Source organism: Aphis gossypii, chromosome X (assembly GCF_020184175.1).
Source record: "Aphis gossypii isolate Hap1 chromosome X, ASM2018417v2, whole genome shotgun sequence".
Classification (NCBI taxonomy): Eukaryota; Metazoa; Arthropoda; class Insecta; order Hemiptera; family Aphididae; genus Aphis; species Aphis gossypii.
Window position 1 is genome coordinate 4515782 of NC_065533.1, and position 144179 is coordinate 4659960.

General features: G+C 27.4%; 7 protein-coding genes and 2 long non-coding RNA genes across 36 annotated transcripts in view; 2 read left to right on the plus strand and 7 right to left on the minus strand.

Annotated features, from left to right (window-relative positions):
* Positions 1-1095: 1095 nt before the first annotated feature.
* On the minus strand, positions 1096-6166 carry LOC114126595 (uncharacterized). The gene is made up of 6 exons (XM_027990578.2): positions 5931-6166; positions 5234-5397; positions 4817-5169; positions 4699-4758; positions 4001-4320; positions 1096-1846 (listed from the first exon to the last, which is right to left on the minus strand). The coding sequence occupies exons 1-6, from the start codon at positions 6049-6051 to the stop codon at positions 1206-1208; spliced, it is 1659 nt and encodes a 552-aa protein (XP_027846379.2). The 5' UTR covers positions 6052-6166; the 3' UTR covers positions 1096-1205.
* Positions 6167-18069: 11903 nt separating this feature from the next.
* On the minus strand, positions 18070-20745 carry LOC126552775 (uncharacterized). Its single transcript, XM_050207702.1, has 3 exons — positions 20502-20745; positions 19999-20284; positions 18070-19935 (listed from the first exon to the last, which is right to left on the minus strand). Coding segments are annotated over exons 1-3 (1260 nt in total). The 5' UTR covers positions 20503-20745; the 3' UTR covers positions 18070-18962.
* A 5122-nt stretch (positions 20746-25867) lies between these two features.
* Positions 25868-59405, plus strand: LOC114126598 (chromodomain-helicase-DNA-binding protein 7). Of its 6 annotated transcripts, XM_050207416.1 has the most exons (42): positions 25869-26714; positions 34462-36043; positions 36152-36564; positions 36921-37052; positions 37120-38234; positions 38304-38453; positions 38659-38997; positions 39079-39169; positions 39473-39676; positions 39824-40321; positions 40382-40609; positions 40830-40957; positions 41025-41213; positions 41379-41610; positions 41686-41928; positions 41982-42138; positions 42219-42426; positions 42486-42681; positions 42767-42980; positions 43045-43286; positions 43357-43504; positions 43816-43954; positions 44023-44110; positions 44755-44863; positions 46702-46864; positions 46923-47012; positions 47318-47488; positions 47596-47866; positions 48171-48248; positions 50079-50198; positions 52401-52543; positions 52634-52776; positions 52864-53071; positions 53155-54274; positions 54367-54661; positions 54739-54847; positions 54913-55092; positions 55232-55436; positions 55499-55825; positions 55893-56039; positions 56113-56286; positions 56396-59405. In XM_050207416.1, the coding sequence occupies exons 2-42, from the start codon at positions 34564-34566 to the stop codon at positions 58091-58093; spliced, it is 12585 nt and encodes a 4194-aa protein (XP_050063373.1). In that variant the 5' UTR covers positions 25869-26714; positions 34462-34563; the 3' UTR covers positions 58094-59405. The 6 variants fall into 6 exon arrangements, with proteins under 6 accessions (XP_050063370.1, XP_050063373.1, XP_050063374.1 ...); XM_050207413.1 differs by having other exon boundaries at positions 25868-26714; positions 34462-36564; XM_050207414.1 differs by lacking the exon at positions 25869-26714 and adding an exon at positions 27375-27807 and having other exon boundaries at positions 34462-36564.
* LOC126552695 (uncharacterized) lies at positions 59314-60567 on the minus strand. The gene is made up of 2 exons (XR_007606114.1): positions 59802-60567; positions 59314-59405 (listed from the first exon to the last, which is right to left on the minus strand). It is a non-coding gene; the product is annotated as an uncharacterized LOC126552695 (long non-coding RNA).
* Positions 60568-77761: 17194 nt separating this feature from the next.
* On the minus strand, positions 77762-78784 carry LOC126552297 (uncharacterized). The gene has a single exon (XM_050206989.1). The coding sequence runs from the start codon at positions 78782-78784 to the stop codon at positions 77762-77764; it is 1023 nt and encodes a 340-aa protein (XP_050062946.1).
* Positions 78785-82112: 3328 nt separating this feature from the next.
* Positions 82113-95356, minus strand: LOC126552746 (uncharacterized). 20 transcript variants are annotated; one of them, XM_050207613.1, is made up of 16 exons: positions 94860-95349; positions 94646-94742; positions 94117-94197; positions 93366-93446; positions 92592-92672; positions 91820-91900; positions 91050-91130; positions 90281-90361; positions 88922-89002; positions 88148-88228; positions 86843-86923; positions 86141-86230; positions 85744-85824; positions 84958-85038; positions 84151-84266; positions 82113-82185 (listed from the first exon to the last, which is right to left on the minus strand). In XM_050207613.1, exons 3-15 carry the CDS (start codon positions 94165-94167, stop codon positions 84171-84173), a joined length of 1047 nt encoding a protein of 348 aa, XP_050063570.1. In that variant the 5' UTR covers positions 94168-94197; positions 94646-94742; positions 94860-95349; the 3' UTR covers positions 82113-82185; positions 84151-84170. The 20 variants fall into 20 exon arrangements, with proteins under 20 accessions (XP_050063570.1, XP_050063571.1, XP_050063569.1 ...); XM_050207614.1 differs by lacking the exon at positions 82113-82185 and adding an exon at positions 82508-83498 and having other exon boundaries at positions 94661-94742; positions 94860-95348; XM_050207612.1 differs by lacking the exon at positions 82113-82185 and adding an exon at positions 82508-83498 and having other exon boundaries at positions 94860-95347.
* Positions 95357-102461: 7105 nt separating this feature from the next.
* Positions 102462-107193, minus strand: LOC126551758 (uncharacterized). The gene is made up of 5 exons (XM_050205852.1): positions 106960-107193; positions 106339-106551; positions 104915-105072; positions 103530-103769; positions 102462-102673 (listed from the first exon to the last, which is right to left on the minus strand). Exons 1-4 carry the CDS (start codon positions 107054-107056, stop codon positions 103542-103544), a joined length of 696 nt encoding a protein of 231 aa, XP_050061809.1. The 5' UTR covers positions 107057-107193; the 3' UTR covers positions 102462-102673; positions 103530-103541.
* Positions 107194-124489: 17296 nt separating this feature from the next.
* On the minus strand, positions 124490-128141 carry LOC126551759 (uncharacterized). Its single transcript, XM_050205853.1, has 5 exons — positions 127944-128141; positions 127510-127719; positions 126431-126591; positions 125634-125876; positions 124490-124701 (listed from the first exon to the last, which is right to left on the minus strand). The coding sequence occupies exons 1-4, from the start codon at positions 127999-128001 to the stop codon at positions 125646-125648; spliced, it is 660 nt and encodes a 219-aa protein (XP_050061810.1). The 5' UTR covers positions 128002-128141; the 3' UTR covers positions 124490-124701; positions 125634-125645.
* A 15406-nt stretch (positions 128142-143547) lies between these two features.
* Positions 143548-144179, plus strand: part of LOC114129092 (uncharacterized) — an 11827-nt gene continuing 11195 nt past the window's right edge. For 3 of the 4 annotated variants that reach the window (XR_007606171.1, XR_007606175.1, XR_007606172.1), the window contains exons 1-2: positions 143548-143729; positions 143817-143853. This is a non-coding gene — a long non-coding RNA (uncharacterized LOC114129092). The remainder of the gene's footprint in view (positions 143730-143816; positions 143854-144179) is intronic. The other variant, XR_007606174.1, reaches the window with a different exon arrangement.

The window sequence follows — 144179 nt, forward strand, 5'->3', positions numbered from 1 at the left end:
ATCGCGTAACGATAACGATTTATCCTCAAACGATAAATATTAATTTTAATATAACAATTAAATATTTGTTATTATTCAAAAAGTATGAGTCGTAGATACTTGAACATTTTACCAGTTATTAAGATTAGCGTTTTCGTTACGTGATTTAGTTTACAAAATATTTTGACTTTTTTTGAGCTATTTATAGACAACTGAAATTTTCAATTTTTCTGAAAATTGTTTTTTTATGTGTCGATAAAATCTTTTTAGCCCTATCAAAATACTTGAAAATTTAATGCAAAGTTCCTCATAAGTTATTATTATAGTGATTAAAAAATTATAAGAATACATAGGCACAATTTTTTTTTATTAGCATTTGAAGTTCAAATATTGACAAAAATTCGTCAAAACCATGAATATTTGCAAATTATTTTGTAGGTATATTTCATAAAAATTTTTGTATAAGTAGCTAAGAGTTGAAAATTTAATACAAGGTTTTTCATAAGTTTAACTTACAATTATTATAAAAGAACTTAAATTTTGTTGTAATCAGGCCATTAAAACATAAACCACCTTTTTCACCAACCACTAGAAATTATATCCTAGGCTGACAAATCATCTTCGTTCAGAATCGTTTTTCGTATACAATGATAACTATCATTGGATTCAAATTTAACACTCCTATAATATATAATAATGATCCATACGGCACCTAATGTACAGCAGAGCGGTACTCACTTGCCCGCTTTTTTTTTTTTGTAGGCATCACATTCGATACTATTTTGTTATAGTACCAAGGGTGAATATCGTATACATCCACAACAGAGTAGGTACTTGAAAGAATATTAATTTGGTGGTGTACTTTGCTATTCACCAACTTCCCGCGGATTGTCGGCGAAGTGACACGAGTCAAATAAATCAATAATTATACTACCTATATATTTTATCCAATAAAAAAGAGGTCAGCTGATTAAAAAAAATGTCAATGTCATTGTAGAGGGATGGGTTAACCTCTAACTACCCAACCGACCGGCGAGTACGCCATTACTGCAGCTGCAGTTGTTGGTGGCTTTAACCTGCGTGTAGGTACCTATATATATATATATGAACAGTCGATTTTTGTTAGATAGAGAGGTGACGACGACCCTCCATTACACGTTTTATTCCGACGAAATGTGAACACGGATATTATAATAATATTATAAAATTGTATGTCGTGCACTCGTTCACGCGTCCGAAGGCGGTTCGTCAGACTCGTCGCCGCCGCGTCTCTTCGCGGACCTCTCGTTCAGCTGCGCCAGACTAACGCTTTTCGGGTTGTTACGTCTGCTCCGCAACATCGAGCTCGCCTCCTCAAAACACTCGCCGGTGAAGTCGAGCATGCTCCGTAGTTCCGACCTCTTAAACAGCAACCCGCTGTCCACGTGGTGCCGTTCGGCGGATCGAGCCGGTCTCGCGGCGGCACCGGCGCTGCTACAGTCGTCGTTGTCGTCGCCACCCCGAACGCGACGTCCGGACGACGCGACGCGGTAGTCGTCGGCGGGGATCGGACGTCTCGCCAGCGGATCGGCTACCATGTTGTGACGGCTCTCGCCGTAGCTGCTCGTGGGACCGTCGATGGCATTCAGCGAGGCCAGTTTGCGCTTTAGTTCGGAGATCCGCTGCCGCTGACGGTCCAACGACGACTTGTCGACAACGTACCGGCGTTCATCGGCCGGCGGTTCGACGTTTCCGTGACCGGCGCTCTGCCGTAACGTGCACAATTTCGGCCGTGGGCACTCGCGTTGTTTTGACCTCGCGCCACCGCAGCCACCGCCGTCTTGTGCCGGCGGCTGTTGCTGCTGTTGTTGTTCTTCTTTGGTCGTTTCTGAAATTGTATTAAAATTATTTTTTACCATTATGTTGATCGTGTGTAATACACGACAAGTTTACAATTTTTACATATTATAATTAATTAAATACTTAACATGATTTTTTGTAAATGTGTACATGTGTATGCACTATATTATATTTTAATGATAAAAAAGACGTCTTCATCTCAGCTTGTTTTATATTTACATAATAATATTAATATAATATAATGTTGAGTTGTATAGTTTTATTTTTTATAACATTATGGGTGTATAAAGAAATAAAACAATGATCTTGAATCTATTGTACATTAAAATGGCCTTGTAAATATGTCACTTAGTCGATTAATAATAAATAATAATGATTAAGACAGATGCAAAATATTATTGTATAATAATGTTATAAGAAAATCAATAAATATCGCGCGAGCGGTGGTAGACAACACTACAACAGACGTATGGGTAAACTTAAGTTGAGAAAAACATTAATTCCATTTGTGGTCTAAAGAGCTTTTTACCTGAGTATCTTTACGTAGGTATGTGATGTCGATTTCACTTTAATTTGAAGGTATTCGTATGCATTTTATTTTTATTTTTTATTGACTGTTTTTCCATTTAATATGCATTTGCTTTTATTGTAATAGTTTATTTTGAAAATTGAATTTATTTTAAGTATTAAAAAGTGTTGTTATAAATTTTGTATAAATACCATATAAAATAAGCATAACTCTGGACATTTTGTATGTAGGTAATGAAAGGCTCGGATTGAAGCGATGAGCTATAGAAAAAATCTCGGAGGTTTTAGAAAGGATACAGATTTTATATATTATAAATATTATCTTAATAATATACTTTATGTGTTATATATCTTTGTATTTTAAGTTATACTAAACAAATACAAATGCAAGTACAATAGAATAGATAAAAGTTTTAACACGTAACAACTAATAGTGAAAACAGAAAATACATGATTAACCACAAAACAATACTAAAATGAGATTTGAATTTTGTAATACATTTTTATAGGTAATCCTATTTATGACCAGGGAATAATTAGTTTCGGAAAAAATTAATGAACAAGAAATTCGATGAAGATTTTTATATTTAGATGCACAATAATTCAAACATAAAAAAATAAAATAAAATTCAGATTCAAATCATTAATAACTGCTAGACTTTATAACTTTTTGAAATTCAAATTTTCACGAAATTGAATATTCACTTGTATTATAATATATAACTATTTCTCTTCAAACTTTTTGTTGTGATAAAAAAAAAACAAAAAAACAATATATAGGTACTCAAAATGTTCACTAAATTTTTATATTAGTATTTTCTACACGTTCCTAATATAATTTTTTTAATATGTTGGCTCTTTTTGAACAATTTATAAGCATTTCAAATTTTGAAATTATTTTTTTTTTTTTTTATAAATAGTGATTCAATATTATTCACTTGATCACAATTCTTGAAAATTTAATAAAAATCTCACATTTTTTTTTGTCAACTCGAGTTTTTTGATAGCCAAATTATTTTTGTTTATTTATTTGAATTTTTAAGTTTAAATGTTGACAAAATCCCGAAAATGTGCAAATTGTTTTTCAGTTAAAAATGTATGAAATATTCAATTTTTACAACTAAGGATTGAAAATGTAATATGAAATACGTTGTTTCTCATAAGTTCTAAATAGTTTATATTTAAATGAAAAAATCTAAGATGTATAATATGTTATATTATATATAAGAAAAAAGCACAATTTTGATATTAAGTTCAAATTTGGATGAAACTATATATTTAAACAATGAATAACGTTATTAATTATTTTATTATAATTTTAAAACATATCTGATGACTGACTTTTATTACTATTTATTAATATTTTGAGCATTTTAAAATTGTTATGTTTTATATGAGTATGTGGTATATGTATAATTTTTATGAGCCAATAAAGTGGATTCTAGTCTTAAAGATAAAAACATAAAATTGGTTCTACTGAACACAAATTTGTTGTGTTAAACGTAAGTAAGACAGCGACGACAGAAAATATGCGAGTTAGACGTCCTTTTAGATCTTAGACATACAAATTAAATGAATACATCTTATGAGTAGTTATTTTTCTAAGTGTATACAAATAATGTATACTTTTTGACCTAATTATATTTTACTATACTTTTATCGCCAGCCTCCGTAACAACGTTTGTTTTCATTGGAATTATATCATTGATAACCGACTGTTCTACGTTTATCATGAAATCGCCAGGATAAAGTTTATCGTAGGCATTAAATGCTTCCTTGTCAAGTTCTATTTGTGTCTTAACTTGAGCATCAACTTTTCGATCGGCACACATTTCTGCACCAAGTTTTATCTCTCCAGTTAATAAACTAGCATCATTCCATTCGAATACTTCAGTCACATTTCGGTTTTGTTGGTTTATATTCATAACATTGCAAATTTCTTTATTTTCCCCACTTTCTTTCACTCTATCTGACCTGATAATAATTATAATTACAAAAATATCTAATTTAAGGATGATTTAAAATTTTCAAGTCTATATTTTTTATAATTCTACAAAATTGACTCGTCTACTACTAGAAAATCTTAATAATAATTTTTGATTAAAAAATAAATCAATAATATGTATAAATTGTCCTAGATTTTAGTTTTTTTAAACTATTTTTTATACTTATATCATATTGTAATATGAAAAATAAGATTTTTTGCGAATGTCACATTAGATAGCAATAATATTGATATCTAATTCTACAATAATAGTATCTCATTATTAAAATAAATTTATCAAGTAGGTGTTTACATAGTACATATAAATATATAACTCAAGGCATTAATAAAAAACAAAACTAAATTACTTTTTTTTAGATACTCTGCTGCCAGAAACTAATGATTTAAATTCGCTCTCTTCATTGTTCCTAATATATCAAAGATGCATATTAGTAATCATAATCGTACCTATATCTATATTCTTACTCTTTAGCAGTAGCCGTTTTTCGGGTTTTCGGAAGTTGTGCATTGTCTGTGCTAGGTTTGATAAATTTAATACCTGCTAATGCTCTTTCCCATTCAATATCTGTGGCATGTGGACCACTTTTAGGGACTGTTATTTGTGATGGTAAAGACCAATTATACATTGGTTCGTCCGAAAAGGCGTAATAACTCTGAACACCAACGTTTGGTATAACTTGATATGAAGCATATTGGCATTTGTCATTAGACATTGCTGTGCTAATTGTAGGATGAGTCTCCTTGAAATCGTATTCGTTATCTCCAATACACGTAGCAGTGCCTTCTTTCTTTAAGAATTTCCTTGCCATTTCGATCACCTATGAGAATTTCATACTTTTAATTTTAAAATTACATCTTACCATTTGCTTTTGCATATTTTACTCCGTTTTCCAAGGGATCAATTATCTCAGGAGGCGGGTCTTTAAATGGACAGATTGGTTCTGTATATTGCAATGCTATCGTCATTAATTTAATATATTCATTTCGAACAGTTTTATTTTTATTTTGTTCCAACGCTTTCAACCAGCTTGATAATACACACGCATCTATATCATAGTATTATATTAGTTAATATTATATAGTTGTATTAAAATTATTTAATATTAGAATATGGAACCTATATATAAATAAACTTAATTGAAACCTAGAAAATGAATACTAATTAAGAATTAGTTATCTATTTATTACTTACAATTACATTAAATATAATATTATACATCGATCTTATTATAAAATGCTAGTGTTAAAAGTTAAAATGTTAGATATTTTGCATGAAAAATAATAAAAGAAAATAGTATTGTACCTTACTTCATTAAAATGTACATGTATTTTTATTTCTAAATATGTGTGTTAAATGTTAATTTTGAGATGTTAAGTTTATCATCATTCATCACATTTAAAACTATAATTTCTTAAAAATATGACATTAATTATAGGTCATAGTTTATAGAACATTTATAAATTTATAATAATGTAAATAAATATTTTAAAGTATAGGATATAAGACTGATATATCAAATTCCATTATTATTATTACTAATAATAAGATTTATTTTAGTGTTATTATATTATATTTTACCTCCGATATCATAACGTTTTAAGACCAATTGCTTAACTAAATCGTAAAAAAAAAAAAATGTTACGTCTTCGTCATCTGTTGGATTGGAACTTTTTGTTGTTTTATCATTACTTTCAGTCATATTCAACTTGTAACTTACAAATCTAAAATTAATCAAGACAATTTATATCAATGTCAATAATTCGATAAAAAAAAACAATTCATTTATTACAAATATTTAATAAAAAAAGTTATTGAATGTTTTTTTGAAATACTATGTTGCTAATTACAAAAATAAATGTTTAAAGCCAATATATAGTATAGCTATTGTGATTAAATTAAATTTTTTAAAAACCTCGCAAATAAAAAACATATTATAGCTCGCAATTTGCAATATTATTTATATTTGAGAGTTGAGATGAACATAAAATTTAGAAAAAATATAAATAGTGTATTAAACATATTATTAAAGAAGTAATTTTAATGTATACTTAAAGTTTCAAGTGTATATTGTCTTCGCTAAGATCCTAGTTATAGATGTGTATGTGTTAAATTGTATACACTTTTTTATAACGAATAGCTAAGATATGATAATTAAATACAAAGTTACTCTAACAGTCTAATGTCTCTAACCAAAATATAATACATAAGCACAATTTTCTTTTTAGACAATTGAATTTCAAAGTTGTACGAAATTATATGTTTTAACAAAGAATAACGATGTAAATTATTTTATTTTAATTCAAAAATATTAATCGTAGAGACTTTAAACGTTTACAAATATTATGAATTTTAATCAATTCAATGGCATTTTCAAAATATTTTGTAGATCATTTTTAAAATATTATCTATTTATACTATAAACCTATTCACAGTTTTTGGGTATAGTTGTAAGGTGGTATTGACTCAAAACAGTTAACACAGTTAATATTTAATAAAAATAACTAGGTATATAAATCTATATTAGTAATAATGAAATAAAATAATAATGACATTTTCAACTTACAAAAAAAAAAAAAAAAATTACCAGAAAGTCAAATTATTTTTTATGAGTATTTTAAATGTTTATCACATTGGATATTCATCCGTAAAATAATTATTTCTCCTCAAATAATATTTGATAATTTTTTGTATTTCAAAAAAAAAAAAAATAAAAATAACAGTAAATAATTAAAATTGTCACCAAATGTTTATATATTATCATTTTCGTCATCACTTTTAATTGTTTATAGGAATGAAAAATTTTCGATTTTTTTTAGTTATTTGTCCATATATTTTTTAAATTATTTGCTGGGTTAAATTTACTCAAGGTATTTAATACAAGAGTCTTAACAAGATTCCACATAAGTTGTTCTTATATCTATATAAAAATATTAAAAATACATATGCACAATCTGTTTTATATGCATTCGATGTTAGAATTTTGACAACATTTATCAAATTTAAAAAAATTAAAACCATTATGTTGTTAGAAATTCATATAAATGTTTTGTTTTATATTTAAGTGTTAAAATGTGATACAAAATTTATCAAAAGTACCTAGTTAATACATACTAAAACTAAGAAATTTTTGATGTAGCTACCTAAGTATGTAAACTCAATATTATATTTTGTAAATATTTTAAGTTAAAATTTGGAAGAAATTACTTATTTGATCGATAAATAACGATATTAATTTTAATTTTCATGTAATTTAAAAACATAACTCAATAAAACTAAATATTTGTACAATTGTACGTATATATTATACTACGATTAATTAATAATATTAAATTTTAAGTTATATTATATTTGGTATAATATATAGCATAAATATTTATTATTGTAATAATTAAATACTAATATTAATAATATTAAAAACGCATTATTTTCAGAAAAAAATATATCAATCGACAGTAATACTAAATTTAAAATAAATCAGTAATTACTTATAGCTATATCAAAAAACATTAAACATTATCAATTGCTGATAGACCGTTTCCGCTCAGAATTGTTTTTCGTAGACAATGATATACCATTGAATTTAAATTTAGCACAACCATCTAGTGATCCACTTGACACCTAATGTACAGAAAAGCGTTACTCATGCACTTGCCTACCTTTTTAAAATCGAAACTATTGCTAACCTAGAAAATGTTAGATGATTATCGCAAATATTTAATTATTTAACATTTATTATATTTGTGTCTTTTTAAAAATATTTAACGTTGTATTTTTCTAAATCTTAAGCTATAATAATTTTATACATAGAATAACATGTAATACAATTTTTCTTTCTAAATGATAATAGTGCTATCTGTAATACAGCTAATAATTAGTACCTATGTAATTAATTGGTAAATAACGTAAATACTGATAAATTATCGGTTTTTTTTTCATTAGTAGTTTAAATTATTATGTAGGTATTATATAATTTTATCACAAATCATAAAGTAAATATTACGCAAAACTAATCTTTACTCTGTTATAATTATTAGAAACCGTCTAAATTGTCATTATTTAATTTAACTCAAAATATATTAGGCAGTGAAGTTAGAATGAATTTTGTACCTAGGTACCTACTGAATTAATTATTTGCTTATAAATAGTGAATATCCACTTTAAAATATAAAATATTAATGTAAATATATTATAATCTATAGGTTAATTTATAATTTTTTAGTAAATAAACCCGGTGATTGTGTTAGCTTCATGTATTTCATATTTCATAATTTCATATCAATATGTTAACTGTGTAACATTCTGTTTTATTATTTGTGTAATAAGAAGCGTCTAAGATAACTAAGAAATTATTTACTTACGAAAATATTTAAGCTTGAAAACAACTTCTTTAATAACAATTTTAATTCTTTACATAATACATAAGTTTTGAAATTTGAATAAATATATGTCGAATTACAGAAACGTTGAAATTAAAACTGTTATAATTTATATAGTGAGCTTCATTTAATTTGATCTACATTGGTTTTTAGAATCGATAGTACCAATCAACTGTATAAAATAACTTATTTTTATTATTAAATAAATTAATAAACAACTTAATATATAAGTTGAAATGGTAACATTGTTGATAAATGTTAGAATATTATATTATATAAATATTAGCGTGAAGAAACTATCCATTAATATTCTTACACCTCTTTGTTGGTTAAATAAAAACCTGAGCTAAATCATGCTTGTAACGTTAAATTGACCTCTTATTAGATATACGTAATACGTATATATACCTGATAATTTGAATCATTTTTTCAGCTATTATGGTTATAAATAGTCAACATCAGAGCTGATATTACTTGTATAAATGTATAATTATAAAATAATGATAATATAGAGTTATGTAATTTTAAGCTAATATTAAAAATAAATTACGCGGTGGTCAAGTACAATCAATTGATCATTTATTTTATTTATTGTAATTTTTTTTCAATAATATCAATATGTACCTACCTACAGGCTACAGGTAAAGTGTTTAAACTTAAATTTGTATATTTTTATTGAGTATAGGAGTGTAATAAACTAATAATAAAAGATAATTAAAAGGTGGGCGAGTTTAATACCACTTTACTGTAGAGTAAGTGTTGAGTAGGTCATCACTAATGGATGTGTTTAATTTGAAATCAATATAATATTGTGTGTATTTGTATACGAAAAACGATTCTGAGCGGAGACGGTTTGTCAAACTATAACACTAAGCAGCAGCTGGTGTATTTCATAATTTGTTTTTTGATATTGCTATGAAGTAATTAATTTTATTATTATTCATTTAATTTTGGATGAAAACATTGCATTTATAAATAATATAAATATCTTTAATATTTTATTATTTTAATAATAAATTAATATAGTATTATACGTATGCCATGTTATATTATTGTTATTTACTTTTGAGTCAATTAAATTACCACTTTACTGTAAAACTGTGAGAATAGGTTTATAGTATAATTTTATGAATATGTATTAATTTTATTTAAATTATAAATGAATCTATATATTATTTTTTGAAAATTTCATTGCGTATAGTACCTACTACCTACAATTATTCATAACAACACATTATAACGTATAAGTTCCTAGCAGATAATGTTTTTGAATTATAACGAATAAACGAACATCGTCGTTATTCATGGTTTAAATATTTAATTTCGTCCAAATTTTAATTTTAAATTTCTATAAAAATAAAAAAATTTAAAATCTTTTGGTAACTTATTAGCAACCTTTTATTACATTTTCAAACCTTAACTATAAAAAATGATCATTTTATTCAGTTTCAACAAAATAATTTGCAAATTGTCATCATTTTGATGAATTTCCTTTAAATTTGAATTTCAAATGCTTACAAAAATATTTTTTACCAATATGCTTTAAAATTGCTTATATAGTTACTTATAACTATAGTTAGGAACAACTTATGTGGAATTTTGTATTCAACTTCCAAACTTTTTCTCAGAGCGAACAATATTTAATCAACATTCAGAGGAATAAAAGAAAAAAAAGCGGGCAAGTGAGTACCGCTCTGCTGTACATTAGGTGCCGTATGGATCATTATTATATATTATAGGAGTGTTAAATTTGAATCCAATGATAGTTATCATTGTATACGAAAAACGATTCTGAACGAAGATGATTTGTCAGCCTAGGATATAATTTCTAGTGGTTGGTGAAAAAGGTGGTTTAAAAAAACCAGCTTATATTAAAAAATATTTTGAAAATTAAATCACGTAAAGAAAACGCGAATCTTAATAACTGGTAAAATTTTCAAGTATCTACGACTTATACTTTTTGAATAATAACAAATATTTAAAATCGTTTGAGGATAAATCGTTATCGTTACGCTATTTCGTTAAAATTTAAAATTCAAACGCACTTAAAATTTTTCCTATAATGATGCTTCGAGTTTTCTCTATAGATACTTGAAGGTAAACTTATGGAAAACTTAGTGTTGTATTTTTAATCCTTAGTTATAAACACAAAAAATTTTATGATTTTTCATCTTCAAATATTTCGCAAATATTCATAATTTTGACGAATTTTCGTCAAAATTTGAACTTCAAATGCTAATAAAAAAAAATTGTGCCTATGTATTCTTATAATTTTTTAATCACTATAAGAATAACATATGAGAAACTTTGTATTAAATTTTCAAGTATTTTGATTGGGCCAAAAAAATTTTATCGACACTTCAAAAATATTTTTTCAGAAAAATTGAAAATTTCAGTTGTCTATAAATAGCTCAAAAAAAGTCAAAATATTTTGAAATTTAAATCACGTAACGAAAACACTAATCTTAATAACTGGTAAAATTTTCAAGTATCTACGACTTATACTTTTTGAATAATAACAAATATCAAAAATCGTTTGAGGCTAAACTGTTATTTAACGCGGTTTTTGTAAAAATTTAAATTTCAAACACTCATAAAAATTTTTTGTCTGAATCCGGTAGAGTTTTTTTTACAGATATTTGAAGAAAAATGTATGGAGAACCTTGTACCAAATTTTCAAAACTTAGTTATAAAAGAAAAAAATTTTATGATTTTTCAACTTCAAAATTACTTGCAAATTTTCGCGTTTTCGACAGATTTCGTAAAAATTTGAACTAAAAACGCTTATAAAAAAAATTGTGACTAACGATTTTTAATTTTTTTTAGCTACATTAAAAACAACTCATAAGGAACCTTGTATTAAATTTTCAAAACTTTTTGGTCATCCAAAAATTTTTTATCGACACTTTAAAAAAAAATTTCTCAAAAAAATCGAAAATTTCAGTGGTCTATAAATAACTCAAAAAAAGTCAAAATTTTTTGAAAATTTAACTATATACGGATACCACTGACATTAACATTTGGTGAAAATTTCAAGTATTTTCAGTAATTAGTTTTTAAATTACAACCATAAAAAAAAATCGATTTGGTCGAAAACTGGTTTTGCGTAAAAATTTCCGTTTTTCCGTCATTTTTTTTTTTGTTTTTCTCGATTTTTTTGAAAACTGTTGGAAAATGTTAACTTTTTACCTCTATAATGCACCAAGGATATTCACTTTTACACACACACCATTGTAAAATCAATACATTCATCACTTCGTTCAGAATCTAAAATTGAAATTTCAAATTGCAATAAATAATTCAAAAATTACCAAATTATTTTGGAAAATTTAACATAATAAATGGAAGATAATCAAATGAACATAAGATGAAAATTTCAAGTATTAAATATTTTTTTTTTACAAAGAATCTTGTATACATAGTAAAATAGCTCATTTATATGTATGAGTATACTAAGCAATTAAATCACAATCTCTAGTTTATAGTTATTAAAAATAAAATGTAGGTAGATTAATAAATATTAAATTTGTTTTTAAGTCTGCACAATGTAAGTGTTAATTATATCTAGAGGCGGTTTCAAAGTGTTGTATTTAGTACCTAGTGCAAGATAAATAAACACCCACCTAACCACTCGACAATGAAATTTGTGATAAAAGAAACTGTTAAATGACAACATAGTAAATGTCAACCACCAATATCATTAGTTATTTTATTAAAAATCAAAATAAGATAATTAACATTGTGGTCTACTCACATTTCCTTATAGTTACATATTGATGTTAAATTGGTAACAGTAAAAATGTATTTTTTGTCTGTTAAAATATTTTTATAAAATCTCGTTATTAGATAGGTATTTATAATTTATATTATACATAATACGTCATATTCTACATACGTATAGCCCAAAGGTAAGGTTATTTTTTCCTAACTATAATAAGAAACACATAAGGTAAGAGTAGCATAAATTATTATTTAGTTGAAAATTTATAAAATTTTTTGTATAAGTAGCAAAGAGTTGAAATTTTAAATTTTAATTCAAGATTTTTCATAAGTTTAGCTTATAATATTTAAAAAAGACATTAAGCGTTGGCCAGTAAAAAAAATTATCTTAAGTTTAAATTTTTACGAAATCCAAAATTTACACGTAAAATAACAGTTTACTATTAAATAATTTTAGATTTTTGTTATAGTTGAACATAACTAGTCGTAGAAACTTGAAACATACACTTGCAGTTGTTTAAATTGGCATTTTCTATACAAGATTTAATTTTAGGGTATTCAGGTCAAAATATAAACCACCTATTTCCCCACCCAATGGAGAATATATATCCTAGCCCCTATAGTCTGAAAAATCATCTCCGTTCAGAATTGTTTTTCAGATACAATGATAGGTAGGTACCTATTATTGAATTCAAATTTAACACACCCATTATAGTGACTTACTTTATGTCCGAGGTCTACTTGACAACCCTTTTTTTAACATTGTAAACAATATTTTATATTAATCTTTATTTGATAAACTCTTAAATACAATTATTATTCATTAATAATATTGTCTTTTTGTATCTTTTAGTACTTACTTATGGATATCTCAGTATTCTTGTTTTAAATTGTTCGTAGTTAAAAGGTTGTAAATCTATCTACAACCATAGTTATATTTATCGCTCAATTATACCTAAATATAAAATGTAATTATTTCATAATAATTATCATGATATTAATACTTACATGTATTTATTTTGTAAATAATTCTTAAAATAAATTAACTTCTGTCTTAAAAATTCGAAAAAAGTACCTTGAGGTACTTAACCTCCCCTCTCCATATGCTAATTGTGTGTATTTATGTATGTATATATTAATCACCTAGTTAATTGTGTATAATATATTAATATTAGTTACGCTCATTACCTATGTTTAACAATTTTATTTTTTTGAAAAATAAGAAATTAAAACCGTTTCTTTATATAAAATTATAATGATAATAAACACGTCTTTTAAAAATAACTAAGAGATTACGATAATGAACAAAATAATTATTATATAATGAGGTTAATCAACAACTTAAACTTGTACAGCCATTGACGGCCTCTGTGTTAATAAATAGTTATATAATGTCATATTTATCAACATTTACTAAGTACAAACAATTTAATATAATGTTTTAACGAATTCGATGTTACGTATGAAAGATATATATACCTACTGAGTTTATTGAGATTATTATTATTATTATAATTTTTGTTTTGTGATAAATTTTATTTTTTTGATATCCATAAAAAATACTCGTTAACAAAAATATGTGCCATAAAACTTTTAAATTGTTAAACTTTGTTAAGTATTTTTACATTAATTTTAAGACTTGAGTTATCTATTCTGTTCTATTAAATATATATTATATTGTTCTATTGTTCGTTCGTGTAGTCTTGGAATACGATTCTATTGTCTGAGATCCTATTACTATTGATAAGTATCAGTTTAAGAGTTTTTAGCGAAAACTCCTCAAGTTATATTATACATTTACTTCAAAAATTTGAATGCCTTCACGTGATTAACTTCTTTTATTCATATTCATGTCTTGAGGATGTTGCACCTGCACGTGTTGTCTCCGTCTTACACACGCACAACATAAATAAAACGCATTTACGCTGTCTGAGTAGAACTCGCTCAATTTTGGTTCTAGATTAAATATACCTATTAACTGTGATAGTATTTCTAAGTGCAAGACGCTACATTATTCAAAAAATTTAAATTTAAAAAAGTTTAAGGTCATTTAAAAATGTTGACATTTTTGCTATTTCTAAACGATGTAATGAACGTTATATTGGAAATAATGGAAAAAATACAGAGTTTGACCCTAAAAAATATTGTCACAGTTCAATTTTATAATAGGTATATTTACTCTAGAATCAAAATTAAGCGAGTTCTGCTCAGACTGCGTAAGCGCGTTTTGTCTGTGCCATGTGTGTGTAAGACAGAGACAACACATGTGGGTGCGACGTCCTCTTAAAATATTTATAGTTAATAGTTGGATTGATATAGATATTTTATTTTTGTCAAAAATATTATTATAATTTGGATATAAATGCTTCAGGAAATCCAGTACCTATAATAACTAAGCAATACCAATTTTCTAATTTTAATCATCCTCAGAAATTTTACCATTCCTATTTTTTTCCATTCTAATTTGTCCTCCATGCAGTATTTAAAAAATAATCCTTTTGAACAGAATAATAAATCTAGCTAATGAGGCCCATCATTCATTTTTGAATTTATTAGTCATAGGTATTATTGTTAAATGAACTAGGTATTATTTAAATTATTTAATAGAAATTGTTACCACTTATTTTTATTTGACTGCGATTTTAGTTTATGTGTAATTAGGAACTTATTTTGTTTTGGGTGTATCAATAAATAAACAAATTTATAATAATAAAAAACAATGAACATAATATAAATATTTATATAAATATAATATGTAAATGTATTATCATAATGTATATACAATATAGTATATACTTACCTACCTAAATTATACTAAATTATTCATCAATCTATAGAGAAGTCTAGAGTAGTATAGAAATATGGTTACCTACTAATATATGTGTATATAGTAGTAGTAATGTAGTAGTATAGGTTATACTTATATGGTAAATAATCGTTGAGACTATATTTTGTTTCATATTTTGTTCAAACATTTATATTCCCTAGTGACATACGTAGGCGTACGTGATATTCATCTATATACTACTTAAATTGATTCGTAAATATTTGAAGGCGAATTAGAACTTGTCTATTTATAATTTATATGTACGAATATTTAAGTAGGGCTTTTGGCGGGGGATAAATTAATCAGTATAAGAGATTCCGTTGAATTATGCGGTTGCCAAACAAATAGCCATAGGCTTTTTAGGCGTTATTATTGCATTTATGTTTTAGACACAGCATATGTTTATAGCGATATCATAATATAAATAGTGTTTGGATCGATATAAATAACTAGTGAAGTATAATTTCAAAATATATTCAACTAATTCATGTAAGTATATATTATCATTACGGTAAGGTATTTTTTTTAAACATGTATACAATAATGGTTTTAGCCATTTGGATACTTATTATGTTTATGCACCCTACACCTATATTTTACATTATCAAACATTAATAAGTAAAATAATTTAACACTAGACGTAAGAGTAAAAATTATGTATAAATAATTAATATAATTAATTCATAATGATTTATAGTTTTACACATGTAGGTCATTGAAGTATAATAATACAATATAATTACACTAATTACAGTATAATTGGTGATTTTATTTTACTTTTGTTACTTGTGATGGAATGAAATAAGATAATTGTGTTGCCTATATTTATGCATTGCAGGCATGTACCGACGCACCACTCGTAGATCAAAAATAATTATCACACTGCTTTTTTACTGGTAAATTTTTTATTTTTTTTGTCTGTCTCGCTATATGTTATATGTTTAGTTTAGCCGTATATGCATAATCGAAATACCGATTGCGATGCCATTATATAAATAACGCAAAACACAACTGTTATGTAGCCATTATATATATATATTAAATAGTACGAATAAAATCCTAAACTGTTCTCATTAAATATAATAATAATCCCGGTACTCTTAAACGAAGTGAAATCAGTCACTTCCGACTACGAATAAATTATGATTTTTCTTTTGTTGCTGTAATGTTGTATTAATCACAGTAAAATAATTTTAATTAACACTCATTGCCTTATGACTATTCGTGATACTATTATAGCAATTATGCAGTATAGCTGTCATTTATAATAATAGGTATATTAAATACCTAAATATTGTATATAGTATATTTTACCAGATGCCTATAATCATTAATCATAATACTATTGATAAAATAAACAACATTTGTATAATTTAATATATATTTATTATTTTATGTAGGTAACTACCTTAATATTTAAACATCAGAAACATATTCGACAATATTAAGTACGTTCAAATTATATATTTTTTTTAAACTGAAGAAATAATTTTAATAAGTCATATTTTTATGATCATCCTATAATTCTGAACTTGTAGGCATGTGCGTACGTACATTATTCGTACTTTTAATTATGATTATCGGGCATATTATAGCTGTTGTAGGTAATTGTCGTAACATATTTTTATTAACTATTAAAAACTTGGTAGTTGGCAAAAAAGATAATTTGATATTTTTTATTTATTGTTTATCATAAATGAAAATAATAACTTAAATAAATATCTTAAAAATAAAATAAAATACATAGGTTGAAATACTCAGGTATTGATAATAATTATATTATTATTTATTACTATATGATTTATATTTTATAAAACAATTAATAATACCTATACATATAACAATATTATAACAAGTGCAATAAACTAGAGAGTTTTATAGACTGTTATTATTTTTTTTTAATGGCTTACGTACTTATGTACATATACAAATACAATAAACGATTGTTCTGGCAAACATTTATAATTTGTTGTATACAATATGGTTTAGAATAATTCAAACATTTGTATTAGGAGTTTGTTTTTATTGTACTTCTAACATTTTCGATTTATAATAATGCTAATATTATTATTTAAAAAAGTTCATAATTCATTAACTCACTTAAAAATTTAAATATTGCCTATAAAATACCACTGAGAAAACACAAATTATGTTGTTACTTGTAAGTGTGATAATAGCCAATATCAATCAGGGAAATTTATTCTAAAATTTATACTACCGTAAAATGGGGTTACTTTGATAATTTTCGTTAGTTTTTTTGGTTGTATTTTCATTTAACTTATGCTATGGTAAAGAAAATTGTATTAATTAAATTGCTTTACTTCAAATATATATTTCTCTACAAGAATTAATCAAAAAAAAATTTTTTTATAATCTTAACCACATATATTTTTAAAGTCATGTGTGGCTATCAAAGTTTTACCACATATGGGGTTACTTTGATACCCCCTATTTTTATTCATTAAATCAAATAGTAAGCTAGCCAAACTATCAATGTTGTCCGAAATTTTTTTTTTTGATAATTATTTTATGAAATATTTTAATTTAAGTGAAGTGGGGTTACATTGATACATGATTTTTTTTTCTAAACAAATATAACTATTAATTCAAATAATTACATTTCTTTCAATTCCATTGACATGTAATTAGGTGGTAAGTAATAAAAACAATGTTATCTATATTTTATTTAGTCTTTTAATATAACATTAAATAAAAATGATATTTTTTTACAATATCTTAAACATATAATAATTATAAAGATAGGTAATAAAAAAACATAATGAAAATAACAATAACAAATACCTAATCTTCTTTTCATTTAACTCAGTCTTATGTTTTCTGGCAGACTTATTAATGTTAATTATAACAATACTAATTAAAATGTTACCTATATTTTATTTAGTCTTTTAATACAATATTAAATAAAAATGATATTTTTTTACAATATCTTAAACATATAATAATTATAAAGATAATAAAAAAAACATAATGAAAATAACAAAAACAAATACCTAATCTTCTTTTCATTTAACTCAGTCTTATGTTTTCTGGCAGACTTATTAATGTTAATTATAACAATATTAACTAAAATGTTACTTACATTTTATTTAGCCTTTTTTAAACTAAATTTTATCAAGTTATAACTTTAAGCTTCTCTTACATCCAATGAATAAGAAAATTTGTATTTAATACATTTCCCCACGCCTTCAACTTTAGGATACTTCAAAACTGCTTGAATTTGTTCTAAATTTACTTCAAACACATCATCTTTTACTAATTTAAATGTTTGTTTCGTTGTGTCCAATGACTTAAGTCCAGTAACTGTGATAACATTGTCCTTGATATTTTTTATTACAGCAAGATAAACATAAATGGACATCCCACGCTTACCAAATTTAACATTAACTAAAATAAAGGTTCCAATTTTTATGTTATCTTTACTTGGTGGCTGATATTCTGGTATAGAGTCATCTATCACTTCATGTTCTGACTCAGAGTCATTGGTTAGGATTGGAAAATTGCTTACTTCTACCTCTTCATCAGAAATTTCATTATTATTGTCACCAAATGTAGCCACTGTTATACTTACTCCTGCTGCTACTGTAATCTTTTTTCTTTTTTTCCTTGCATTTTCATCAGCATTTGGATATCGTTGACTTTTCAAATAATCAGTAACAGTGTCATTAATTAAAATATCTGAATCATTAGTATTGGTAATTTGTCCATCACTTTTTGTTTATTCAATGGATAAATGCCTGTTGCTTTAAAAGATGCTTGCAAATCATTGGCAATTGATCCACCACCATTATAACTATCCATACAATCAATTGCTTTTCGTACAAGAGTAGGAAATGATGCTTTTGGAATTGCCTTCAATCTTGTATTTTGGTTTTTCCATTCATTTAATGAATTTCGCCAAGCTTGTTTCAAAGGTCTAAAAAAACCAACATCTAGAGGTTGGGTTAGATGAGTGGAGTTCTTAGGAAGGCAAACAAAGTCAATATCATTTTGTTCGCATTCAACAATTACTTCTTGTTGAATGTGGGATGATAGGTTATCCCCTATTAGAACTTTTCTCCCAGGCTGTCGTTTAGCATGTGGTAAAAAAGCAGTTAGGAACCAGTCTTTAAATGTAACGCTATCAATCCATCCATGAGATGAGCGATTGTAACGAGATCCTCTAGAGCAACAAGGTTCAGGACAACATGGTGCGCCTTTTGGTCCTCCTTCGGTCCATGGCTGCCACATTTCATTTGCCTTATATATGAAATATGGTGGCAAAAGAATCCCGGTTGCAGAACCACAAAACATAATAGATGTAGCTGATTTAGAATGATTTTGTACACGTTCAGGATATTTTATTCCACGTTGAAAAATAAGTTTTTTTTTTCCTGGATTATCTTGTAAATTTGTTTCGTCATAATTATAAATATTTTGAGGTGGTACATGTTCAATTACTTGTTGCAAATTATCAAAATATTCTGAAATACATTGGGGAGAGACTTCTGCACGACATCTGGCAATATTGGTTGCTACACGTTGACAAACTATATTATTATATCTCTTTAACAAACTACGTGCCCAATCTATACCAGGAAGATTTTTTGAAAATGATTCAACCACAATGCCTTTTCTATCTAAATAAGATTTTGCAATGACTCTGTAAAAATATACTACTAGTTAGTTGACTAAGCAACACAAATCTTAAAATGTAAACACTAACCTAAGATCCATTAGCGTAAGTGGGAAGCCCCATTTTCCACACTTCATGGCAGCTGTAAGAAAAGACATTTCTTCTTGTTCACTAAATATTGTTGGATGCCCACACTTATTTCCATGCTTGCCATTGAACCTATTATGTAATGTTCCATAGGAAATTTTATAGGCCTTACTAGCAGCTAATATTGAAATCTCGCCATTGGCAATTTTATCGAGTGCTTCATCTAAAATCTCATCTGAGTAATTTTTATAAGACCGAGCACCAATTTTTTTTCTATATTTGCGAGCCACTAAAATATATAATGAAATATTATACCTAGTGAAATGTATGTATAAAAGTTATCAAAGTTGCCCTCTATGATATATCAAAGTAGCCCCAGGTCAAAATCTTATATGCAGTTCATTAAATTCAAAATGGAATTAAATTTTGATAAATGTGTTTCAGTCTTTATTATATTAACATGCTATTTACATGATTTAAAAAATGGTATATAAAAGTGTACTTACTTTGCGCAGATCTTATATAACAACAAAAAAAACGTGTAAGTTAATAACTAAACGAATCAACAACGAAAACTAAACAATCATCGATAAGAACGTGTTATCAACAACATATTTGGGTTCTATACCAGTTGTACCAAACGACTACATATTAAAAACGACAATTTGTACACATTATCAACAATTATAATCAATATTTTCATAACAAAACCTCGATTATCAAAGTAGCCCCACAATATCAAAGTAACCCCATTTTACGGTACCTATATAACACAAAATTAGAACTGCTGATACAAATATAGTAGTTGGATGTGCTCTTAACATCTAATAAAATTTACGATTTATTGTTAATTATTATTAATTATACATTTTATTAGTAGGTGTTGAAAACCAAAAAGTTTCATTCAGTCTATTAATTATTGTTAAATGTATTCTAAAAAAAAATTGTTGTATTCTATTGAGTTTAGACTGTTTTATCAACGTTGTTATTAAAATATTACATTATTATAACCGTAGAGTAAATTTGTGTATCTATATCAAATAAAAATTATTTATTTGTTTTTCATTTTTGTAAATGGTAATCATTATTTAACTTTTGTCGGTAAATATACATTGGTCACATATGCTGCATACTTTAATCATATTGTTATATGTCATAGATATAGATATTAATTTAGTATTGGGTGTTGAGTGCACAGATCCGGTGTTATATTAGATGGTATGTATATTATTTTATAAAAGATTAAAATATGTTTAATAATGATTTCAAGGTCTGTTAGGTGCCTATTTTAACGAATCTACCTTATAATATAGTTATAGTAGGTATATACAATAATATAATAGCAATGTATAATTTATAATTAATATAATAGTTAAATTTTACTGTTATCATACCTAATTATAATAATGGGTTATTTTTATTTTAATTCACAATTATGTATTTTGGGTCTAACCACCTCGCTCTTATAAATAAACATACTTTTGATATACACCAGCGTTTCCCAAAGTGGGCTAGGCAATATCGCCACCTCAGGGGCGATAGGGCTATCCAGGGGGGCTATGAAAGTTACAAGTTTAATTAATTTGTTATTGCTTACTTATAAACCAATATATTTATTTATAGTAGGGGGGCGTCTGTCTTTTTTATTTTTACAAATGGACGGTAAAGATAAAAAGTTTGGGAATCACTGATATACACTTAACACTTAAGTATTTATAAAAGTAAATTCATATAATTAAGTACATTATAGGTACACATAAAGTAAACCACATTTATTATTTATATAAATTGCAATAAATCACAAAATTATTTACTTTTGTAATAAATACTAAATAATAGTATGAATATAATAAAATGTAAGAAGATACCGTCATGTACTTTTATTATCATTCATTTCATTTTTTTTTTCTATTAAAATGTAAATAATTTTAACATCTATATTTGTTAAAGATTAGATAGGTATACCGGTATAAACTATTATGCACCTATATTATCTAATCGGTAGGTACTAAAATGGTAGATTTTAGCACTAAATTTACAGACCAATATTAATTTAGGTTCCTACTATTAAAACAACATGTTTGTATGTAACTAATCTACTGTATACACTATTTAAATAAATAGGTACATGAAATTTGTTAATATTAACACGTAACAAGTGGCTAATACACTGAGAGTATTGACACACTGTGCTAACATTTTTAGGGGCGTTTATCTTCCACATCAATCGACACTCATCACAAGCAAAGCTTAAATGCGCTCGTGAAGCTATCAAAAATTCATAACTTAAGTGGTCCAGAAAGTAGGTAGGTAGTTTCTAATTTTCAAAAATCCTTAGCTGTAAATAATTTAGCAAATAACTATATTATTAATATAAAAGTTGTACGGTGTAGAGTACAATATTATATGCCATTTGGTTTGCATATTTTATAATCTTAATGAAATTTCGCATTTAAAATACCAACATAAGACAATAACGGTCAAGTAAAACGCGATTTGATTAGCCGTCGAATCAAATCGACAATTCGAAAAAATATATCACGGCTTTTAGCGTCTAGGTAAAGCACGACGATACTATGATAGCCGTTCGTAGTGTCACCGCAATTCACAAGGAAGTCCGAGAAAAGAATTTTAGAGCGATGTACGAAAAACGAATACCAACAATTAATGAAACTATACGTCATATTATTATAATAGAAGGTACCAAGGTAGAATTTACCAACTATTATTATTATTATTATCATCATCATTATCGTCATAACACGATAATATTATTATAAAAATATTGATGATTTATAAAATATCAGTCGGTTCAGACGGCGGCGGCGATAACATAAAACCGTCGGTTGTTTTTAGGCGGTACTCAATACGACGTGTTTTTGAATTCGGGAGGAATATAATATTATGGTCGTGTGGGTAAGTGTACTGCAATGACAATACGCCTATCGGACAATGTGCGAATTCGACAAAACACGTGGAAAAAAACGAAAATAATAACTTCCAAATGGCGGACATTTACGGTGCACACGAAACGCGCACGGCGGCCAGGTAGTCGAGCACACAACATAATAGGTGTACATTATACGGAATTGGCGGCGGCGGCGGAGGAGGGTGGAACGCGCGCGTACACGGCAATATCGGCCAATACAGTTACGGAGGTATTGGAAATCGACGGAGAACAAACGCCGGTCAATAACGTGCGGCGGAGGGCACATCACAATACAACGACAACGTCGACAACAACGCCGTGTGTGTGTGTGTGTGCGTGTGCACAACGAGCCGCAGCCGCCGTCCGACAAAAAAACGATCGTTATTATTACGTTTCATACGTTTTCATTTTTTTTGTTTTGTTTTGCCGCGAATCGCCTGAAATCTACGAACGGGCGAAATGGCAAATAATAATAATAATATCATACACACATCGCATCATATTATTATTATCGTGCGTATTATATTAATATTATTATTGTACCTCTGCGTCTCTCGGCGACTACGTACTCTCCGTCGCGCGCGACGACGTGTCTGCCGGGCGCACGAGCGCTACCTATTGCCCGGCCGTCAACTAACGCGCGCCGGACGAAGAAAAAGTAGAATATTATTATTATTATTTATTTTTCGATTGTTCTCTCTCGCTGCCGCCGCGCCACGTAAGCAGGCATTGCGGGCAATATAGGCATTCACATTTCACACGCCGGCCGGCGGGGAGGGTGGGCCGGGCGGGCGGATACCATTCTATGTGCTCTCGGACGTACCGGGATTTTCGCACACGCTTAAGCGCGCGTCACCACTGAAAACGTTACAACTGTCGGACGTTGCCCCTCTTCCCACCGCCACCACCACCGCCGCCGCCCGAACGAGCACGACGACTCCGGCACCCCGCTACCCTTCCGGCGACCAACCCCTCCCACGACAATTGCCGTCCGTCTCTTCGCCGTAGGTCGACCGCACGAAAATTCGATATCGTTTTACGACTGCAAACGTATCTGCCACACCTATCGCAATGACGATCATCGTCTACGACGACGGCGATGGCAAAAAACGGTGCTAATAAAACTGTTATGGGCTCTTATTGCGTACGCGGATGTGAGGGCGTACCGACGACGACGGTGACGTCGTAGGCCCGCGCGATTCATAAATCGGTTGAATCGGCCGGCGGTGGCGGTGTCGCTGTCGAGAGAACAGGCTGCAGCTGCTGCTGCGACCGGCGCGAGCGTTATCACCGGCGGCCATCGTCGGTGTAGTAGTAGTGTTGTCGTCTGTAGTCGTACCGGCAGTCGCGGCGGGTGGTAGGGGAACGTAAAATAAAAGTGCATCGAGGAACAAAAAAAAAAAAAATAATAAAAATAATCATAAAAAAAAAAAAACGATTCTCGGACGCTGGACTTGCAATTCCGCACAATTGACAGCACTGGGTACAGATCAATTAAATGTATATAAAAAAAAAAAAACTTATTCATCCCGAATGTGGTACGCGGGGCAGAGCGGGACGGCATCGCCACAAACGCACGCCCTCGCCGCCGTCCCGTCACTCTCTCTCACTTCGTTTACCTCTCCTCTCTCGGTCGTCGCTCTCTCACTGGTCATGTTATTGATGTTTCGCCGACGGCGCGGTTTAAAAATATACAATTTCGTCGGCCGGAAAAATAACGCGTGCGTGTCTACAGAGATGATGCGAACCGTCGGGCATTTTGGCGCGATTTGTCCGCCGGCGTTTCAACCGGTGGTTGAATATGCCGTCGCAGATCCGCTGATTCGGTAGCCAACGCACCGGCGGAGGAAATCCGTAGATCTCGTCGTCTAGGGAAAACGGCCGACGTCAATAGACACAATATTATTATATTATACATTATAATCCCTGTGCGACGAGTAGTCTCAACCACAGTAATTTCATTACGTCGCCGTCTTGTCAATAACAGTGACGATAATAACACACACATAATATTATCTCGTCATATACGCGTAGTATATAACGCCGACGGGAATCCTATTGCTGTCCGTCAGACTCACTCGATCCGACTCGGGATCATCGTGTGTCGGAAAACGATTTTTTTTTTTTTCAAAAGAAATCGTCCGACGGGGCGATAATAATTATTATCGTCGTGACCGTCAAATCAAATCGGTATTACATGCCATCAAAAACCGTACGCGTGTCGCACGTCGCGGTTCGACCCTCCGGCGGCTGCGGATCGTCCGAAATCGGGTGGGCCACACGGGCGGGTATATCGAACACAAGGGGTGAACGACGGGCGGCGGAGGGGAGCGAGCGGCATCGCCCGCCCGTACTCTATTATACACGCGTACGTACATACCAGCGCGCGCACGCGCGAGTGTGTGTGTGCGTAATATGTCATACAGACGGACGTGTAAAAACATTGTGGTCAAAGAAGAGAGTATAAACGACGGCGGCGGCGGCGGCGGCCTCCGCCGCGACGATATACCGTATTATGCGTTATTGGTCAAATTATCATCCCGGCCGGTGTGTCCCGTAACGCGCGCCGCCATTGGTCGGGCACGCCGCGTCCCGTCCGGCGGCGCGCGGAAGCGTCGGCCAATCGCGGGCCGCGTTACGGGCCGCTCTCCGTACACACGTAAGCGCGACCCAAGATACAATGTCGACGCCGCCGCCGTGCGCGCGGGCGCGTGTGCGTCCGTCGCGTGCGAGTGTGTGCGTGTGCGTGTGAGCGCGCGTACCCCGCCCCGTCCCCGGCCGTGCCCCCACCCGGCCGGAACCGGCAAATCGTCGTCGACGGCGGCGGCGCCGCTCTCCGTCATGGTTCGCGTGTACGCCGCCGATCCTGAGCGTGCGGGCGAGAGTTCGTGAACGCCGCGGCGTACCGTCAGAGAGAGTCGTGTGCGTGGTGTTTGTGTATTGGCGTGTACGCGGATGTGTGCGTGCGTGCGTGCGTGTGTGTGAATTGCCAGAGGATTTACTTTTGACTGTTAAACGGGAACACATAATATAATATAATATAATAATATAATATGTAATGATAAAAATAAAACATAAATTACACTTGTAAAATACAAATTAATGTTAACGGCAATAAGTACGACATTAGCTGCTGACTCGGCGGTATAATAGTAGTATACCGTAAATGTACGGCCACTACGACTCGCATTGAGTATAGCGACGGTAGTATAGACAATAGTGCATTTAATAACGAGAAATTATTAAGAAATTTGAACAGATTACGAGAATCGAAAATACCACTGAACCGAGAAGCTCGGGAACGTCGCCTCGCACGGTGTGCACTACTACTATTACTACCACTACTACTACTATACTACTACTACCACACGAACTACCACTACCACTATAATATTGTACTACTACATAATAATATTGTATATATATGTATACGATTTTTTTTTATTATTATTAATATTATTATCGTTTGTCGTTAAATTATTTTTCGTTTCTTATCGACACGAATCTCTTGTTTGTCTCGTTCGCGATAGACGTCGTACGGATTTTCACGCCGCCGCCGCCGTCGTAGTTACAGTGAGTACGCACGGACTGGAATCGAAACGCGCGTCGTCGTCGCCGCCGCCGCGTAACATGCATTTTGGCCGCCGCCGCCGCAGTTGTTTCGACGTTAAAAGTGTCACGGCGCCTACATGAATGGTCGTCGTTTACGTTGTTGCCGCTAAACTACAACGCCGCGATATCGTCACACGACAATATTATATGATGTGACTGTCTCGAGATACTCTGTCCGGTAAGTCTTATTTTCTTCCGTTTATTTTGTTCCCCCCGAACGACAATACTATTGATAATTTAATAACCGTCCGCGATTGTTTATCTATGTTGTTGTTGTTATTATTATTATGATTATTATTATTATTATTATTTATTATTGTTATTGCTTATTAGTTATTAACTGCTATTATCGTTATTATTGTCGTTATCGTCGTGCGCTCGGGTTTATCGGGCGCTCGCTCGTTGGCGTTGCCCTATCATGAATTCCTCGGCGTTTACTTCGCGGCGCGTTTCAAAAACACGGACGGACCGAGTTTTCGGCGAAGAATAAAGGAGCCGCGTCAGCGCGCGTAAATCTGTACCGCCTTGTGTAGTACGCGTCTGTTTATATATTATAATATTATAATATTATATACATCTACACAGATATTTATAATCATATTATATACATTAACACATAGTCTGTATACGTTTGTATAACATACACACACACACACACACACACATATATATAATATTTATATGTACATGTATACACACTCACACGTACGCGCACTAGTAAACACGCCTGTGTGTGCGTGCGTTTGCGCGTGTGTGAGTACATCGCCGCCGCCGCCGCCGCCAACACCGCCACCGTCACCGCCGCCGCCACTGCCGCCGCCGCCGCCGTAGTAGTAATCGTAGTCGTCGTAGTCGTCGTCGTCGTCGCCGTCGTCGCCGCCACCGCCGCCGCCGCTGTCGTCGTTTTGTTTGTTGTTTACACGATGGTGATGCACAACGCACAGGGATAGTGTACGACTCGGACCGCAACCGTAAACGACGCAAACGACTAACACACAAAACGCCGAGATCGCCGTCCGTTCGGGCCCTGTTACGGTTTTTTTTTACATGACATTTGGTCGTCCGGTACGCGTCCCGCCGCGCCGTGCACGCCGCCGCCGCCGCCGCTGCTGTTGTCGTCGTCCCGTCGCGCCACACGAACTTCGGCCGTAATAATTTTGATTTCTTCTGTTCGCCGAATTCGCGGTGTGTGCGTGCGTGCGTATATTGTACCGTTCGCGCGAGTACGCGGTCGACAACACACACGCCGACGGGATAACACCCGTGTTTTGGTAAGGCCCCGATTTTACGTGATCGCTTATTATTATTATTATTATTATTATTGTCGTCGTCGTCGTCGTTATTACTTATAATTACTACTCTATTGTGGTTGTGGTTTTTCGACATTGCTGTTGTTATGTGTGCACAAAACGATAAATTGTTAAGATTGCTTTTATTTTACCAGTGTCGATCGTCAGATCCACTCATTTCCGCGGCGGATTATTATATTGTATTTTTTATTTTTGCTCGCCGCCGGCGCCTTCGCTCTACAGCGGTCTATCGTGACGTGCTTACGTCTTGTTAGACTGCTGCAAAGCGATTAATTCATTTTTGTCCGACGCTTTGATTACTTACCCGTTTTAAATCTAAACGGCTGTTAACGATACTTTTAAACGTGTCATACCTTTATGTAGGTTGGGTTAAGTTAGGTTATGTCCACTACTACCTGATTTGAGTCTTTTACAATATGTGTGCTCTTCCTAGTTAAGTCTGCAAGACTTCCAATATGTCCAACTAATTTTGATGTTTCACTAAGTGATTTTGGCAGCAACAGTTGCTCAAATATTTAATATAAAAGTAATTATCGCTTGTACATTTAATTTTATATTTGGTATCTGCCTATCTAGATAATCTATTATAAGTACATGGGTAGGTATCCGGGTAGGTAGGTATTTATATTGCAACTAGGTATTCAGTTAGATAATAAGAATATAAAATAAGTAATTAAAAATACAAAATACTGTAAGCATAGACTAACTTAGTACTTAATATGTTAGGTATATCATTGTTATTAGCACCTTTTTTTTTTTTTTTTTTTTTTTTTTATCCAAAATTGTGTTAAGTGATAATTGAGTGATTACCTACCAGATATTGAGATTGAATGGTATAATCGTTTTTAAATGAAATAAATGAAGTATGTTTTATTAGAAATTTCAAAATTAGGCATAGATATAGATGTATTCATTCAGATATTCATTAAAATATTTACATAGACATACCTACTTAAAATATGCATCTATTTAATGTATTTACATACTTAAACCATGTTATAATTGGAAGATTATTCTTAAGTATGTAGGTATTAATAGCATTAAGTTTAAAGAATTATCTCATTAGGTACTGTCAAATGCATTACAATGGTATATTTTTACAGGTTTAGGTACCTGTAAATAGCTTCGAAATTGTATGATTTAAGTATACTCTATTCAGAATTATATTGTAGCCACTATCATGAATCTAGTCTGAATCACTAAACACAGTCAGACCCTTAAAAAACATATTGGTGCTTTTTAGTTGGTTGCAATCATCATTAATTGTCATTCACAGCTGTCATTATGTCTTGTATATTTATTTTTCTGGTAAGAGCTATTTATTGGTTGTAACTTGTGATATAATACATGCATTTCCAGCCGAGCAATGATCACTTCACACTTATTTCGAAAGAGTATAAAAGTAGTAATTACACAATATGAAATATTATTTATGAGAATACACGTTGATAAATGTTTGGTTAAGTGTTATTCAGTGGATCACGAGGTGGTCCATTTTAGCAAACCATTAGTTCATATTTTTTATACGACTTGATAGTTTAAATGTTTGCAATCTTATTTAATTTACTCTAACCTATGTCTTCATAGTTCTTCAAAATGTAAATAAAATTCAATACAACTTAGTTATTTTAATACAATGTTATATCAACATCAATATTATTATTTCTTTAAAAGTCCTTAATACCTACATATTTCTATAAATTTGAGTTTGTAATATTAATCGTTTGATATAGTAGGTCCATGAGTAGACCTGTGCACTTGAATCTATTGTTAATTCATTTTAAGTCTTAGATTTTGTTCACTAAATACAAATCTAAATCTAAATTACTAAATCTTGAAGCACCATATTTTACATTTACAGTTAAGGAAGTACCTAATTAAAAATAACTTTATGCTTAATGATTTAACCATTTGCATTCTATCAAAGTAAATACTCAAGTAAATAATACATTTTCATAATATTTAAAGTCCTACACTAAGCATGCCAAACACGCAGCCTGCGGTTAATTTTTTTGTCACTTACTATTACCAATATTAATGGAAAAAATAAAAAAAATAGTAATAGGTACTTAAAATAAATTATAAAAAAATTAATTTGGTGTCACAACTATTTAGAAAATAGTATATTTACTATTATATTGTCTCTTTTTTTGACTTATTGAAATAGTATTAGGTATTGTTGGTTATATATATATTAAATTGATAAAATGCTATAATAATGTTTTTTTTTAATAAAATAGTGCATAGTAAACTTAATTCAATATACAGGGGATGCCGCTTATAAGACTTACATAGGTTAGGTTAGGTTAGGTATAAGATTCAGTTGCTTATTAGTCTCAAAATAATCTGGAACAGTCTGAACGTATCCAAATACATTATAATAATTTGACTATAAGACTCAAATTTCATAAAAATGTAGGAAATTAGCATTGTTTGTTAAAATTTAGATATAAAATGGTTTTGAAAATTAACATGTTTTTGTTGGGATTACTAGTTTCAATTCATGCTTTATAATGCGTGTATGTACCTACAACAAATTTTATTGCATTTCAGATTTATTGCAACTATCGTATTAGGTATATGATTAAATTTATTTACTGATAAGTAATATATTGTATTAAAGTAGATTAAAGTAAAAGCAAAATAATACTTATTGGTCAGGAAATTACAGTTTTCAATAAATATATATAATATAGGTAAATGGCCCTTCTCACTACTAAGGATATTCTCTTATCTGTGATAATAGAGTACCTACAATTAAGAAATAAATATACATTTTTAAAGTTTTGTAATATTTTTGGTATTTCCAGAAAAACTGCGTCATATTTGACTATAATTCAAAAACATAAATAGACAAATCTAGCAGTAATTAATAATTAGTAAAAATATATATAATATATAAAAACATAAATAGAATAATTAAAATAAAATTCATAAATTTTTAAAAACTATGCTTTTTTTTACTGCCTATATGATCCATTTGGTTATAAGACTCACTTTGTGTTGGTCCGAAAGTTAGTTTTATAAGTGATCTCTACTGTATGTAATCTGCTTGACATGTTAGGTTAGGTTACGTTTGGTATGCTTGACCTACACTCATAGTATAGATAGGTACTTAGGTACATCAATATTTTAATTAATATATAAGTTGATGCTTATTATACTACCTAATTAAAGTTTAAATTAATTTAAAACCTAACAAATCTTAACATTTTTATTAGATTTCAAAATATATAATATTTTTTTAGGTACCCATCACTTATAGTTAGGGTTGCCGACCGGTCGATATTTTTACTGGCAACTGGCAAGGCCGGTATTTCAATTTTATATATTTAAAAAGTCAGTTACCAGTATTAACTTATAAAAAACCAGTACTTACATGTGATCAAGAGTTTTGGAACAGAAAAAAAGTCCATGTAAAAACTCTAAATATATCTTTAACAATTATTTAATATTTACTTTATTTTATTATTTTTACATTATGTACCTAATATTAAATTAAATTAATAGAAAATTATGATCTTTTTTGTATGGTATCCTTGAGCCGGCGTTTAATTAAAAGTTGGTAACCACTTACAGTTGATTTTTTTTAATTTTAAAGTTGTGGTTTAAAATAAGTTTTTGAAATTCCAGTTAAATCCTTTTTTTAATTTCTTAAACCACAACGAAAACCAAGCGTTTAAATAATAACTGTAATCGAAAACCAGAGAATTAATAAATTGTTGACATGACTTAAATCGAAACCAAATAATGCTGATTATTATAAATGGGTAGTATGGCTGTTCAAAATTTAAATTGTGTGGGTACCTAATCCTGGGTACAAGCTCTACTTGAAATCCTTACCATTTAAATTCTTATAAAGTATGAAGCCACTGTAATAATAAAATAAGATAATTTTATGCATAGGTAGGACTACCAAATAACAAGTTAAGTTTGTTTTTATAAATACATTTAGGTTTCAGCCCGTGTTTTAGTACTGTAGTAAACATTAATAAAAAATATCAAACTTATACAAAACACTGATTATAAACAGTAAACCTCAAATTTTTGTCATTATTTTATTTTTTGACTAGGAGCGAACTTAAATCATCTGATACTTTTGGTTTTGGATGCTTAAAAGAAAAACATTGGTTTTGGCCAATCTCCTATGGGGGTTTTTTTTAAAACTTAAGCGTATCTATTGATTTTGTTATGTTAAAGAGCTAAATTAATTTAATCCGAGTATATATTATTAAATAGGTATGTATATTTTTAAACATTTTTTCATTTATATTTTCCTATAAACATATATAAAAAATAAATATATGTTACAAATTAGATTTATGAATTTAATGTTGTAGAGCTATTAACTATATCTATAATCTGTTTAGAATAAGAATATCTCAAAGTCAGTTATACACAAAATTGATTCATACATTGCTTGACCTCCTGTACTGCCCAAATCAGCAATGATTTGATATCATATCCACCCAAAAGTTAGTGAAGGACGGATGAGTGCTTATACTGTTTAAAGGGATAAATGCTTGATTTTGTACCTCATTAATAATGCTCATTCTAGCTTTAAAATTAAATTATTAATAAAAGCTAACGTTTAATCACAGATAATGTTCTTACTTATGAATTTAACAATAGGTGATTTCATTCTAACATTAAAAGCTAACAACATTAATAAAAAGGGTTCAACATAAATTGTTGTATTGTATATGAATATAACAATATATACAAGTATAGCATCCTTTTAAAATCCATACTTTTTAAATCATTTGTTATTTTAATAACATTTAAATTTATATGCAAATCGAGATATAAATATATCAATGGTTGTAGGATATTTAAAGATTAGATTCATCATTTTATTAGCAATAAATTCTATAGAATGACATTTTTTATTAAATTTTAAAGTATATTAGTATTTAGGTATAATATCTAGATATGTACCTATTTTTATGTGAACATAATGTTTTGATGTGTTGTGACATAATTTTAGTATATATTGAGAAAACCAATCAAATGTTTAATTTTTTTGACATTTTTTGTCTAATAAATAGATTGAAAAATAATGAAAATGAAAAAATATTAAATATTTTGAAGTTTAAATATAACTAATAATTAGCTTATTTGAGTAATATACTATTCCGGTATTTAAGTAATTTGTTAAAAATAAGTAAATTTATGTTTTTTTTTATTTAAGGGTCTACGTTTTACTATTTATTAAATTTATTATTTTATTTATTTACTCATAACTCATACAAACGTTTTTGCCATAATTAAAACTAATATATTTTTTTAAGATTTTTAATAAGTAATTTTTCATAAATAGATTTTCAATGAATTTCACTTAAGGGAACATCGTACCCACATGTTGTCTGTCTTACATACATATGACATGGCAAATTTTCTTTAATTAGTAATTTTCTTTACTGTTTGTCTAGAAATAACTTAAATTTAAAATTAATTTTTAATCCTCTAAATCACAGATAATAGTTTCTTGTTACCTGTTACTAATTGAAATTGATTTCAGTATTTTATATTTATATTTTAGAAAAATTAGTATATTGATAATTGTACATTGTGTACTCATTAAAATTTCATTGACTGATGAAATTATAAATAGTGAGTGCATTTGAACATTGTGTACTCATATGATTTGATTTTTATATTATCTTAAAATGATCTACCTATATTAGGTTATGATTATGTCTATTGAAAGTCATAAAACTATTTAAATGATTTAATTATCTTCAGTATAATTTTTCTAATATAATTTTAATTTAATATAACAATTATATGATTTGATTGAAGTTTTTTTATTTGATTTCAATAAAATATGAATAATTCTAAAGCCACTATTCACATTATATTGAACAATATCAATAAAAAAATATTATATTATCTATTTTAAATTTTTTTATATTTTATTACATACACAATTTTTTTTATAAATATCAAAAATGTATTAGGTAGGTACATTATTAAATTGTTTGTTGATGAAGCAGATATATTTTTTATTATAAGTAGTTGGTTCTTTTAAATTAGTAAATTTAATATTACAGCATAACATTACATATGTAACAACCTTGAAAAAAAGTATAGATCCAATTTAAAAATATGTATTTTAATTCTTATTATTTTGTTAACCCTAAACCTTAAGCTATAGTGTTTAACTATAGCGTTTTATTATTTTTATTAGTATTCATAAATAATTAATTAATAAAATATAGATACTCTAAACATATTTTATTATTTTCAGTGTAAAAATCTAGCGCATTTTTATTATGTTGCATATATTATAAAATGTTTGTACACAATTTTTTATTTTTAAACTGTTTTAGCATTAAGTTTAAAATAAATTAGTTCTTCATAACTCGGGTGTGCTGAAAGAGGAAAAGTTATAACGGTTATGTTCATAATAACAGTCGTAAGCGTATAGCTTTTCCCCTTTTAGTGTATCCATATCAACAATCAACATTCAACATTTTTTATAATAAGAAATGTGTAATTTGTGTATATTAACTGTAACTTTAAAATTTGTTGAAATTAGTATTTATAAAATATCTATTTTTATAATATCCTTTTTTTTTTTTGTAAAATTAATGTTTATTTATTCTGTTCTAGGAAATAACCAAAATTGATAAATTACGATTTCATCAAACAATGTCAGACGGCGACACCAATGAAGATCTGCTAAATAGCAGTATTTAGTTGGTTCAGAAGACTATGGATTCATATGAGTTGTTTGGAGAGGATGTGGGTGGAAACATGTTGGAAGGTTTATCTGAATTGGGAGGAGATAATTTCACAGATGTGGCAGGTCGTGGAAGTCAACCTCCTGCAAATACAGGTTATGCCCAATCACAACCATATCAGTTACCTGGAGAAATGCATGGTCACCAAGGGGAATCTCCACTACAAAAACTTGCATCATTTGGACCCCCAGGTGGTGCAGGACCAAATGCACCTGATTACAACCCTGGTAATCACATGGATCACTTTCATTCTAATCATTCTGGATCAGCTTACGGATCAAGTAGGGTTTCTTCAGGCCTAAGACCTAATTTAGGACAATCTGGACCGCCACAGTATTCACCTTATTCAGATGCTGCAGCAGGCATGTATGGTGCCACTGATCAAGCTGCTTTACAAGCTTGGTCTAATTATCCTGCTCCAGGTATTAGTAGGCATTATCCACATATAGCTCAACCATCTTACAGACAACACATGAGTTATCAACAACAACCCAGTCAAGAAAATCAACAGAAACCTGGCCAGTATGTATCTATGATGACTTCACATCAAGCTCCATCTAGTGTTTATTCACGAAGTCAACAACAATCCATGGCACCTTATCAAAATATGATGTATTCTAACACTTCACCTGGGTATTCTGCTTATGGTCATCAACAGAATACTACTACTGTTTCTTCAAGAATACCACCGCATCACATGCAACAATATCCACAACAACAAATGCAAATGCCTGAAATTCCTAATCCTCAAGCTCCATCAAACTATAACCATTTACAAACGCAAATGACTTCTCATCCTGCATTTTCACAGCAACCTCAACCACCTCAACAACAGCAATCTCAACCACAACAACCACAACAACAAATGCCACAAAGATCATTAGGAATTGATGTACCTAGTAATCCTTCCTATGGGCCACCTAGTGGAAGTAATCAAAGTAAACCTCATACTTCTCAAGGAGGAAGCCCTCAACCACAATATCGTGCACAGTTTCCTCAACTGTCGCCCCAGATGTCTCCTCGGCCTCAAATGTCACCTAGACCACAAATGTCTCCAAGGCCTGTAATGTCACCAGCAAAACCCACTACACATTCACCGCATCCTCATTCCGCTCAATCTAACATGTCTCCAAGACCTGCTACAGCTTTAACTCCAAAAGCAGTGGCTACTTCAAGCCCATCTCCATATGCTCAACAGAGTACTCTTCAACAACTTGAACAAATGGTGATGCCTACAGTTAATACTAATACAACTACCGATTATCCAGGATATAGAAGTGGTTTACAAGCTAATACTTCTCCACATTGGCAGTCAGCACCAAGACCTCCTCATAACGGTGGAATGGTTTCTCAAAATATTAACGACCAAGGTTTACCAGTTTATTCAGCCATGCCATCTGAAGACCAAAATCTGGATTCTTCTAAATCTCAATCAAATTCTAATTCTAGTGGTAATTTGAATATGAATAATATACCTAATATGGGTGAATCAAATTCTATTCCAAGTCAAAATAATCTCGATTATCCTCCTAACGCACAAAATAAATATACCATTTTAGAACCGCAACACATTCCTGTTTCACATTCTGCAGAAATGCCTCCAACTTTAGAACCACAAACAAACATACCGCCAGCGCAACAGCAACAACAATTACAACCAACAAACCAAAACCCAAGTTCTATGGAACATATGGGGTCTAATAGTATGACTTCTACTAGTATTGGGTATAATGACTCAATGTCACAATATCAAAATGGTAACAAAATGGAAGAAATGATCGGCAATCAACCACCTGATGCACCTCAACAGATGCAACATTCCCAAGCTTCTATGTATGATCCTAGAGGTCCTCCACCTCCAGGAATGTATCATTCTTCACCAATTAGTCATCAACAAGAAATGGCAGCATTGCAACAGCAACTTCAAGAATTATATTGTATGCCACCTTCTGGCCCTGATCATCAATTAAGGGTATGACATTTATATTATATATTTACTAAATTGAATTTAGGTACTAAAAAAAGCTGAAAGCAACCCATTATTAAATTATTATTTATAGGTTATTTTGAGATTTAAATAAACATGTATAGTGTAACATAATAGTATGTATAAAAAGAAAAGGGGTACAGTAAGTTTTTATTAGAATTGTGGTGAGTAGTAGAAGTATTCGGTTGTATAACACTTGTCAGTGGTCTGTTATAGTTGTAAAATATTTGGTATAATTTTAAAGTTCAATTCTTAATGGTTTTTAAAAAATATATGTATATTAAAAATAATAGCAAAAAATATTTTTATTTAAACAACTTTATGTGTATGGTTTTTGGCAGATAAATCATATTCAAGATAGGATATCTATTCTACAACAACATGAAGCAAATGATCAATGCATGGGTGGTGTACACTGTCCAGTTGTTAATCCTATGTATCAACCTGCCATCATGGAACCGGCTGTACCAGTAGTATGTTATTTCTTAATGTTTAAAAAATTCTTTTATAAAATAACTCTATAAAAAAAAATGTATGTAGGTATCAGGTCGTGGAAGAGGAAGAGGACGAGGAAGGGGTAGAGGTAGTACTTCGGGTGAGGGCCGAGGGACACCTAGACCTAGAAAAAGCAGGAAAAAAGCTCAAGAGCCTGAGCAAATTCCATTTTCTCCTCCCTTGTTACAACCAGAAATGCCAACACATCCTATGGTTCCACAAGATATGATGCCAATGCACATGAACATGAGTCCTGGCATGGCTCAACCTCATCATATGATGGCGCCTGGAATGCCACATATGGGAATGCCACCTAACCCAATGCATCATGAGCATATACCACAATCGTCAATGTATAATAATTCTGAACCGGCATACCATCATCATATGCAATCCTTAGGATGTCCACCACAACATGTGCCTCAACAACCTCCACCTCAACAGTTACAACAGCTGCCGGTGCAGCAACCTATAATACCCTGTACTTCTGAGTCACAAATAGTATCTAATTCTGTTCCTTATTCTGAGTCTATTATGCCTCCAGTACACTTGGAACAACCTATACAAATGTCTCCTGAACAACAGCAACCACAACAGCAAAATTCACAACCACAACAGCAAAATTCACAACCACAACAACCCCAGCAAGAGGAATTACCACAACAACAAATACAACAACCACCAATAATGCCTCAGTCTCCAGTTGAATCAGAATCACTATCTCGTGCTGAATCTCCTTTAATGGAACAAATAAACCAATCTCCACCACCTGAATCTGAAGTATTGTCACCACAAGTTCCAACAGAAGTTAAAAAAGATTCTGATCCTGATATTCAATCACCAATTGGAAGTCCTATAGAAGAAAAATCAGTGGTAGATAATGATAATACTTCAATTGTTTCACATCGGTCTAGATCACTATCACCAGCCGAATTAAATGAACCACAATCTCTTGAAAGAGATTGTTGGTCAGGTAGTGAACACGATCCTCCTCCACCAACATTAACTGCAGAAGTTTCACCTACAACTTCTCCAAAAGCTGAAAATGAAGAAGAAGTAGTTGAATCTAGTATTTTTAATTTCACCGAAGATGAAGAACCTCCTCCACCACTTCATTCATTATCTGATGGATCTCCTAGAAAATTAAAAGGACTTCCAAAGTATTTAATTTATTTTATAATAATATAGTATTAACTTGATTTATTAATATATTTATGCTAAAAATTTAGAACGAAGAAATCACAATCTCCAAAAACAAAAAAGCCTAAAGCAACCAAAGTTCCTAAATCTAAAGCAAAAGACCGTAAGAAAAAAGAAGTTATTCTAGATGCTGAAGCAGTTGAAACAACTTCTCTTCCTCCACCTTCAAAACCTAAAAGGTAAGTTTTCATGATTGATATTTTGTGAGATTTTATGATTAATAAATAGTAATCATATCTCATTTTGTAATTTGTTCAATTTCTTTTTTTTTTTTTAAGTTTTTGAGTGCTTATTATAAAATTGGTATTTTGAACAGAATAAAATTAAATTGACTCATTAAATTTATGTATTATTAAAAAGTAATTTGGTATATATTCTGTTTAGACAATCAAAGAAAAAGAAAAACTCATTACCTGAAAATAAAGTATCTGAAGATGTGGATCATAGTAAAAATACAGTTGAAGTAAAGCAAGAGGGATCAAATGATGAAAGTACAACTGATAAATTGGAAACAAAGGTTGATGAAGGAGTTGAAAAAGAGTTGGATGATACTGAACTTGATACAAATCTTGTAAAAAATGATAAAGAAGTTACAGCTGATGAATCATTAGCTGATATAGAATCATTGCCTGAAAGTCAACCAGAGCAGACTACAAAATCTTCAAAATCATCTAAACGTAGTACTGATCGAAAATCAAAAAGTCGTAGCAGTCGTGCTTCCAAGTATGTTAAAAATAAAATTGTATAGCTTTTACTTCCCATCACAATTTTAAGTGTAATTTATATTTTAATTTATTTTTAAAGACGTAAGAAACCTAAACCACTGGTAACAAATGAATCTGAAAATGATGAACCTAATGTTACACCGCCACCATCTCCTGAAGGTGATGATAATGTGAGTATCTGATAATTGTATTTTTAATATAAATTCAATATTGTACAATATTTTTAAGCGCTTTTAATAATTCATTGGCGGTTGGTTAGAATGTATGATAAATGCATTATTAGATTTTTAATTTTTTTAATGATTAATAAATATTCATACATCTTACAATAAAAATTGATTGTGGAAGTTCAAATATTTAATAAAAAAAATAATCTATAATTTATTTTTACAATAAACAAAAATTATTTTATCTATTTATATGCTTAAAATTGGTCTTACAATTATATTATAACCATATTATATAATTAATAGAAACGAAGATCTGGTAGACATACGCAAAGAAAGAAGTATGTTGATGACATAATGTTAGCTATGTCTGATGAAGATTCACGAAAATCTTCTTCTCCTCAACGTTCTAAGTCTGCAGTTTCTGGTAATGGGAATGAAAATAAACAAACAAATCAAGATAAAAATGCTAATGGAAGTAATTCCATTAAACCTAATATGGTATACATAGTAAGTAACTAAAGTTTGATAACATTTAGGTATATAAAAAATATGATATTGGTATTTATATAGCATAATGTGCATATCTAATTCATACTGACTGATTTATTTATTTTATTTTTTAAGCAGTTGATTTTAAAAATTAATATTTTTCAGAATGTAACTGATGAGGATTCAATGGTTGTTCAACATATACTAGCTGTTCGAAAAGGTACAAGAGAAGCCACTAATTTAAATAAAGACGATAAAAGTTCACCTAGTGATAGTGAAAGTGAAATTAAAAAAGAAATTGAAGAAAATCCAAATGAGATAAAACCAGATGAAAAACTTGATGAAAAATCTGAAAAGATTGTTGAAGACCAACCTGAAGAAATATCTATTGTCAATTCTGATGAAAAATCTGATACTTCTGTAAAAGCTGAAAAAGACGAATCTGAGAAAAATGATGAAACTGAAAAAAAATTAGATGAAAATGAAGATAGTTCCAAGAAAACTATTGAAGTAGATGAATATTATGTAAAATATAGAAATTTTTCATACCTTCATTGTGAATGGAAAACAGAAGAAGAATTATTGAAAGGCGATAAAAGAATCGCTGCTAAACTTAAGCGATTCAAACAAAAAATGGCGAATAATACTAATATTTTTGAAAATGTAGGTCACAATTAAAATAATGCATAAAATTATCATTAATAATAATATAATTAATTTTAGCTCGAAGAAGAACCTTTCAACCCAGATTATATTGAAGTTGATCGTGTTCTTGATGTATCGGAACAATTAGAAGAACCGAATGCTGAAAAACCAACTAAATACTATTTGGTGAAGTGGCGATCTCTTCAATATGAAGACAGTACATGGGAATTAGAACAAGATGTTGATCCAGCAAAAATTGAAGTTTTTGAAAGAATACGACATACACCACCGAAAGATCAATGGAAGGTAAATAGAGAAATAGTATAATTATAATATAATTAAATTATTAATTATGATGACCGTAGCCATGCTAATATGAATGTTTATATAACCTTATAAATATTTAACATATTGATAATATATTACGTCTGAATGTTTCTTTGTACAGAACTTAATACAGTTTTTTTTATAAATTACATTTATCTATTTAAATACTTATTGATAATAAACATTTATTCTGTTTTAGCCTAAGAAAAAACCATCTCCTACTGATTGGGTGAAATTAGATAAATCTCCTATTTATAAAAGCAACAATACTCTTAGAGAATACCAATTAGAAGGCCTTAATTGGTTACTTTTTTCTTGGTATAATGGGTAAGTTATAAAATTAATTAATTATTTATAATACAGTATCTTAATTATCATTAAATAATCATTTTAGGCGCAATTGTATTTTGGCTGACGAAATGGGTCTTGGTAAAACAATACAGTCTTTAACATTTATTCATGCTGTTCATGAATATGGGGTGCGAGGTCCATTTTTAGTTATAGCACCATTGTCAACCATTCCTAATTGGCAAAGAGAGTTTGAAGCATGGACTGATTTAAATGTTATCGTTTATCATGGATCGTAAGTATTTTTAAAATTATTTTTTATGCTTGTAAACTTTATAATTTTAATACATTTTTACTAATTTTATTATTAGGTTGAAATTAATAAAATTTAAAGTATTCAATTATAAAATAAATTAAACTAAAATATTGTTTATTATTTATTTAACAATTTTATTTGTAGATCTCATAGTAGAAATATGGTACAACAATATGAAATGTATTATCGAAATGATAAAGGAGTGATAATTAAAGAAATATCAAAGTTTGATGTTCTTATTACAACTTTTGAGACTATTATATCGGATTGTATGGAACTTAGAGACATCAGTTGGCGATTATGTGTAATTGATGAAGCGCATCGTCTTAAAAATAGAAACTGTAAATTGTTAGAAGGATTACGTGCATTAAATCTTGTAAGTTTTGTTTTTGCCAATTATTTATTTTAGGCAAGAAAGCTTTCTAACTACTTGGATATATTTTAATTTTAGGAACACAGGGTTTTGTTATCTGGAACACCTCTTCAAAACAATGTTAATGAGCTATTTTCTTTGCTTAATTTCCTTGAACCAACACAGTTTTCAAGTTGTGAAGACTTCTTACAAGAATTTGGTGCTTTGAAATCTGAAACTGAAGTGCAAAAACTTCAGTTATTGTTAAAGCCTATGATGTTAAGAAGATTAAAAGAAGATGTTGAAAAGTCAATTGCTCCTAAAGAAGAAACTGTTGTTGAGGTAAGCTTTAAATTTTATTTTAAGCAACTTGATATTAAATAATTTATTTCTAGGTGGAATTGACTAATATTCAGAAAAAGTATTATAGAGGAATTTTGGAGAAAAATTTCTCATTTTTATCAAAAGGAACCACTTCTGCTAATGTACCAAACCTTATGAATACAATGATGGAATTAAGGAAATGTTGTATTCATCCTTATCTGTTGAATGGTATGTTTATTTGTAATGTTATTTATTTTCAATTGTGTTATCTGTTATATATTTTTAAATTTTGAACTTTTATTTTGTAGGTGCCGAAGATCAAATTCAATATGATTATCGTAATTTAAATGGTGACGATCCTGATGTTTATTATAAAGCTTTAATTCATTCATCTGGTAAAATGGTATTAATTGATAAATTGTTACCAAAACTTAAAGACAACGGTCATAGAGTTTTGATTTTTAGCCAAATGGTACGGTGCTTAGATATTATTGAAGATTATTTAGTATACAGAAAGTAAGTTTCTTAGTATTATTTTAAACTGAAATATTTTTAATAATATATTTTATTTTTAGATATCCTTTTGAAAGACTAGATGGTAGGATTCGAGGAAATTTACGTCAAGCTGCTATTGATAGATTCTGCAAACCTGATTCTGATAGATTTGTATTTTTATTGTGTACTAAAGCTGGAGGACTGGGTATTAATTTGACTGCTGCTGACACTGTTATTATTTATGATAGTGATTGGAATCCTCAAAATGATCTCCAGGTAAAATATTGTTAAATCTAACTAATAATTCTACTACAACTAGGAATATAAATTTTTTTTAACTATAAATATGTTAAACTTTTAGGCTCAAGCACGTTGTCATAGAATTGGTCAACAAAAAATGGTTAAAGTGTACAGACTCTTATGTCGGAATACTTATGAAAGAGAAATGTTTAATAAAGCATCCTTGAAACTTGGATTGGATAAAGCAATTCTTCAGAGTATGAACACAGCACAAGGAAAAGATTTAAACAACAAACAACTTACTAAAAAGGAAATTGAAGACTTATTAAAGAAAGGTTTGGAATAATGTTTGTCATTAAATAATTTATGTTTTAATCATAAAATATAAATATTTTATAGGGGCATATGGTGCCGTTATGGAGGAAGATAATGCAGGAGATAAATTTTGTGAAGAAGATATAGATCAAATTCTTAAACGTAGAACCCAAGTTATTACCTTAGAAAGTGAAAAAGGATCGACTTTTTCAAAAGCAAGTTTTGCGTCTAGCGGTATTCGACAAGATATTGATATTGATGATCCTGACTTTTGGAAAAAATGGGCTAGAAAAGCTGACATTGACACATCTGAAGGAGGAGATCAAGTATATTATTATGCTAATATTTTTGATTCAAATTTATTTTATAATTAAATTGTTATTGTTTTATTCACAGAATGATTTAGTTATATCAGAGCCACGCCGACGTACACAAATTAAACGTTATGGCCATGACGAAGCTGTGATGGACATGTCTGAACTAGAATCATCAGGTTCTGCTGATAGTGATGTGGACAACAGCTTAGGAGTTGGGCGTGGAAGAGGTTAATTTTTTATTTTTATAAATAATTAATTAATTTTTAAATAATTGAGTAACTTAATTTTTTCATGTTGGGAGGGGGGATCATCATTTCATAACTCCCCTTCATACATTAAAACATATTAAAATTGAAATACCCTAAATTTAATGGTATATAGTTAAATTAGATTTATCATAAATTTGGTATACAATTGTTAAGAGAAATTTTTAAATTTTAGCCTCTAAACAATTTATTGATTTAAATGCTAAGTATTTTTATATAATCTTAAAAAAAAAAAACAATTTTATGTTTATTGTTTATTATTTGTATATTAGGACGTCGTACTAGAAAAAGCAAAAAATTACGCACTAAATTTATTCCTGATGACTATGTACCAAAAGATGGAGAAGTTGCCTATGGTTGTTGGACTAGAAGTGAATGTTTTAAAGTTGAAAGAGGAATTCTGACTTTTGGGTTGGTTTATTTTTTTAATGAATATGTTTCTTTGTTTTATTTTTATTAATTTTTTTTATATGTTATAGTTGGAGTCGTTGGCCAGAAATCATTCAACATAACGACTTTCGTGAAGGATGGAAAGAAAGTGATGTAGAGGATCTTGCTCGGATTGTTGTTAGTAATTTATGAATTTATAATGTATTATAAGTATATTTTTTTGAAAGAATTTAAAATCATTTGTTTGAAACATGTTCAATATAGACTATTATAAGATTTTCAAATTTTAGGCGCAGTAGTATTTGTGTAGTAAATTATTGTAAATGTTTACTGAGATGTAGTTTTAGTGAGGACACTTGATCTTGTGTGTACATGCACGTGTCAGCAATTTGATATTTTGTGCATAAATTAATAATCATCTATTATTTAAGTGCTAAATTGATCAGTTTTCATTCTATGATATTGTTCAATTCAATGATATGAATTCAATGATGAAAATGGATTTTTAACTTATTATGTTAATATGATTACTTTGTTTACTCTTAATGTCATTGACTCCTATGACAATTTTTTTTATATTTTTTAAGTTAAATTTAATAACTTGTATGTCCTAATTATTTGAAAATTGTTAGTAAGATTTAAGAAATGAAACAAAAGATATAAATTTCTTTAAAAATTCATATTATTATTAACTATTCACGTAATAAGTTTGATCAGTACGTTGAAATGAAAATAGTCTTTTTAGCATAAAAATCTATTATAAATCCCTTAAACGATTCATGATCAAATATATTTAATAATATTGCATTTTTTCTATATAGATTTTGTATTGTTTACGTTTCTATCGAGGAGATGAAAAAATACGTTCCTTTATTTGGGATCTCATTACACCTGACAATATTTCAACTGACGATTCTCCTTCTCATGGTGGTAAGCTTTATATCAATATTTAATTTATCTAATTATCTAAATCTTAACATAGTGGTTTATGCTTAAATCAACATAGTAACAAATTTCCCACTTCATTTGCTCCAATTATTCTACAACCATGGTTTTTTTAAATTTATTTATTTATACCTATAATAGAAGATATTTTAATATAATATATTCACATTCATTATTTCTTTTTTTCTATATGAGTATAGTATTGAACAAAAATTATCCTACTGTAGCTGATAATTTCAAAGAACATAATTGTTCAATGAGTAATTATTATGAATTGTTATTAAAAAATGCTGTTAGGAGTCAATTATTTATAGAAACTAATTTACATTAGTATTATATTTTTATATTACTGCAACCAATACAATAGTTACATTTTATAGTATTCAGTTAGGTTAGGTTTAAATCTTTTGTATTTATCAACTCTATGAACTGATTATTTACTACTAATTAAACATGGTGTTTTTGAAATTATAATAGAATATTACAAAAAAACTTTATTTTTTAAAACCACACTGTTGCAGAATAAATGAAATATCTAGAAAAACTGCTTTTTCATAATTAGTAAACAATAGTTGTTATCTTGAACTTTTGAGAAAAGTCACCAAATAATAATGATATTATTTTTATATTAACACCATTGATACATTTTAATTACTTTTTTTAATTTTAATTATTATAATCAAAGTACTAAAATTTAATGCCAATGATTGAAAAACATTTTTTAAGATGGATGTATTTCCATAAATATAAATTCGCGATTTCTGAAAGAAAAAGAAATTATTTCTATGTCTATGAGTGTTTTATGATTCATAATCAGTAATAACTAATAAGATATTTAAATCCTAATTCCTGAACCTAGTGAATAAATTAAACTTGAAATAACACATTTTTATGACAGTATTATTGGTACCTAAATAATTATTACAGTTTTGCAACTATGTGTATTAATATGTATATTTATCATATATATAGTTAAATCTAACCTAACTATGTACATAATTTATGTACCAACTTCAATTTTATGTGACTTAATCCTAATTTTAAATGTTAAAAGTATAAGTTATCCTCTAATATTATGTTATATTTTAGATTTTTACAACTCCCCTCTTACTGTACATGGTGGTGTTACTTAATTTCTTCTCCTTTTTTTATTGATAATACATAATATTTTACTTGTTTTATACAATCATGTAATAGAAGTCTCCATACATTATATCCAATATCATTATTATTTAATTGTTATAATTTAAGTTTCATAATTCTGCAGTTTTAATTAATTTACCAGTTTGATAATAAAATGTAATTGTAGTGAATAATTAAAAAGAATACTAGGCTTGACAAACAAACATAATTGTTTTGAATTTTATTTGTTGTAATTAATTCAGATTTAGCAGAAAATTAGAATTAGAAGAAAAAGATTACATAGATAATTTTAACGTATCTGAAATAGATTTTTTTACTGCAAACATACTTCAATGATAGATTTAACTATTTAATAGAAATTATAATGCTACTTATCAAATCAAATTAATGTTCAGTGTTTTGAATTCACATTGGTTTCACAAAAAGCTTTAAATGCTTTTTGGTCAATAAAAGTTGTTATGGAAAAGATGTGTATATTTATGATTTATTAATAAACCAACAATAATGAAAACACCTCCATACAATTTTACATACATATTTACATATATACATATTTTACCATTATTTGAATTAGATATTATTCCTAAAACAAATAAATTTGGATTATACAGTTAATACAAATACTTTTTCTTTTACAAATAATATGAATCTTATTATAATATTATAAATTTACTTTAAAGGTCAAAATTCTCGTGGATCTAAAAAATATCGAAAACCTAAACAAAAGGATTTTAACTCTACTCAATTAATTGATGAAGAACATTGGAGTAGAAACAACAAATATGATGGAGATTTATTTTTAGAAAGCAATTATCGTAAACATTTAAGTCGACATGCTAACAAGTTGGTTATTGTTTATGTATTTTCAATTCTAATTTATTAATTTTATTTTGTATTACAGGGTTTTATTACGAATACGTATGTTGTATTACATTAAAAGTGATATTGTTGGTGAATTTGCTCAACAAGTTGCTGAAGGTGTTCATGTCAGGTCAGTTAATTATACTTAGAATTAATTAGAAAAATAAGAAAATTAAATAAATTTTTAACATTTTGATTAAATATGTTCTAAACAAGAGTAAGTGTAAGTCTCATTTAGAGTAATTTGCATTTAATTCAATTTATTTAATAAATAATAATATTCTAATGATATTTTGGATAATGTAAAAACTATATTATTCAAACCAGAGTTGAGAAGAACATTAAAAATAATAGAGCATTATTAATTATTTATTTTTAAATATATTTTAATAGTTTATAACTTAGTATACATGTTTTTATTCCTTTCCTTTTTAGTGCATTACCCATTAATACGCCAATTTGTGACTTAACTCCTGCTCCTTGGTGGGACCGAGACGCAGATCGTTCACTTTTAGTAGGCACATATAAACATGGTTTTGAGTCATACAACCAAATGAGAAGTGATCCAGCTTTAAGTTTTCTAGCCAAATGCGGTCCACCTACACTGTATGTATTTATATATTCTGTTGTGTAGTTTAATATATTTGAATGACCAATAAGTATAATATTCCTTTGTTTGATGTATGTTAAAATACTTTTAATTTATTTATTAGTGAAGAAAAAGAAACAGCAATAACAAAATTCAATGATGTTGAAGAAGGTGCTGAACTACCATTAAACTCTGAAGAAGTATCATCAGAGCCACCAACTCCTTTAGCAACTGAAGATAATGCTTTAAGTATAGCACCACCAACTCCAACATCTACAACAGATGAATACATATGGCCTTCAATTGGTGATCTTAACAATAGGGTGAGACGATTAATAAGTACCTGCCAGAGAAACTTTAAAAAAGAAGAACAAAAGCTGGTGCAAAAAGCCAAGGTTAGTAATTTAAAGTACCTAATAGTATTTAGATGACATAGTCAAGATTTACCAATTAAAAAATATTCTATCTAGGGAACTATTCTATCCTATTTTAAATTTACAAAATTGTCTTAAGTGTTAATCAAGCATTTATGCCTTAAATATTTAGCTAATAACCCTAGATATGCTGGCTAAGAAAGTTTTCAATTATTTTATATTTATATTAAGTAAATATTCAAAATTGATAGGTTAGAATAGGAATACTATTTTTATTACTACTGTGAATTCTGGAACTCCAAAATTGGTATTTGTTTCTATGCAGGATGTGACCATGTATAAATATGATCTCGGATCGCCGAGATCTTTGATGGATTCCATCAGTTCATCACAGGCATTGCCGGTAAATCTTTTTGTGTGTGTCTTGTGAATATTCTATATTATTATTTTTTTTGTTTTCGTTTTTATTTGATTTTCATTTGAACCTTTCATTCAGCATGACACATAGATTAAAATATTTTTAAATATTTGTTTTGTGTTTCATTATGATTTATTGATCAGTCACCAATTAATAAATTTAATTTATAAAACTATTATTTTTGTAAGTATAATTACTACCTACATTTTAAATAGGAAGGACAATTTGAATATAAGTTAAAAAAATTAAATCATAGTTTGGTTCAGTATTTTTTGGGTGTATTTAATATTACATTTTAGAAACCTCATGGTAGTTGGTGGTTTTGGTGCAGGTTATTTTTTCATGAAGTAAGAAGATGGAAAATTAATCTTTGAATTTATCATAATATATCTTCAACAATTTAAATTTGTTGGTCAACTGTCATGCACATTTGTGGTACACCTATTAAAAGTATATATTGTTCAGAATACAATACAAAAATTGAAAAATAACTGTTCAGGACACACCTAAAAATATATTTTATTTTACTAGTATGTGGTCACGCTATATTTAATAATTTGTTATTTTTCATTTAATTGTATTAATTATTCCCTTATTCCAAGGAACCAAAATTAACTTTGAATTAATTTACTTAAAATAACTCGTAATTTTAAATCTGAAAATGTGTATGATTTGGGTTATATAAAGGCATAAATGTCTGTATAAATATTATGTTTTCTTTGCGTTGGTTTCATGTGTGTGAATGATGTGGTAGTATTATTGATATGGCCTTGTGTGTCGTTGAATTACATTTTTATTTTTGTATATATATACACGCGTGCACACACACATAATATATTTTGACTATTTTATGTATAAATAAAGTTAATTTGAAATTCCATGTCAATAATTATAAATTTATCAACAATTTTTATTTTGAAAATTTCAGTATTTTTAAAATTTAAATAAATAACAAATTTAAATTTAAATATTAATTATTAAGTAGTTCATAAAAAAAAATAAAGTTTGAGAAATATAGACATACGTTCTTATGTTATTCCTTGGAATATCTCATAAATTAAATTTTTTCCTCCTCATTGTTATAAAATTAAATAATAGTTATTAGTTATTACTTATTACTGGGTACTAACTTGATAAATTTTTGTGTTTTCTGTACCTTATGAATACTGCATTTTTTAAAATTTAAATTTATATTATTTTTATTAACCACAAAAGTTGTGTGTGTTATTGGTAGTTGACTTGACTGATGAAATTTCTTTTTTTATGGTAAAAAAACAATACACATTCATAAAAGCTAAAAAATTTACATAGAACTTTATATTATTATTTATATCACAATATTGATCTATTGCTAAGTACAAATTACTTGAATGTTTCTACATATTTTGTTTCCATGTATACACTATGTCATGTAGCTCGTGTTAAATATACTTATAAAAATTCATTAAAATAATTGATACAACTTAGACATTTTTTTTAATTTCTATAATGAGATTAATTACTGCCTTCCTACTTGATGGATTTATTTTTTATTTTTTTATTTACATAGACAATTAATGTATTTAGAAAGCTTTTACACGTGTAGTTGGGCGGCTAACACCTTTTTAAAGTTATTTTATAATTTAATATTTATTGAACAATTATTTAACTAGATATATCTAGTTGTTTGATAGATTTCTGTAGATGATTTGATTTCTTAAGCTAAAATATAATGTTATGGTTTTATGTGAAATATCCGTTAAGTATAATATTATAGTATAGTAGATCTGTTGACGTAGATTATGTCTAGTTGCATGGATGTTTGTGTGTTCGTAGCTAGGAGAATCAACGTGCGCAGCGACGTCAGGTACAGCCCAATTATCAGGAGACGTTGCCAGCCTCCTTGGTACGGGACAGCCCGGATGGGACTGGCAACAACTGGCCATGTATCTTTGGGTTCGTATCTGAGTTCATCAAAATTACTTGCTGGTCAACAAATAAAATGGATTTGCACTAATACTAATAGTTATGGAATGGATTTGCTTTTTAATAATTAATGTTAAAAAGTGGTAAATTTTATCATGGGACTTACTTTTAAAAATAATTTACCTATTAACATTATTTACATGATAAAAATGAAAACTAATTTCAAAATAGAATTATTTCTTACAATTTTGTTGGTGAATAAATTGTAATAATTTACCCATAACATAAGAATATCAAAAAAAAAAATTATTTTTCTAGCCAGCTGAAGAATAATCTTATTAATTTCCTATTCAAATTTTTCAATAATATCTAATAACAATTCCAAACCAATTGTATGTATAATATTATGTTGGTATATCCATTATTATTGTATAATATAAATTATAACCCAATTTGTCTTTTACGTTTAACAAATATGTAAAATAGTAAATTTATGTTAAGCAGTACACGTTTAAATTGCTAACTTAATATTAAAGTGAATTAACCAATTATTTAATTCAAAAATAGTATTGTCAGTTCTGACGAAAATTGTTTTCTGATGTACTTTTATTTAAAGGTGATTTATGAGGGTAAAAAATATTTAGAGCAGAACAGGCTGTTTTCTTACCTTTCAATTAGATTGTGTGTTACTCTGATATAAATACTAACAAAATTTGAGCAGCTGATCTTAACTTTGCTATATCCATTTTTAAGACAAATACAACAAATTTGATATGCTCTTATGTATAAAAAATAAACATTTCATTTCACAATATTAGCAGTTTATACAATAATATTGCTAAAAATAGATAATAGAAGTCCTTTGTTCTACGAATAGTGTGAAAAAAGAAATAAGAGGAATTTACTTTAGGCTAGATAGGCTTTTATTGGAAAATAATTGAGTTAAAAATATATATTCTGTTGTAATTAGTATTAATGTAATATAATCCATTAATTTGAAATTCTCTATCAAAATTAAAAATACACTCAAAATTTTATATTTTTAATATTCCTCGTGTCAATGTATATTTAATAATGCAATTTTGTTAATATCATATTTTATGATAAAAATGTTGATTCGTCTATTATTAAATGATAATACTTCTTCAGCATGCTTAATGCTTGAGAAATAATTTCATTTTCTATATTATTTTAATCTATAGTAATGAATTACTATTCATTTATATTTTATGGAATACATACATATTATAATTTTGATTAGTGATATTATATTTTCCATAATAAGTATAATATTATTACTACATATTTAATAATTGTAAGTGGTTATCATTTATTAGTTGATTGTGTGTTGATATACATTACAACTTTAATTATTTTATAATTACTATCTTAAATAATACCAAGGCTATTATTTTTAATTTAGTTTTAATTTTTATTATTATTATGATTATACAAGTTCTCAATTTATATTTATTTAATTACAAATTGTATGTTCTAATAACACAAAAAAATTGATCTTTAAATACTAAAGTTATTCATACATATATCATATAATTGTTTTTAGTTAGTATCTCATACTATTGCATATAAATAAATATGCATTTAAAATATTGAATTCAATTTCTTATTAGTTATCATTGCAAGACTCATAGTGTTTAAGTTAAATGTGTAATGTTATATTTATTGTATTCATTTACTAATGTATTAATATTAAAAAAGAAATGAAGTGAGTACTGATAGTAATTGTTTGGGACAACTCTGCATGTGGAAAAAAATCTTGTATAATTATAGATACAAACATTCTATGTTTAATTTAATTTAAATTGTTCATGACCCATAAGTTAATAGATTAGAAATTTCTTGTATATTGATGATCAAAAAATCTTAAGTGTACTTCATACAGTATTTTTTTTATGTTCTTACATACTTATAATATATTAAATATAAGCTTGATTTTAACGCTTGATGCTTATGTGTGTATTATCTTAGTTTGCTTTTCTTGACTGTATAAATTAATATGAGCACTTAATCAATAGAGCATGGATATTGTTTGTTATAGTTTTTTAATATCAATTTATTAATAATCATTTAAATGAATGAATATTAAACATACTTGAATTTATTCACTAAATATAATATTTAACTTACATTTTTTGGTATTTCTATTGTAAAACATTTATTTGAACATTAACTAATTTTATGATTTTTTTATTATTATTTTGTTTTACATAGAAGGTGGAAAGACGAGAAAAATATGAACAATTTGTAAGAGAACGTGAACGTCAAAGACTTGAAATTAGTCAGAAAAAGTGGACACGTAAAGAAGAACAAGAATTTTATAGAGCTGTAACTGCTTATGGTGTAGATTATGACAGGTAATATAGTAATATTTAATACTGATTTATAAATTTATAAAAAATATTTAATTTTTTTGATTTATTACATTAATAATTTATGTATTTTAGGGTTTCAAAGACTTATAATTGGACTAAATTTAAGAGTGTTGCTAGATTAGAAAAGAAATATGATGATACTTTAACAGAATATTTCCGCTCGTTTTATGCAATGTGTAAACGTTTATGTGGTCAAACATTAACCGAAGAAGAAGGTAATATTAATCATAATATTAATGTTAAATGTTTTTGTTTTGTTTCTTAAATATTATTTGCTTATTATCATAATAAATGATTTTTAGAACTATGTGATTTCCCTATGGAAATGATAAATGAAGAACGAGCTCGGCGAGCACTTGATCGTATTAATTTAATTGTGAAAATAAGAGAAGAAACACTGAATCATCCACGTCTAGACGAACGTTTAAAAGGTTGTCAAATATCTGCTGATGTACCTGATTGGTGGCAACCGGGAAAACATGATAAAGACTTACTTATCGGAGTTTCTAAGTAATTATTTCACATAAGACATAATAGAATTTCAAAGAACGCGTTTTTTTTAATTTATATTAATTATATTGTTATTATTATAGGCATGGTTTAGGAAGAACAGATTTTTATATTCTTAATGACCCTGAATTATCATTCCGAGAAATTGTTCAAAAAAGTCTGTTATCAGCTGTATCTGGATCATTTACCACAGAAATGCTCGAAGCAGCTAAATTGGAAACAACAAAAACAGAAGCAGCTAAATTAGATACAACCAAAATGGATGCAGCTAAATTAGATGCAACCAAAGTGGAAGCAGCAAAATTGGATGCTGCCAAAACAGAAACTACTAAAACAGATGCTAAATTAGATGTTGATAAAACAGATGCTAAAATAGACGTTGTTAAAACAGAATCTGTTAAAATAGAATCAACAATTGAAATTATTAACTCTGAAGTACCAAAATCTGAAACTTCCAAGACTGAAAAAATAGATTCGGAAATAAAAATAGAATCAGTTGAACTACAAGAAACTGAAGAAGAAGAAAAAGTTGAAACCAATGAATCAACTTCTGATAAAATTGAGTCAACTAAAACTGAAGTTATTACTACTGATACAAATGGAGATGTTGAGAATAACTCCAATGAAAAAGAAGAAATACCCTCAAATGAGGAACCTAAGGAACAGATGGATGTGGATAATGAAGAAAATAAAATACCAGACATTTCTGATAATAATTGTGAAGTAGAAAAGGTATCTGATATTCCAGCTGAGCAAATTAATGATAAATCTTCTGATGAAATAGCTGATCAACAAAATGAAATTGAAAAGTCAGAAAATACCATGAGTGTAGAGAATAAAGAGACTGAGGTAAAAGAAAAAGATGAATCACCAAAAAATGAAGAAGAAAATATTGTTAAAATTGACGATGTTGAATCTAAAATTGAAACTAATAAAATTGTGACCGATGAGGCTCTTTCAGACACAAATAGTAAATCTGATACTAAAATTACCGAACCCACTCTAAAATCTAAAGAATGTGCATCATCTGTCGAGAGTGTAGATAGATTAAAAGCTATGTTTCCAGAACTGGAAGTTGTACACAAGGATGTAGCTAGTCCGACCATTGATAAATTACCAGCGCATAAGCCTCTACAACAGATTGATCAAACCATTGCTCACCTCTTAGCTACAAGCTATCAAAACCCTATTAAATGGCCTAAAGTAAGTTCATAAAGGACGCAAAATATTTATTTAATTTAAATTTTTTCAAATGAATTTTTGTGTTTAATTTATTCGTTTTTATTAATTAATAGGAACATGCCCTAGTAGTCCGCTTACAGCATATAGTTGAATGTGTTGAAACAGGCGAATGGCCTGTGAGCAAGAAATTTTCTGCTTATGCTCAAAATCCAACTATCTGTGGAATGGGACTAGAAGAAACTGATATAACTGTTTCAAAAAGAGATGTTGGAGTATCTCACGATCATTTAAGTTTATCCGATATCCATAATGAACATTCAAGTTTAAAAGCCAATAACATTATGGCTCATTCAAATCCTAATTTGAAACGTAAACGTCACATTGCTATTGATGTAGAGACTGAACGAGGTACTTTAATTTTTTAACTTTCATAAATTATACTTGTATAGTGTATAGTGTACTTATACATATTTAAATTGTTACAGCTAAATTGCATGCATTGTTAAATACTAATTCTATCCCAGCTCATCCAATCAAACATTCTCCAGCTCCTATGTGGGAACAAACAGATGAATCACTCTCTGAGGATTCAAGGTTAGATTTTAATTTTTATATATTATTAGTAATTATATTATAATATGTTTATTATTTATTTATAGACGTTCGACTCCAGTCACTCCACAACTTATTCAGCCTCCACCTGCTCACCAACAGTCTCATAATACACCTTCACGATTAATGAATATGGGATATGATCTTAAAGTGTTAAACAATCCAAAACCTCCTACTACTGTTGCTGCTACAACACAATCTACTGGGCCTATGGATTTATCTTCTGGGTATGTAATTAATATCAAATGACACTTACATTATAATAAACTGTTATTAAAATAATATTCTTATTGTAACTAAGATCATTTTATAATAACAAAAAAAACAATAATGATTTTTAATATTTTCTTTTTCTTTTTGAATTAGTGGTGGTACGCAAGCCGGATGCATGGATTTGAGTTCAGGTCCTAGAACTCCATCTGTGTCCATTAATGAGGCTCAAGATTTTTCAATGCCATTTAAAAATAAACCAGTTCAAAATATAACTCAAACACCTACACCACCAAAAAGCAAATTAGATGACATGTTAAACAAACTAATGCAAAAAAAAAATTGTGTACGCACACCACGCGTAAGTTAATAATTATTAATAACTAATTATTTTTAATTACATTATTTTATTTTCATCTTTAGGCTGCTGATGAACCTGTAGTTGGAAAAGAAATGAAACGCCGTAAACTAGATGAAATTGTTTTTGGTCTCTCTGCTGCCAAAGAACAGCAATCAGGACCTTCGTCGGAACAGAAAAAGCATTTAGCATCAACTTCAACTTCCCATAATTATCCAACACCTTCAAATAAATCACAACAAAATATGACACAACAAATAGGAGCAGCTCACAGACAATCTAGTAAATTAGATCCACTTGCAGCATATTTATCTTCACAAGTCCATGAACAACAAACCAGTTTACTTAAACAACATACAACTTTACAACAGCAGCTTGCTCAACAGCAACAGGTAATACTAATTAATACATTTTCTAAATTTTAGTACTTACAAATTATTTTTCATTTATCACTGCCAGGTGTTAAAAATGTCACAAGCATCAAGTGTATCGTCTGTATCTCAAACACAACGTAAAATGTATGAAGCAATGATGGATAGTATGGCAAAGAGTACTGCAGAATACTCAGGAAAACTAAATGCTTCATCGTTTTCTCAAGAATCCAAAGTATTATTATTATATTCCTTAATGTATTAATTATTAAATAAATAATTGTATGTTAAAATAATCCTTTGTTTAGGTTAATAAATGGTTAGCTGAACAAAATGCGTTGATGACTGACCAACAAATGTCTGCAGACTTCTTATCAGTTCCAAGAAGAAGACGGCCAAGGGTAGATCCAACATTATTGGATTGGAAAAAATTAACTGGGGAAGAAAATGTATCTGTTATAAATAGAACAACAGGGAAGAAGGTATAGTTTATAATATCAATGCATTTATTATTTTTTCTATTAAATTTATTCTTTTTTTTTTTTTTTTAATATTAGTATTAATAAATTACATTTATTATTATTTTTATAGTTAACTGGTACAAAAGCTCCCCAGTTAAAAAGAATTGGACAATGGTTACTTGAAAATCCAGCCTATGATGTAGATCCTAAATGGGCAGACTTAGTTAAGGAGCGTGGTAACCTTACTCATGATTTACAAAAACGTTTACCTCAAACAGAACGCAAAAAAGGCCCTGGTCGACCACCAATGCAAACTGGTGAAAATCCATCAAGTCAATCTTTATCATCTAATCAACCTTCAACATCAATGGCGCCAAATCTTTCTTTCCCATCATTAGCATCAGCAGGCCTTGGTGGATTAAATCCATCTACTTTGTTATCAAGTTTGTCTATGGGAAATTTTGATCCTAAAAACAATCCTTTGCTTATGCCGTTTAGTGGATTGCCTAATATTGGTGCTTTAGGAGGTATGGGAGGATTGAGTAATATGAATTTAACTAATTCTTTATTTGCCAATCTCGCTGGTCTAGGCCTCCCTGGCCTGGCTGGTATGGATCCATCAAGTATGAATGACAATTCTCATTCAACACAAAGTCCACAGTCCAACTCTAAGTCTTCTAAATCCAGGAAATCTGATTCCAATACTAAAAATATTCCATCTTCATCAGCTAATGTACCTTCAAGTATGCCGGGTTCATTGCCGTTTTTCTTCCCAAATCCTAGTTTGTTATATACACCTTTGGGTTTGGGTGGATTAAATCCATTTTCATTGCAACCAGGAGCTATATCGTCTGCATACGATAGTCTCTCACTGTTGAACGGTAGTTTAAATGTTTCATCGCCTAATACATCTCAAAACTCACTATCTCGTCATAAAACATCAAGTAGTCGAGGTCAAAATTCTAATGTTAGCACTGTTACATCATCTAGCCAACGACAACCAAGAACCAGTACACATCATCTACCATCACCGACTCAAAGTTCCACAGATCTTCTTGAGAATTTAACACGTGCTGGACGCAATTTACCACCCCCAGATTTATCAAAGAATCGTAATTCAAGAGATGTTGACAATTTACGTTCTCTTATGTCAAGTATGCCACCGTTTAATGTACTAGCAGCGGGAGCTTTGGCAAGTGGTAGTGACTCAAAGAAAACTAGAGAACAAGAGATGAGAGAAGCCCTTGAGAATTTAAGTAAAGCATCACCTGAACTATTTGCTCGATCGTTGCCTGATGACAAAAAATTTAGTTTCCCATCAATGGAAATGATTGAAAAAACTTTAAAGAGACCAGCGGAGCAAAATACATCAAATGAAAGACCAAACAAGCGCGCTAAAGACATGATATCACCAATTACAATACCCGTACCTCCTACTATTACAAAACTTCCATCTACTAATAGAGAAAATCTTTCAGAATCTGGTATTGATTTATCTGGTACAATTAAAGCTAAATCTCCTGAAAAACAGAGAGAAAAACTAAAAAAAATGGATATTCCTCAACCCACCAACGTAGACGTGGAATGTGATTCACAATTATTGGATAAATGTGACGCAGAAAGCATAGATATGACAAAACAAAAATCTGATATAGTCGATGAAAATGACGAAAAAAATGGTGGCAAAAACCGTAAAAGATGTCGAACGAAGAAAACTTCTGTTGATGAGAATGTAGAGCGTAAGAACTTACGAAGTAATGCTGGAAGAGCTGCTGCAGCTGCAGCTGCAAGAACGAAGTCGCACTCACCATCGCCATCTCCAGAATAATTAAGTGTATTGTATATTCTCTGCTACAACTTGATGAGGTATAAAACCATTCCTAGTATTTAATGCTCAGATAAGCATTTCTGATTGTTTTATTACAATTTTTTTTTTCTTAAAAGTATTATTATTTTTTTTTAAATAGTATTTTTAAGATTATTTTTTCTTATTTGGTTTGACGTTTAAGTTTTTTAAAAATATATTTGTTTAGTTTTCAATTACTTCAAACCCTAAAGCTCAAATTCGATACTTGATATTAATTATTTTTGTTCAATTGAATTTGTTATCAAAAATATGATAAGTGCCGCTTTACTATTATAGATCATTTTGAGGTCTCCGTGATGTAAATATATTTTATTGCTCTCTAAAATATAAAAAGAATAAGTAAACAAATCTATTTTTAAAAATATCGATTCCCTGATTTTTTATTGATTTTTTTTTTTTTAATTTTGTTTAGTGATTTTTTTATACAACTGTGATAGTGTATTTTCATTTCTGAGAACTTACACTTAGTAGGTGTATTTGTGCATTTGTAAAGAAAACTTATATTTTTACTACATGTACAAATTATGTTTTCTTCCTGGCAAATAATAATTCATATAAATACGTATTTTTTTCTGACAGTTATTAATTTTATTATTTAACCAGTATTTTGTTGCTAGGTATTTTTTACCCTTTTCTCAAGCAGCTAATGTGTCGCTTACGCACACAAAATTTATAAATGTTTATATAATTATACTGGTAATTATTTGTTAATAACATTTTTAGTCATGTGACCATATTTCCTCAGTCACCATTGTTTATGTATAACCCCAAGCATGTTCGATGTATTTTATGTGTAACCTATTTTTGTATATATGTTATATAATTCTATATAAATATGTGTATACATAAACAAATAATATTATAGGTAAAAAAAAAAAACTTATCTAGTTTTTAGTACTATTGTTTTTTTTTTTTTATTATTATTATTAAAATTAAAATATCAATTTTTTGATGTACATTAACCATATTCTGGATCGATGATCCTATTTAGGATGAGTTTGATGAGTATTACCTACATGACCTGAACAAAATCAGTTTATATAAAATACAAATTAGGTGAACGAATATGTACTTCAGTAATATTACTTTGTAGGTTTAATTACAGGTTCTTAAGGTTCTTATCTACATTATAATGTAATGTTATGTGTATTTAAATATATGTGTATTTATTAGGATGCATATTTACACTATATTTATGTACATAATATACTTTGAATTATATATGTTGTATGATTATGTAATAAAAGGTAACGTGGAAAATAAAAAAAAAAAACTTATCTAGTTTTTAGTACTATTGTTTTTTTTTTTTTTATTATTATTATTAAAATTAAAATATCAATTTTTTGATGTACATTAACCATATTCTGGATCGATGATCCTATTTAGGATGAGTTTGATGAGTATTACCTACATGACCTGAACAAAATCAGTTTATATAAAATACAAATTAGGTGAACGAATATGTACTTCAGTAATATTACTTTGTAGGTTTAATTACAGGTTCTTAAGGTTCTTATCTACATTATAATGTAATGTTATGTGTATTTAAATATATGTGTATTTATTAGGATGCATATTTACACTATATTTATGTACATAATATACTTTGAATTATATATGTTGTATGATTATGTAATAAAAGGTAACGTGGAAAATAAAAAAAAAAAACATCACAAATGTTCTACAACATTATTAAATCGACCGCAGAGGTACTTATATTTATAATATTTTATTATATATAAATAATGGGGTTCTTTTATTTCGTTTGACAGTGTTTTCATTATGTGGTGGCCTTTAAAAAAATATATATATACAAATGTACCATATTCTAACTTACTCAAACCTAAAGTATTTTATCATTTTTAATTAAATGGTAAGGTCAAGATGGTTTTTATATGCTAGGCATTGTTTATGTTTAACTTTCTTGAAAAATGTTACAATCATTGTGGATAGATGACTAGTCTTTTATTAATAATAGTTAGTTTTCTTCAAAACCCAACAATTATTAATAATCATGTCTAGTTGTCTATCCGAAGATTTTAACGTTGATATAATACTAATACAAATTATTATTAATTTCAATTAGTTTATTTTTATTAAATACACATATCTGCTCTCAATTATAACAACTTAAAATGTGAGTTACAGAACGAAAATGTAATGGTTTAATAATAAGTAAATCGATCTTTTTCTTTTTTTTTTTTTTAAGTTAGTTATACTACTGATGGAAATTATTAGGAAATTGTGTAACTGTATTCATATTTCCACGTCATTTTTTATTTATTTATTTATTTATTTATTTATTTATATATTTATATAGACTTTTAAAAAACGCCAACCTTTGATAAAATTAAAAATAATTTGTTCCTACTAGGAACTTATAATTGTCATTATCATTTAGAAACACATGTCGATGATAACCTTTTACTGATTAAATTGTACTGGATATTAATAATTTGCCCATTTGAAGGCTGATATAAGTACCTATAATATATTGTGCACTGTTTACAGTCGATGTTTCTGTAACATTTTTTTTTACTTGTACAAAATAAAAATTGTTTTTCTATTTTATTTCTATTTATTTAAATGTGTTTAGATATTATAATTGACTTCAATTTTATTTTCTGTGATACAAACTTATATAATATGAGTAAGTTCTATATACATGAAAAGCAAATCAAAATATTGGATGTATATTTTTAAGGTAAACATGTACAATCAAACTAAATAAATGTACATTAAATACTATGTCAATAAAAATAGCAAGTGGCTTGAAATGTCTTCTAAAACATTCGCATAATTTTAAATCAAAGTAATCTTCCTTTGTTTTTCAATAAATTGAAGTTAAATTTTTTGTAGATGTTTGTCCAAAATTGAAATTTAGACTATTAAATTGTACAGTAGATTCTCGTTGTGTCAAATCTCAAGGTAAGCAGGTAAAAGTCAATATCGAGTGTTTTCAAAAAAAATTTAAAATGATAATACAAATGCTTAAAATATTAAAATAACTGAATAAATAATTTTTTTTTAAAGAAGTCTGTCATTAAAGTTTGCGTAATATTACTTTTTCCTACTACGACGGCTTCCAAATTAGATAACGTAGAAAAAGCCTTATCTTCCATACCTGTAGTAGTCTCAATTAAATTCCTTAAATGTTTTTAAAGCATGGTTAGCTTATTAAATTATAACTTCAAAAGTGACCTCTATATTTTGTGGTTCAACTTCACTCTTGCTGGAATTAACAATGATAAAAATATTTGTGTACTTGAGATTACAAAAAAACGATTAATTTTATCTTAAGTTATTGAGTGCTAAATTTTATTAAGTGTAATGGTAGTTTCAAGGGGAATTCATTGTAGTTTGACAAAACAAATAATTGGAAATAACAACGTTCAACATTATAAGAACTGTTACTGTATTATTTATTTGGTTATGCTATTTGGCTCCAAGAAGCGGTATGTGGTGCACATTGATTTAATACTTAGGTATTAAAATGGAATATAGTGATGAGCTAAACTTGGTAAAAAAAGATATGACTTTTAAAAGGATTATACTTTCAAATTATTAGTAATATCAAATATAGTCTTAAAATGCATAATTTATGATTGATTTGCATGTATCTATACTAAACTATTTGTGGTTATTTTCAATTTAAAACAATAGATAATGGACAATGGCTCAGGATCTCCAACCGAGTTTTGCAATAGTACAAATATATTTTATTTTAAAAATGAAAAATGTTGCTTTTTATGAGTATTTATCATAATTTAAACAGGTAATTACAAGATTTGTCTGTATTTTTAGTCTAATTAAATGGTAAATTATAATAAACTGGTTTGTAGATCATTTTACAATTGCTACAAACTCTAGTTGGACACAGAGGAATTGTTTTCCTTCTTGGATACGTTTATGGATGTACATTTTTTGGTGGCATTTTAATCCCTAAACATCTTTTACGGACACAATTTGCATGTATATTTTATAAAATAATAATCTTGTATACCTACATACTTATACCTGATTTCAACTCTATTTGTGTATATATTATTGTCTACATGGGGATTTTTTTCAATGTAGAAAATACATGTTGAGCATGGCTGTATTAGTTTAAAAATATTGTTAAACAAAATGAAAATTGCTAAGAAAATTCAACATAGAAAAAAAAAGTTTAAAACTTTTCATTTAGGCAAATCAACAATTAAAACACAAAATAATCATGTTTAGACGTGTGATTAATTTTTGTATGGTATTCTAATGTATCTTTACGGTTGAATTTTTTATTATTTTTACAACATGTCTATAAAATTATAACTATAATTTATATTATAAGTTGTTAACTTATATTTATAAAACTATTTTGTACTTACGAAATTATTTTCAACAGTGTTATTTTGGAGATAGCAAATTAAAGAAGATGTTTAATGGCGTTTTAAATTAAATAGTTTATTTATTATACCTCATTACTCATTAGTTAGGATATTGAGCATTTTATTGTATACTGCATGTATTTTAGATGCATTATTATTTCTTATTATTTTATTCATTGTAATTTGTGGCGCATCCGAGTTGGGTCCCGAATACTAGGGGCTAATTGCAGGTAGTGTACTAGTTGGGTCCAGAATTATTTAAGGTATTCCACTAGTTCCTAAATATTTTTTGGTAAGTACTTCACTACACTAACATTTTTATTCCCAATTTAAGAGACTGTCTATGATCTATTTAAACCACATTTATAGTTAAAAATGTTTTTTACAGTTTTTTTTTTTGTTCATTTTCCATTAAAATATAAGTTATTAGAATTTTGTAAAAAATAAATCACTTTTATGTTGGTAAAAATATTAAAAATGTTAAAAACCAAGTATAAAATTACATATTACATAATATAAATATAGCCATATAAGTATAAGTGTAAAAATATTAAAAATTTTAAAATAATTATATAATTTAAATAAAAATAAAATAGTATTTTTTGAAAAATCACATTTGTTGGTAAAAATGTATACGACATTAATTTTACAAAATCAAATCGATTTATTATTCTTGCAATTTTTTTATTCGTATTATCAGCTATACATTTTTCTTTTAGTAAATTGCAGTTTCTTTTTTACATTAGGTACTTCTACACTTCTCATTTTAATATAAGTATCAATTTGTAGTTTGTACGTTTATACGTTAATGTTAGTATAATGTAGTACTTACCAAAAAATATTCAATAATTAGTGTTGTTGCTAAAATAATTCAGAACCCAACTAGTGAAGTAACTATAAAAATTTGGGACCCAACTCGGATGCAGCCATAATTTGTAATGCCATTTTTCATAGCCTAATTAAACTATCATAGTATCATTAGTCATTGATAATATTTTATATTTATATGAATGTATCATTAATAATCCATAAATAGCATATATTTAATTATTGTACTGAACATTATTAATTTATATATTTAATTCATTATACAAATCAACTAGATGTTATTATATTTTTATAATTACTCATAAGACCAATATTATTAAACCAACATTACAAAGTACAAGTTAGTATATATTTATCTAGTATCTACATTTCTATTAGCATAAGAATATTTTTATATTCAATTTTGAGATAAGTGTTGGGAGTATGACAATGTTTAATATAACCATATAAATTAAAAATAGTATTGTATTATTATTTTTTTTTTTTATTAGTATAATCTGATCATAATATTATGTATAGCAATAAACCTTAATGAAGTTTAATAAATAAAAACCTATGAAAATAAGTATTAGAAAAAAAAAATATTATTTTGAAACATAATATAAATAGAGTTTAAACAGTACAATCTTAAAATATCAATAATAAATATAACTTAAATAAATAATAATATTAACAGAACAGATAAGTTTAATAATGAATTACAATATGTACCTACTTAATTGTGTTGTATAAATTCTGTTAATATGGTAGTGTAATAAATTATAATAATATCTTATTGTTGTTAATTGTTGTTAATAATTTTAATGCTGTTTTGTAAATACCTTAAGGAATTAATAGTTGAAAAGTTGAATATTAGTTTATAATATCAAAACTCATGTATAAAAGAATCAATTTTTATGTATTATAAAATAAACTTAAATGTAATAGAAATTCATAGGTAGAAGTAAATAATATTCAATATATTATAGCCTTTACACATATACAAATATAAATTCAGCAGAATGAACTAAAAAATTGAAAAATATAATGGAATTTTATTACAATAACTTTTTAAATTTCAAAGCTCAATATCAAAATCTAAAATAGTTTTTTTTTGAGTTTATACTCGATAAAAAAAAAATGAAATTGAAATCATAAGAAACCTAAATTTGTATAACTACTTTTATTATTATTATTATTATTATTATTAATTTTATTATCATCTATAATTTAACTAACATAAAAAGAACATCATAATAAAAAACCTTAATTATTAATAAAAATATACTTGTAAAATGAAATAATAAAGTATTTTAGAATTGAAATTTAAAGTTGATATTTATTATAAATTATAGAAATTTAAATAAAACTAAGGTTGCCATACGGCCTGGATTTACATGATGAAACTATGGTGAAAATCCTAAATAAAATTCATAGTCTTCTAATGAAAGGGATGGTTCCTCTGTAGTAATAGTAGTAGTAGTAGTTGTTGTTGTTGTTGTACTTTAGATGTTGTATTTATAGGTGTTGTGCTTGTGGATGCTGTAGTAGTTGCATTTGTTGAAACTGTGGCATTCTTCATCTTAGGTCTGTAAAATACATATAGAATATCATCATAAAATTGATAATTGAATAATTAAAATAAATATATGAATGTGTTTTTTTGAATAGGTACTATTCTAATGATAAAATGTTTTATTAAATTCCCAGTAAACATAGTTATTGTTTAATATTGTAATTATTATAACAAACCAGAGAAGATACTCTATTATATAGTATTAATGTTGTACAAAGGAATCTCGTCATTGAGTAGTTCATTGCAATAGGTGTGTAAAATGTTTTGAATAATTACTTCATAACAAGAACCAAAAAAAGATAAATTTCTATTATATTTGATGAATAGCGCTAGAGACTTATAAGAGATTGCATATACAGCTTTTATTTCCCTAAGGAAAATGTGCGTATTTTGTTGTATTTCTATTTTAATTACATACCTATTTTATTTAAAAAAATAAATTTAAACAATATGTAACGTAAAGAATTAGAGAATAATATTTTATACATAGGCACCATACAATATTTAAATTAAATTTTCTAAAAATTGAAAAAAATTTGATTTAAATGATTAAATAATCTATTTATATTTTCCCAATTATTCGTGTGTTATGAAAAACATAAAATCAGACAATTCCTGAATAATGTGCCAAATACGGTCAGTTGATGTCAATTTTATTCATTTGTTCATATTGTAGGTATGTGTTTTCATCTTGGAGTAGTATTATATTCTAGACTAGATACAGTTTTTTTGTGAATATTATATTCCAAATGCCTTTAAATGATAAAATATCAATTTTTGTATAAAAAATGTTATAACTTTTTTTAAACGTGAACTTATTCAAATGTTTTTGGCTTATAATAAAACAAATGACTATGCCTACTTGAAATTGTTAATTAAGCCAAAAACAACACATGAAAAGTCTAATATTAGATTTCTTGAATACATAATACTCGAAATGCTGAAATGTGAATTGAATTATGCAGTAGGTAATAGTTCTGTTATTTGATTTTCAACATAAAAAATTCCCTAACTATGAATTTAAAATATTTTAAAACAAATACTAGGTATATTATTTTTTATGATTTGTATAAATAGTACTAAACATTTAATGAATCAATAATGAGTTATTAGTCCTTTAAATAAGATTTAGTGGTCTATTAAATTTTATTGAACCAATAAATGATTAAATTAATGCATTTTCATGAAACCCAGCAAAAGCAGTCAAGATGTATCACTGTATTGCATTGAATTGTTATTTTAAAATAACATGAATATTGAATTAGCTAGAAATACCTTAAAAATGTATGATACGGTAATGCAGTGGTGTTGGTTCTAGTTGTAATTGATTTTTGGGTACTGTTAACCGGAGACTGTACAACTGAGGAATTCTTCTTATTCTGATTTTTCTTATTAGATCTGTAAATAACAATTTTTCACAATTTATTTTGTATAATTATCATTTTGATTTCTGTGTGTTTTTTAAATACAAAGCACGTTACACTTCCATTCAAAACAATGATGATGAAAAATTAATAACTCTGTTTTAAAGCCCCAGCAAAAAACAAAATTATTTAATATTATAACTTTAAATTCTACATAGAATGGTGCATGTATTGATTTTACAATATTATGTGTGTATGTACTATACACAATACATGTGATAAATAGGTACCTAGTTGAAAATTCAATTTTAAACTTTGAGAGTGATTCCTGATAGAAAGTTAGATCTAGATTGTTCTTTAAAAAGGTTAAAATTTAAAAAGCCCAATACTTTTTAAAGTAATCAGAGAAAACAAAAAAAAAAAAAAAGTCCAGTGTAAAACATGAATAGTTTTTTTTTTTTATACATAGATTAAAATGTTTTATTGGTAATAATACTTGAAAATTAATACAATATTTCTTATAAGTTGTTTATTTATCAATTAATTAACACCGAAAATATACATATTATAGTGACAATATTTGATGGTAAGCGTTTTATTTCGAAAATTTTCAATTTGCAAAACCTGGAAAATTGTAAAATTATTTTTTAATTACCTAATAATATTATAGAATCTTTTCGACAAAAATTTAATCAGCTTATGAATATTAAAATTATTAGGTAAGTATTTAAAACAATGATTTAATAGGTAGCATTAACAAAAACCATAATATGAAATATAGGTACTTTGAGATATTATAGCTCATATTATAGGTATAACATTTTTCTTAAGTATGGTTCAACTATTAGCTTATTTTATCAAGTTTGAACCACTTTTGTGCGTTTAAGCTGTGGGAATAAATAAGTCTGACCCCTCCCTAATCTAGCGATGTCTATTTTATCATTAGTTGACAATATTGAGGAAACAGATGTTCATCATCCGTATTGGTGATGCCACCGTGTATATATATAGAATTTTAAAAGGAAATGAGGGTAAATCTGGTAGTGAAAATGCAGCCATGCGACGATTGGTATGGTGATTCCTATGTTTGGTGAAAAATGTTTGACATATTAAATTAATAAATAATAAAGAGATACTTACATCGTATTTTTTAACAGTATCGATTCTGACTTCTAAGCCAATTATTTTTATTTATTACCTTAAAAAAATGGTGAATGTTTTTCAATAAGCTTTCCAGAGTAGTTAATACAAAATAATAAAAGAGGAATAACTTGTAATAATACTTATTTATCGGTATTATATAAATATAAATTTAACTTAAAAAAAAAAACCAAAAAAGATTTTTAGTTTATTATCAAAGAGTTCTTAAAAATGAAATCCTTGTCACAAAACCCAAATAATTTTATTAAAGTAAATATACCTAATCATAAAATTTCAAATATAAATCGTATTTGTTTTAAAGTAGAAAAAGTAATAATTTTGTATAAACAAATTCAAAATTGCATTCAAACTAGTCATTAATATAGTTACATAAAAAATGACTAATAAATAATTTAAAAAGAAAATGAAAATGAAAAATGATTTAAACAATTTATTAAATAAATACCTGCAATAACTAAAGTAGAAGAATAAACTAATAAAGAAATAAATGTAGGAGTTGCTATCGCTAAAGGTAATCAAGAAGAAAAATAAACTTGAGATCTTTTAGTTAAAGAAGCTATTATAATTTATGATTATTACACTAATGAAAAACAAATAATTTACACTTATTTAATATTTAGTTAAAATAAAATTTTAAAACCCAAAATTTAATATTCAAATTATAGATATAATAATAATAACAATAATAAATTAATCACCTAAATGATTTAAAATAACTTTTACTAATCCTGATCTACAAGACATCCTATTTTGACAAAAAAAAATAATAACTAAACAGAATAAACCACAAACAATATCAACCTAATAAAATTCTAATTTAATAAAGTCTAATAATTAAAAAAAATATAAATATTAAAAAAATGTATAAGAATTAAAAATAGACTTTAATAACTTATACATTATATATTTATATTCCATACAATAAAATTATAGAAAAAATTAAAAGAAAATTATTACTTATAACTGTATTGAAATAAATAAAATTAAATAAATAAAACTAATTAAGAATTAGATGTATATATATTATATAATATATATATAAATATTCAATACCTAAACTAAAATTTATCAAAATAAATTAAATACAAACTCAAAATAAAAAAAATAATTATATTATTTAAATATAATATAGAAATTTATATTCTTTAATTCCAAAAATTAATATTTTTACTAAACTTAAATAATAAAAATAGATAAATTTAAAAGAATTTAATGTATAGTAGTATTCTATACTACTATGTCAAACTATATCGTGTACCAGTGGATCTCGGTTTTTAGAGGCCGCAACTTCCTATAATGCCATCAAGATATTAAGCGAGAAGCGACCCTTTTTAGTTTTTACGTTTTTATTAGCAATCAAGTTTATAGTTATAACAATTAATATTTAAAAAGCATATAAGTAGATACCGCTCTGCTGTACATTAGCTACCGTGGGGAACACTATTATATATTATAGGAGTGTTAAATTTGAATCCAATGATAGTTATCATTGTATACAAAAAACGATTCTGAATGAAGATGATTTGTCAGCCTAGGAAATAATTTCCAGTGGTCGGTGAAAAAAGGTGGTTTATGTTTTAATGGCCTGAATACATCAAAACTTAAATTCTTTTATGATTATTGTAAGCTACACTTATGAAAAATCTTGTATTACATTTTCAACTCTTAGCTACTTATGCAAACATTTTTATAAATTATACCTACAAAATAATTTGCAAATATTCATGATTTTGACGAATTTTTGTCAATATTTGAACTTCAAATGCTAGTAAAAAAAAATTGTGTCTATATATTCTTATAATTTTTAAAGCACTATAAGAGTAACTTATGAGAAACTTTGTATTAAATTTCAAGTATTTTTATTCAGCCAAAAAAATTTAACAACACTTCAAAAAAATTTTTCAGAAAAATTGAAAATTTCAGTTGTCTATAAATAGCTCTAAAAAGTCAAAATATTTGAAATCATGTAAAGAAAATTGCAATTTAAATAACTGGTGAAAAATTCAAATATCTAAGACTATACTTTTTGAATAATAACAAATATTTAAAATCGTTTGAGAATAAATCGTTATCGTTACGCTATTTCGTAAAAATTTTAAATTCAAAAGCACTTACAATTTTTCCTATAATGATGCTTCGAGTTTTTTCTATAGTTACTTGAAGGAAAACTTATGAAAAACTTAGTTTTGTATTTTTTATCCTTAGTTATACTCAAAAAAATTTTTATGATTATTCAACTTAAAAATTACTTGTAAATTTTTGCGATTTCGACAGATATCGTAAAAATTTGAACTATAAACGCTTATGAAAAAAAATTGTGACTAACGATTTTTAATTTTTTTTAGCTACAATAAGAACAACTTGTAAGGAACTTTGTATTAAATTTTCAAGTTATTTTGGTCATCCAACATTTTTTTATCGACACTTCAAAAAAAAAATCTCATAAGAATCGACAATTTCAGTGGTCTATAAATAACTCAAAAAATGTCAACATTTTTTCTAAAATTTAACTGTATATTATAGATAACACTAACATAAATATTTGGTGAAAATTTCAAGTATTTACAGTGATAAGTTTTTGAATTACAATCATATAAAAAATCGATTTATTCGAAATTTTATTAAACATTATTGGTCAATTTTGTTACGAAAAAATATTCAATTTTGGGTAGGAATTTTCCTATAGGTATACCTTATAGGTATATATTTACCAATATGATTGTGCATTTATTGTAAAAGCACTTGGTAGTTTTTAATGGTATCAAAGTTACATATCAGGTTTGATTGGAGTTTCAATTGGTTTTTTTTTTGGCTATAGGTAAAAAAAATCAATGTTTATGGATCATGTACTTAACGTTTGCCAGTTAGCGGCTTTAAAAATAGTGCATTGTGTGCGAACTAATGTCATAATAAGATATAATTTTTATCAATTAAATTTTGTTGAGCCTGTTAAATTTTAAAAAGGATGAAAAAATATGACAAATTCCATATATTAATACAGTTGAAATTGGTTAAATTGAAATTTGAGTTAACTATAAGTCCGACTGTACTTTCAAATAATGTATTTGAAAATTGTTAGAATATAGTACCTATTATAATATTGCATGGAACGAATTCGTGGTGTTTTTTACATGTAAAAATTTAAAACGAACACACATTCGTATGTTTCACCAATTTACTTAATCATAGCCATAGGATCGCATATAATTTAATATTATTAAATATAAAAATATATTAATTTTACTTTGAGTTAAAAAAAAATATATGTTTATAGGTATTATTCATTATTCATAACTACTATGCTAAAATTAATGATATGACTATATGGTGTATTATTAAATATTTAAATACATGATATGTAGATACCTACATATATTATATTATATAGAAATTAATAAATAATAATATAATATTATTTGGATGTTAGTTATTTGTTTTGCAAGATTTAAAAAAATTAATAAAACATTAACTTCAAAGTTAAATTTTCATAAAATATTATATTTTTCTCTTTATTTATTAATTCTCTTTTGGTGTGAAATATTCGAACGGCTAAAACCTAGTCATCATTATTCGGTAGATACTAAATATAAAGATCATGAAGGTTGATCGTGAATTCGTGAACAATTTTAATCTGAAACACACGGGTAGACGAATTAAAACGCTAATGACTTTTAAATTATATATTAATTGAACTAATCATGAGTCAAATCAAAGAATGTTTGTTTAATTATATACAGATGTTAATGAATTTAAAATCTTAAAAATATAATTTAATTTAGATTATAAAATAGTATGTTCGTTATTTTAATAGAAAATTATATTGAAAATATATATTTATAAATGTTTTATTATCCATAATAAGCATTGGCTAATTATCTAATAAATGATTGTAATTTAATTATTTTTACGTCTGAATTTGATATAACAGATATTATAATTATTTAATTATTTATATTACAGTTGCACACACAATTAATACACAGTATTTACTAGTGAATATTAATTATTTATAAATGTATCATATTTTAGTACAGTTATTAGATTAGAGTATAAATACTTATTGTAAATTTACAATAATAATTTCCTTATCGCATGACATAGAAGCATTTCATCCGAAAATATAGTGCTCATTTAAAGAATTTGGTTATACATTTTGTATTAAGTTTTGAGTGAAGCAAAAAATTTTATGTTTTTATATGTTTTTTTAGATTTAGCCATCTTTTCGTAGGCCTTCCGTTTTTCGTTTAGGCACCGTGCCTACTGCCTAATGGTAATAATGGCCCTGTAATACTTAATCTACAATACTTTACCAATATACCTACGTACCTATCTAAGAATAAGAAAATAGGAAAAAATATAATAATTTATAATATATACCTACATATAATGTAACATTTTTAAATATTATTTAAATAATTGTATTTTATTATATATACAATATACATAGAATATACCTATATAATAAATTATATAATTATAAATGGAAATTTAATAGAATATTTTATCCGACAATAAAAACTGAAATCGGACCTTTTGTCCAACTTTTTTTAAAACGGACTTTTTGTCTTCGGATTTTTTATCTTAGCTTCATATTGTATATTATTGTGTTCTAGATGTTTCGCGTTGAATTGTCTAAGTGGCTTAAAATTAGTAATTAGGTACTAATTACATTTACTTTTAATTAAAATCGTATTTTTCTATTTTCCGTAGATAGAGCATTTCGGTAGTTATATACTTATATCTATACTTTTTGTGGGTAACCGTGATTAGGTATTATATTAAATAGTATATAATATACTACTTATTACTGTAGAAAAAATATCCAGACGTTACTGGATAATAAAAAATACGAGCGAATGTGTGTGACCATTACCTATTACACTCTAGGGAAGTAAAACTTCTTTCATAATAAGTATCGGGGCCCGTGAAATTATAAGCTACTTTACCGTCATCTACTGTGTGTGAAAACAGGTAACCGGACAATTTCCCCCCGGACATTTTCCCCCGATTGTTTTTGGCATAGTATAGGACATTTTACCCCCATTTTTTTTTTAAGTTTATTATTTAATAATTTAATATTATTTATTATTTAGTAAGAAATTATTTTTTTTCATAAATATAATCAGTTATAATACAATTAACTTTGTATATTTATACTATAAATTACATTTTTTTTTATATAAAATATATAATAAGACATAAAAAAATTGTATTTAAGTAAAATAGGTTAAAAATTTCATTTTTTTTTTCATAAATATAATAAAAATTGTATAATAAAACGTAAACAATTTGTATATGTATAAGTAAAAATGTAGGTTAGGTTAAAAATTTCATTTTTTTTCATAATATAATAACAATTGTATAATAAAACGTAAAAAAAATTATATAAGTATAAAAGGTTAAAAATATTTATAAAATATAGTCTAAAAATTTCGACATAAAAATGATATATTTTGTAAAAAACATTTAATTTCTGACACTTTTTTTATATCTAAGCACATATTTTGTAATCGTCTTTCATATTTATTTATTTATTTTTTGTTAAAAAAACCGTGCCTGTTTTAATTTTTAATAGTTTGTTAATTTTAGATACTAGCGAATAATACAATATGCTAGTAATATTACTTTTTTATTTAGGCAATCTTTTAAATATAATATTACTAGGTATTATTTTATTATTTCAAGTTGTTGAATTGATCAAAAATATACATCTATACTATAATAGGTAATTATAGTATAATTGATTATATTTATAAAAAAAAAATTATATTTTACTGGAAAAAAATAATTTCTTATTAAATATTAAATAATAAACTTAAAAAAAAAATGGAGGGAAAATGTCCTACTACGCCAAAAACAGTCGGGGAGAAAATTTCCGGGGGGAAATTGTCCGCCATTCGTGAAAACAACCGTTTTTTCAACTATTAATTATGGTATCTATCTACGTATATCTTTTTTTCTTTATGCATACGAAGTTTTTTTTACTAAAATAGTACTATGAACGTGTTGCAGATTTTAGTAGAGCGGTGATGTCTGTTTCGAAGCACATTATTCGTTTACTAATGTACAATAGATACTCATCATCTGTTTTCGATTCAATACATTACATTATATCGTTGTATTTTTTTTTATATACATGTCTTCGACCACGGGTCTATTGTCGGATAGCCAGGTGGTCCAGACCGACACTGCCTGTAATCTGTATAACCTATAGGTATTGTAGAATACAGCTGACAGGTTAGCGTTATTAGAGTTATACTAATGATTGGTGCATATGTCGTATAGGCATAATATAGTGAAATCAGATATTTTACTAAATAAGAAAAAGAATTTGATTTTTATGCAACTTCACTATTCGACTATACCTTGTCGTTTAACTAAATGCCTTTTTAAAGTTAGTCAAATTATATAATTGAAAAATTTTGTATTATTTTAAAAAATTAACAATATTTTCTAATAATAATTGAATGTATACACGTACACGACAATCGGCTTTAGTACTTTTCCTACTTTCTAAAGTAAATGATTTCTTTTCTAGAAACTCGATTACCATTTCTGACCGAATTTCAGATGAAACAATTTTCATTCGATCACCTCGAAAGCATCGAGTCGGCTTCCACATACCCGAAATCAAGTTATCTTATATATTATAAAATATTATGTACAGATAACTACTGCGAGGTATTAATAATTTGGCAGCATAAGGTTAAACGGACCATTTGAAATCATTAAAGAAATACGTGAAGGCAATATATATATATATATATTATATACTAGCTGGCTCCGTGCACTTCGTTGCCCGTTAAAAATGCCAATCCTATATAATATGATTCGAATTTTGATTAATTTGTTATTTAATATTCGGTTTAGCGATGTTCAAAACTTAGACATTTTCATTGACCGTTTTGATTCTCAAAAATCTTGTAAAACCACCACTTTAATATGCGAATTTCTATTAAAGGAAACGTCTTGCAGGTGTTCTCTTCACATGTTTCTATAACGATTTTAAATGATTTGCTTAACCTTATGCTGCCAAATTATTAATACCTCGTAGTAGTTATCTGTACCTACATAATATTTTATAATATAAGATAGGGGCTGGTGAAACTTGATTTCGTGTGTGTGGAAGCCGCCTTTGAGGTGGTCATTACCTATATTATATATATAAAGAATACAGTATAGAGGTATAAATAAATAATTAGTATAAATATGAATTAAATGAATTAATAGGCGAGCTATTTCAACATAAGGATTTGTATTTAAAAGATTGTCCAGTCGCTTGCCCGAAGATTTTTTTGTACCAACGGGTTAAAAAATAAATATTTTCAGAAAAAGATACCTAGTTGAGTGTCTAGCCATCAGTCATGTCAACATATAAATCACTATCCGAAAGTTTAATTCATAGTTGTCAATTGTCATACCTCCTAATGTCGAAGTTCAGGTGTTATCAAATATTTAATCACCAATTCAACTAAAATATATTATAATGATGTATACACCCGAGAAAACTTCGATCAAGGTTAGGTTCGATTAAATGTATAGTTATGTATGTAGCATATGTCATTAGTAAGAAATATAACAGATTAATAGAATAAAATATAATAATAAAAAGTAATATAGTAGGGTTTTATATTTTTACCAAAATCTAATTGGGACATGTTATTAATTATTATGCACGCAATTATTTAATTTTTTTTTTTTAAATAAATGCTTGACGGGTTTTGAATTAAAAAAATTAAATGATTATCTGTTTATTGCTTCGGGCCTTTTCTCTTCTATGTTGGGTTTCCATGCTTTACGGCTTATATACATGTCTAATGTTGCTAAAAGATGTGTAATATCTTAGATATCTGCTCTGATGCTATTACGATTGTCTTGGAATTACCAAGCTGTTTTTCGTTACTATCTGAAACGGAATATGATTAATTTGTGTTCAGTAGCGTCCCTACAGTTAATTTAATTACTGATCATTTATATTTTAAGAGTGTTATTAAATTAAATGCAGTCTAGTCCCTTGTTGTTAATGCAATTTTACTGTCACTTATTAATTTAGATCAATACCTTAGTGCAACGGTTCCCAACCCATGGGCCTCGAGCAGCACGGTACTGGGCTGTGAACAGTATAATATTATTATAACTATCCTTGTTTTATACTGATAATATTTCTGGTTATAATAATATTTGATCAATATTAACTATAGTGTAAAATAAGTGTACGGTATCGAACGTTTGCGGTATCGATAGTTTCATCTCATATAATATATATTTTATAATTATCTATAGACATATAGGAGACCGCCCCGATTCACTCATCAACGCCCAGACCAAACCGCTGGGTATAGGGACTTCAAATTTTGTACAAAGGTTTCTTAAGCAATTTAGAAGCGCACTAAGAAAGGATTTTTCAAAATTCGCATTTTAAAGGGTTGCTAAAACGGGAATTTTGTAATTTACGATGGAATTTTTGTTTATAAATAGTTGCTATAACAATCTGATTTATGTGTTGATACATTTACATTTAGTCATTTTTTAAAGTTTGTATACATTTTATATAGCTATATAAATGTATTTTTTTCCAACTGTTAATCGCTGTTCAGTGTATTGATAGTGCTAATAGTACGTGGAATTCACAATTTAATAATAACAATCAATTATATTAAGCTTATAGTCGAAGTTATCGGCGACCCGCGATTGCAACACACAATAGGTACGGGCGGTAGACAGTCAAAGTACAAAGATAACGCGATATGGTGAATATGTGCTGCCTACAACTCTTTCGGCCCTACTCACCCCCCACCATTGACCGATCAGCCACCGTTGTCATCGAGTTTTTAAACATGAATAGGGAAATGGTATCTCACATCGTTGTACCTATTACAGGAGATGGTGCCTGTTTATTTAATTCGCTTTCCTATCTTTGTACGGAACTGAGCAAATGGCCAGAGAAATACGCAAGCTTATTGTGAGCCACGTAACAAAAAATTGGAGAGAGTTTTCTATCATGTCTCACGACAACAATGGGGACAACTATATGAGTTCCGCTGAGTATTTTGCTGACATGTCTCAATTATATACTTATGGTGGTTTATGTGAATTGGTGGCCGCTGGACAATTGTTCCACTACGTTTTTGAAGTTTACCGCAATTATCAGCTCTATGAGCGTTTTGGTATTGAAGGTTACCCTGTGTTGAGGATGCGTTTTACGCAAAATCTCTCTAGGGGCCATTTTGATGTGTATCTGCCTAATGAGTCAGAAATATTGATCCCTCAGAGAGACTCCACATTACAGTAATCACCTTTCTCTTTATCCCTGAAGAAGGGTAGAAAACGCCGTGCCAAATACACTGGCAATATAAGGAAAAAAACAACTTCAAAACGCGGCAAGACATATTCACTTCGTAATCCTTTAGTGAACAGATCTGCAGTTGCCAGGTACCAGCTAGATAATCCTGAGGTAGACAGAGCTGCTAGGTCTCGATATGAGCATACTAATCCTCGTCGGAAAGTTGAAAGACTGACACTTCCATGGAAAATAATTGTCAACTCAGGAATGACGTACAATCCTGACCTGGCTTATGAGGCAGAAAAAACTATAGCTCTTGGTTCTATGAACCTTAAGTGCAAATACTGTAATGCTCTAAAATGGAAAGAAGAAACCCTCGGAATGTGCTGCAATAATGGCAAAGTGCAGCTTCAATCTTTTGAACATTTGCCGGAACCTCTCAACAGATAAAAAGTAATCCTGTTGTGAAGTAATCCTGTAACCCAGTAATCCTGTTAGATGGTAATCCTGTAAACCAGTAATCCTGTTATGAAGTAATCCTGATACTAAGTAATCCTGTCATATAATAATCCTGTTATATGGTAATCCACTTGTATTCCACTTGTGGCAAAAATGACTAAATGTAAATGTATCAACACATAAATCAGGTTATTAAGTAACCATTTATAAACCAAAATTATAAATGTAAAATTCCATCGTAAATCACAAAATCCCAATTGAGCAACCCTTTAAAATGCGAATTTTGAAAAATCCTTTCTTAGTGCGCCGCTACATTGCTTAAGGAAACTCTGTACAAAATTTGAGGTCTCTACACCCAGTGGTTTGGTCTGGGCGTTGATGAGTGAATCGTGACGGACCCGACACGGCGTTGCCCGTGTGTTAGTTTCCCTTTTGGCATTTTCATAGGCCGTGTGTTAGTGTTTAATTTAACTGTATTGATGGTGCTAATATTACGTGGAATTCACAATTTAATTGTTTGTGTGTGTGTGTGTTAATTGTTATAGCGTTATTAGATTCATTGATAACATCTATTTATAGGATGTGAATATTGTTATTATTTTTTTATTATTATTATAGCACCTCCTTATAAACTACATTGGTTGTTCTTCCGTTTAGGGCAAGAATGACTAAGCTTGTAGGGGAACTAACACTGGAGCATGCCACATAAAATTGCCCATGTGTAAAGCAATCATCACTCAAGTCAATCCCTGCTATCTTCAACGACTGCCCTTGCGACTTATTTATAGTCATTGCAAAAGATACCTTGATAGGAAACTGCAGTCTTTTAAATTCGAATGGATAGTTTAATGATAAAAGTGGTATACGTGGTATAAACGTTGATTCTCCTTGAGCACAACCTGTAATTATTGTTGCCTCAATTACATTGTTTTGGAGTGCTTTCACCCACACTCGAGTACCATTGCAGAGTTTGGGTGGGTAGAGATATCGCAACAGCATAATTGGAGCTCCTACTTTAAGGACTAACTTATGTGCTGGAAAGTCAGGGGGATTAAGTGCGTTGAGGAACTCCACAGGATAGTGAACTGCGTCATCTATCTTCAGTACCATATATATAGACTTATACTCCATTTCTGTTCCCTTAAATGATTTAAGAAGAATTTCATTAATCACAGCTGCCCTGTCATTTTTAGGGGTCAAAATAGCGCGCTCACATAACCAATCCATCGATTTGTTTTTTATATCGGCAATATCGGGATAAATTTGAACTATAAGTTCTTGTAGTGTTGTCACAACTAAACCTAAATCCTTAGTGATAACCAACTTCCCAGCTAACTCGGGAAAATCTCCATTTCCTATTTTGAGTAGAAGTTCAGAGAATTTTCCAGCTGTGACATCACCTCCCAGGTGGACCCTCATATTCTTTTTGAGAGAAAGTTGTTCTATTAACGGCCATAAATAAGAAGCTTTTATGCAAGCCTTAACTTCATCTGCTCGACTTCCTCTTGGTATAACTGGTAGAGTTTGCCTAAAATCTCCAGTTAAAAGAACAGTTGCTCCTCCCATCACTTCATTTTTATTTCTTATATCTTTAAGAGATCTATCAAGTTCCTCAAAACCTCTTTTATGCGCCATAGTGCTTTCATCCCAAACAATAAACTTACAATTGCGAAGCACTTTGACTATATTACTTTGTTTTGGTATATTACACTTTGGCGTTTCTATGTTAATGAGATCGAGAGGAAGTTTGAATGCTGAGTGGGCCGTCTTCCCCCTCCAAAAGCGTAGCAGCAATGCCAGAAGATGCAAAAGCCAAAGCAATACTACGATTGCTCCTTACTTTTGTCAAAAGCAAGTTTATAAGAAAAGTTTTTCATGTTCCTGCAGGAGTATTTAAGAAAAAATTTTCCAGTATCAGATTTAATGCTGTGCATTATCCGACTATAGACATTGTATTGCTCGTTCGTCAGTAAGGCCTCGATGCTCACTACTACCTTTGTTAAGGTATTCAGATCGTAGTTTATCTCTCTCTGATAGACTATGTTTTCAAAGTTATTTTCTGTCCTTGTTGGCTAAGGTAGCCCATAATTTGATATACTCTGACCTCCTACAGCAAGCACTACATCTTCAATTTGTATCAAACATTTGTTGTGAGCCTCATCTTTTTAGTCAGCATCCATTTGTCGGATAATATCCTCTGGTCAGTAAATTATGATTAATTCTCCCCCGATTATAAGAACCAAAAACCACCTATGTCCGCAATATAAATATGTTTAACCTTTTTATCTACATAAACTGGATTATCCACCAAAAATTGTATCTTTATGTTTTTATTTGTATTTTGTATAATAAATGATACACACATAAAATAAAATGTTATTGTTAGTAAATGAACTATTCATTATTCCTGTTCTATTATTTTATCCTATTAACTATCCTTTATAACTAAATTAAATATGGTACAGTTTTGTTGATTTCCCCATTGTGAGTCAAAAAACGGACAAAACATTTCTTTGTAAGTAGTATTAAAATTGTACATTTAATTATTAATAAGACAGTTATAGGGAATATTTATGAGTACTATTCCTATACAAATATAATGATTAAATTGCAATTTGTTTAATTAATCGTAAATTTGGATTTCCAAAAGAAAAAATGGTTTTTAATAAATGGGTTTCATTATTACAAACCATTAATATAAATCATGTAAACACAATTTCACATAGGCTATGTGAAAAACATTTCAAATCTAGCGATATCATAGGAAATTGTATGACTATGGTAGGTTTATATTTATATAATTTTAATTTATTGGATAAGTAGATCACAACTTATTTTATTATATTTTTGTTATTATTACGCTACAGAGGGAGGGTAAAAATTTGAAACCAGATGCTATACCACAGGTACCCAAATTCAGAGAAATAACTTAAATTAAATATATTGAGTAGGTAAATACTAAATTAATTATTTTATTTAAGATTGATATCATGTGGAGTAATTTAGAACATTCTTTTAAAAACAATATTACATTCAATGAGGACATGTTAACACCAGCCGATATAAATAATTCTGAACCATGGCATTTAAAACTTAAATGAAGTTCTACTCCAATAACATACTCTGCACACAAGAACAAAACACTTACAAATAATTCAATTGATAAGGTTAGAACTTTAATATAGTAACAACAGGGAAAAACATGTGTATTACATAATGCATATGCATGTACGTTCAAACACCAATATTTCAATTACCAAATAATTTTGTTATTTATACAAAAAAAAATTATAATTATGTTTTGTAGTTAAATGCTTCTGTAGACATACCACTACATGCATCTTCAGTTACCATAATTCAAGAGAATGTATTTTCATTAGACACTGACTCTGTGTATTTTAATTCAACTCTATCTGAACAGATATTTTTCTTAAAATTTACAATAACCTTCATAGTTTTTCATTACCAGCTAATTATAGTTATCAAAAAATGATTGATGGCAATATGAATGTTGTGGCATTTTCTTCTTTTCTGTTTTCAGACCATTTTCAAATGGTTATACCTTATAAGCAAATTATACTACATAGGTAGTAATTTAAGTATTGAAGTAATTATTGTTGGAAACAAATATACTACCTACTTGTCTACTATAAATCAATGGAAATACCGTCCAAAACTATTATGAATATAGAAAAACAGTCAGTATGTAAAGGTTTTAATAATATTATATTGTCCTCCATAAGTACAAGTCCTTACATAAAAATATTTATGGAACAGTTCGTTATACAAAATTTTCATTATTATTAGATAATGTATTTGAAACAGAAAATGCATTATGTTCATTTTGTAAACGAATTAAAACCAACGAAAAGGCAAAAATCTTATAAAAAACAGTTTCTAGATTAGAAAACTTGGTCGAATACAAGAAAAGAATACACATGCAAGTTAGTTCACACAGTAAATCAAAGTTATTATAACTTTGTTAATCTATGTATAATTACCATAAGAATCAAAATAGTGCAGAAAATCGTTTAAAATTATTAGAATATGAACTACAGAAATGTAAAAAAAGAATGAAAAACATTGATTCAATTAATGATCAAAACTTACCAGAGTATCATAGAGTTGTTGTCCGAGACATTTTTAAAGTATCTAAGCATCAAAACAAAAAAAAAAACAATGCGTTACTCAGAAGACTGGGTCCTAAAATGACTATTGTTTCATATAAGATCAATAAGTGGTTAGAATTTTATTAAAAAAAAAAAAAAAATGATACATTACCTCTTCCTAGTCCAAGAACATTGAGTCGATACTTAAGTGTTATAGATATAAAATTTGGATTTGATTCCAATTTTTTTTCCATCTTTAAAAAACATATATCATCAAAAGATGAATTATAAAAACATGGTATAATACTTTTTGATGAAATTTCAGTAAGAGAATCATTAAGTGTTTGCTCAACATCAATAACTTAGATAGGTTTGATAGACTTTAGTAATGATGTTGAACACAATTTCCCCAAAGCAAGTACTATTGAAGATAAAGCTAACATGGCATTGGTTTTTACGTTTCAACCAATATGTGATAAATACACCCGGCCAGTGGCTGTTTTTGCTTCAAGATGAGCCGTTCATGGAACTGTTCTTGCACAGCTGCTACTGAAGTGTATTATGCAGGTAGAAAAAACTGGGGATAAAGTTCATGGGTTTGTGTATGATTGGGCAACTACTAACAGGCAATTATGGTTAGAGCTTGGAATAAAATATGTAAAAATGGAAAATTGAATGAACTCAATAAAAAATTTATTCATCTATTAGATACAACTAGAAAAATTTTTGCATTTTCTGATACCCCACATCTTATAAAAAATATTAGAAAATTTCTAAATAATAAAAAAAACAGTTAAAGGTATTTATTATATTTTAAATAATAAAATTATTTTATTAATAGTTATAACAATTTTTACCTCCTGTTTCAATTAGTTAAGTGGACAAAACGATAAATTAAATGGCATTTGCTTGAAAAATTGTATCACACTGAAAAATAAAAACGATGTCTAGTTAAAGTATGTCAATCCATCACAATAAATCATGTTTATTTAAATTCATTTTTAAAAACGAAAGTATAACTTGCAAATTTTTGTTTTAATTATATTACTACTGTTAAAAATAAGTTTTTAATTGTTTAATCGTATGAACATTTTTATCATTGTACATCGTACACATATGTGTATAATAAAATGTATTTAAATAAAACATTATATAGGTATTAAATATATTCATAAGTATAATTGTTATATTTACAATACTAATTTTAGAATAAATATTTTCTTATTACAAAATGACATGTTTCAGGGGGCTTGTTATGATATAATTATGGGTGTAAATGAGGGGGAGGGGGTTATGTTTAACGAAACTTTAAATTTTAAAGTAACTTTGTGCTAGTTGTGGGTCCACAACACGGGTTGTATCAACGGCGTGCTGTTGGAAAATGGAAAAATGAACATTCATTGTTCCTTTCTAATACATAAAAGTGCCCTTGATCAATAATTGGAATTAAATATGGAATTAATACTATACATAATACATGTATAAAATATAAAAAATTAACAAAACGATTGTTTATTTAGCCTGTCAAGTACAAATGTTGACAAAAATACATCAAAATCATGAATATTTTCAAATTATATTGCAGTTAACATTTATAATAACATTTGTATAAGAAACTAAGAATTGAAACTTTAATCCATAAATTTGGCTTACAATAATTATAGAAGAACTTGAACATTTGTGACAAAAAAAATTTTATCTTAAGTTTATATTTTTACAAAATTCAAAATTCACTAGTAAAATAACGATTCACTGTCAAATAATTTTAGATATTTGTTATTGTTAAAAATAACTATAGCTAGCTCTACTACTAACCCGTTAAAATACTCACGTTCATTAATTGAAAAATAAACACTTATTAGAAATGATATAATAAATGCAATACTTAAAAAATTATACAAAAGTCAGATGTTATACATTGAAAATTCCCTCTATCAATTATGTAAGAAAGAACAATACAAAAAAATTATTCATGTAGATAATAATACACTATAATATGTGGGAACTAATTAAAAACTTTTCCAAAATTAGACAAAGTTCACTTATATTTTAACCTGTTGATGAACAAAACAGACAGAACGTACAATAATTAAAATAAATAAATTAACACCATTAAAACAAATACAATTTTAAGTCAAATCTTGCTCATTCTGCATTCACTTTGAATATTTTTTTCTTCCGTGGAATTTAAGTCCACTGCTATTGTACAGCAAGTCTATTGTCAATAATATAACTGCCGACTAGAAAAATAATTTGTAAAATTCTGTTAAAAATTCAACAATATCTAATGACCAGAAGTAATTAAGATTAAAGAAATCACAATGTATATTAACTATGAACAAAAACATGTCGTATTTTAAAACAAGAATCAATATATTATGGAGATGAAAAAGAAAAATTTTGAAGTTTATGAGTGAATATTAATAAAGAATACATATTTGAATGATATTAAACACAGCAAATACATAAATATGAGATACTTATATGATATACAAACTATTTCAATGATATCATGATATTCTAAAAAGAATTTGAATAAGGTTATTTATATCAAATACATGTAATTGTATAAGGTAAGATGAATGGGTCAATTGTCATAAATACTTAACTCTCCAAATAATATAAAATAAAACGTAGAAGAATTTATAAAGATAAAAACATTATTTTAAGTCCGATGTTATTTATTGAAAACTTCATCTATGAATTATGTAAGAAACAATGATTTAAATAACTACATGTGTAGATACTAATTTAATACAATATGTGGGAATTATCGAAAACCTATTCAAACACTAGACGTGGTTCACATGTATATTAAAATCTAGAGATGGTTAAAATAGATAGAATGAACAATAATTAAAATGAATAAATTAACACCATTAAGAAAATTACCATTTTAAGTCGGATATTGCTCACTCTACACTCAATTTGAATATTTTATTCATCACTGAACATTCCGATCCCTTTGTATTGTACATCAAGAATATTGCCAATATTATTACTGCCAACTAGAAAAACAATAATACATTAAATTGGGTTAAAAATTAAACAATGTGTTATGATAAGAAGTAACTTAGATAAAAGCAATCACAATGTATATTAACTATGTCAAAAACATGTCATATTTTAAAAAAAAAAATCAATAAATTAAAGTTATAGAAAAAAAAAATTATGAAGTTTATGAGTGAATTTAAATAGAGGATTCTTCTTTAAATGATGTTTAACACAATAAATACATAAATATGAGACACTTTTTATTTCTATTCAAACTATTTCAATCATATCATGATATTCTAAAAGAATTTGAATAAGGTTATTTATACCACGTACATGTAATTGTATAAGGTAAGATGAATGGGTCAATTGTCACAAATATTTCACTCACCAAATAATATAAAATAAGAGGTATGAGATTTAATAAATATAAATACAATATTATATGTCAGATGTTATACATTCAAAACCACCTCCATGAATTATGTAAGAAACAAGAATTCAAATAACTATATGTGTAGATAAAAATAAAGTACAATATGTGGGAATTATCGAAAACCTATTCAAACACTAGACGTGGTTCACATGTATATTAAAATCTAGTGATGGTTGAAATAGACAGAATGAAGAATAATTAAAATAAATAAATTAACATCATTAAAACAAATACAATTTTAAGTCGAATATTGCTCATTCTACACTCACTTTGAATAATTTTTTCATCACTGTATATTCATGTTCCCTGTTATTGTACATCAAGAATATTGCCAATATTAATACTGCCAACTAGAAAAACAATACTATGTTAAATTGGTTTAAAAATTAAACAATGTGTTATGATAAGAAGTAACTAAGATAAAAGCAATCACAATGTATATTAACTATGTCATAAACATATCATATTTTAAAATAAGAATCAATAAATTATGGTTATAGAAAAAAAAAATTATGAAGTTTATGAGTGAATTTAAATAGAGGATTCTTCTTTAAACGATGTTAGAAAAAAGAAATACATAAATATGAGACACTAATGTGCTATTCAAACTATTTCAATCCTATTATGATATTCTAAAAGCATTTGCATAAGGTTATTTATACCTAGTCCGTGTAATTGAATAAGGTAAGATGTATGGGTCAATTGTCACAAATATTTCACTTACCAAAAATATAAAATAAGAAGTATGAGATTGAATAAATATAAATACAATATTATATACAAATACATTATTTAAAGTCAGATGTTATACATTGAAAACTCCTTCTATCAATAATGAAAGAAACAATGATTCAAATATCAATATTTGTAGATAAAAATACAGTAAAATATGACAGAATTATCTAAAAGCTGTTCAAACACTAGATGTGGTACACATGTATATTAAAATCTAGTGATGATTAAAATAAACAGAATGAAGAATAATTGAAATTAATAAATTAACACTATGAAGACAATTACAATTTTAAGTCGAATATTGCTCATTCTACACTCACTTTGAATAATTTTTTCATCATTGAATATTCATGTCCCTTGTCATTGTACATCAAGAATATTGCCAATATTATTACTGCCAACTAGAAAAACAATAATACGTTTAATTGGGTTAAAAATTAAACAAAGTGTTATGATTTGAAGTAACTAAGATTAAAGAAATCACAATGTATATTAACTATGTCAAAAACATGTCATATTTTAAAACAAGAATCAATAAATTATTGTTATAGAAAAAAAAAATTTCTAAAATCTATTCCTGCATTGGACGTGGATCACATATATACTAAAATATATTGATGATTAAAATAGACAGTACAAACAATAATTAAAATGAATAAATTAACACCATTAAAACAATTACAATTTTAAGTCGAATCTTGCTCATTCTACACTCACTTTGAATATTTTTTTCATCACTGAATATTTATGTCCACTGCCATTGTACTTCAAAACTGTTGTCAATTTGATTACTACCAACTGGAAAAACTTTAATTTGTTAAATTGTGTTAAAAATTAAACAATATGTTATGATTTGAAGTAACTAAGATTAAAGAAATCGCAATGTATATTAACTATGTCAAAAACATGTCATGTTTTATAACAAGAATCTATTAATTATGGTAATAGAAAAAAAATTATTAAGCTTATGAGTGAATATTAATAAAGAATTATTCTATGAATGATGTTAAACACATTAAATACATAAATATGAGACACACATAAATTATACAAACTATTTCTGATATCATGATATTATAAAGGGAATGAGTCAATTGTCATAAATATTTCACTCTCCAAATCATATAAGATTCAATAAAGATAAAAATATTCTTTATAGTCAAATGTTATACATTGAAAACTCCTTCTATAAATTATGTAAGAAACAATGATTCAAATAGCTATGTATGTAGATAATAATACAGAACAATACAAGAGAATTATCTAAAACCTATTACTACATTAGACGTGTATCACATATATATTAAAATTTAGTCGTTATGATTAAAATAGACAGAACAAACAATAATTAAAATGTATAAATTAACACCATTAAGACAATTACAATTTTAAGTCAAATCTTGCTCATTCTACACTCACTTTGAATATTTTTTTCATCACTGAATATTTATGTCCACTGCCATTGTACAACCAGGATATTGTCAATATTATTCCTGCCAACTAGAAAAACAATAATTCGTTAAATTGTGTTAAAATGTATACAATGTATTATGATAAGAAGTAACTAAGATAAAAGCAATCACATTGTATATAACTATGATCAAAAACATGTCATATTTTAAAACAAGAATCAATAAATTATGGTAATAGAAAAAGAAAAATTTTGATGTTTACGAGTGAATATTAGTAGAGATTTATTCAATGAATAATGTTAAACACAACAAATACATAAATATGAGACACACATGTGCTATTCAAACTATTTCTATGACAGAAGTATTCAAACTTTTTCATCCCAAAGCTCCTTTGACTCTTCACAAAATATTGACGGCTTCCAAATTAAAAATGACAAAAAAATCAATGTTTGTATGAATGTAATTTATATTTTACAATTTAAACTAATTATTTATTACTTTTGACTAGTACTGCAAACACAACATACGCACTGATAATTTAACCATTTCAGTCGATGGTTACAAACGTACAACATGGGCTATTGTTATTATAACAATTTAGCCGCTATATTGGTATAATTATAGTAACTGGTTGTAATAATCTAGCACTATAAATATAAATTTATCACTATCGCTATAATATTATAGAAACAAATTAAAGTTACCCATATTTAGGGATTGATTATTGTAGAAAATTCAAGGTTTAACAAACCGGTGTTCCTCAATGATGATAATAAACGTTTTTTCATAAAAATATTTATTGGTTTTCAATTATATGACGTGGCTCCCTTCGACAACTCTTGCAACAACCCCTGGGAGCTGCGACGCAGTTTGAATACCTCTGCTCTATGATACCATGATATTATAAAGGGAATTTGAATAAAGTTATTTATACCTATTACATGTAATTATATAAGGTAAGATGAACGGGTCAATTGTCATAAATATTTCACTCATCAAATCATATAAAATAAAACGTATAAGATTTAATAATGATGAAAACATTATTTAAAGTCAGATGTCATAAATAAAAACTTCCTCTACCAATTATGTAAGAAACAATGATTCAAATAAATATATATGTAGATAATATAACAGTACATTATGAGGGAATTATCTAAAACCAATTCCATTACTAGACGTGGTTCACATATAAATTAAAAACTAGTGATAAACAAAATAGACTAAACGTACCATAATTAAAATGAATAGATTAACACCATTAAAATAATAAGATCTTATAGTCGAATCTTGCTCATTCTACACTCACTTTGAATATTTTGTTCATCCCTGAATATTTATGTCCACTGTCATTGTTCATCAAGACTGTTATCAATTTGATTACTACCAACTAGAAAAACAATCATTTGTTAATTATGTTAAAAATTAAAGAATGGGTTATGATTAGAAGTAACTAAGATTAAAGAAATTACAATATATATTAACTATGTCAAAATATGTCATATTTTACAACAAGGATCAATAAATTATGGTTATAGAAAATAAAATGATGAAGTTTATGAGTGAATATTAATAGAGAATAAATTCTATGAATGATGTTAAACACAACAAAAACATCAATATGAGAAACTGATGTGCTATACAAATTATTTCTATGATATCATGATATTATAAAAGGAATTTGAATAAAGTTATTTAAACCTAGTACATTGAATTGTATAAGATAAGATGAATTGGCTTATTGTCATAAAGATTTCACTCTCCAAATCATATAAAATAAAACGTATAAGATTTTATAAAGATTAAAACATTATTTATGGTCAGATGTTGCTTATTTAAAACTCCATCTATGCATTATGTAAAAAAAATGATTCAAATAACTATAAGTGTAGATAATAATACAGAACAATTTGAGGGAATTATCTAAAACCTTTGTCAACATTAGACTTGGATCACATACATATTAAAATCTAGTGATGATTATTGATTAAAATAGACAGAACAAACAATAATTAAAATGAATAAATTAACACCTTTAAAACAATTACAATTTTAAGTCGAATCTTGCTCATTCTACACTCACTTTGAATATTTTTTTCATCCCTGAATATTTATGTCCACTGCTATTGTGCATCAAAACTGATGTCAATTTGATTACTACCAACTAGAAAAATAACAATTTATTAATTGTGTTAAAAATTAAACAGTGTGTTAAGATTAAAGAAATCATAATGTGTATTAACTATGTCATAAATATGTCGTATTGTATAACAAGATAATTTATGGTAATAGAAAAAAAAATTATGAAGTTTATGAGTGAATATTTATAGAGAATTCTTCTCGGAATGATTTTAAACACAACAAAAACATCAATATGAGACATTTATATGCTATACAAACTATTTCAATGATATCATGATATTCTAAAACGAATTTGAATAAGGTTATTTATACCTAGTAAATGTAATTGTTTAAGGTAAGATGAATGGGTCAATTGTCATAAATACTTAACTCCCCAAATAATATAAAATAAAACGTATAAGATTTTATAAATATAAAAACATTATTTAAAGTCAGATGTTATTAATTGAAAATTCCCTCTATGAGTTATGTAAGAAACAATGATTCAAATAACTATATGTTTAGATAATAATTTAATACAATATGAGGGAATTATCAAAAACCTATTCCAACACTAGACGTGATTCTTATATACAGTGTGATCACGCTAAGAGGTACCACTAAATATTTCAGAACAATGACCTTGTATAGAAATGGGGTTTTCACTAAATGAAAAAATAGTATAAAATAAAATTCCACTATAAAAATAGTTAAAATTGTAATCATATTACAGCAGTTTACTAAACAAAAATTATATCACACAGGTACTCGATATATCCATCAGGACGACGTACGATATTATTAAATTATTATTTATAAACAGATAAGGTATAATTAAGTATTAATTTGGCACTATTTTTTTTTATTTCCAGTAGTTATAAGTGAAAATTTCGTTTAAAATTATGCTAATTATACAAAAACTCAAATGTTGACTTTTCTAACTTTGTCAGTTTTGTAAATAGAAAAAAAAATTTTTGTAAAAAACATGTTTTAAAAAAAATAATCTATTGGAATATATAGAAAAAAAGTAGTATTTCTATTAATGTAAGTTGTATTGCGCGTGCGCACACCAAAAGTGTAAAAAATTTGAATATCATAAATGAATGTATATTTAAGTACTATCTTTCATTTAATAAAAATCCCATTTCTATACAATGTCATCTTTCTGAAATATTTAGTGGTACCTCTTCGCGTGATCACACTATATATTAAAATCTAATGATGATTTAAATAGACAGAATGTACAATAATTAAAATGAATAAATTAACACCATTCAAACAATTACAATTTTAAGTCAAACCTTGCTCAGTCTACACTCACTTTGAATATTTTTTTAATCACTGAATATTCATGTCCCTTACCATTGAACAACAAGAATATTGTCAATACTATTACTGCCAACTGAAAAAAAAAATTATTCGTTAAATTGTGTTAAAAACTAAAAAATGTGTTATGATAAGAAGTAACTAAAACTAAATAAATCACAAAGTATATTTAGTATGATCAAAAACATGTCATATTTTAACAAAAATCAATAAATTATGATAATAAAAAAAGAAAAATTATGAAGTTTATGAGTGAAGATAAATAAAGAATACTTCTTTGAATGATGTTAAACACAATAAATACATAAATAAGAGACATTGATGAGCTATAAGAAATATTTCAATCATATCATGATATGATAAAAGCAATTTGAATAAGGATATTTATACCTAGTAAATGTAATCGTATAAGGTAAGATGATTGGGTCAATTGTCGTAAATATTTTACTCATCAAATAATTTAAAATAACAGGTATGAGATTTAATAAATATAAAAACATTATTTAAAGTCAGATGTTATAAATTAAAACTTACTCTATCAATTATGTAAGAAAAAATGATTCAAATACATATATATGTAGATAATATAACAGTACAATATGAGAGAATTATTTAAAACCTATTCCAACACTAGACATGGTTCCAAATATATTAAAAACTAGTGATGAACAAAATAGACGAAACGTACAATAATTAAAATGAATAAATTAACACCATTAAAATAATAAGATCTTATAGTCGAATCTTGCTCATTCTACACTCACTTTGAATATTTTTTTCATCCCCGAATATTTATGTCCACTGCCATTCTTCATCAAGATTGTTATCAATTTGATAACTACCAACTAGAAAAACAATAATTTGTGAAATTGTATTGAAAATTACACAATGGGTTATGATTAGAAGTAACTAAGATTAAAGAAATCGCAATGTATATTAATTATGTCAAAAACATGTCATATTTTATAACAAGATAACTTATGGTAATAGAAAAAAAAATGATGAAGTTTATGAGTGAATATTAATAGAGAATAAATTCTATGAATGATGTTAAACACAACAAAAACATCAATATGAGAAACTGATGTGCTATACAAATTATTTCAATGATATCATGATATTATAAAAGGAATATGAGTAACATTATTTATTCATAGTAAAGGAAATTGTATAAGGTAAGATGAATGTGTCAAATGTCAATTGTCATAAATATTTCATTTAATAAATAATATAAAATGAGAGGCATGAGGTTTTATAAATATAAAAACATTATTAAAAGTCAGATTTTATATATTGAAAACTCCCTCTATGAATTATGAAGAAACAATGATTCAAAGAACTATATGTGTAGATAATAATACAGAACAATATAAGGGAATTATCTAAAACCTATTCCTGCATTAGATATGTATCACATATATATTAAAATTTAGTTATGATTAAATAGACAGTACAAACAATAATTAAAATGTATAAATTAACACCATTAAGACAATTACAATTTTAAGTCGAATCTTGCTCATTCTACACTCACTTTGAATATTTTTTTCATCACTGAATATTTATGTCCACTGCCATTGTACAACCAGGATATTGTCAATATTATTCCTGCCAACTAGAAAAACAATAATTCGTTAAATTGTTTTAAAATGTATAAAATGTATTATGATAAGAAGTAACTAAGATAAAAGCAATCACATTGTATATAACTGATCAAAAACATGTCATATTTTAAAATAAGAATCAATAAATTATGGTAATAGAAAAAGAAAAATGTTGATGTTTATTAGTGAATATTAATAGAGAATTATTCTATGAATGATGTTAAACACAACAAATACATATAATAATATGAGACACTTATGTGCTATACGAACTATTTCAATGATATCATGATATGATTAAAGGAATTTGAAAAAAGTTATTTATACCTAGCAAATGTAATCGTATAAAATAAGATGATTGTGTCAATTGTCGTAAATATTTCACTCATCAAATAATTTAAAAAGAGAGGTATGAGATTTAATAAATATAAAAACATTATTTAAAGTCAGATGTTATAAATCAAAACTACCTCTATCAATTATGTATGAAACAATGATTCAAATAAATGTATGTGTAGATAATATAACAGTACAATATGAGGGAATTATCTAAAACCTATTCCAACACTTGACATGGTACACATATATATTAAAAACTAGTGATGAACAAAATAGACAAAATGTACAATAATTAAAATGTATAAATTAACACCATTAAAACAATTGCAGTTTTAAGTAAAATCTTGCTCATTCTACACTTACTTTGAATATTTTTTTCATCCCTGAATATTTATTTCCACTGCCATTCTTCATCAAGATTGTTATCAATTTCATTACTACCAACTAGAAAAACAATCATTTGTGAAATTGTATTGAAAATTACACAATGGGTTATGATTAGAAGTAACTAAGATTAAAGAAATCGCAATGTATATTAACTATGTCAAAATATGTCATATTTTACAACAAGGATCAATAAATTATGGTTATAGAAAATAAAATGATGAAGTTTATGAGTGAATATTAATAGAGCATAAATTCTATGAATGATGTTAAACACAACAAATACATAAATATAAGATACTGATGTGCTATACAAATTATTTCAATGATATCATGATATTATAAAAGGAATATGAGTAACATTATTTATTCATAGTACAGGAAATTGTATAAGGTAAGATGAATGTGTCAATTTTCCTAAATATTTCACTTGCCAAATAATATAAAATAAGAGGTATGAAATTTAATAATGATAAAAACAATAAACATTATTTAAAGTCAGATGTTATACATTGAAAATTCCCTGTATTAATTATATAAGAAACAATGATTCAAATAACTATATGTCTAAATAATAATTTAGTACAATATGAGGGAATTCTAAAACCTATTAAAAACACTATACGTGATTCACATATACATTAAAATCTAGTGATGATAAAATAGACAGAACGTACAATAATTGTAATGAATAAATTAATACCATTAAAACAATTACAATTTTAAGTCGAATCTTGCTCATTCTACACTCACTTTGTATATTTTTTTCATCGCTGAATATTTATGTCCACTGCCATTGAACATCAAGAATATTGTCAATATTATTACTGCCAACTAAAAAAAAAAATTATTCGTTAAATTGGTTGAAAAATTACACAATGGGTTATGATTATAAGTAACTAAGATAAAAGCAATCATAATTATATTAACTAAGTCAAAAACATGTCATATTTTAAAACAAGAATCAATAAATTAAGGTTATAAAAAAAAGATGTATGATGCTTATGAGTGAATATTGATAGAGAATTCTTTTTTGAATGATGTTAAATACAACAAATACATTAATATGAGACACTTATGTGCTATACAAACTATTTCAATATCATGATATGATTAAAAGAATTTGAATTAAGTTATTTATACCTAGTAAATGTAATCGTATAAGGTAAGATGAATGGGTTAATTGTTATAAATATTTCACTCACCAAATAATATAAAATAAGAGGTATGATATTTTATAAATATTAAAAAATTATTTTAAGTCAGATGTTATATCAATTATGTAAGAAACAATGATTCAAATAAATATATGTGTAGATAATATAACAGTACAATATGAGGGAATTACCTATCTAAAACCTATTCAACACTAGACGTGGTTCACATATATATTAAAAACTAGTGATGAACAAAATAGACAGAGTGTACAATAATTAAAATGAATAAATTAACAACGTTAAAATATTAACAATTTTAAGTCAAATCTAGCTCATTCTACACTTACTTTGAATATTTTTTTCATCCCTGAATATTTATGTCCGCTGCCTTTGTGCATCGTGACTGTTGTCAATTGTATTACTGTCAACTAGAAAAACAATAATTTGTTAAATTGTATTAAACATTAAACAATGTGTTATGATAAGAAGTAACTAAGATTAAAGAAATCACAATGTATATTAACTATGATCAAATACGTATCATATTTTAAAACAAGAATCAATAAATTATAGTATAGAAAAAAAAAATTATAATGTTTATGAGTGAACACATAACATATTGGTACTAGAGTAGTGTAACAACTGAGTTGCTGTTTGGCTGACAAATACAATCTTAATGTAAGAATCTCCAGATTGAATATACTAATGATACTGTTTAATAATAAAATAATATATCAGTAACTGCAAGTATAACATTAACAATATTGTTTAGTCACATTAACCGAACAATTAATGATAGTGACAGGAATAAGAATTTATAAATAAATACACTCACTTTATATCTACATACTAACATTAAACAAATAATCTACTCACTTGGAAACTGAGTACCTCTGTTTAATGATGGATCAACCAACCGTGCTCTGCTACCAATGTTTGCGCAAACGGGGCTTTTAAGCGCATTCTTCGGATGCTTTGTCGTTAGTATATTTCAAATGATTGACAATAAATTAATTATTATTAAGAACACAATATTAAATCAGTGGTGTTCAACATATTATATACAAAAAACAAGTAAATGTGGTTATACCTATTATAAAATATTGAGGAATGGGGAGCACCGTAGGTCCATTCAACCGTACCTGGTGATGTCTTGAGCACATCCTTGCTGAGCTGCTCAAGGAACTCGTTATGGACACGAACATTTAATCCGTAATGGTACGTGGAATGACGAAATGTAATGCACGTCCCCGAGCGTTAAGAACGTTTTGTGGAGCGACGGTCTGACGACAACAGTCCTCGCGAGCAAACGATAACGCGTAGAGCAACGGCCTTAACCACTCGGCATCGGCGAGCACGAATGGCACGTTAGTGTATGCGGCGTTACAGCATTATAGTTCAACGAGATGACCGACGCCCAAACGGACATAAAACTCACGTAGTCAGACCATACGAAGAGCATAACAGTACAACACGGTAGAAATATACGACGCACTGAGATCGATAAAATAACATACTATATTTATACTAGATAAGATATCTTATCTATCTCAGTGATACGATGTAAAAAAGCTGAGTAAAACCCAAAGTTAGGTACTACGCACGCGGCACGCGGCACGCAGCCACTATAGATAATACATACGTATTAACTTAAGTTGAGTATGACAGATCAGCAGCAGCCTGATGTAAATCGAGACCATTTTTGAAGCCAGTAAATTTTCTTCGTAATCTATTTCTTCTACAACTTTTATTTGCATCTGTAGTAGGTACATCGCATTTATGACATGTATCAACACTTGGTTTTTTAAAAGCAACTTTTAACATGTGAAATTCTCTTTCACAAATTACTCTTGATACAGGTTCCATCAATAGTTTGCTTGTACAGTTCATACATTTTTTTTAAAGTTAAATTACTAGGTAAATATTTCTTATCATTTAATTTCCGTGTATTTTTTTCATCTAATGTCTTTAAGAAGCAATCTTTACAGATTGAATGGCGTTGTCAGTTGATTTCAAAAAAATAATTTAATGTTGAAGTTCTATATATATTACTATCAAACTTTCTGGTACGAGAACATTTTTTTTCTGATTAGTATAATAAGCCATAGAAAAAAGACAGTCTTCTATCATATGTACTCAAATTCCAATGGTACTCAATAAAAATTTTATTTCTTACATTATCTGTTAAAAAAGGTTGATACATTTTTCTGCATTTTTATTTAATAACAATATAATTATATTTTGTAGGTAAATGTGCACAAACCTGATGTTATCGCTAAGCATGGAATTAGCAAACGGCAGTATCGCGAAGTCGCGAACAGTTGCTGACGGTCGGATTGGCGGTTTCGTTATCACATATATTTTTTAAATTTATAATTCTTGTTCCAACTATACACTCGTATATTACACAGATTTCATACTTTATAGGTACTACCCACATAACATTTTCCAATGTTAAAACTTCTATAAATATTGAAGTTGAGTTAAATTAGAAAGGTTCGAAAAATAAGATTTAATAATACTAGAATAAGTGCTTATTTTTAAACGTTTACATTCAAGTAAATTCTTTAGTAAATAATATATATTATGGTTCAGCGCGGAGTTGTGGCAACATAATTGAGAGTAAGTAACGTCTGCTGCCAATACATACGAGTATATATTATTATGTAATAAAAATATTTTAGTTATTTGAGCGCCTTCAAATATTTTAGTATGACACTTCAGACATGCGTGTCATGAATTTGCCAACCCTGTGTTTATACTAGGAGCGACATTGTATGAGAAGTAAATAAAATAAAATTATATTAGTATTAACAAGCAAAGGAATATCAAAATATACTTTTAAATATTTATCAAATACTTTTTTAATAGGACAATTAGATAAGCGTAAAAATATTAATTGTTTAATTAGTAATTACTTATTATATATTTAAAATCAATTATGATGTTCAAGTATTATTAAAATTTAGAGCTTTTAACTTTAAAAACTTTTTTACAGTTTGTTAATATTGTTATAATAATATAGTAGTTTACTAGTAGGCATGTACCTAGTTTTTTCGATCAACGTAAATTCGAAGCAGTTTATCATCACACCATGATTATATCAAATTAATCATAAAAATAAATAATTATTTTTTCCGAGAAAAAAGTATCTAAACCGAGTTATCGCATACACCGCAAAAATAATATTATTTTACCGATTCGTTGCAGCAATGGAAACGCGTCAAGTCGTGTTTTCGTGTAATAATACTATACAAAAATATTTCACATGTAGTACTGTATAAATGTGTGTACGTCATGACAATATGTACGTTCGTTTTACGTAGTTTTTGAATAGGAATTTATCCTTGAAATGGCTCGAACCGAAACCCAGTTTTCTCCTGCGTTTTTTTTTTTTTTGTCGAGGGTTGCAATACAATGAGATGCCGACTGTTATTGTTGGGACTCAGGAATGTACGACCGGTTTTACGGTGCCACACCCCCGTACACCTGCAACATATAAAACGAATGTACGGATGACCAGAAAAATAAATATTTTGTGCTAGGGAGTCGATTCCGGGTGGAACACGATTCTGTACGTTTTGTACCAAAGAGTTTAATGCAATGTTGCCAGATTTCCATATGGTATTATAGTCTATTTGACTTAGGCCGGGGCTAGACACGCCGTTTTCCACCGCGTTTCGTACGCTGCGTATTCCGCGCCGTTTTCCGTCGAATTGGAAGTTTATATCGGAGTAGTTATAATAGTCATACATGACGGACGTTATACGCCGAGTTGTAATCCGCGGCGGAAAACGCTGTGTATAACCTCGGCCTTAATTAGAGCATTTTACATACGTTTCGCTTATACTTAACTATAAGTAAGGGTCCAAACACACGATTATATTTTGCCGGCCGGTCGCCCTGTTCCTCCAAGTACAGTATGCCGGAGCCGACGTCCGGCGTACTGGGTGAACTTACTGATACTAGCGAAAAATGACACTGTCAATTTACCACAATCTAACTCTACATCTAAAAAATCGGACTGTAAATCCGGTCGTCTGTTTAGTAACATTTATATACTTGAAGTAAAACAGTGATATTATATACCTACCAATCAGATAAGTTTTTGTTGTATATCATAAGTATATAAGTATTTATCAAGTATTATACAATTATTATTTTACAATTTTACAATTTTATTTATATTTTAAACGAACTGACTTAAAATATTTATCAAGTTTTATATATAATTATTTTTTTATATTTTAAACGAATTGACTATAAAGTATAAATATTAAATAACGACAAATAAAATATTTGTCAAAAATTTGTAACAAAAATCAAGGTATTAAATTATAATTATTTTTTACATTTTTAAAATATTAAAATTTTTTATACTTTAAACAAATTGACAATATATATAAAATGGCAGGATTATACAAACAATCGTACGTTATCTTGTTGTTTTTGAGGTGTTTTTGATAATCTATTGTTTGATCAAAATCGTACGGAATCGTATTCCTAAAAAAGTAAAACGTACGAATCGTGCATTACCGTCGATTCCGACTCAAAAATACGACGTCGAAATAATTATCGTACTATGGCAAAGATTAAAATAATAACTAAAATTCCATGTAAAAACACATGCACCTAATAAACAACGAGGGGAAACAGAAAGAAATCGATTTTTATTACGTAGTTATTGTTGAATATGAGTTTGTGTATTCATGAAATAGTTGTTTTTAGTAATTTATAGGTTTTTTGTCTGTTTCCAATTGCAAACAGATAAATCTGTAATATGTCTTTGATATTCGGTGACACGAATCATTATGTATATAAAGTATTGTATATATATATATTATATATAATGTATATGTTGTTTAATGGTGGCGCCAGATTATTACAGCAGTATCCGAGTTATTTATCTAAGCATAATACAGAAAATATTCAACCATAGTTCATATTTTAATAACATGACACGAAATATAACAATGTGGCATGTCGGTCTTTTAAAATAATTTTCTTTTACGCTACAAAAAAAAAATATTTAAAAACATTTATTTTAAGGCTTTATAGGAATTTGAATTTTCTCACTACGTATAATATTATAAAGACATAGTATTGTCAAGAACGATATTAAATTATAAGCTATATAATATTATATAATAAATAATGAGTAATAAACGAGTATATATTTTAATATTAAGTACGTAGGTATAATATAACATAGGCGTATGTTGTTTTTATACATTATAATATTTTAAAATAGTGTAATGTGTGTACTATAATATGTAGGTACTAAAACAGTTTTTAACTAATCCAACAATATTTTATTTTTTAAGCCGTGTCGTGTAGGCCGATCACTTTGGCCATATTCATATATGCCTATATGAATTAAAATGAAATATATTTAATTTAAAATATATATACTTTGGGGATATCACACACACGGAGAATTCAATGGTGTCGTAATGCCGTGGTTTATGCCTTATGGGTATGTGTTATTTCTCTTTATATTAATGTATTGTGTGAGTATCTGTAATGCCTTTTTATAATATAATATGTTCCTTGTCGGATGCGTTATAGCCGATTGTTATTTTCTCCCCCGTTCCCGCGCGGGTCGCGGAAACGCGTTTTGCGACGGGTATCTACGACGTTTTTGACGAGCGAGCTCACGAAAAGGACCGTTTTAAGCGGTTATAAATTTATCAAATTTAAAATAAAATCTGTAGAAATAATATTTCAGTGAGAACCTCATAAGCAATTCTCATTCTTTACATTATACCTACAGCTAAATATGACAATATGATAGGTACATACTGCAAAAACATAATTTTAAACTTATAAAAAATAATATAATTCAATGTACCTAATTACCTTTTTTGTTAATAATATAAGCCAACCTAGGCTTTATCGTTTTTATCATCATTGTTGTTCTATGTTACTATATTATACGTAAGTTTTTGTTGTATTTTAACGTCATTATTTTTTCTTTATTTGTTTGTTTATTAGTATTACTCCCTATAATCTCACCAGTCACAACTGATTGCGTACGACGATCCAATGTTTTAAATAATATTCAGCTATGGCCTTCCACTCATACTTAAATAATTTTTATCCTTCACATATAACACATAATGGTCGATGTAAAAATAATCTTCGAGACTAGTCCGGTCTTGCTGTCTGCTAGATAATAATGATTATAACCTACCTACAGTCGTTTTGAAAAATCGAACACAAAAGTATCCAAGAAAACAATATTTGTCATATTATAATATAAATTATAGAGATGATGTCATGTAACTATTAACTACATAGTAATTTACGCTTTAATGTAGTCCAGTGCTACCCAAGTTTTTTGTTACGGAAACGCTCAAATTTATTTTTTATTGATTTGACAACACACGACTAATCAAAGTCAAGTTGGAAATACAGTAATACTAAATTAATTATTTTTATTACATTATGCAATTTTATTATTTAATTTTAATATTGGAAGAATAAGTTATAAATATGTTTATTAATATTACTATAAAAGTAATTTGTTTTATTATTAGTAGGTAATTATGAATTAAGTCGAATTAATTATTTCAGAAAACAGCGAAAACATTGAGTTTAAAAATGTCATTGTGTGTATAAATTATAATAATATACATACAAGTTTTATGTCCTCGTGAAAATTTGTTTTGAACTGTATTAAAGTAGTGAATATATTATTTTTCATAATTTAAAATTTAAATATGTATTTTTATCCAAATTAAAACTAAAAATGTTTATAAATAAATCGTGTAAATTTAGTTTTAAGATTTTTTGGTTTAATATGAACTGCATCTGAAGAACTTTGTATTAAATTTTAAAGTAGGTATTAGCTTTAAAAATGAACATTTTGTAAATTTCCCGATTTTTGTGTTTTTGATGAATTTTATAAAAATATTAACATCAAAGTATCAAACACATTACAAAAAAAAATTGAATTTTATGGATTTTCTAATACATTTTCTAACTTTTATACAAAGTGAAAACATTTTAAACATATTTATAGAAATAAAACTAAAAACAATTGAACATTTTAAATGTCTATAAATAACTCTAACTAATTGAAGTGTATATAAAAGTGTATCATGTATAGAAAATGATCATATATTTTGTAAAGAATTTAAGTACTTACAGTTATTCGTTTTCTCATAACAACTATAGATTAAAAATTATTGGAAAAAAAATATTATTTTATTGATAAAAACAATATGCTGCAGTAACATTAAATTTTATATTCAATTATTAATCATTTTTTTCCACCGAATACATTTTTATCGATATAAATAAATTAAAAAAAAGCTGGTAAGTGGGTACCGCTCTGCTGTACATTAGGTTCCGTGTGAATCACTTTTATATATTATAGAAGTGTTAAATTTGAATCCAATGATAATTATTACTGTATACGAAAAACGATTCTGGACGAAGATGATTTGTCAGCCTAAGATATAATTTCCAATGGTTGGTGAAAAAGATGGTTTATGTTTTAATGGCCTGCATACACCAAAATTTAAGTTCTTTTATAATTATTGTAAGCTAAACTTATGAAAAATCTTGTATTAAATTTTCAACTCTTAGTTACTTATGCAAAATTTTTTATGAATTATACCTACAAAATAATTTTCAAATATTCATGGTTTTGACGAATTTTTGTCAATATTTGAACTTCAAATGCTAATAAAAAAAAAAATTGTGCCTATTTATTCTTATAATTTTTAAATCACTATAAGAATAACATATGATAAACTTTGTATTAAAATTTCAAGTATTTACAATGATTGGTTTTTGAATTACAACCATATAAAAAAATCGATTTAGTCGAAAACTGGTTTTGCGTAAAATTCCCGTTTTTCTGTCACTTTTATTTTTGTTTTTCTCGATTTTTTTGAAAAGTGTTTGAAAATGTTTACTTTTGACTTGTATAATGCAACAAGAGTATTCACTTTTCTATCGGAAACCACCCCAAAGTTTGAAATTAAAGCATTATTTCGACTAGTTATGCTGTACACAGACACAAAAAAAATGCACATCATTGTAAAATCAATACACAGAAATATAAATAAATATAAATATAAATATAAAATTACATCGTTCAGAATCTAAAAAAATAAAACTATCTAATGATTTAATTAGGTTATTTGTTTCTATAATTTAAGAAAATCTATATAATAAACCTATAATAATTTATTTAATATTTTTGTTAATAATTAACTCCACTGAATTAAATTCTTTTAAGACTATAGTATTAGCGATTTTTATATTACATAAATTATTTATTAATAAGGATATACACATCATTAATACCATCAGATTTGTTAATCAAAGTATAAGAATATAATACTTGATATCAATTTACTTTTAAATTAAACTCTTTTTCCTACCATGTTTCATCGTTTACAATAGTCTATCAAATCGACTAATAATATACTTAGTAAGACCAATATATTGTTAATATTTTTTGAAGACCGTGAATTTTTATTTAAATACTAAATACTATAGAACGTAAAAAAAAATTCTGTATAAAAAAATTACCTTTTTTTTTTATGGATTTTTGCAATACAAAAATATTTATTCTCTCCCCTTAAAAAAAATGAATTTGAATTTTTTTTTTTTTTTAATTAGATATTTAAGAGAATAAATCATAACGTTATATAAGACAACAACAAAGTTAGACACATTGAAGTTTAAAAATCCGTTTATTTAAAAAAAGAAACATACAATTTTAAAGTTATTTAAATGTTATGTATCATAAGTTCATTGAGATAGTAAAAAAATATATAAAAGTGATCTTCTGTGAAGGTGGGTACTATTGTAGACTGTAGTTGTAGTAGCTGAAATGATTTTAATTATTGGACGACTTGTTATAACTGTGCCATCCTCTTATTAGATCTATAAATATTATAACATAAAATATAATTTTTCGACATAGAAAATTAAGATTCATGTGTATATTCAAAATTACATTGCCATGAATAACACAATAATTCTGATGATAACGTTATTTTAAAGCCTCAACAAACTTATAATTTATGATAAATTATAATTATTAAAAGAAATCAAGATATTTTATTTGCTATTTAGAAAGTATTATATGCCTATACTTCATCATTAAGTAACCATTGTAATGAATATTTTTAATTTTGAATAATTAATAACAAGAAACTTATAAGTGAACAAATCGTTATTATATACTAATACCTAATTATCTAATAACATCAATATTTGAACTATTGTTAATTATACAAAATTAAATATTACTACACATTAATTCTTTTTTTTTAACTACTAGCAAAGACTTAGGAACTTATGAACAATTCTATATAACATTTTCAAACATTTGTGAAAACTAAAAGAATTTATGAATTTTCAACAACAAAATAGTATACAGATGTAATTTTAATTTTAACTTATTAAACACTTATATTAAAAAAGTCAGGTATTTTTAAAATTTTTAATTGGGGTTACATAATAAGAGAAACTTTGTATTAAATTTTGAAGCAAACTACTTTTAATTGCAAAATGTACAATGTTAATACTCATCATTTTAAAATCAATATATTAATTACTTCGTTCATATGCAACTAAATATTCTGAAATATAATACTATTTGACAATAATTAAAAAGTTTTAAATTTTAAAATTATTTTATTTTACTATTATAGTTCAATAATAATTTAAGATTAATAAGATACTTCGTAGTGGTTATGGTTTGTATTGTTATTATACGACTGATAAAGATACTTACTTAATTTCGTTGTTATTTTGAGTCGTCTTGATCAAAGTAAGGTCTTCCCAACATATATATATACATTGATCCATTGGGCCAAAGTCGTCGCCCCTCGGGAACGAATGGTAATTTATCTTGTCCCATAGTTTTCGATAGACCTTCGCACTGGCTTCTATGCATATCTCCTACTCTTGGTGCGCTAATCGCCATTCGAATTATTTTTACCCCCTCAACAGAGGAGTCATGCACATCATACACCTGTTGATCAAAAAGTATAAGACAGATCATATTATATTTATTTATTGTAAAAACACATCATTACTATATGCGGGTGATCTAATCGACAAATATGAAATAGCGTTATGGTATTTATAAAACTACAATAAGAGGGCTTTATTAATTTGTATATTATATACAATTTTAAGTTGAGGATGGTGCCGAAAGTGTATATATTTATCGTTTGATAGTAGTACCTACTATTTTAGTTTACGTAAGTCTATTAGATCTATTGTTCATATATAATATTATTCCCGTAGTATATTTATACTGGCTACAGTTTTTTTTTTTTTTAATGATCTAAGTTACCGATAATAAGTATTATAGGTACTGGTCTGTTATCGCCCCGCCACGGGAACGAAAATTTTTATCGCCCCGCCAATTACGAACGCGGCGATTACCTATCGCTTTGTTTTATTAGTTTAGGTAATTTTACGGTACTTATCGGTTATCGCGACTACCTAACAAAAAATGTAACCGCCCGAAGAAATATTAAAAATTCAGAAAAAAAGTCAAAAATGTGACTGCGCGTGTTTCGGCACTCGTCGCTACGCTCCGCACAAATTGAAAATATCTCTCGACTTGCTATGCAACGCCACCTTAAGTAGGTCACAGGGTAAATTATATCGTAGTATATGGGCAGTGATTAGCCTGTGACCTACTTAAGGTGGCGTTGCATAGCAAGTCGAGAGATATTTTCGATTTGTGCGGAGCGTAGCGACGAGTGCCGAAACACGCGCAGTCATATTTTTTGTTTGGTAGTCACGATAACCGATAAGTACCGTAAAATTACCTAAACTAATAAATTAAAGCGATAGGTAATTGTTGTAGGTATAAATAATAAATAAATAATATGTTCGAAATCGCCGCATTCGTAATTGGCGGGGCGATAAAATTTTTCGTTCCCGTGGTGGGGCGATAACAGACCAGTACCGTATTATATCAGCAATCAAGCACTCGTCTGAAAAAACAAAACCTATAGTAGGTATGTGCAAAACTACGACTACAAAAGAATGATCAATCGCGTGTTTTCCTCCTCTATGAGTTGAATAATAAATTAAGTTGTACGAATTTTTTTGTTTTAATAATATGGAATATTAAATTATACCTAAATATTGTATACTCACGGCACATCTGTAGAACAGAGTTCTGCTGGTTTCACTACTATTTTTCAAGTATGGTCTACGTTCTACTAGTTTTATATAATTCCAATCATGAACTTTCTCTTCTGCATTGTCGATCGGATCGTAGTTTGACAAACACTCAAATTCGAAGTGATCCATGTCTGATAAAGCATAATAACAAAAAAAAACGAATATGATAAATATTTTTGTTTTTTTATTGCTAAAATAATACAATGTATAGGTACTCTAAGTGTAGCTTATTTTCTTAGTATTTAATTAATTGTCTTATAATGTTCTTATGTATCAGATAATATTATTATGTATGCCTCCATAGTTTATACATTGTTAATAATTCTGTTTAATGTCTATATTGTACCTACTCTTGTCAGTTTACTACGGACGTGAATTATTTAATAAATAAACAAACATGTTAATAATTATCTTTAAAAATACCAATATAATAAGTAAGTATATAATAATTAACAAAATTTCTATTCCGGAAATAAGAAGATAATTTTTAATTGCATTTTAATATATATAGAGATGTCATATTACGGTCGATATTGGAAGTGAACCACGGTAGGTAATTTACATACAATTCTAATATTCTATATATGATTAGATATGAGAATTTTATACTCACTGTTTTAAATACATGCATGATGCATGTATTTAAAACAGTTTATTCTAAAACTGTCAAAACGAACGCGATCATTTATACAAAATACAAATTGTGGTGACATTGATTGATAACCTATTCGATAACTGTGCGTTTATAACATATTTAAATATACCTATATATAGTATATAATACCTATATAATATATTATATAAGGTATGCAATAAGTTTGGAAATGGTAATTAAATCCTAAGTTAGTGTAACTTGAGACTGATAATATAATATAATATGTGTGTTGGTATAACTAATGAAATTATTAAATATTTTACATCATAGGTTCATAAATGTACAGCAGTGTTATAAGTTATTGCTCCATGTAGGTATTAAACTATGCATACAGCCTTTAGGAGTGATATAAATGATACTGTGAATGTTATCACTATAGTACTTTTATGACATTCATGAATATTGACATAGGTAATGATTAAATTTGTACTGATTGCATGTAGACATTCACTAATAAATGTCTTCATTTTTTTTCATTTTTCAACATTCGCCAATTTAGCATATGTATGTTAATATTCACTAGATGATCGTCAGAATTTATCAAGAGTGGATATTCACAGTAACATATAGAAGCAATAAGTGTAGCCTATATATATAGTCTCATATCTATAAATATTATATTATAGGTACACAACATTTTAGCTGGTGAGACCTTTACTGTAGACACGGACCACGGAGTATTCGTAATCTTTTACATTTTTGTACTAATGGAATAATATCGTTATATAATCGTTATACATACTAGTCATGTCATCACAATGTCCATGTACGCTGGTTTCCACTGGACGTTCAAGCCATAAATTCAATAGGGGAGTTGAGCTTACTACCTTATCTATTTCCAAATAGGCACAACCATACATTCGCGACCTTGTTTGTATCGTAGAAACCTCAAAGTTTACTCCAAGTCCAAGTGGAGGACATACTGATGGTTTAACTCCAGAATTAGCTATGTTCACTAAACATAAATGAAAAATAAGGCATTAAATTATAAGTGTATTATAAAAGACAAGTGTATTTTACTTCTAATTTTTAATTAACCTATATTTATATATTATGTATACATTGTATATACTCTGGTACAGCTGATGATTTATATTTTTAAACGAAAATTCTATTACAAATAATCTTAAAGGTATTGCGGAGTTAAATATTTAAATGCTAATTAAATTATTATGAATTATAACGACCACGGTATGTTAATTAAGTTTAAATCTGACTAATAAAAATATACCATAGAAGATTTAGTTAATACCTATTTAAAAACAATATAGAAATGAAAAGACTAAATAACAAATCGAAATGATAAATGGAAACAAATATAAAATAATATTAATAATAAATTAATGTAATGGTGTGTACTCACTAAAAAAAACACCATGTTGGTTTTGCTTCATTTCAGACTTTGCAGCCCAGGATGAGGTGACGGCAAGTAAAATGTAGAATGCTGTTATAGACTCCATTGCTCGTTAAACACGATTGCGACCAAATCTATAACGAGAGTGAAAACGTTCAAGAATTTCAATTCAACACAAAACGACGAGTAAACAGTTAAATAGACGACAGCGCACTGATGTCGAGCCGCTCACTGAATGCATTTTTATAAACTACTACGGCGGCGGCCGTGATGGTGCTAGTCCCTACCACTGGGTTGCGCGTCGGAGACATCATCATATATATATTATATGGCATGTTATGTTGAACAAAAATACGTCACTGAAATCGTTTAAAGGCAATAAGTTAAAAAATGTTTGAAAATAATTTTTTTAATAAAATATATATATTTTACGACTAAACGCTGAAGATGTATGCTAGTTATTTTATTTTATAGCTAACAATTACAAGATGTTATATAGACAAATTAAATAAAATTAAAACCAGAAAAATTTACTATTCATGATTTATAACTTCATATATTTTAAAAGCTATAATAAAATATGTGAACTATTTTAGATTAACATCTCTATTGCTCACAATACCGTTTATTGATTACCTATTGATTAGTAATTTTATTTACAAAAAGAGTCAAATTCATTAAATTAAAACTCTTATATTATTATACATTTAAAAAAATTGGTATTTACAAATGTAAATAACTTAAAATAAGTATGTATAGTTTAAAAAAAAAGCTATCTTTAATTTCCAAAATGGTTTACTTTCGTAAAATATATACGATTCAATTTGATACGCACGTTTGTCCGGACACAATTTTACCGCCATTGCCGATAAAAAAGAATCTTACCGACACAAGTACACCACTGCAGTGTGTGGGGACCTTTAAGGTAGACAAGTGTAATTGATAGAGAGAAGAGAGTTTCTCTATCAATAATAACCATACTATTATTTTTCATACTGCGTATAAATCCGCTGATATAGTGATATCGTTTCGATTCCAATCAATTACAATCAATATAGTTAGGTACAGTTACGGCGCCACATACCTTTTTACCGCATAATAATGTTTTATGTTTATATACTTATATATTATATAGTTATATCAATGGTATTATAATCAAGCAAACATGTAATAAAAGTAACAAAATAAAAAAAAGCGTGGTCAAGTGGGTACCGCTCTCATTAGGTGCCGTACGGATCACTATTATATACATTAGGAGTGTTAAATTTGAATCGAATGATAGGTATCATTGTAAACGGAAAACGATTCTGAATGGATATAATTTGTCAGCCTAGGATTTAATATAATATTTTATATTAAAAAATCAGTGTTTAATACTTGCGGTCACTCAATAAAAAGATTCATACCTACTCATTAATTTTAATATAAATATTTTTTTTCATATTTTATATGAATATATTAATCATATTTTACCGTTATACCTACATATAATTATATATTAAACTATATACCGTAAAGATAACAGACTTAAGATTATCTACACCAGCGGTTCCCAACCTTTTCAGTTATGAGGACCACCAATTTTGTAAAAAAATCTTTGAGGCCTACGGCCCACTAATAGCACACTATATACATATAATATAATTATAAAATATATATCATATGAGATAAAACTACATTCAAACGTTCGATTCCGCCAACTACTGTTTATATAATATTTACATATTGATTCTGCTGGATATTAATTCCACCGGCTACTGTTTATCCCTCCCTTGTAATTTGTAAATATAATTTTAAAAATACAGTCCTACATAATATACTATATAATATATATATTAATAAAATGTATAAAATGATAATAATTGTTTAATTTGAATTATACATTGATGATTTATACAATTACTATTATCATTTTATACGATTTAGACTATACATTTTATTATTTTATAATACATTTACATACACGAATTAATTAGAATATACATTAGTAGTATGAAATAGCCAGTTCTGGATCCCCCCCGCTTCACCACCTCCCACCCATAAACGCGGCAGGTTCTACGTCACGACCACTACCCTCCCCCCGCGCGTATCGTGGCCCTATACCCCGCCCCGCCCCTATCCCCGCCCCGCCCCGCCCCGCGCGTATCGTGATCTTATCCCCACCCGCCCTGCTACCCGGCCATCCCCGCGGCCCAGGCCGCGGCACACCCCCCCCGCCACAGCATGCCACCGCCGCGTATCGTGGCCCTATACCACACCCTGCCCCGCTACCGCGGCAGCCCCGTTACGTCATACATACTATATACAATATACATACATACCTATATACTATATACACACATACATACATACTATATACATACATACATATATACTATATACATACATTTGGAGGAAGTAATGCGAAAGCAGTCCCCTCCCGGTCGTCGATTTCAAACAAAAAAAAAAAAGTATATAGGTATGATATAGTATGTATGTAGGGGGATGACGTAACGGGGCTGGCGCGGCTTGCCGCGGTAGCGGGGCAGGGTGGGGTATAGGGCCACAATACGCGGCGGCGGCATGCTGGGGCGGGGGGGGGAGGGGTGGTCGCCTCCTGGGCCGCGGGAATGGCCGGTTAGCGGGGTGGGGTGGGGTGGGGCAACGATACGCGTGGGGTGAGGATAGTGGTCGTGACGTAGAACCTGCCGCACAGCCTACCGCACAGCCTACCGCACAGCCTACCGCACAGCCTGCCGCACAGCCTGCCGCACAGCCTGCCGCACAGCCTGCCGCACAGCCTGCCACGCAGCCTGTCTCTACCTGCCGCGTTTATGGTCGGGGGGTGGTGAAGCGGGGGGGATCCATAACTATAACATTACATTTTAGTAAGTTTTATTATACAATTATTATTGTTAGGTTGAGTTGAGAACCGCTTATTTACACTCGTATTTATTGTGAAGGTATGATTAAAAATGTTGATACTTGGATTATGTTTAAATTAAGTGGTTAGACTTGTATAGTTGTGTCAAAATATAATATAATAATCGAAACTAAAATCGGACTATACAATTTAATCTATTTTATATATATAAACTTTACAGATAAGTAAACCACGTATATACATATATGCACAATTAGGAGGTGGACAGGGGGGGTCTTAGCCTCCCAAATATTTCTCTAGCCCCCAAATATTATTATTATTTATATGTGTAATAACTAATAATATCATCCGTATCTATCACCAGGTCTTTATCTCGCACATGGTACATACTTTCAAATTTTCGCTATTTTAACATATTTCGTAAAAATTTGAACTTTAAACGCTTAAAAAAATTGTGACTAACGATTTTTGATTTTTTTTTTAAATAGAATAAGAACAACTTATAAAAGTCCTTGTATTAAATTTTCAAGGTTTTTAGACATCCAAAATTTTTTTTGTCAATACTTCAAAAAAAAAAAAATTCTTAGAAAAATCGAAAAATTCAGTCGTCTAAAAACAGTTCAAAAAACTCAAAATATTTTGAAAATTTAACTGTATATAGTTAACACTAGAGAAATATTTTCATCTATATCATTAATTGAACCACTTATAGCACCTGATATAAGTAGTTATGTCATTATCACTTTTAAAATATTTACATATTTACCTATTTATTATTTTTGTGTTTTTTTTTTAAATTCAATGACGCCCAAGCTCTACACTTTCAACACATAAGGCTCCTGAAAGTTTTTCTTTTTTTGGCGGCGCATAGTACAAAATAATTATACCTACAATTATTTATTTTTTTAAATTCGGGTATTTAGGTTGAATAAATTAATAAATAAATAATTATGTTTCTTAAAATAAATTTACAAACAATTTAACAAAAAACACAAATATTTAATACTTATTGGTTCATATAGTACCTTTACAAATACAAGCGTGAGCTCGTAGAAAACAATAAGTATTTTGTTTTTAATAACGAAAAAAATATATGAACTATAGGTATTCTTTTCAAGTACACCGTATGGGACAACGGGAGTGACTAGGTACTGTATAATATGTATTATACAGCGAGTAGCATATTATCGTCTATTCGTCTACCGTCCAATAATGAATTTATAAATGGATAAATCGTAAATATAATCAAATGATAATCGGTGAACCAGTCGTGACTTTTGTATACACGAAGGATGTTGTATAATTACAAACATTATTTTTAAACTTAAACAAGCAATAGTATCTTCAATTAAAGGTATACTGAATAATAAATATTTCAAATTGTGTAAATTATTGATAATTTTATTCGTTTATGCATATTAAAAGATAATTAAATTGAAATAATTTTTAGTTTGGCTCCCGCTACATTCTATAATACCCTGGGCAGTCACCCAATGCTTTCGCCGGCCCTTACTATAGTATGTATCTTGTAAATTAAAATAATAAATTTGATTTTGATGCAAATTACATTTCCTATTTATTACTACCTGAGATTGTGCAAATTACATAATTTGTAAATAATTAGGACCAATTTTGATGCTAATTGACTACACTCAACGCAATGAGTACCTTTAGGCCCGTTTCATGTAGACACGTTACGTACGCGAGGGATTTGAGTTTACATTGATTAAGTTCATAATACAAATATAAATACCATACTATACCGGCGAGGGAAACGCGCCATCGCCGAAGTGGCGCGTATGTATTAACCAAAGTAACCGAAAACGCGCACCCATATAAAACGGACTTTATTGAATTATTTTACATTAGCATTGTAGGTTAATTACTAAAATTATAAATAACCTAGTTATTAAGAGGCTTAAAACTAATATTTATTTAAATTATTATCGTAATAAAAATAACGGGAAATTTATATTCTTTGAAAAATAATCATGATAGATTGTTGTTGATGGTCGACAACGTACTATATACGTGCAATGAACACATGTTTATGGCTTTATATACATATATATGATAATACATTACATAACAAAAAAAATCATTTATTTCATACTGGCGGCAGAGCGACCTAACCATTACTATTGAGATAGGTTTTTCAATTTTGATAAATACCCGAGTTCTTATTGTCAGTGGTGACTACGCAGGTGGTTCATTTACTGAGATATATACAGTCTACACAGTACACACTAAGCTCTAAAATCGATTTATCTTATTATTGTGCTTAACCACCTTAAACTAAATATCATAAATCAGTTAAAGGTTGAAATCGTACGTGAAATAAACACATGTTTATGGTTTTATTTATATTGTATATAATAACAAATCTCACTTATTATTTTATACTGGCACCAGAGTGACCAGACCATATTGTTAGGATAGGAACGTATATATTTCGATTTCGTTAATTTCCGAAGTCTTATTGTCAATGGTGATTACGCAGTTGCTTTTTCCTTTTTAGATAATAAAATTATAATACGACATAGTGCATCAAATAATAACTATACAACTTGCTAATATATAATAAATATGATAATATGTAATGTCATACTATAGATACTATACTATAAATATTTAATAAACAACTTTTATTTTAAACACAAAAGTGTACTATAATTTTTAAAATAATTTTTACAAAATGATATTTTGTATTTATATTGGGTATATATATATTATATATGACATATTTCAATCAAATATTAAAAATTAATTTTAATCTCTAAACAATTATGATTTAAATAATATAGGTATAGTTGTTATTTGTTTTCCTAAATAATAATGCGAATTATAAACCTCCATATAAGTTGGAATTCGAAACATTTTTCAAGCTAATTATTAAAACATAAAACACATTAAATAGTTTCAATTTATTTGAGATTGGATTTGTTTTATATAAAAATTTTAAAAAAAATTGCTAATTATTTAACTTGTATAATTTACCAAGTATAAAACGTAATTATTAAATATTAAACGTTTTTACTTACTACCAATTCGTATTATTCTTAAATCCTACTAACGGGTCTGTAGACCTTCCCTCATGAGATACATATACTAACCTTTCAATAGCACAATAAAAAGGAATTGACCACCCACGCTGAATATAAAAGTTACCTTCTTCAATATCATTAAATTCCGAAATCAGACTGTCATGGTTATTAGTCGATTAAAAACATAATATTATGACACATTAGCAAGTTGTATAATTATTATTTGATGCACTATGTCATACCTATTATAATTTTATTACGTAAAAAAGAAAAAGTATCTGTGTAGTCACCGTTGACAATAAGATTTCGGAATTTAACGAAATCGAAATACGTACCTATCCTAATAATATGGTCTGGCCAAACTGGTGTCAGTATGAAGTGACTAGTAGGCGAGTTTTTTTTGTTATACACGATATAATATATAAATCCATAAATATGTGTTTATTTCAAGTACAATTTCAACCTATAACGATATATTAGAGTGATTAGTCACAATAATAAGATAAATCGATTTTGAAGCTTGGTGTGTAGACTGTAGTTTGTAGATATCTCAGTAAATTATTATTTGATGCACTATGACATATTATAATTTTATAATTACATACATGGATTATATACTTATATATATATATACATCTTAAGTTTTTGCACACCAACAAATCCAATGTTATTTAATATTATTTAACACATAAGTATAATGTTTATGTGTACCTAATGTTTTTATTAATATATTATGCAAAATATTAGGTTAGTGTTAGGGAGTAAATTTTAAATAACTTTGTGAGTTAAATACATTGCATTGCATAGCAGACAAATACATTTAAATACTTATACTAAATAGGTTAAATTTTTTTGAGATTGAGTATTATATATAATAAGTTAAAAATATTTAACTACTTCTTAATTATTAAAAATACAATATATATTTTATAGTTTCCAAAATATTAACTACAATATTTATGTGTTGCTATTATTTATAAGTATATTATTTTTTGAAAGAGCCAATAAAAAATTGCACAAACTATTAAAAATATATTATTTTGATCGATAATGAGTTTTTTCTTGATAATATGCAATATGTGTATGATCAATAGTAGGTATATTAATTAGCTACTATGACTTATGAGTATGTTAAATATATTTAAAAGTAAATCTAATATTTGAATATTTAAAAAATGATTTAAAAAGTTGGTAGGTTAAGGTAATATTAAGTTGGTATTCAAGTATAATTTATTAGAGCTTAAAGTGTTAATAAATACATTAATACATAATATTATTTCCTAAATTATTATATTATTATTTTTCAATATTAAAAAGTCAGATATAAACATATTATGTATTAAGTCAGGGATTCTCAAATTATTATAAACGTATCCCTTTTTACTAATAAATTTTTTTAGGTACCACTTCTTAGTTATTGAACATAATAATATATTGATACATTATATAGCAAATCCAAAATACAAATAACTATATATTAATATAAATCAGTGTATTATCTTTATCTTAGTAATAAATGTGTACTTTTATCTATTATTAAAAATGTTGAGTTTTTAAACTGAGTATAATTATTGAGTGTAGAGACATGGAGTGTAGATGTCAAAAAAATTATGTTAAAAAAATACATTAAATTAAAATCTTTATGCTATGAACTTTTTTTACGTCTATTTACTCGTATTATAAACATATCTTGATTTTAAAGTAAAATACTTTAATAATACAAATGTTACATAATTATATAATTTCGATATGTATCGTTCAAACAATAAAAATCACATATATTTTAGATTCTGAACGGAGTGATAAATGTATTGATTTTACAATGATGTATGTTTTTTATTTTTTTTTTTTGTGTCTGTCGTCACGTTTTGAGCAGTAAAAGTGCTTCAATTTTTAAACTCAGTCCCGTTTCTGATAGGAAAGTGAATCTAATTGGTACTTTGGGGGGTTAAAGTAAAAATTTCTAATAGTTTTCAAAAGCATCATGAAAAACCTTAAAAAAGTAACAGAAAAACAGAAATTTTTACGCAAAACCAGTTTTTGACAAAATCGATAATTTTATTTTACTGTAACTCAAAAAATAATAACTATAAATACTTGAAATTTTTACCAAATATTTATGTTAAAATTATATACATAGTTACATTTTCAAAAAATTTTGACTTTTTTTGAGTTATTTATAGACTACTGAAATTTTTGATTTGTATGAGAATTTTTTTTGATATGTCGATAAAAAAATTTTGGATGACCAAAAAAACTTGAAAATTTAATACAAGGTTCCTTATGAGTTGTTCTTATTGTAGCTAAAAAAAATTAAAAATCGTTAGTCACAATTTTTTTTTATTAGCGTTTATAGTTCAAATTTTTACGAAGTATGTCAAAATCACAAAAATTTGCAAGTCATTTTGAAGTTGAAAAATCATAAAACTTTTTGTGTTTAAATCTAAGAATACAAAATTCAACACTAAGTTTTCCATAACTTTTCCTTCAAGTAGCTATAGAGAAAACTCGAAGCATCGTTATAGGAAAAATTTTAAGTGCGTTTGAATTTTAAATTTTTACGAAATAGCGTAACGTAAACGATTTATCCTCAAACGATTTTAAATATTTGTTATTATTTAAAAAGTATAAGTCGTAGATACTTGAAATTTTCACTAGTTATTTAGATTGGCATTTTCTTTACATGATTTAATTTTCAAAATATTTTGACTATTTTTGAGCTATTTATAGACAACTGAAATTTTCAATTTTTCTGAAATTTTTTTTTTGAATTATCGATAAAATTTTTTTGGCCGAGTCAAAATACTTGAAAATGTAATACAAAGTTCCTCATATGTTATTCTTATAAGTTATAATCATTAAAAAATTTTGAGAATACATAGGCACAATTTTTTTTTATTAGCATTTGAAGTTCAAATATTAACGAAATTCGTCAAAAGCATGAATATTTGCAAATTATTTTGTAGGTATATAATTCATAAAAATGTTTGTATAAGTAGGTAAAAGTTGAAAATTCAATACAAAATTTTCTATAAATTTAACTCATATAAATTATAAAAGAACTTAAATTCTGATGTATTCAGGCCATTAAAACAAAACCATCTTTTTCATTAACTATTCGAAATGATATCCTAGGCTGACAAATCATCTTCGATCAGAATCGTTTTTCGTATATAATGATACCTATCATTGGATTCAAATTTAACACTCCTATAATATAGAATAATAATCCATACGGCACCTAATGTACAGCAGAGCGGTATACCTACTTACCTGTTTTTTTAAATTTATAATTCATGCTTCAATTATACACGCGCATATTACACTGATCTAGTGAGTTAATACTTTACAACAGAGTTGACAAATATTTTGAACGCTACATGCCAAAAATTACTTATTTGTCGAACGTGCTATGAGCATATTGTATAATATATATATACCAGGGGTGGCCAACTTGCGACTCGCGATAATACTATCGTAATTCTATTGTATAATTAATGTATTAATATAAATAAGTGAACGAATCTATATCGACTATATCTATTGTCTAAAAAAATAATATTTATTATGGTTCAGCGCAGAGTTGTGACAACATGACTGAAAGTAACGCCTGTTGCCAATATATATATAATTATGTATGTAATAAAAATATTTAATTATTTTAGTGCCTTCAAAATATTTTAATGTGCCACTTCATGCACGCTTACCATGGATTTACATCCCTGCTTTTTACTTAGAACGATAATGTATAAGAACCAAATTAAATTATATTAGTATTAACAAGGAATATCAAAATATACATTTAAATATTTATCAAATACTTTTTTAATAGGACAATTAGGTAAGTGTAAAAATATTTATTGTTTAATTAGTAATTACTTATTATATATTATTTAAAATCAATGATGATGTTCGAGTATTATTAGAATTTAGAGCTTTTAACTTTAAAAACTTTTTACAGTTTGTTAGTATTGTTATAATAATATAATAGTTTACTAGTAGGCATGTACCTAGTTTTTTCGATCAACGTAAATTCGAAGCAGTTTATCATCACACCATGATTAATGATTATATTAAATTAATCATAAAAATAAATAATTATTTTTTCCGAGAAAAAAGTATTTAAATTTTAAACCGAGTTATCGCATGCGCCGCCGACATCTTAGTATAAAAATAATATTAATTTACCGATTCGTTACAGCAATGGAAACGTGTCGAGTCGTGTAACTGTGTAAGTGTACAAATATTAATAGTTTAATTAGTGATTATTCTATCTATCTATTTAAAATCAATGTTAATTTTTATTATTCAAGTATTATTATATATTTTAGAATTTTTAACTTTATGAACTTTTTTTACAGTTTGTAAGTATAATACTATAGTACAGCGGTTCCCAACCCATGGGCCGTGGCTCACAAGTGGGCTGCGAGCAGCATTGTAGTGGGCCGTGAAGCATATAATATTTAATATTATATATTATGAATACGTATATAGGTGTGCTATTAGTGGGTCTCAAAGATTTTTTTTACAAAATCGGTGGTCCGCATAATTAAAAATGTCGAGAACCGCTGCTATAAAAATTTACTAATAGTCATCTACCTAGTTTTTCCGATTAACGTAGATTCACCGCAGTTTATCATTACACCGTTTGTTATCAAAATAACAAGAAAAATGAAAATAAATTAATTTATCCGAAAAAAAGTATACCTATCTAAAACCGAAATTATAGCATGTACTGCTGACGTCTTGGTAAACGAATAATATTAATATACCGATCCGTTGCAGGCTGCAGCAATGGAAACGCGCCGAGTCGTGTTTTCGTGTAATAATACTACAAAAATATTTCACGTGTAGTACCGTATAAATGTGTGTAGGTACATCATGACAATATGAGAGTTCGTTTTACGTAGTTTTTGAATAGGAATTTAGCCTTGGAAAGGCTCGAGCCGAACCCAGTTTTCTCCTACGTTTTTTTTTTTTTGTCGAGGGTTGCAATACAATTAGATTCCGACTGATATTGTCGAGACTCAGGAATGTACGACCGGTTTTACGACACCACACCCCTATATACGTGAAACACCTGCAACGAATGTACGGATAACCAGAACAATAAATATGTTGTCCTAGTCGGTTCCAACTCGAAAATACGACGCCGAGATCACTATCGTACTACGACGAAGATTAAAATAATAACTTAAATTCCATGTAATGCACCTAATAAACAACGAGGGGAAACAGAAAAAAATCGATTTTTATTACGCAGTTGTTGAGTATGAGTTTGTGTATTAAAATAATATAAAAATTAATATTTATTAAAACTTGAGGATAGAATTACACAACTCTACCCGAGAAATTAGGTTATTAAAATACCGTGGATCTGGACTAGGCTGCAAGGTGCAATGTTAGGCGTGGCCCAAAGACACTTCTAAGTCCTACAGTTTGGGTGATCAGACTAATTCTTATTTGGCAGCGTCTCAAGAATCATATTTATACAATATCTTAGCTGAAAAAATACACGATAGAGATATTCATGGGTACCTATAGTGAAACAAAGGAAGCCGAAAAGGTGTTGATGTACTACGCCCTTCTAGTTAAAATAAAACAATGTAATAATTGCTATTTTAAATACGAGAAATAGTTGTTTTTAGTAATTTATAGGTTTTTTGTCTGTTTCCAATGACAAATAGATAAATCTGTAATATGTCTTTGATATTCGGTGGCACTAATCATTATGTATATAAAGTATTGTATATATATAATGTATACGTTATTTAGTGGTGGTGCCAGTTTATTACAGCGATATCCGAGTTATTTATCTAAGCATAATACAGAAAATATTCAACCATAATTCATATTTTAATAACATGACACGAAATATATAGCAATGTGGCATGTCCGTCTTTTAAAATAATTTTCCTTTACACTAAAAAAAAAAAAATATTTATTTTAAGGCATTATAAGAATTTGAATTTTCTCACTACGTATAATACTATAAAGTACATAACATTGTCAAGAACGATATTATTTTATAGGCTTTATAATTATAATATAAAATAACTAATGAGTAATATATTTTAATATTAAGTATGTATATTATAATATAGGCGTAATAGACATATGTTGTTTTTATACATTATATATTATTTTAAAATAGTGTATTGTGTGTACGGAATGTACTAAAACAGTTTTTATCTAATCCAACAATATTTAATTTTGTTGTCTAAGCCGTGTCGTGTAGCCCGATCACTTTGGCCATATGCATATATGCCTATACGAATTAAAATGAAATATATTTAATTTAAAATATATATGTATACTTTGGTGATATCACATTCACGGAGAATTCAATAGTGTCGTAATGCCGTGGTTTATGGATATGTGTTATTTCTCTTTATATTAATGTATTGTGTGAGTATCTGTAATGTATTTTAGATTCTGAACGAAGTGATGAATGTATTGATTTTACAATGGTGTGTGTTTTTTTTTTTTTTTTTTTGTTTTTGTGTCTGTGTACACTGTACAGCATAACTAGTCGAAATAATGCTTTACTTTCAAACTTTGGGGTGGTTTCCGATAGAAAAGTGAATACTCTTGTTGCATTAAACAAGTCAAAAGTAAACATTTTCCAACAGTTTTCAAAAAAATCGAGAAAAACAAAAAAAAAATGACGGAAAAACGGCAATTTTTACGCAAAACCAGTTTTCGACCAAATCGATTTTTTTTTATGATTGTAATTCAAAAACTAATCACTGAAAATACTTGAAATTTTCACCAAATGTTAATGTAAGTAGTATCTGTATATAGTTAAATTTTCAAAAAATTTTGACTTTTTTTGAGTTATTTTTAGACCACTGAAATTTTCGATTTTTTTGAGAAATTTTTTTTAAAGTATCGGTAAAAAATTTTTGGATGAAAAAACAGTTTTGAAAATTTAATACAAGGTTCCTTATGAGTTGTTTTTATTGTAGCTAAAAAAAATTAAAAATCGTTAGTCACAATTTTTTTTTATAAGAGTTTTTAGTTCAAATTTTTACGAAATCTGTCGAAAACGCGAAAATTTGCAAGTAATTTTGAAGTTCAAAAATCATAAAAATTTTTTCTTTTATAACTAAGTTTTGAAAATTTGGTACAAGGTTCTCCATACATTTTTCTTCAAATATCTGTAAAAAAAACTCTACCGGATTCAGACAAAAAATTTTTATGAGTGTTTGAAATTTAAATTTTTAAAAAACCGCGCTAAATAACGGTTTAGCCTCAAACGATTTTTGATATTTGTTATAATTCAAAAAGTATAAGTCGTAGATACTTGAAAATTTTACCAGTTATTTAGATTGGCATTTTATTTACTTGATTTAATTTTCAAAATATTTTGAGTTTGTTTGAGTTATTTATAGACAACTGAAATTTTCAATTTTTCTGAAAAATTGTTTTTGAAGGGTCGATAAAATTTTTTTGGCCCTATCAAAATACTTGAAAATTTTATAAAAAGTTCTTCATATGTTATTCTTATAGTGATTAAAAAATTATAAGAATACATAGGCACAATTTTTTTTTATTAGCATTTGAAGTTCAAATTTTGACGAAAATTCGTCAAAAGCATGAATATTTGCAAATTATTTGAAGTTGAAAAATCATAAAATTGTTTGTGTTTATAACTAAGGATTAAAAATACAACACTAAGTTTTCCATAAGTTTACCTTCAAGTATCTATAGAGAAAACTCGAAGCATCATTATAGGAAAAATTTTAAGTGCGTTTGAATTTTAAATTTTAACGAAATCGCGTAACGATAACGATTTATCCTCAAACGATTTTAAATATTTGTTATTATTCAAAAAGTATAAGTCGTAGATACTTGAAAATTTCACTAGTTATTTAGATTGGCATTTTCTTTACATGATTTAATTTTCAAAATATTTTGACTTTTTTTGAGCTATTATAATAGACGACTGAAATTTTCAATTTTTCTGAAAAAATTTTTTTGAAGTGTCGATAAAATTTTTTTGGCCGAATCAAAATAAATGAAAATTGAATACAAAGTTTCTCATTAGTTATTCTTATAATGATTAAAAAAAATTTAAGAATACAAAGGCACAATTTTTTTTTTATTAGCATTTGAAGTTCAAATATTAACAAAAATTCATCAAAACCATGAATATTTGCAAAATATTTTGTAGGTATATTTCATAAAAATTTTTGTATAAGTAGCTAAGAGTTGAAAATTTAATACAAGGTTTTTCATAAGTTTAGCTTACAATTATTATAAAAGAACTTAAATTTTGGTGTATTCAAGCCATTAAAACATAAACCACCTTTTTCACCAACCACTAGAAATTATATCCTAGGCTGACAAATCATCTTCGTTCAGAATCGTTTTTCGTATACAATGATAACTATCAATGGATTCAAATTTAACACTCCTATAATATAGAATAATAATCCATACGGCACCTAATGTACAGCAGAGCGGTACTCACTTGCCCGCTTTTTTATAATATAATATGTTCCTTGTCGGATGCGTCAGCCGATTGTTATTTTCTCCCCCGCTCCCGCGCGGATCGCGGAAACGCGTTTTGCGACGGGTATCTACGACGTTTTTGACGAGCGAGCTCACGAAAAGGACTGTTTTAAGCGGGTGTAAATTTATCAAATTTATAATAAAATCTGTAGAAATAATATTTCAATGAGAACCTCATAAGCAATTCTCATTCTTTACATTATACCTACAGCTAAATATGACAATATGATAGGTACATACAGCAAAAACATAATTTTAAACTTATAAAAAATAATATAATTCAATGTACCTAATTACTTTTTTTGTTAATAATATAAGCCAACCTAGGCTTTATCGTTTTTATCATCATTGTTGTTATACGTTACAATATTATACGTAAGTTTTTGTTGTATTTTAATATCATTATTTTTTCTTTATTTGTTTGTTTATTAGTATTACTCCCTATAATCTCTTCAGTCACAACTGATTGCGTACGACGATCCAATGTTTTAAATAATATTCAGCTATGGCCTTCCACTCATATTTAAATAATTTTTATCCTTTACATATAACACATAATGGTCGATGTAAAAATAATCTTCGAGACTAGTCTGGTCTTGCTGTCTGGTAGATAATAATGATTATAACCTACCTACAGTCGTTTTGAAAAATCGAACACAAAAGTATCCAAGAAAACAATATTTGTCATATTATAATATAAATTATAGAGATGATGTCATGTAACTATTAACTACATAGTAATTTACGCTTTAATGTAGTCCAGTGCTACCCAAGTTTTTTGTCACGGAAACGCTCAAATTTATTTTTTATTGGTTTGACAACACACGACTAATCAAAGTCAAGTTGGAAATACAGTAATACTAAATTAATTATTTTTATTACATTATGCAATTTTATTATTTAATTTTAATTTTGGAAGAATAAGTTATAAATATGTTTATTAATATTACTATAAAAGTAATTTGTTTTATTATTAGTAGGTAATTATGAATTAAGTCGAATTTATTATTATTTATTTCAGAAAACAGCGAAAACATTAAGTTTAAAAATGGCATTGTGTGTATAAATTATAATAATATACATACAAGTTTTATGTCCTAGTGAAAATTGGTTTTGAACTGTATTAAAGTAGTGAATATATTATTTTTCATCATTTAAAATTTAAATATGTATCTTTATCCAAATTAAAACTAAATATGTTTATAAATAAATCGTGTAAATTTAGTTTTAAGATTTTTTGGTTTAATATGAACTGCGTCTGAAGAACTTTGTATTAAATTTTAAAGCATTAGCTTTAAAAATGAACATTTTGTAAATTTCCCGATTTTTGTGTTTTTGATGAATTTTGTAAAAATATTAACATCAAACGCATTAAAAAAAAATTGAATTTTATGGATTTTCTAATACATTCTAACTTTTATACAAAGTGAAAACATTTTAAACATATTTATAGAAATAAAACTAAAAACAATTGAACATTTTAAATGTCTATAAATAACTCTAACTAATTGAAGTGTATATAAAAGTGTATCATGTATAGAAAATGATCATATATTTGGTAAAGAATTTAAGTACTTACAGTTATTCGTTTTCTCATAACAACTATAGATTAAAAATTATTGGAAAAAAAATATTATTCTATTGACAAAATCAATATGCTGCAGTAACATTTATATTCAATTATTAATCATTTTTTTCCACCGAATACATTTTTATCGATATAAATAAATAAAAAAAAGCTGGTAAGTGGGTACCGCTCTGCTGTTCATTAGATTCCGTGTGAATCACTTTTATATATTATAGGAGTGTTAAATTTGAATCCAATGATAATTATTACTGTATACGAAAAACGATTCTGGACGAAGATGATTATTGTCAGCCTAAGATATAATTTCTCTGGTTGGTGAAAAAGATGGTTTATGTTTTAATGGCCTGCATACACCAAAATTTAAGTTCTTTTATAATTATTGTAAGCTAAACTTATGAAAAATCTTGTATTAAATTTTCAACTCTTAGTTACTTATGCAAAATTTTTTATGAATTATACCTACAAAATAATTTTCAAATATTCATGGTTTTGACGAATTTTTGTCAATATTTGAACTTCAAATGCTAATAAAAAAAAAAATTGTGCCTATTTATTCTTATAATTTTTAAATCACTATAAGAATAACATATGATAAACTTTGTATTAAAATTTCAAGTATTTACAATGATTGGTTTTTGAATTACAACCATATAAAAAAATCGATTTAGTCGAAAACTGGTTTTGCGTAAAAATTCCCGTTTTTCTGTCACTTTTATTTTTGTTTTTCTCGATTTTTTTGAAAAGTGTTTGAAAATGTTTACTTTTGACTTGTATAATGCAACAAGAGTATTCACTTTTCTATCGGAAACCACCCCAAAGTTTGAAATTAAAGCATTATTTCGACTAGTTATGCTGTACACAGACACAAAAAAAATACACATCATTGTAAAATCAATACATAGAAATATAAATAAATATAAATATAAATATAAAATTACATCGTTCAGAATCTAAAAAAATAAAACTATCTAATGATTTAATTAGGTTATTTGTTTCTATAATTTAAGAAAATCTATATAATAAACCTATAATAATTTATTTAATATTTTTGTTAATAATTAACTCCACTGAATTAAATTCTTTTAAGACTATAGTATTAGCGATTTTTATATTACATAAATTATTTATTAATAAGGTTATACACATCATTAATACCATCAGATTTGTTAATCAAAGTATAAGAATATAATACTTGATATCAATTTACTTTTAAATTAAACTCTTTTTCCTACCATGTTTAATCGTTTACAATAGTCTATCAAATCGACTAATAATACACTTAGTAAGACCAATATATTGTTAATATTTTTTGAAGACCGTGAATTTTTATTTAAATACTAAATACTATAGAACGTAAAAAAAAATTCTGTATAAAAAAATTACCTTTTTTTTTATTGATTTTTGCAATACAAAAATATTTATTCTCTCCCCTTAAAAAAAAATGCATTTGAATTTTTTTTTTTTTTAATTAGATATTTAAGAGAATAAATCATAACGTTATATAAGACAACAACAAAGTTAGACACATTGAAGTTTAAAAATCCGTTTATTTAAAAAAAGAAACATACAATTTTAAAGTTATTTAAATGTAATGTATCATAAGTTCATTGAGATAGTAAAATAATATATAAAAGTGATCTTCTGTGAAGGTGGGTACTATTGTAGACTGTAGTTGTAGTAGCTGAAATGATTTTAATTATTGGACGACTTGTTATAACTGTGCCATCCTCTTATTAGATCTATAAATATTATAACATAAAATATAATTTTTCGACATAGAAAATTAAGATTCATGTGTATATTCAAAATTACATTGCCATGAATAACACAATAATTCTGATGATAACGTTATTTTAAAATTTAAAGCCTCAACAAACTTATAATTTATGATAAATTATAATTATTAAAAGAAATCAAGATATTTTATTTGCTATTTAGAAAGTATTATATGCCTATACTTCGTCATTAAGTAACCATTGTAATGAATGTTTTTAATTTTTGAATAATTAATAACAAGAAACTTATAAGTGAACAAATCGTTATTATATACGAATACCTAATTATCTAATAACATCAATATTTGAACTATTGTTAAGTATACAAAATTAAATATTACTACACATTAATTCTTTTTTTTTAACTACTAGCAAAGACTTAGGAACTTATGAAAAATTCTATATAACATTTTCAAATATTTGTGAAAACTAAAAGAATTTATGAATTTTCAACAACAAAATAGTATACAGATATAATTTTAATTTTAACTTATTAAACACTTATATTAAAAAAGTCAGGTATTTTTAAAATTTTTAATTGGGGTTACATAATAAGAGAAACTTTGTATTAAATTTTGAAACAAACTACTTTTAATTGCAAAATGTACAATGTTAATACTCATCATTTTAAAATCAATATATTAATTACTTCGTTCAGAAACCAAAAATATCAAAACAGGTATGATTATTAAAAAAAAATAATTTTTATCTCTTTAACGACTTAATATGCAACTAAATATTCTGAAATATAATACTATTTGACAATAATTAAAAAGTTTTAAATTTTAAAATTATTTTATTTTACTATTATAGTTCAATAATAATTTAAGATTAATATGGCACTTCGTAGTGGTTATGGTTTGTATTGTTATTATACGACTGATAAAGATACTTACTTAATTTCGTTGTTACTTTGAGTTGGCTTGATTGAAGTAAGATCTTCCCAACATATATATATATATTGATCCATTAGGCCATCGTCGTGTTCCCTCGGGAAGGAATGGTAATCTATCGTGTCCCATAGTTTTCGACAGACTTTCACACTGGTCAATCTCTATCTTATCCTGTGTTCTTCCCTCGCTTATTGTCATTCGAATTATTTTTATCCCCTCAACAGCGGAGTCATGCACATCATACACCTATTTATCAAATAGTATAAGACAGACCATATTATATTTATTTATTGTAAAAACACATCATTATTATGCGGATGATCAAATCGACAAATATAAAATAGCGTTAAAGTATTTATAAAAGTATAATATGAGAGCTTTATTAATTTAAAATTTGACTATATAAAATTTTAAGTAGAGGAAGGTGCCAAAGGTGTATGCATATATTTATCGTTTGATAGTGGTACCTACTATAGTACTATATTAGTTTACGTAAGCGGTAAGCCTATTAGATATATTGTTCATTTATAATATTATTTCCGTAATATATTTTTACTGGCTAAAGGTACAGTTTTTTTTTTTTTTTTTAATAATCTAAGTTACCGATAATATAAGTATTTATTATCAATAACCCTCAAAAACAAAACCTATAGTAGGTATGTGCAAAACTACAAAAGAATAATCAATCACGTGCTTTCCTTCTTTATAAGTTGAATAATAAGTTTAGTTGTACGAATTTTTTTGTTGTAATAATATGGAATATTAAATTATACATTTATACTTAAATATTGTATACTCACGGCACATCGGTAGAACAGAGATCTGATGGTTTCATTTTTATTATTCAAGTTTGGCTTACGGTCTGCTAGTTTTATATAATTCCAACCTTTCTTTCCAACAACCTTTTCACCTTCCCTGTGTTCGTATTTTGACATGCACTCAAATATGAAGTGGTCCATCTCTGATAAAATATAATAATAACAAAAAGACGAATATGATAAATTTTTTTGTTTTTTTGTCTCTAAAATAATACAATGTACTGTAAGTGTAGTTTATTTGCTTAGTATTTAATTAATTGTCTTATAATGTTCTTATATATCAGATAATATTATGTATGCTTCCATAGTTCAAATATTGTTAATAATTTTTATAAATGTCAATATTGTACCTACTCTTGTCAGTTGTCTACCACGAGCGTGAATTAATAAATTAATAAATTAACAAATATGTTAATATGTTAATAATTATCTTTAAAAATACCAATATAATAATTAATAAAAATTCTATTCCACAAATAGGAATATAATTTTTAATTACATTTTAATATAATATATAGAGATGTCATGTTATGGACGATATTGGAAGTGTACCACGGTAGGTAATTTACATACAATTCTAATATTCTATATATGAGTAGATATGAGAATTTTATACTCCATGTATGTATTTAAAACTATGTAGGTATTCTAAAACTATCAAAACGAACGCGATCATTCATACAAAATACAAATTGTAGTGACATTAATCGATAACTGTGCGTTTATAACATATTTAAATATATATATTATATAAGGTATTCAATAAATTTGGAAATGGTAATTAAATCCTAAGTTAATGTTTTAACCTAATATTCGGCAATTTAGTATATTATGTATGTTTATATTCACTAGATGATTGTCAGCATTTATCAAGTGTGGACATTCACAGTAACATATAGAAGCAATAAGTGTAGCCTATATATATAGTCTCATATCTATAAATATTATAATATAGGTACACAAAATTTTAGCTGGTGAGATCTTTACTGTATAGACACGGACCCAGTATTCGTAATCTTTTACATTATTGTACTACTGGAATAATGATTCGTTATACGTACTAGTCTTGTCATTACAATGCCCATGTACGCTGGTTTCCACGGGACGTTCAAGCCACAAATTCAATAGTGGAGTTGTGCTTACTACCGCATCTTTTTCCAAGTTGGCGCAACCATACATTCGCGACCTTGTTTGTATCGTTGTAACCTCAAAGTTGACTCCAAGTCCAAGTGGAGGACATACTGATAGCTTAACGTCAGCATCATAGTTCACTAAACATAAATGAAAAATAAGGCATTAAATTAAAAGCGTATTATAAAAGACAAGTATCTTTTACTGGGTACTAATTTTTAATTAACTTATATTTATGTAATATACTTTGGTACAGTTGATCGTTTATATTTTTAAACAAAAATTCTATTACAATGTTAAAGGAATAGTGGAGTAAAATTTTGAAATGCTAATTAAATAATTATTAATTATAACTATCACCAACCTGCAGCCCAGGATGATGTGACGGCAAGTAAAATGTAGAATGCCGTTATAGACTCCATTTCTCGTTAAACACGATTGCAACCAAGTCTTTAACTTGAAAACGTTCAAGGATTTCAGTTCAACACAAAACGAAGAGTAAACAGTTAAATAAACGACAGCGCACTGATGTCGAGCCGCTCACTGAATGCAATTTTATAAACAACTACTGCGGCGGCTACCATGATGGTGCTGGTCCCTACCACTGGGATGCGCGTCGGAGGCATCATCATATACAGAGTGATTTTTTTATCAAACAACACTCATTATTTCCAAAAGTATTCATGTTTTTGAAAATATTTTTTTACATAGTTTCTAATTGTTAAAAAAACAACGTTTTTATAAAAAAAATTATATTTTTAAATATTTTTATCCTTATAATTTTTTAAGTTTTTTACTTTTTGAATGACAACATAGATTTTTAATTTCATATTCCAAAGCAGAATAATTTTCTGACTAATTCGATACATAAAAATCGAATTTAGGGTGAGTCGTTTATGAGTTATACGTATTTAAAGTTTAGCTGCGTGGAGTGGAGTGGTACGGGGTTGCCCCGCAAAATGTTTGTCCACTACTCCGCTTGTCTAAACTTTGAATAAGTATAACTCATAAACTACTCACCCTAAATTCGATTTTTATGTATCGAATTAGTCAGAAAATTATTCTGCTTTGGAATATGAAATTAAAAATCTATGTTGTTATTCAAAAAAGTAAAAAATTATAAGGATAAAAAATATTTAAAAATATAATTTTTTTATAAAAATGTTGTTTTTTTAAAAATTTGAAACTATGTAAAAAAATATTTTCAAAAACATGAATACTTTTGGAAAAAATGAGTATTGTTTGATTAAAAAATCACCCTGTATATAATAATATGTATATTGTATACGAATATGACGTGTTATGTCGAACAATACACGTCACTGAAATCTTTTAATTATGAAAAGCAATAAGTTAAAAAATGTTTGAAAATAATTTTTTTAGTAAATAAATAGTAAATAACTAAATAAATTTTGCGACTAAATGCTAAAGACATATGCTAGTTATTTTATTTTATAGTTAACAATTACAAGATGTTATACAGACAAATTAAATAAAATTAAAACCAGAAAAATTTACTATTCATGATTTATAACTTCATATATGTTTTAAAAGCTGTAATAAAAAAAGTCGGCAAGTGGGTACCGCTCTGCTGTGCATAGTATTTACAAGTATTTACGATTTATACTATTTTAATAACAACAAATATCAAAAATCGTTTGAGACTAAACAGTTATTTAACGCGGTTTTGTAAAAATTTTAATTTCAAACACTCATAAAAATTTTTTGTCTGAATCCGGTACAGTTTTTTTTACAGATATTTGAAGAAAAATTTATGTAGAACCTTGTACCAAATTTTCAAAACTTAGTTATAAAAGAAAAAATTTTTACGATTTTCCAACCACAAAATTACTTGCAAATTTTCGCAATTTTGACATATTTCGTATAAATTAGAACTTTAAGTACTTATAAAAAAAATTGTGACTAACGATTTCGGATTTTTTTTATCACTTTAAGAACAACTTATAAGAAACCTTGTATTAAATTTTCAAGATTTTCTGGTCAGCCAAAAATTTTTTATCGTTATTTAAAAAAAAAAATACTTAGAAAAATTGAAAATTTCAATTGTCTATAAATAGTTCAAAAAAAACTCAAAATTCTTTGAAAATTTAACTGTGTATGGAGAACGCTAATATAAACATTTGGTGAAAATTTCAAGTATTTACATCGATTAGTTTTTGAGTTATAGCAAATAAAAAAATTCGATTTTGACAAAAACTGGTTTTTCGTAAAAAATCCCGTTTTCCCTCATTTTTTTAGGGTTTTTCCCGATTCATTTAAAAAATATTGAAAATTTTTAACTTTTAACCACCCAAAGTACCAACTAGATTCAATTTCCTTTTCAAAGAGGGGCTGAAGTCAAAAATCGAAGCATTTTTACTGCTCCAAATGTTGTCGACAGACACAAAAAAAAAAAAAAAACACACACACATCATTGTGAAATCAATACATTCGTCACTCCGTTCAGAATCTAATATGTGAACCATTTTAGATTAACATCTCTATTGGACACAATATCGTTTATTGATTACCTACTGATTAGTAATTTTATTTACAAAAAGAGTCAAATTCATTAAATTAAAACAATAAAACTCTTATATTATTATATATTTTAAAAAATTGGTATTTACAAATGTAAATAACTTAAAATCAGGATGTATAGTTTAAGAAAAATTTATCTTTAATGTCCAAAATGGTTTACTTTTAAACTTAACTCCTTTCATAAAATATATACGATTTAATTTGATACGCACGTTTAATAATAACTATAAGAAGTACCTACGAATCGTACCAAGTCGTATTGTATATGCGTAATATAATTAATAATATTCTTCCACTTTTTTGTTATAACATATAATAACTTCGGCGGTCCATTGATCGGTTGTCTTTTTTAGTTGAAACGACGTGTGCGGTCAATCTAACCATTTATAATACGAGTATATATACATTATACATATTATATATATGTATTTCATCTTTTCGGAATTATTTCCTTGAGTTACGGAATCACTAATGAAAAGGGAAAGTAGTGGATACTTCTAAATTAAACCAGCAAAATTTACTATTCATGGTTTATAACTTCATTTATTTTAAAAGCTATAATGAAATATGTGAACCGTTTTTGATTTACATCTCTCTATTGCACATAATACTGTTAATTGATTATAGTAATTTTATTTATAAAAATAGTCAAATTCTATTTATATAGTATTATATATATAAATAAAATATTCATATATTATAATATACTATTATATATCAAAAAAATTTAGTATTAATAAATTTGAATAACTTAAAATAAGTACAGTGCATATAAGTTAAAAAATTTTTTACAATTTTTCTCAATTAAAATTATATATATAAAATAAGAAGTGTCAAGTAAGTAACGGTAATCTTCTGTATTGTAGGTCACTATAATGGAAGTAATAAATTTGAATCCAATAATAGGTATCTATGGTACATAAAAATCTCTGGTATCTCTGTATATGAAAAACAATTCTTAATGGAGATGATTTGTCTGCCTAGGATATATTTTCCAGTGAGTGGTAAAAAAGGTGGTTTATGTTTTAATGCCCTGAATGTCTCAAAATTTAAGTTCTTTTATAATTATTGTAAGCCAAACTTATAGAAAATCTAGTATTAAAATTTCAACTCTTAACTATATATACAAACATTTTTTCAAATCATACTTACAATATAATTTGCAAAGATTCATGATTTTAATGAATTATTATCAATATTTGAACTTCAAACGCTAATAAAAAAAATTGTGCTTATGTATACTTGAAATTTTTGAATCACTATAAGACTTAGGAGGAACTTTGTATAAAGTTTTCAAGTATTTTGACTTAATCAACAATTTTTTATCGATATAAAAAAAAAAAATCAAACAAAAACCAATGTTTAAAATGTCTATAAATAGCCTTAAAATTAGCGAAATATTTTAAAAATTAAATTTTGTAAAGAAAATGGCGATCTAAAAAACTGGTGAAATTTTCAAGTATCTTTGGCTTATATTTTTTGAATAATATCAAATATTGAAAAAAATTTGGGGATAAATTGTTATTGTTACACTATAAAAATCGTTAAAATTTAAAATTCAAAAGCTCATCATAAAATTTTTTTATAATAAGGTTTCGAGTTTTCTCTACAGCTATTTGATGGAAAACTTATGAAAAACTTAGTGTTGAAGATTTTAACCATAGATATAACTGATATAAGTACACAAATTTTATGAATTTTCAGCTACATTATTGCATGTACATTTTTTTGCAATTTTGACATATTTCGTAAAAATTTGAATTTTAAACGCTTATAAAAAAAAATTGTGACATATGATTTTTGATTTTTTTTTAATTACGACAAGAACAACTTAAAGAAACTTTGTATTAAATTTACAAGTTTTTTTGAGACCCCAAAATTTTTTTATTGACACTTAGAAAAATCAAAATTTTCAGTTGTCCATAAATAACTCAAAAATGACAAAATATTTTATAAATTTAACTGTATATAGACAACACTATTATCAACATTTTGTAAAAATTTCAAGTATTTATATTGATACGTTTTTGAGTTACAACTATATAAAATAATCGATTTATTTGAAAAACTTGAAAATTATTTACTTTTGACCTGTATAATGCACCAAGGCTGTTCACTTAGCCATCAGAAACCACTCCCGAAGTTTGAAATTGTAGCAATTATGTCGTTAAGTTATGCTGTACACAGACACGAAAAACACATACACACATCATTGTAAAATCAATACATTCATCACTTCGTTTAAAATCTAAAAAAGTTATCTTTAATTTACAAACGATTTAATTTGATACGCACGTTTAATAATACCTATAAGAAGTACGAATCGTATTCTATATGCGTACCTAATACCTAATATTCTATCACTTTTTCTGTTATTAAACATAATAACTTCGATGTCCTTTTGGCGGTTTTCTGTTTTAGCTAAGACGACGTATATGGTCGGTCTAACCATATACTTAGATACATCATACATGATGATATAGAATAAATATTTCATCTGTGAGGTACGGAATCACTAATGGAAGGGGAAAATAGAAGATACTTCCAAAGCCGTCATTCGACAAGGGCGTTTACAAATATGATGATAGGTACTTATGTCCTAACTGTATTTCACGTCGTTTCCCTTGTCCATCGTGTAACCAAACAAACCATATGTTATTTAACGTGTAAACACATGCATATAGCGTGCATAATTTATACTCCCTCATCTTTTGATATTCGTAAAAATGTAAAATATTTATTTTTACAAAACTTGTATTAATTTTGTTGCTCAAAAAACACACACATCATTGTAAAACCAATACAACATTCATTGCTCCACTTAAATTATATTAAATGTTTACATATTATTAAATTTGCTTATTTTATTATACCTATGACAAATACAAGAAAAACTAAAGTAATCACTTTGTCGTAGCATGTAGAATGTAGATGTTATGTGTTAGCTGTCGAGTCATTGATATGTTAAATTTTATTTAACAATAAATAATAAATAACAATAATTTAATTTATTGAAAACTCATTGCATACGAACAATAATTTTGATTAATAGCTTATTCTAATAAAAAAAATGTATACTGTTATTACAGTAATTTATTTAATATTAGCATTGGTTGTACGATATTATATATATATAATATATATATATAATAAATCGAATTAGTATAATACAGTAAATTATTTTAAGTTATTTTATTTTCAATTAGAAAATGGGTTAGGATTGAAATTATAAAATATATTAAAATTAATTAAATATTTAGAAAATTCCATTATGCATACCTATTATTATATTATTCCTTTCTACTGCTAAGTATTTTTTTTATTTTTTTTTTGTTACGAAAATAAAATATAATTACAAGTATTTTTTTACACATATATACTATACATACGTCATACGCCATCAGTAACATAATATTATTTAAAAATATACCTATATAACATTTAAGTGTATTATATAAATATTAAAATATCAAATAATATTTATGAGAAAAAAAAATAAGCAAATAAAACATTTTTTAAAACATTTAAAAATGTCATAAAAGAATTGTTTTACAAAATTACTCGCAGATATTAAAATGTTGTATGATGAATTGTGTATATTATAATTTGTATTAGAAAATATAAATGTTGAAATATACGCACGTTGATACTACCTAGTAAAAGTAATATATTTTTTTAATTATTACAAATAAACTAAAATTGTTATTTTTAATTGAAACTTAAATAGGTATCCAATTTCTTCGAAATTTGAAACTAGAATATAAATATAAATTTAAAAATGTGCATATGTACTTTTTAGATTTTTGAGTTTTTTACTAATTAGTCGATCAATTGAATTTTTATTAATAATTAATAGCAATTATAAATTAATACAACAAAAATCGGGAAATAGCTACTCTGCTGTGTGCATTTTCTCGAAGGACGATGGTCATGACGTCAGCGGATGTATAATTTTTACCAACATATTATTAATTAATAGCTTATTTAATTAAATTATTTCTACCTGTAAGAGCGATATGCACTTTGATGTGCATGTGATTTGATTCTATTAATTTTGATTTTTGACCTAACATAAGTTTATGACAATATTACTATATACCAATGTATTTTTGAAGTAAGAGTATGTTATTAATTATAATTTATGGATATTATATGTGTACTTACTTTTTGTCAATGTTTATTACTATACAATAAGCATAATATGATCAAATATATCCAACTATCTAACAAAATCTTCTTTAGAAATTGATGATCAACATAATATATTATACAAATCTATTTAATGATATATGATATATTCCTATGATCTGTAAATTTATAAATATAAACGATAAGTAATTAAAATATAATACATTCCAATTTCCAATCCTATTTAATTGTTTATAAATTATTCTATATTATATACATTTTTAAAATTCTATAACATTTTTTATTAATGTTTAATTTTAAATTAGGTAGGTGAGCCTTGTAATAACGTCATTAAATACTGGATCTATCGACACGTACATGCAATTGTCAACTAAAATGATGTAAATAAATTCTATGTACCTATAATGATAAAATATAAATACAATATAATATAATTATTGATTGCCTATAATTGGACTGAGTGCAGTCTTTTAAACTGAAATTATGATATTTTGGTTTAGGGAAAGCCGAAAGAGTGCAATTTGAAAATACCTAATGACTAATGGACATTCAGGACCTTGTATTAACTTCCTTAACTTTTAAATGCATTAAGGTGAATCACTAAATGATAAGGTATATCTACTTATTTACACTCAATACCGGATTATTAACTTTCGACATGAAACTTAACAGGTAAGTGGTTACTGGTTACATATTATTTGTAAATTGCTACACTAAAAAAATACATCTATGTGTACTTATACGGTAATAAAATAAATGCATTATTATTTTCTGTATTTTACAAGTGCACTTAAAAACTTGTTATTGATTGTCTCTACCCTCTAGATTTATATTTATAACATATGATATGAAACTATGTTATACTTAGTACACGGGAGAGCTATTTCCTCGATTCTTTCTTTACTTTTTAATCATACATCAACGATAGCAGCGGACAAAATGACACACCAACATTTTTCTGGTTTTATACATTTATTTTATATAATATATATATAATACAACAACAAAAACTATTTCGATTTTTGGTTCATTGTGAATGGCGGCAGTTCATAAAACGTTTTTACTTACAATTCGTATTATTCTTAAATCCTTTACAACGGGTCCGTAGACCTTCCCACATGAGTACATATAGGTACCTACTAACCTTTCAATAGCACAAATAAAAAGGAATTTACCACCCACGGTGAATATAAAAGTTACCTTCTTCAATATCATTAAATTTCAAAATCAGACTGTCCTGATTATTAGTCGATTAAAAACATCATATTATTATCATATTTTATACAATATCAGTGGCGAATGCTGTCTCTGATGTATGGGCATGCTCATTTATCATAATAATATATAGGTAATGTAATAATAAAATATAATATAATGTATTATAGTTCTATTTAATATATAATTAATAAATAATACACAAATGTGTATTAATTTATAAATAAGACTATAATTTAATATAATATATTATATATACAATAGCATTTACTTAAATAATACTTTATTAATTGTAATTGAGACTTGGTCAACTCTTTTAACTAAAATAAAAAAAATTGTCATGTACTCGTACACGTATAAATCTATAATAAAAATTCAATACTAAGTTTTCCATAAGTTTTCCTTCAAGTATGAAGTAGCTATAAAGAAAACTCGAAGCATCTTTATAGGAAAATTTTAAATGCGTTTGAATTTTAAATTTTTACAAAATAGCGTAATGATAACGATTTATCCTCAAACGGTTTTAAATATTTGTAATTATTCAAAAAGTATAAATCGTAGATACTTAAAAATTTCACCATTTATTTAAATTGGCATTTTCTTTACATGATTTAATTTTCAAAATATTTGACTTTTTTTTTGAGCTAATTATAGATAACTCAAATTTTCAATTTTTCTGAAATTTTTTTGGCCGCGTCAAAATACTTGAAAATTTAATGCAAGATTTTTCATAAGTTTAGCTTACAATAATTATAAAAGAACTTAAATTTTGGTGTATTCAAGCCATTAAAACATAAACCACCTTTTTCACCAACCACTGGAAATTATATCCTATAGACTGACAATTAATCATCTTCGTTCAGAATCGTTTTTCGTATACAAATATACAATGATAACTATCATTGGATTCAAATTTAACACTCCTATAATATATAAAAGTGATCCACACGGAACCTAATGTACAGCAGAGCGGTACCCACTTACCCGTTATTTTAGTTTATTCTATAATCTGTGATATAAACAATACTGCACACTATTAATAATAGTTCAATTAAGTTTCAGTGTTGTAAATAATTGTGATTGTTTAGACTTTGTCTTTGACACTATATAAGACTGATAATATATTGTACGGAGTACGGAGATATACACTATATATATATATATATCAACAATTCATAATTTTGACTGGTGAATGGCGATTATATAAGTTCATTAAATAAAGTTTTATGTTGATATAATATATAAAATATAATATTGTCTTTAAGAAGAGTAAAATGTAAAATAAAAAAAATATTATAAATATTATTTTATTTTTACTAAAGCCGTAACATAAAACCTTTCTTTTTATAATATAAAGATTATACGTAATATGTCCCTATTAGATTTTGCTAAAGCTAAAAAACCCTGATATATATTATAAAAACTGCAAAAATAGATACACAATTTCAATTATGTATCATAATAATTTATATGTAATACATTATAGAAACATATACATAATATTGTCACTATACCAAACTAAACGTATTATAGAAACTTTATTTAATGAAATTGAATGGTAAATTTATCCATCAAAGTAATAATTATTATTATTCTCTATCGGGTAGCACACCAAGCTGCATTGTATTCAACTCATAAACGTAAATATTATAATATCTTTTGGAAGTCAATTTAATATAGTGATAATCTGATAACTGATAATGATAATAAATAAATATTATTATTTTAATTAAAGGCTAGCAATAAAAATAAGCAAAATTAAAAACAATTATAATATTCTAAGATTTTTAAGACAATACTGATCGTCCACTATGATTTTCAAAATGCTATTTCATTGCCATTTGCCAGTCAAAACAATGAATAGTCAAAGTAAACACTATATTTATCGACGGTTAGTTGTCTGTTACTGGTGACCAGACAATGTTTATGATGTCGATTGTTGCATTGAGCGTGATAAAAATCAGTGAGTATATTATTAGTATAATATTATGTACATTTAAGATTTTGTTTTTAAAAAACCTTATTTCATATCATAATTATGTGTGATAACTGAAAACACACAATTTCAATTTTTATTTTCCATAAAAAAATTATACACTGTTTCAAAATTCTTAAAAAATTAAAAAAAGATCTAGTATATGATATTCTTATATTTTTATACAAATCAAAAAAATACATAGGTACATTTTTTTATATGCATCTATAGTACTATAGTACAACATTTTATAAAATTCGTTCAATCATGAACATTTTCCAACTATAATATTATTTTGTTCTAAACAATTTATAAAATGTTAAATTTTTATAGCTAAGGTATAAAATATTAATATTATGTTTCTTAAGAGTAGCTTATACTGCATATACTTATACTTGTAGTTTTGGACAAAATTACTTATTTTAACGATAAATACTAATTTTAGTTTAATGTATTTTTCTTGACATAATTATTATTTATTATAATTATAATTATTATTACATAATTTGAAATGAAAATATTAAGGTAAAAAATACTACAACTATATTTATTTTATATGAAATTAATATGAGAAATTATAAAATTGTCATGAAAATTTACGTCACTACAGTACGACTTTATATTGATATTACATTTCAATGCTACCATATCCGAAATCCGGCCCACCGTATAATCCTGGGAATACCTTTGGCTCGATGTCTCCCATTACAAATAAAAATGTAGCTCCTTTAGGCCATTTTCTTTGTGTCTCTGGGTCAAATGTCACTTCTCTACTTGTCAATATATTCGATAGACCTTCACACTGTGATACATCAAAACTGTTTGCTCTCCCATAGCTAACTGCCATCCGCATCACTCCAAACCCATCTTTGTATTCACTAGCTGTATACACCTGTAAAGAACATGAAAGAAGTTAGAAAAAGAGCTAAATAAATGAATCATAACTAAAAATATTATAAATAAATCTAAGTAGAAGTACACAGTATACTCACAACACATCTGTAGGATGGTATAGTAGTATTGTCTTGTAGATATTTTGGCGGATATTGATATAGCGACATATACTTTATCCCTTTGGCAATCTCTGTCTTATTGGTCGGTTGACTTTTTGCCATACACTCGTAAATGAAAGGGTCCGTATCTGAGAGAACAACAGAACAAATAATGAAGCATATAGAATGCGTTTTAAGTTTTATTAATTAGTGATATTTAAAGTTTATGTTTTGTGGGCATGTAGTGCGCGTTACGATAAATACCTACAAAAAATGTAATATTATTGAACATTTTAAGGGAGAGCTAGAAATACAAGCAGCTCATCGGATCCGTGAGCGCACACTACTTCCCCTCACTATAATTGTCGTAATAATGATTCTTAATACGTACTACACGAGTTCTCGCAATATTTGGGTTCGACGTTGGATTCTGAGCAGGTCCTTGCCACAAATGGAACAATGGTGAATCGCTAAGATACCAGTTGTGGTCCAGGGTGGTACATCCGTACGACTGCACCCCATTATTTATCAAAATAACCTTATATTTTTTCTTGTATGTCATTCGAGGACAATATAGGCCACTTAGTCTGTACTTGTCTGCAACACACATGTAAACAAATACCACATTATCATATAAATGAATTATACCGTTAGTATACTTTTGATATTGTTTATTTAACCTACTCAATTGATAAAACAACGTTATGATCTATATCTAATCCAATATCGTCCGGTGGTGTATTTAAGGAATGCGAAGAAATAGATTTTGCCTCCTTATTTTATTTTTTCACTAATATAGGTAAAATTTTGATGTCTACATTTTGTTGTGATATAAGATATAACTACAGAAATACAGAATTACTTAAATTATCAAAAATAGTTCTTTTAATTGTAATATTGAATATTTCAATATTTGAATGTCTATTATCCTTGTTCTTACTACATATTATACTGTTTAATATGATTTAAAACGTTTCGTATTCTAAAAGTTATTGTATACTACCATTATTATTATTATCATAATCATTATATATTGAGCGAACTAAAATATTATATGGAATACTAAAAAAAATTATTATGTATAAATCATAACAATCTCAGTAATAGTAACTGTGTATTAAATTACACAATAATAAAAATAAAGTAAAAACAATAAAAAAATAATATAATTACAATTCGATGAGTGATGTAATAAGATTCTTCTATTTTTTTATAAACATTGACCAATATATTCCCGCTGAAATAGGACCTACTCTTATTAAAGATTAGTATTTAGGTACGTATAATATAACACTGAACTGTATATACAATTACAACGATGGCCAATAAATTGGACATCAACATGCTTGAGATCTATATCGTACCTATTATTTTACTCTAGAGATCTTTAATAACGAGTTTTGTTACCAGTCCCCACAAATGATTATAATATGTTTATACATTTTAAACAGGTAAAATAGGTATTATACAGTTCTTGGTTAAACACAGCTGTAAAAAATATCTTATATAGAATTGAACATCGTATAATAATATATATAGTTATCTATCCACCTTAATATACATCACGGACACACAAACTAACTTAGAATTACACACTCATATAATATGTAAACATTATATGTACCTATATAAAGAAGCAATCAATTATTTATGACCCTGAGGTTTCATTGCCACTACACCACCCTAACACTATTCGACATTAAAATACTATAGGTACTGTAGTTTTCTCGATGAATCATCACGATTACATTCATTCACTCTCGTGCACGCACACACACAGACACAGAAACTATAACATTCCCATAGCAGAGCACAATAATATTATAATATTATAAAAATTTATTTCGTAGGATTTCTGTCTATGCAGTTATATATAAATAAATAATTAGTAATAATATTAATAAATAGGATAATAATATTATATTCTTAGAAATATAATAGCTGATACAATAATAATAATATTAATCATTTACTATTAAATTTAAATTTTAAATCCATGCTTAATAATGAGGTATATATGACTCCTATTATATATCAAACCGTTTTCACCAATTTTTTTAACTCAAAGTATTGACACAATGACACAAATGGTGTTCTGCATAATTATAAATTATTTATAACGCACATTAGGATTATTTAGATATGAAAAAATAATATTTAAAAATTGTAAACATAAAATTGTCTAAAATAATTCTTTAGAATTAATTATCTAGTTTAGCAAATAACCACTGAATACATTTATATTTTATTAGTATACAATAATGTTATTATTACTATCATAATATATTGAAAGAACTAAAATGATGAAACACTAAATTAATAATTACGATCTCAGTACTAATAATGGTATATTAAATTAAAAAAATATATTAATAAAAATATAATAAACACGGTAATGTTAATAAATAAAAACAATTAAAAAATAATAAAATTACATTACCAGCGTTAAAATAATTATTGCAAAATTAAATTATATAAAATATATAAATCATTATAAATTAAATAATATATATTATGTACTTACCACTTAGGTCGATTGTATTTATCGCTGCGTTGTTCAAGGTTTCAACCCAGGAAGAGAATGTGATTCCTACTAAAATTAATATTCTTAGTATAAACTCCATCGTATTGTAGAACGATCAAGAAAAAGAATCGTTGTGAACAATGAGTAAAAAAAAAAAAATTAATTTAAACGGACAGAATAAAATTAAAACGATTGTACTAAGTCAATGACGGTCTAAGAAACGCAGGAGCGCACCAAGCAAATGCTGAAGTGTAAATGAAACGAATGAATGTATTAGGTATTAGGTATCCCACTGATGGCTCACTACCCTCTGCACCACCCATCCGTCTTAAAATGGCGACTCCCTACCTGTGTGGAAATGGTCATAAACACTGTCTGTGTATCATCGAAGGCATTGTCGTGTGTATATAGTTATATATATAAATATATATGTGTGTGTGTGTGTGTGTGTGTGTGTGTACGATACATTTATACATTAGGTATACCTATATACATCGACATCAAAAAAGGTATACATCAGTGCTCACTAACCAGTAGATTAAATTTTACAATTATCGGTCGATCGACTAATAAATTATTACGAATTACGGTTATTTTTATTATTATTATTATTATTATTATGAAGAAGAAACAATAAATAATTATTCTTCTGAGCTTACAAATTTTTTTTATTTGCGCTCATCAAACAAATCTCTTCCTAAAGACTTAAATTCTCTTCGATGTAGATCACCAGCGACCATAAGCGTGCGCACGGGGGAGGCAGGGGAGGCGACTGCCTCCCCTGCGAGATTTTCCGTTTCACCGCTATCTTATATTATACCTACAAACCGGGGGGGGGGGAATCTGGACCTCCTTAGCTAAGGTATTGCCTCCCCTGCCAAGAAGACCTGCGCACGCTTATGCCAGCGACTTTATATTTCAAATGTAGTTCACTCTTTTGAAAAGGTTGGCGACCCCTGTTATATATCGAAGAATTTACCTCGGCTTAAACATCGGCTGTTTGTCAAAGGAATGTACATTGTACACGACAAGAGATGCCACTGTTATGCGTATGACAGGTATAGAGAGCATAATAAATTAATATAAAAAAAGTCATTTTTTATGATATATGTATTAAATGTTTATTATTTGTTGTAACAGATTCAGGTACCTTGTACAATGTATCGGTATCACCGAAGTATTTTTTATTTTAGATACACCCTCATAACAAAATATACGAAGATAAAAAAGAATGTAATATTAAATAATATGCTTTATGAGCGAGTACCTACAAAAAGTTATGTAAATATTTATGAATGTATATACCTATATTATTTATCGTTATTGATTTCAGTGCTTAATATTACATTGATGTGATTTTTACTTTATCTTGATACTTATTTGTACTTTAGTTGTTAACACATTAGGTGATAATATTTCTAATGCTACCTCTAATTTAATATTTAATAATAGGTACCATTTGATAAAAATATAATAATGTAAGTACCTAGTATATAGTTTGTTTGTAAAGGACAGTTCACATCCTTACAAGATTATATTTAATCTTTAATGTAAACAGTGTAACCATGAGAATATAATAGGTATATAACAATATAGTTTTAAATATAAGGGTAGTGTACAAATTGTTTTGGTAAAAATATGGTTAAATATGTGGATAAAATTTGGTGGAAACATGTTAACGTAACCCTCAATAATATTTATTATATTTTATTATTTTTTGATATGAATTATTTTATTTCATTAATTGGTTCAAAGACAAAGATATTATAATGAGTCTTATTAGGCATTTAAGCATTTCAATGGGGCATCACTGAACTAGAATTTTAAAATTTTTAATTACTTATAAGTAATAAAGTAATAACCAATTTATGATTGTAACAATAATTTTTCATTCCTAGTAAACAATTCAATATTTTAAAGAAATATTATAATTATTGAATGATTTTCATTTTACTAATAATTGATGAACAGCAGCAACCATGCAGTTTTGAGTATCTGACAGGAACAACGAATGTCCATTTTTTCACCTTCCAACAGAACGCTTCCGCACAGTTGATACAACCCGTTTATGGACCCGCAGCTGGCATAAAGTTACTTAAAAAATTGAAGTTTGGTTGTACATAACCACCCTCATTAACACCCTTAATAATATCATAACAAGAACACACACATGTAATTTTGTAATAAGAAAATAATTATTCTAAAATTGGTATTGAAAACATAACAATTATACTAATAAATATAATATGTAATACATTATGTTTCATTTAAATAAATTTTCTTAAATCTGAAAGTTTCATTTTATTTTACATAATATATACGTAATATATATATACGTACGATATTTAATAATACAGATGTTCATACGATTAAACTGTTAAAAAACGATTGTTTAACTAAAAACATAAATAAATACGACCAAAGATTTATTCACGGTCACTAGCTCTCTGCAAAATCTATTATGATAAGGTACTATATTAATATTAGATAATTACGCAATCACTGAATAATAACGCAACGCCGCGACACATACAATTACGTAAACGCCCGGCACTTCTCGTCCATCCGCGAAACCCACAGCGTTCGCGGACCAAAGTTATCCGTTAATAATTTAACAATCAGTTTTTTCTTAACGGATCGCACTATTTTATTTTTTTGCTGATCGCGTTCGTATAGTGAACACCGCATGAGACAATCGCATGGTTGTTGATAGTTTTTTATTTTGTTCAATTATATTGCACTTTTGTCTCGTAGGTACATAATAATTTCGTAAAACGTATTATCTAATTTATTATTGTTATCATTTGTCGTTGTTTGTTATATATATGTCATTTGGATTAGAAAAGCAACTGGCCAGTTTTGCGCTCCGTTTGTTTATGTGAGTATTTTGTTGTTTTATATATTTATTATTAATTATTATGTCGTTTTATATACATTTATTATTCATTTAGTCATTTACATAGTTACATATTTTTACACATTCATTTAATCAATTATTCAATTATACAATTTTACATATTTAATGATTCAATTACATATTTACACACAATTAGATCTCGTGATTTATTTATTATTAATTATAAGTTATATTTGTTCTCTGTTGGGCCAAAAGGGCCGTAAAATGTATTAGTATTATTATTGTTAAAATTATTATTGCAAATTTACACTACGCATTATTATTATTATTATATAGCAACATTTGTT

Excerpts from the sequence above, each read along its gene's own strand:
- LOC126552746 (XM_050207613.1), bottom strand. The coding sequence starts at position 94,167 with ATGCACAAAGGCAGCGGACATAAATATTCAGGGATGAAAAAAATATTC. Across the intron at positions 85,825-86,140 it reads TGATGAAAAAAATATTCAAA|TTGGCAGTAATAATATTGGC; the intron begins GTGAGTGTAGAA and ends TTGTTTTTCTAG. Across the intron at positions 84,267-84,957 it reads TGATGAAAAAATTATTCAAA|TTGGCAGTAATAATATTGGC; the intron begins GTGAGTGTAGAA and ends TTGTTTTTCTAG.
- LOC114126595 (XM_027990578.2), bottom strand. The coding sequence starts at position 6,051 with ATGACTGAAAGTAATGATAAAACAACAAAAAGTTCCAATCCAACAGAT. Across the intron at positions 5,398-5,930 it reads AAAACGTTATGATATCGGAG|ATGCGTGTGTATTATCAAGC; the intron begins GTAAAATATAAT and ends ACTATGATATAG. Across the intron at positions 4,321-4,698 it reads AGCAGAGTATCTAAAAAAAA|GTCAGATAGAGTGAAAGAAA; the intron begins GTAATTTAGTTT and ends AATTATTATCAG.
- LOC126551759 (XM_050205853.1), bottom strand. The coding sequence starts at position 128,001 with ATGGAGTCTATAACGGCATTCTACATTTTACTTGCCGTCACATCATCC. Across the intron at positions 126,592-127,509 it reads GCATTGTAATGACAAGACTA|AGATGGACCACTTCATATTT; the intron begins GTACGTATAACG and ends ATATTTTATCAG. Across the intron at positions 125,877-126,430 it reads CTCTGTTCTACCGATGTGCC|GTGTATGATGTGCATGACTC; the intron begins GTGAGTATACAA and ends TTTGATAAATAG.
- LOC126552775 (XM_050207702.1), bottom strand. Across the intron at positions 19,936-19,998 it reads CTTACGCTAATGGATCTTAG|AGTCATTGCAAAATCTTATT; the intron begins GTTAGTGTTTAC and ends ATATTTTTACAG.
- LOC126551758 (XM_050205852.1), bottom strand. The coding sequence starts at position 107,056 with ATGGAGTCTATAACAGCATTCTACATTTTACTTGCCGTCACCTCATCC. Across the intron at positions 105,073-106,338 it reads ACATTGTGATGACATGACTA|ACATGGATCACTTCGAATTT; the intron begins GTATGTATAACG and ends ATGCTTTATCAG. Across the intron at positions 103,770-104,914 it reads CTCTGTTCTACAGATGTGCC|GTGTATGATGTGCATGACTC; the intron begins GTGAGTATACAA and ends TTTGATCAACAG.
- LOC126552297 (XM_050206989.1), bottom strand. The coding sequence starts at position 78,784 with ATGGCGCATAAAAGAGGTTTTGAGGAACTTGATAGATCTCTTAAAGAT.
- LOC114126598 (XM_050207413.1), top strand. The coding sequence starts at position 34,564 with ATGGATTCATATGAGTTGTTTGGAGAGGATGTGGGTGGAAACATGTTG. Across the intron at positions 39,677-39,823 it reads AACCTAATATGGTATACATA|AATGTAACTGATGAGGATTC; the intron begins GTAAGTAACTAA and ends AATATTTTTCAG. Across the intron at positions 54,848-54,912 it reads TCACTCTCTGAGGATTCAAG|ACGTTCGACTCCAGTCACTC; the intron begins GTTAGATTTTAA and ends ATTTATTTATAG.